This window comes from Tenrec ecaudatus, chromosome 6 (assembly GCF_050624435.1).
Source record: "Tenrec ecaudatus isolate mTenEca1 chromosome 6, mTenEca1.hap1, whole genome shotgun sequence".
Taxonomy (NCBI): domain Eukaryota; kingdom Metazoa; phylum Chordata; class Mammalia; order Afrosoricida; family Tenrecidae; genus Tenrec; species Tenrec ecaudatus.
The window spans coordinates 11,260,163-11,399,587 of NC_134535.1; the positions used below are offsets into that span (position 1 = coordinate 11,260,163).

The 139,425-nt window shown below is 54.2% G+C and overlaps 4 protein-coding genes and 1 pseudogene across 8 annotated transcripts in view; 2 read left to right on the plus strand and 3 right to left on the minus strand.

The window, feature by feature from the left end:
- Window positions 1–4,905: 4,905 nt before the first annotated feature.
- Window positions 4,906–25,011, minus strand: RANGAP1 (Ran GTPase activating protein 1). Its single transcript, XM_075553630.1, has 16 exons — window positions 24,774–25,011; window positions 22,163–22,312; window positions 17,614–17,741; window positions 15,978–16,037; window positions 14,762–14,941; window positions 13,536–13,670; window positions 13,104–13,262; window positions 12,230–12,343; window positions 11,259–11,358; window positions 11,070–11,154; window positions 9,844–10,051; window positions 8,666–8,785; window positions 8,407–8,509; window positions 7,461–7,549; window positions 7,185–7,306; window positions 4,906–5,751 (listed from the first exon to the last, which is right to left on the minus strand). The coding sequence occupies exons 2-16, from the start codon at window positions 22,272–22,274 to the stop codon at window positions 5,682–5,684; spliced, it is 1,785 nt and encodes a 594-aa protein (XP_075409745.1). The 5' UTR covers window positions 22,275–22,312; window positions 24,774–25,011; the 3' UTR covers window positions 4,906–5,681.
- LOC142450647 (phosphatidylethanolamine-binding protein 1 pseudogene) lies at window positions 24,350–32,986 on the minus strand (annotated as a pseudogene).
- An 8,314-nt stretch (window positions 32,987–41,300) lies between these two features.
- ZC3H7B (zinc finger CCCH-type containing 7B) lies at window positions 41,301–85,990 on the plus strand. Its single transcript, XM_075553631.1, has 23 exons — window positions 41,301–41,566; window positions 60,206–60,264; window positions 64,204–64,237; window positions 64,342–64,539; window positions 65,297–65,455; window positions 67,418–67,498; window positions 68,286–68,342; window positions 69,377–69,419; window positions 69,984–70,159; window positions 70,491–70,815; window positions 71,546–71,604; window positions 72,343–72,442; window positions 73,209–73,370; window positions 75,698–75,903; window positions 77,036–77,136; window positions 78,024–78,205; window positions 79,478–79,563; window positions 81,993–82,126; window positions 82,209–82,314; window positions 82,408–82,516; window positions 82,749–82,882; window positions 82,984–83,147; window positions 83,551–85,990. Exons 2-23 carry the CDS (start codon window positions 60,212–60,214, stop codon window positions 83,795–83,797), a joined length of 2,916 nt encoding a protein of 971 aa, XP_075409746.1. The 5' UTR covers window positions 41,301–41,566; window positions 60,206–60,211; the 3' UTR covers window positions 83,798–85,990.
- A 4,718-nt stretch (window positions 85,991–90,708) lies between these two features.
- TEF (TEF transcription factor, PAR bZIP family member) lies at window positions 90,709–111,968 on the plus strand. Of its 5 annotated transcripts, none has more exons than XM_075553634.1 (5): window positions 90,709–90,811; window positions 104,487–104,804; window positions 105,229–105,282; window positions 107,679–107,899; window positions 108,912–111,968. In XM_075553634.1, the coding sequence occupies exons 1-5, from the start codon at window positions 90,709–90,711 to the stop codon at window positions 109,125–109,127; spliced, it is 912 nt and encodes a 303-aa protein (XP_075409749.1). In that variant the 3' UTR covers window positions 109,128–111,968. The 5 variants fall into 5 exon arrangements, with proteins under 5 accessions (XP_075409749.1, XP_075409751.1, XP_075409750.1 ...); XM_075553635.1 differs by lacking the exon at window positions 90,709–90,811 and adding an exon at window positions 100,017–100,182; XM_075553632.1 differs by lacking the exon at window positions 90,709–90,811 and adding an exon at window positions 100,518–100,689.
- A 21,945-nt stretch (window positions 111,969–133,913) lies between these two features.
- TOB2 (transducer of ERBB2, 2) overlaps window positions 133,914–139,425 on the minus strand; it is a 10,820-nt gene continuing 5,308 nt past the window's right edge. The window contains exon 2 of the mRNA XM_075553637.1: window positions 133,914–137,595. Coding sequence (XP_075409752.1) covers window positions 136,499–137,497 — 999 coding nt within the window. The 5' untranslated portion in view covers window positions 137,498–137,595 and the 3' untranslated portion in view covers window positions 133,914–136,498. The remainder of the gene's footprint in view (window positions 137,596–139,425) is intronic.

Below are 139,425 nucleotides of genomic sequence, written 5' to 3' on the forward strand. Positions count from 1 at the left end.
AAGTAAAACAAAATAGGGAACCAGATATATCAATTTGTTTTGAAGGGAACTATAAAGTAAAAAGAGGGAATAGTGTAGTTATTGACTTTCCAAATACAGAGGAACTCAAATATACTTCGAGAACTTGGGTGAAGGAGAACAGCAGTCAGTAAACAATAGGGAGGTTGCGATGACTGATGGAGGCAAGGAAAGGTACTGGGAGGAATGCAGGAGTCAAAGCAACAGATGTAAACACTGCAATATAGAAAAATCTAAGAGTAGCTTCATGAGAACACACACAGACTAAACAGGTGGTGTGATAGGTAGGTTTATTATGCCAACCTGGCCAATAGGAATTGGAGGGCAAAGAGATAAATGGCTCAGCAAGTCCTGCCTTTCTCTCTGGTGATCAGACTAGCATGTGGCTGCTAGTTCTCTGCCTCAACTTGTGAACTACACTACCCATGGAACTGCCAACACATGGATCATGTCGCTAGAACTTGAGGTTTCTTCGAGACCTGCTTCACCATGCTACTGCTTGGGTTTGGGACTGTAGGATCCTGTCATCTTGAGAGCTGCTGGTGACCTGCCTTGCTCTTTGCTGCCTGTAGGTGGACTTCCTGCATTGCCCTATGAAAGACTCAGCTGTCTGCTTCCTTGACCTTGGACCCAGCGGTCGCTGTTTGCAAACTGCCTCTAGATTCCTGTATTACTTAGACACGATGAAGTATTCTGAAATTTCCATTCTTCTCAATGTTATTCATAGTTTACTAGAGTCCATACAGTCTAATGCCTTTCCACAGTCAATAAAACATGAGTAAAACATCTTTCTGGCATTCTCTGCTTTGAGTCAAGATCCATCTGACATTAGCCTTGATACCCCTTGTTCCAATTCCTTCTGAATCCAGACTGAACCTCTGGCAGCTCCCTGTTAATGTACTGCTGCAACCATTGTATGATCTTCAGCAATATTTTACATGGGTGTGACATCAATGGTATCATTCTATAGCCTGAACATTCTCTTGGGTCACCTTTCTTTGGCATGGGCACAAATATGGATCTCTTCCATACAGTAGAATACAGTTCTAGAATTCTGATCACAGCCCTGATATCATCAACTGAAAGTTTCTTCTGGGGTGTAGCATGCTGTGTCTGGTTTCTTCATGTGAACTGAGATGGTCTGCTGTCTCTGAGATACTGTGGTGTTGTATTTGTATTTAATTGGTGACTGTATGTCAGTGTGTCTGCTGCTGGTGTGATTATATGTGTGTGTGTTTATTGGCTTTTTGGATTTCCTCTTCTGTGACTTGCCTGTTCAAATCCTTTGTTCAATTCTCAACACTAATTGATGTATATATGTATGTATATACATACATAATGAATATATTAAAATATATTCTCAATACTAATGCTTGATTTTCTATTTCTATACAATGCCTTTTTTCTAGTCTATCACTTTGTCTTTTAACTCATATGAGGGTTGAGGCTTTTTTGCATTTTTACTTTCTATTTGGAAATAGGCAAGTTTCCTTTATGATTTGCGTTCTCTTTTGGGTGCCAGGTGCTCTCCTAGAATAAGAGAAAAATGTAGAATGAAATTAAAAATTATAATTAAAAGCAGACTTGTCTCTTGGTCTGATGGAGGCTGGTAGAACCTCTGAGACTCTGGCCCTTGGATGCCCTTCAAACTGGAACTGAACCCATTCTCAGAGATAGGCTTTTAGGCAAACAATAGGCCTAGTAAATAAATAGAACGCTAGAGGCCTAGTGGTTATGCACTGGGCTGCAGTCTGTAAAGTCAGCAGATTGAAACCACCCAGTGGTTCCTCAGGAGAAAGATGCGGCTGTCTACTCCCAGCAAGAGCTTCAGTCTCAGAAACTCGCAAGGGCAGTTCTACCCTGTCCGATAGGGTTGCTTTGCGTCAGCATGACTCGATGGCAGTGAGTTTGATGTTTTTTTTCTTCTAATTAAGTGAACTGTCACACCTATGAGGAATGTTCTCCCCGAGAACAACCAGCCACAGAAAACCAAAGCTCAGAAGCAATGAGGACATCGAGAAAGTAACCAAGGGGCAGGAGCATTGAGGAGATTGCAACTAATGTCACGACAAAACGCGCACAGATTGTTGACTAGGAAGCTAATGTGTTATCCACATTGGCCCAAGCCACAATAAAATGTTCAAAGATACGTCAATCATCTACTTTAATTCCTCCTTTTAAAAAGTACAGACATGGATCACTCCCAACCTTGCTTCCCACTGTGACTGTTCAGCACGCCCTCTAGCGGCCCTGTCCCATGTCACCTCCAGACTAACTCCATCCTGAACTACAGATGTATCATTCTGGTGGTATAGCGGTTACATGGTGGTATAGCGGTTACATGTTAGGCTGCGATCCACGTGGCCAGCAGTTTAAGACCATCAGCAGCTCTTCAGGAGAAAGCCTGGGCTTTCTACTCCCATAAAGTGAGTCTTGGAAATCCCTGGGGGGAGGGGGTGAGGTCACTCGCTGTGAGTCAGCATTGACTTGAAGACTGTTTGGTTTTGATTACTATGACCACATACTAGAAGTCCTGGTAGTGGCACAGTGAGTTAAATTCTGGGCTGTTAACCAAAAGGCTAGTGGTTCCAACTAACCAATTGCTCCTCGTGAGAGAGAGACAGCAGTCTTCTATAGATTAGTCTCAGAAACTCTAGGAAGCAGTTCCACTTTGTCCTATAGGGTTGCAATCGACTGGTACAGATGCTTAAACGTAGGTTGCTTAGCTTTTAAAATTCAAGCATTGTGCTGAAATTCTCCACTCGACATGTGGAATATGTAACCATAAAGCATCCTCTCCTGAATATTGACTTCCTTTTGATGTTTGCAATGAGTTAGGTCCCTGCTTGACTTTTCCCACACAAACTGATGACGTTACTTGCGTTCTTCAGACGGGCTCGACAGCCTGTGTTCTGGCGGCTCCACTTCTACTTCCTCATCGTTCGATTTGAGGTTGACCTTGACTCACGCCAACAGGTAGTTTGTTGCTTGAGCACCAGTCTGATGGGCACTGGCTGGCATTTTGTCACTCTGCTTTTCTGCTGAAAGGTCATCTTCAGAGGACAGATTGGGCTCACGGTTTAAAGCACATCTCAGAATGAGTCTGGTCTCAGTGGCTGTTGGCCGGGCCTCTTTAATTAAGGCATTCTTACCTGTGAGCTGCACCGCAGCTCTGTCCATTTTCCCTACGTTGGCCGTGATTTCTAGGTTCATGTGGTCCTTGGCAGTTCTGCTGACCAGGCCTCGTGGCATCAGTGTAGGCTAAGTGCCCTCCTAACCCAGTGGGTCTGCATGTTCAGTTCTCCTGTGGGTCCAGCCTAGGCAGCTATTCTATTTCCAACTCAATCAGGACCCCCCAGACCTGGAGCAAATAAAATGTTGGGGTGTCTCTTTAGGTTTTAGGGCACAGAGTTCTAGGGAGTTGCGTAAACTTTTAAGTCTGAGGAATTCTGAAAGCTCTTGACGTTTTCTCAATAAGCAGCAAAGTTCAAAGGCCCCCAAAGCTTTCCTACCTCCAGGAACTGGCCTGTCAGAAACCAGGACCTTGGGCTATTATGGGGGGAAAGGATCAGTAAGTGTGGATGAATTCTTTATCCTCATGTTCTAAAAAGCCTGGCAGGCCAGGATTCTGGGGTAGAGTGAGGCCTTCACACTTATATGAGTTAGAGGTAACAATAACATTCTCATATTGACTCCTGAAATATCTTCCTATAATAGTGCTGCCTTAAAGTTACCTCTTACAAGCACATGGCTGATAGCTACCTGGCCTGTTGCTACTGCTTTCCTTACTCAGGGGACAGTCACTCCCCCTTAACTGCCCAGTCCTGGTGTTAGGTTACTCCTCCAATGAACTTAGGGCTTAAGGGTACAGTTCACTTTGTTACTTTTATGGTTGGCTTTTATGTCTATTAGTTGATGTTGGGAATACATTTTCTCTGTATAAACCTGGTTCCTAAAGCAAGGGCAGAGGTGAGTACCCCAAAATGTTTTTCTATCATTTTATTGGGGGCTCGTACAACTTTTATCGCAATTTCTTTCCTTCAATTCCACAGTTGCACCTTTGGCTGGATCTCACAGGCTGGTCTCAAGGTCTCAGGTCTGGCTGGGCAGCCAGAAGCCTCTACTGCAGGGGTCAGAGGACCAGGCTCTGCAGGTGGTTGTCATTGAGGTAGGAGGCTGTGGGTAGAAAGGAGCCTGAGGTCACAGCGCTTAAGGACGCACAGTCGGCTTCCATCAGATATTAGGGCTTCAGAACCCCAGCCGGCACTTCCAGTCTTACTGCAGGTCAGAGTCTAAATGACTAATGACAGTTTGGCTTTGGGGCTTCTATTGTGGAGCTGGAGCCTGTGTAGATTACCTCAGAGGAACATGGGGCCACGTGACCTGGTGGGAGGGGCCACGAGGCCAGAGACCCTGAGGCAGGCTCCTGGGAGCTCCTTCATCCCAGATCCTGTCAGACTTCATCTGTGAAAGCTGGACTTAAACTGGCTAAGTGGGGCCATAAGGCAGCCTGGATCAAACCCCGTAAGAGTCCTGGAGCGACCCTCACCCTGTGGCCCACGTGTCCATACTGACTTGGGTGAGAGGATGAGGGTCAACTGTGTTGGTTCACATGAAGTGACAAGGTAGGGAAGGACTTCTCCCCTAGACCATGTGGGCAACACCAGCCCTGGGGCCCCTGACTGTGGCTGGCCAAGTCCATGGCTAAGCCTGGCCAGTGACCACCAGACTGAAGGTTGCTGGGCGAGAGCCAAGGACCTATGAGGGCCCAAAGGTTGGGGGGGGGGGGGGCAGTGGCTGAGAGGGTTTGGTGCTCAGATTGCTCCTGAGACAGGGTGGCCCATATGCCCACCCCATTCGGGGAGAGACAGGCCCCTCCCTCTCTGCTGCTGTCACACACGACTTTATTTAGGCCTGGGCACAGCCCCAGACACAGAAAGGGGAAGAGGGAAAGCAAAGCGAAGGCTGGGGGTGGCAGCCTCCGCCCAGCCCAGTCCCTGCCCCGAGGGCAACAGGGGCCCTGCCCCCGCAGACTGAAGAGCAGGACCAGGCCTGGACAGGGTAGGGTGGGGTGGCCCTCCAGCCTGTGGCATCAGGGAGGCCAGTGGACCAGGAGCCAGCGAGATGCCAGGCCACCCCAGCTCCTTGTCCTGTCCACACGCATGGCCCAGGCCCATGCTTGTTCCCCAGGGCAGTCTCTGCTCCTCCGGCCCAGCCGCCCACCGGTCCACAGGCAGGGCAGAGGGGGATGGCTGATGGGGAGAGTGGCAGCGCAGGGCGGAAAGCACGGGTAGCTCTACAACACAGGGGTGGGGGTGGGGGCAGCAACCCACCAGCAGGGCAGGCCTGGGCAGAGGCACAGATGAGCAGAGCGCCCCGGATGGTGCTGAGTTTAATGGTGGAGCAGCTTGGCGCTCTTGGCCCTGCCACTGGAGGCCGCTTTTCTGAGGCGGGGGAGCCAGCAAACCTGAACCTGACTGGAGCCACACCTTCCCCCACACCCTCACAGCACAACACGGTGGGGGTGGGCAGACACATAAAGGCCCTCCCTGCTTCTGGCCAGCTTCCTGCCCGAGGAAAAGGCAGGGCTGCTGCTCAGTCCGTCCAAGCCCCTTCCTCGAGTCGCTGGCCAGGCGGAGGGGTGGCAGAGGCCGGCTCCACGGCTACACCTTGTACAGCGTCTGCAGCAGGCTGTGGCGGGCGAAGGAGCAGGCTTCCAGGGCACTGTTGGGCCTGTGGGGAGAGAAGGTCATGGGTGGGGAGCCAGGTGCCCTTGGAGTCCAGGAGCTCAGGCTCCTGGCAGGCACAGGGCCAGGTTTGGAGTCTTGGGTGGGCCGGACTTGATTCCCTCATCTTTTGAGGCCTCGGTGAGGGAGGTGTGAGTCCTTGCTGACCCCTGCATTGGGGTAGGGGTACAGAAGGCCTAGAGAGGTGGTGCTGTGGTTTGGACAAAGGTCACCCAGCCACCACCCCTGGGGAAGCGGCCTCTCCATGCACCCTTCCCGAAGGCATGGCCCAGGTCACCCTCAGGTGGGCCAGGTCACCACTGCCTGGGCTTCCTCAGCCTCAGTGTGCACAGAGAACAAGGACATGGGGTGGCATTGGGGGTTTGGGGGAGCCAAGTCAGCAAGCATGGGGTGGGACAGGTTTGGTGTCCCAACAGCTGGTCAGGGGCCACACAGGTCTCCATACCCTAGTCACCTGAGAGGTGGGGGTGGGTGGATGGGTAGGGGGAGCTTCCACACGGCGCTGTACAATGCACACACAGCGGAGGCCGAGCCGTGGGGAGGCAGCCCACGGGGAGAACCCAGGACTGCTCCTCACAGACTCCAGGCCACCGCGGGGAGGGGAAAATGAAGGAGCCAGGAATTGGCAGCAGTGGGCACTGGGTGGGCGCCACGACCACCATCTGAAGGTCCTCCGGGCAGCACAGATGACATCCGTGGGGCAGAGGTGGCATCGCTGCTGTAGAGCAGGGAGGCTGCAGCACACCTGCTTTCAGAGGGCAGCCCGGCTGCCGGGCAGCGCTGGAGGGTGGCCACAGACACAGGGACAGGACTGCGGAGGGGGTTTCTGAGCAAGGAGCTGCTGGTCCCACAGGGACTGAGTACAAGAGGCTGCTGCAGCTTCTGCTCACCGCCCTCCCCACAGGCTCCAAGCACCCTAACTGCACCCAGCTGTCCTCAGTTGGGCAAAAGAGAGTGAGGCCTGAGGTGAGCTGAAGGCGGCGGGGGTGTTCCTCAGGCTTAACGCTTCTGAATGCACAGGACCCTCTGGTGAGGCCAAGGTTCCCAGGTCTCTGGACACCAAGATGGCCCCGCAGCCCAGGGCCTCCCCAGGGGAGGACGGTGGCTACAGAAGCTAAGCCTGGAAGGTCCGTGTGGCCGTGGTGGCTACTGGGAAGCAACACAGAACTTTGCACGTTTGGACCAGACACTGGCCCGGCCTCTTCCTCGTGTGGCCATGTGACCCTCCCCACCAGTTGGCTGGCTGGTCCCCTTGGCCGCATACAGAGAAACACAGTCCATGAACCCCATGGCCAGGCTGGACAGAGGGGAGAACACCGCGGGAGGAGCCAAGGCCTGGGAGGCTGCAGGCCCCGCAGAAGCCAGTAGGCCAGCCAGCCGGGCTCCAGAAAGCACCAGGGATGCAGCAAGCACACTCACTTGGTCATGAAGGCCAGCAGCAGGGGGGCCAGGGCCTTGGGGAAGTAGTCCTGCTGCACCATGTGGTTCAGCGCCATCAGGGGGCCATACAGGTTGGCAATGGCCTTGATCTTGTCTTCGCTCTAGAAGGGACACACAGAAGGAGGGAGTGCCAAGATTTACAGCGGCCGGAGGGGCAGAGTCTTCCCGCCTAGACCTGACAGTGTCCCCTCACGCGGCAACAACCCCCTCAAGGATTTGCGGTTGGGGTGGCACAAGCGGGGTGAGGCCTCTCACCTTGAGCAGGCCCATGTGAATGAGGAGGCTGGTGAGGAAGGCGTGGCAGTTGAAGGAGGAGGAACCGAAGGCCTTCTTCATCAAGGCGTCTGCAAGAGGTGGCCGGAGGGAGGGGAGATGTGGGCACAGCTCCAGGCTCAGTCACCCCTCGGCCCTTCCCTGGCCTCACACAAAAACAGACTTGGTGACACCACGCACTGTGCCCATCGGGGGACAAAGGTGGGAGCTCGCAGATGCTTCAGCGGGTGGAGGGGCCAGTGGCCGAGGGCCTGGCCACGAGCACTTGTTTCTGTCCTTGGACACAGCTTGGCAACTTCTTCCCCAAAATCCCCGAGGGTGGGATCCCAGGGATAAATGCTGGCTCCAATGTAGCCCCTACCGGTCTTGCCTGGCCTCACTCCCCTGGCTCTGCCCTCCCTCAACACGGCCCACAGTGCCAACATAGACAAGCATCCCCCTACCCATCCACTCATCTCTGCCTTTCCTGTGGGAAGGCCCCTCCTCTCAGCCCAGCCAGACCCAGCCCGGGTGTGAAGGTTGGAGGACCTAAGGTCCAGGTAGTCCTCGTGAAAAGTATGAGGGAAGCAGTTGGGACCTCCCTGGGGCGGGGGAGGCTCAGCTGTTACCCTCTCAGGCAGAATGCCTCCTACAGCCCAGGCCTCCACCAGGCCCGTCAAGGTCCCTGCACCACAAGCTTCAAAAGGCCTGGGAGCTACCTGGACGCAAGTATGTGTCCCTGAGGAAGGCCTGTAAGCTCTGGGCATCAGTTTCCCCGTTAGAAGTAATTAGAGTGGAAACTCCCACCCTGGTCCTCCAGTGCATGACGTGATGAGGACCTGACAGGGGGACTGACTGACTTTGCATCAGCACTGGGACAGAGGGTGACAGTAAATCAGGAAATGTCATCTGGGAGGGCAGGAGCCCTAGGGCCCTGCTGTCACGTTACCTACTGCGTCTTGCACGGCGGTCCTCACTGCGGCTTCTTCCTTGAACACAGAGGACACTTTCAGGAAGGCAGAGACTACCTTCTCTGGATCAGCCGTGTCGGTCTGAGGAGACAACACAGGGGGACTGACTGCCTTGTGCCGCTGCTGCTGGCTAGTGGAGCCCTGGCCGCCGTCCACAGGGCTCCCAGGGGACAAGGACCTCACTGGCAACTCCAGAAGCCAGAGCCCAGGAAGGTCTGGGCTCCGAGGGGCTGGTACCTGTTGGGCTATCAATGTGGAACTCTTGGGTCCCAGGCGCAGCAGCTTCTCTGGAGAGGGGAAGGCGAGGAAGGTGGAGACATCTGTGGGCGGCGGGGAGGACAGGACTGGAGCTGGCTCCTGGGAAAAGAGTGGCAGAGTGTTGGGGGACTCTGCCAAGTCCCAAAGCACATCCTCTCCACCAGCCCAGCCCACCCTGAACAGCTGTGCCTCACTAGCCAGGTAAAGCGCACGGCCCACAACTCTTCCCCCATCGTCCAAGTAGGGGGCGCACAGGTGCTGGCCCTGGCTGGCTCTCAGCCAGGGACCTAAGGAGCCAGGTCGAGTCACCTAGGACTCAATGCAAACCCCCGCAGAAATGACCCGAGCATCTGGACTCAAGGGGATGACCCCCGGGGTCCCGAGTCCAGTCTGGATCAGAAAGCACCAGCGATGCCCGGAGAGCAGAGAGTACCAGGAAGTACTGCCTAGCCACTTGCTTAACTGCTTCCATCAAGTGGAAAAGAAGCCAAATTCAACGAGAGGTGGGGCGAGTCCTCCGGGAGCTTTACGACGGAGCCTATGAGGGAACAGGGATGCGTGAACCGGGGCAACGGACACCAAGTGCCCTGCCACTGGCCCTCACATCAGGGGGTGCCCCAAAAGGTAGCCAAGGCAACCCATGGGTGGGCCAAATTTACCCGAACTGCTTAGTGATGCTTGTTTTTTCCCCACCTAGTTCTTTTAGTAATGTGTGTGTTTGTGTATGTTTTATCGTGTCCTCAATGCAGTAGCATCATGTGAAATTGTAAGTACTAAAAGCTAACAAACATCTCCGTTGGGGTAGAGAGATATAGGAAAGACAGAACGAAGAGGGTGCTTTTCTGTTTGCTCATGTTGGGTGCTGGTGAGTCGAGGCTGACTCGCTGTGAGGCCGTCGGACAGAGCAGAACTGCCCCCGTGGGAGTCAGAGACGTGCATCTTCCTCATCTGTGGGAAGGGCTGGCAGGCACGCTCCTTCCTTTCCACTGACCCCAAACCAGCCGAATCCACGGCTGTCGAATCGATTCCGATTCACAGCCATCCTGAGGTACGCGAACCCTCAGGGCTTGTGACGTGGGGCCCACATCTCCCTGCCTCCCAAGATGCCTCAGGGTTTCACGTTCTGATGCTGGCAAACGGGGGGGAAACTAACTCACCCCGTTGTTAAGGTCTGGGATCTTCCTTGAGGGTGTGCTGGACGCCTCTCCTCGCCCTAGCTGCTGCGGTGGTTCCTCCTCTTCCTCCTCCTCCTCCTCCTCTTCTTCCTCCTCCTCCTCGTCATCATCATCGTCGTCTTCCTCCTCCTCCTCTTCCTCCTCTTCTCCTTCCTCATCCTCCTCTTCATCATCCTCACCTTCGTCATCACTGTAGAGGCAGTTGGCTAAAGCAGGCCCTCCATGCCGAGTGGCCTGGAGCCCACAGAGCCCAGGGCAGGCAGCAGGTAGGGGTGGGGGGACTGGGAGAGGGCAGTTCCCAGGAGGAGGGGCTACCCCATTCATTCTGCAGCCTGCAGAGGGGTCCAGGGTTCAGACCAGAATCACCATCTTGTCACTGTCTCAAAGGAGCTACCCACCCACGGGGGAGAACAACAGCTTTGGTTCACAGTGGACACACCCAAGCTGGGCACCCATGGTGTGCTGAGCACACTGCCCGTGACCCCCAGCTGACCCGGCTCTCAGACCCAGCTACCTGACATGAGAACCACGGCCACGTGGAAGGAAACAGGGCGCTGGCTGATGCGACCCCATCTGGGGTCACCTCCCCTCCACGTGGAGTCCGCATACCAGGGGCCCTTCCTTCCTTCCTGCTGGAACACTCCCACCACCAAGGCCCCCACACTAATGTCCAACTCATTTAGAAGCCATTCTGAGCTCCAAGAAACAAACCCTGCAACACAGGCTCACGGCCATCGAGTCGATGCAGGCTCACCGGGATAGGGGAGCACCACCCTGTGAGCTTGAGACCGTGTAACTTTATAGAGGCCAAAAGCCCTGTCCTTCTCCCAAGGAGCAACTGGTGGTTTCGAACTGCTGACCTTGCGGTGAGCTGCTCAGTATGTCCCAGAACACCACTGGTGCTGCTCTCCGAGTCCACGAACTCGGCCCGACGTTCCTGGTCCCTGAGACCACACACCACCCTGCCACAAGCTCCCTCCCAACTCCCCACTTGAAGGGGACCACCCAGCCCCTCCTAGTAGACAAGTGACAGAGCTCCATCCTGTCTCTCTGTGACCTGCAGTGTGAGGGGAGGAACACAGACAGCCTCGGGCCTCACCCCCCCCCCCCCCGCCCACCACCACTGCTGAGCAGTGCCTGACACACAGATGGAGCTCACTGACATTTCTGGGGCGAGGAGAACCCAACGAGGGGCAGGCCTGCCCTACCTCAGCGAGGCCAGCACCTTGGCCATGTTGCAGTTCTCCAGCACCTCCTGAAGCTGCTCACAGCCTTCTCCCCCCAGGGCATTGCCTGCTCATGGGAGGGACCGGGGATCAGGACAGGGCCCAGGGCCAGCTGGTGTCCCAAACCAGCCCCAGAGTGTCTGCTAGGTTGCCCGGCCCTGCCATGGCTACCGTTGAGGTCCAGCTTCTCCAGCTCGGCCTTGTCCTCCACGGCCTTGGCCACAGCCAGAGCAGCGTCTCTCTTGATTTCGCAGAAGGACAAGTTCAGCTCCTGCAGAGTGAGAGGGAAGCTGGAGACGGCCCCGCACCTGGGCTAGAGGAGAGACTGCATCCCCTAGTCTCAGGCTCCCCACCTGAGGATGGGGCAGGCCAGGGTCTGTCCACCAACCGGGCAAAGGAGGCGGAACACCAACACCAGGTACCCAGTGATGGGTCAGCTGCCAGATGCATTTAAAACCCAGCTGCTGACAAGTGGATTCTGACTCCTGGAGACCTAGGAGGGCATTTGGCGGCTGACCAGTCCTCAATCACCTAGCCTCTGGGAAGACTCAAACTGCCCGACTTCTGGTGGGCAGCTGTGCTCAGTTCATTCACCAGATGCACCAGCCAAAACCAAACCAGCCTGTGCCATGGAGCTGCTCCTCACACGTGGTGACCCTCTGGTGACCTGGCCTGTAACCTCATGGAAGCCGACAGCCACATTTTCCTCTGCACAGTGGCTGAACTGTTCAGTCAGCAGCCAGGTGCACACACCAGGGACCTTCCTGCAGGCACACCCCCCCCCCCGCCCCAAACCCAAACAAAACTCACAGCTGTCAGGAGTCCATTCTGACTCACAGCCACCCACTAGGGCAGGTAGAATGGTCCACAGGGCCTCCCAGACTGCGCCGATGCTTAACCCACAGGGTCACCTGATCCCCAGACACTCACTGCATCTGGTGAGACTGTCCCGGTTACTGCCATCTCCCCCACAACCCCCCAACTTGAAAAAGGCAGAAGGTTGAGGAGACTTGTTCAAAATCACAGCTGGGAGCTGGGAGAACTGGGCTCTGGAGTCAGGCCTCCGACCTTCACAGACTCGACCCCTCTCCTGGACCTGGCTCCCCACCCCAGCCCGGAGTGAAGACGGCAGGGTCAGGCACCTTCAGCTTGGGTAGGCCCCCTCGGACTGCATCTGCAATGGCCACGGCCCCTCTGGAGCGGACCAGACAGTCCCCGAAGTTGATCACCTCCACCTGCCGCAAGGTCTTCAGGGTCTGTGGAAAGGAAACGTTCCGGATGAGGCGCAGGCCCAGCCAGCTCTCTGGAACAGCCAGAGCTCCCTGGAGGCACATGTGACCCCCCACTGCCCCCACACCCCTTTGCTTAAACCCTCAAGGCTCCCTATCACCCAGGGAGAGAAGGGCTCAGGGAGGCACGCTGGCACCAAGGCTGGAGTGAACAGCCACCTGCCCTGTACCCCCATCTCTGGGCCTTCGCACAGGCTACTGGCCTCCCTGCCTGACGCTCCCTACTATCTGTCCGAAGAACAAGCCGTACAGCTTGGCCCAGTGCAATCTCTCCCCAGCAGCCTGTCCTAAGTCCGACTGGAAGCCCAGCCTTAGTCTACCTGCCTGCCCACACTTCTCTGCTAATACCCGGCCTCGGAGCCTCGCAGCCCCTCTGCACCTGGAGCATCTGACACCCGGCCACCGTGCTCGGAGTTCTGGACTTCAGTCTAGGGTCTCCTTATGGCCGGTGTTTTCGATAGGGAGCACAGGGGCGGGCACCAGACAGGGCCTCAGCAAACAGCTATCCAACGAGGAATGAAACCCAGACGGGGCTGAGCAGCCTGGGGCCACAGGAGACCAAGCTAAGCTCAGGGTGAGGGAGGCACCCACACCCAGCGCTGCCCAGAAGGGCAGCCTGTGAGAGACGACCCTGCCTTAACACAGTCAAGCTGGCGAGATCCAAGGGGAATGGTGGCTGAGGAGGGCAGTGCACCCCCTGCCCCTGCTCCCCCGGAGGACACCTCACCTCAGCCATGGCCACCGCCCCCTTCTCAGTGAAGGTGTTGTCGTTGAGGTTGATGACACGCAGCAGGGGGTTGATGGCAAAAGCCTGGGCCAGGGCCAGGACACCAGGGTGATTGATCCCGTTCTGTGGCATGTGTACCTCCTCCAGGGTCCCGATGACCTGAGTTGGGGGAGGGCAAAGCCAGGTTTTCCAAAGGGAAACATCGCTGCCATTGCGCGTGAAGCCAGCTCCAGGAGCAGGGGCAGCCCCTCCCTGCCCACAGCTCGGCGGCGGGTCAGCATAAACACGTCTGCAGCAACTCTCCGCAGAGAGGCTCAGGCGCTGAAGCTTGCTGGCTTACAGTCACAATCCAAGAAAAGCCTGCAAGAGATGGAAGATGGAAATCCCCCACTCACAGGCCACAGCGGCCAGAGGAGGGGCAGGACCACTCACCCCAAAAGCTTCCGCCAAGGCGGTGGCTCCATCGTTCTCCAGACGGTTCCTGCCAGCCACGAAGACCTTCAGGGCCAGCGGCTTGCCTTGGCCACTGGATTTGTGGTGACACTCGGTCAGAGCTGCCGCCAGGATCTGTGGGGAAAGGCAGGGCCCGCCCGTGGGCCGGGGCTCCATCACCCTACGGTGACATCACCGCTGGTGGCGAGGAAGGAGCTAGCACAGGAGCCCAGCCCCGACTGCTCACTCCGACGGCTTTTTCACGGCCGGAGCAGCTGTGCGCCTCGGTTCCTCAAACAGGGAGTCACACTGACGCATGTTGTGTTTGGAGTCTCCGCAGTGCATGCCCTCCAGGCCGGGCTCACTCAGGCACGGATGCCCTCAGCTCGGCACTGCGAGGTCAGTGTGAGTCGCTGGCCCGGGTCGCTTCCCATGTCCTGGGGCAGGGCCGCTGGCAGGTAGCCCCCCGCAGGGAAGCACCTCGGTTCCTAGGCCTGGGACTCTGCTGGAGAGTCTGGGATCTGGGATAAAGGTACAAATCCCACATCCCACTGACAGGATTGCAGAAGCTCCATGGCTTAAGGCCACACAGACTCATCTGGAAAATGCAGCCAGCATCCTCAGTGTGGATGGGGAGGTGACGCTAGTGAGACATTAATCCATCTGCAAGCAAGGTCAGTCCTTGCATCCCTGTCTTTCTTCCCATATCCTTATGCTGAGAAGGGATCAGACTGTGTGTTGGGAAGGGGGGGAGGGCAGAGAAGCAGGGAATATAGCCAGGGCCAGGGCAGTCTCCAGGAGAACTACGGGGGCTAGCAGGGCCGGGCAGGACAGCAACGGGTGGCCAGGCCTCCCTGGGTGGACGCACACACACACAGGTCTTGCCCCAGGCTCTGCCGGCTCTTCTAAGTGCACAGCAGGTCTGGGGAGGGGAGAGCCTAAGCCTGTGTGTTTCAGAGCCAGCCGGTCAGAGCATGGAAGTGGCACGTCCTCTATGTTGCCAAGGCAACAGTAGAGCTGAGGACAGTTGCTTGGCAACCCCATTCTCCTAGACTTCATCTCCTCTCCCACAAGCCACGGGCTCTGAAGCCTTTCCCCTTTGAAGTGAATCACAGACAGGCAGTCATTCCAGACAGGGGGTGTCCAGGGGCCCGTGCCCCAGACAGGTGCACACAGAGCCGAGGCCGATGGGGAGGGGCCGGCCAAGGGGCCGAGCTGGCACCCACCTTGCCTCCACCGATGCCCATGCCGCAGTTGTTGAGCTTGAGTTCTCGCAGGGTGAAGCAAGCCGAGCTCTTGAGCAGGACCTCAAAGCCGTGTACGCCGTCAGGTCCGAAGGCATTGTCACTCAGGTCCAGCTCCACCAGCTGGGCCCCGGCCGTGATGAGCCCTGCCCCGAGTGATTTCTGGGCACAGAGGGGACCTCGTCAGGCTGACAGGTGCTGCTTCTGCACCAGGCCCCGCCTCAGGGGCTGGCACAGAGCTGTCTAATGGTACACGGCTGTGGGCCCACTCAGCTAGGGGGATAGGGGTGCAGGTGCGGGGGGAGGAAGGACTTCTGTATACCCATTGCTGTTGCGTCAATTCTGACTCCTACTGGCCCTACAGCAGTTCTCAACCTGTGGGTCGCGACCCCCTTGGGGGTCACCCGATTTATAACAGCAGCAAAATTACAGTTATGAAGTAGCAATGAGAATAATTTTGTGGTTGGGGGTCACCACATGAAGAATTATATGAAAGGGTCTCAGCATGAGGAAGGTTGAGAACACCTGGCCTAGAGGATAAAGAACGGCCCCAGAAGGTAGTTTTCAAAGCTGGCCCTCAGGGACCCCATTACGGCCTGTCACTTCGGTAACTTTGAGTTTTCACTCAATGGGGACTTCTAGAAGTGAGGTTGACACCTGAGGTCTCTAGAGCCAGCCCCCCACCCCTCCAAGCTGGCCAGATGAATGAAAAGCAGAGAAGGAACCTCGCAGCTCAAGGGAGGCCCTCAAAAACCAGAGGCCGCCGTGCTGAGCACCAGTACCGCTGAGGGGCTGAGCTGTGTGCCAGACCCGGGACTGTGGGGTGCCTCCTACATGTGCGTGCGCACGCCAACACACACACGCACGCGCACGCACACGCACGAGAGGGGAAACTATGCCAGAAGCAGTGGGAGAGCGGTCTTGATGAGACAGACAGGGCGAGGCAGAGAGAAAGCTGGGGTGGCCACAGCTGGTGGCATGAGAGAACACAAAGCCCAGGGTGCAGGGAAGGTGCTGGGAGAAACTAACAGGAGGCCTTCCTCCCACGGGGGCCTGGCGTGGGACACTGACTCCGGCCTTCGCCACCTGTCCTGCCGTCACCCAGAGAGCAGGCATCCTGCCGCGGGGGGGCTGTTGAGCCTCTCCCGGACCTGTCTCCAGAAGGAAGGTGATGTGAGTACAAGCCTTGCCCACTCACCAGAGCTGGCGGGATCTCCGACCTCAGCCTCCCGGTGAACATGTCGCTCCAGTGGCATCGCTTGGGAAGAGGAGGAAAAGAGGAGTGAGCGGAGCCTCTCAGGGGCACCCCGACGCCCCTGCGGCCAGGAAGCATGAGGGACTCGGCCTGGAGACCCTTCCTCTGTGTGGCCTGCTGGTGCCCAGAAGGGGACATCAGCTGTCAGTGAAGAGACATGTCCCCGGCCCCATGATCAAACTGGGCTGAGAACCCACCCCAACTCCTGGCCCAGTGCTCTTTCTCAGGGCGTTTCCCCGGAGCCAGGGGCTCTGTTTTCAGGCCTCCAGCAGCAGCTCAGGACAGGCCGGCTGCTCCATCCCACACTGATACTTCCTGCTTATCTGCCTTTTTAAGGCGCCTGCAGGTGGCAACAGTGTCCAACTAACAGGGAATCCACTATTTTCTATCTTTTTGGTTATGTTGCATTTATGGAAAGAGATAATATCTTTCCATTTACAGAAGGGATTATGTGTGCTTTTGAACTCTTTAAAAGTGAGTTGGTTTAAAGATAATAGTAAGTTATTGTCATCGAAGGTGACAGAACCGGGAACCCTGCGGGCCAGCACATGCCCTATTCCCCCATCTTGGCTGGCTCTGCCCACCCATAAAACACAAACCCCAACAGCGGTGGCTCAGGCCTTCCCTGGACCAAACTTGGGAACGATGGCCTGCACTTCCCTTTCACCTGAAGATCCAGTCCCTAAAACTGTATGTGACCAGATTCCACCTGAAGGACCGACCGTTGGTTTAGCCAAGAACGGGTGGGTCTTTCTATCAAGCAACCCACTCTGGCCTGCCTGTGGTCCAACACTCCCACATTGGGGTGTTCTGGGGGTGCCGCCAGGCCTGGGGCCACGAACATGAAGCCACCCCAGGCGTGAATCCCTCACAGATGTGGCATCTCGCCCCGAAGCTGCCCAATGCCAACTCTGACAAGTTGGGCATCAGGGCTCCAGGGCGCAGGCGCGGCTTCCCATTCTGACCAGAACCCAGGCCTAGCCAGCCCAGACCCCGCACTGTGCCCCTCTGGCACTTTCCCTTTGAAATGCGGCTGTACCACAGCTCCAGGCAGACCTGGAGGAGGACATCGAGGGTCAGGGGAAAGAGGAAGACTCTCCACAAGACACTGTGACGCAGTGACTACAACAGGCTCAGTGGCGACGGCAACCACCGTGCTGGATCGGGCAGTGTTTCATTCTGTTGTAAGGAGCCTTGCCAGGAGTCTGAACCAACCTGCCCGTGCCTAAACAGCAGCTCTCTGCGCCAATGAACTCGCCTTCCTACCTGGCTGCCTTCCTTCCTGCTGGTAAGACATGTGATCAGGTACAGTTTATGCTCACTGGGCCAACTTCTCTGTCAAGGCCTGACCTGACAGGGGTGTGGATGGTGACAAGGACAGATAGCATCTTGTCTTTCACAGCAGTTGCCCCAGGAAGTCTTTTGCACTCCTAAACCCATCTCAGTGTCTGCTCCCTCGGGGATCTAAATGGACCCGTCACACAGGTGAGAGGCCCTGGTCATGCTGAGGCTCTGGGCAGGCAGAGGTGACTGCAACAGGGCAAGGGACCAGGGAGGGCTGGACACCTGTTGGTCTCACCTTCAACTCCGATTTCTTCTCCAAGGCTTTGGCGATGACCTTGGCCGCTTCCACGCCCACCGTGTTGCCCTCTAGACGCAGGGCCTCTAAGCCATCAAATTCTTCGATCTCTTTAATCACGTCTTTAGCTGCCCAGGACCAAAGTAGAGACGTCAGACTTTGGGGAATCACAAAAAAGATAGGTGGGAGATAAACAAGCTTGCTATCACACAGACTCCCAACAGTTTGTGTGCTGGCCAGGTGCCAGCCCTGGCGGACAGAGGGAACCCAGGCAATTCCTCTGGGAGGAGTCAAGATGTTTGGGGACAGATGAGAGACAGCCTGCTGAAGACTTGGCTGAAGACAAGGTCGAGAAGGGCGACAGGCAGCCCAGCCAGAGGACCAGCCCACACAATGGTCCTCTTCATTCATTATCAAGAATCCAGGGAGGAGCTCTCTTAGTTTACTCTGCTGAAACCCCCACATTGCCAGAGCAGCCCTTAAGAGAAGGGAGGTTCTTTCAGCAGGACACAAGACACAAACCAGCACACTGCAGCCGGGATGAAGGATAAGAGAATGTGCATTTGATTTGGAAACTATTTACGTGCTGATGAGAAGTAGAGAAAGCCTTTCTCTAGAGCAGTGGTTCTTAACCTATGGGTTGAGACCCCTTTGGGGGTCGAACAACCCTTTCACAGGGGTCCCCCAATTCATCACAGTAGCAAAATGACAGTTTGGTAGCAATGAAAATAATTCTATGGTTCGGGGGGTCACCACAACATGAGGAACTTTTTAAAAGGGTCTCGGCATTAGGAAGGTTGAGAACCACTGCTCTAGAGCCAGTGCCTGGAATTTGATGATTCAATAGCACTTGGTCTCATCATACTTTAAAAAAAGTTCTACATTGCTATGGTTTGAATTATTGTCCCCCCACACACACATCCCCAAATTATGCTGCAATTCCTAAGCTCTGCACTTGCAGATGAGAGGATATGGTGGCAGTTTGCTTTCCTAGAGATCTGAAAGCTTTGCAACCCGATGAGGCGGTTCCACCCTTGTCATACAGGGTCATGTGTCATGTGTGGGAAAAGGAACCTTGGAGTAGGGGGGTATGCTGTGGGCTGCTAACTTCAAGGTCAGCAGTTCGAAACCACCAGCTGCTCCGCAGGATTAAAGATGAGGCTTGCTACTCTTATATAGCTTTGTAGTCTGGAAAACCACAGGGGGCAGTTCGACAAGGTTACTGTGAGTTGGAATCAACTCAGGTGTGTGTGTGGGAAGGGAGTCAATGGCCATTGATCTGGTTTGGGTATATATACTATGAATTCTTACTTGGGGGTGGGGAGTCGTTGTGGCTTAGTGGGTCACAGTTGGGCTGCTAACCACAGGTCGGCAGTTCAAAACCACGAGTCTAGGATAGGAATCTAATTATTAAAACTTTAAAAAAGGAATTCAGCTATGTTTAGGAATGAAGGGGGGTGGGGCGGAGCAGAGGCGGAGAGAGTGCCAGAATAAACAAGAGGCAGGTCCCTGGGCTGTGGTCACAAGGATGTGGTTTTCTTCTCTCCACTGCTTTGTATTCGACACTGAACAGGCTTTACTATGGTCACCTGAAGTCCCATCAAACAAAACAACATCGAGTCTGGCTACCAGACAGGGAGAGGGAGTTGAGGGAAGACAGACCTGTGCCGGGAGACACCATGTGAACCTGACCTTCGAGGCTGTGGGGACCACAGCAGGGCCTTGGGAAAGGCTGTGACTTGTAACCCGGGGATTGGGGGGGTGGGGGGGGAGGGCTGACAGCAAGCTGTCCTGGCTTGGGGTGGAGGGGGTCTGCTCTTGGACTGAAGGAAGGTCCCGAGGTCAGCCTGTGCTTTGTGGCATGACACCTTTGCCTGAGCTCCCTAACCTAGTCAAGCATCCCGGCCACCAGGCTTCACACCCACGGGGCCCTCACAGCCCTGTATGGGTTACAACTGCATGGTCTTCTCACAGGGCCAGGAGCTGCGCTGCTGAGGGAGTGGACTGGGTGGTGGCCTTTGCTCTGCCCTCCGTCCTCGGAGAGAAGCACACGGAATACCCTGAGGCCAAGAGTCATCATTCTAACTTGGGCACCAGCACTTGGCACAGAGGAGGGCCCTTCGGAAGGCCGGGAGGGCAATGGAATGAACTAACAAGGGGACTGTCCGTTCACACTCCTGAAGCTCCTTGGGATTAACTCCCCCCCCACCACCACTGTTCCCCCCGGGGCGCTCCTGCTATGTCTAGTTTACAGAAGAGCACACCGAGACACACAGACGTGAGCGACTTGGACTCACACAGCTAGGAAGCAGTGGCCAGAGTGCATTTGATGACAAAGCAGACCGGGCAGGTCGGAATCTCCCCTGCTTCCCAGAGGGGGAACGACAGTTTCAAGGGACAAAGCAATTGAGGTCGAGAGTTCAGGGGAGCACGGAGCCAGGCTTCAGGCTGGTTTCCAGCACAGAGCCTACAAGCTCTTCACAAACACTTCCTGCTGTGACCACCACGGACTTTTCAAGCCCCTCGCCCCGGCCACCGTCTCCCAGGGGCCACTCTGGGGCTGCAAGTCCAGGACACCTGTTGCCCAGGGAGAGGCTGAGGGCTAGGAGGTAAACCTCACGGCCCTGGGGAGACCTGTCTCCTGGTTCACACTCGGCCGCCTGAGCTAGTCAATGGCAAGGTGGCAGCGCAGTGTCCTGAGATGCGCCTCCACTCAGGCTGTCTCAGCTACAGTAGCCCCTAGTTCCTCAAACTCAGCCCTGTGAGGTAGAGGGGGTTGTCATAGCAAAGCCCCAGCAGAGCAGGAAAGACAGCAAAACAGGGAGAGCATAAAGAAGGAGGGGGTTCCCAGGCTGGGCCCCAGGCTCCCTGACAACCCCACTGTTGGGAGGTACTCTGCTAGGAATATCTCCCCCACCTGCACTGCCTCGTGGATGAGCAAGCTCGCGGGCAGCTCCTTTGCCATAGAAAGCCCTCCGTTGGCCCTGAGCGAGGCTCTAGAGGACCGGTCAGCCTCACTGTGGCCTCCTCAGGCAGTCCCTCCCAATCAAGCAAGCTCCTCAGCAGGGCATTCCAGGGCCTCCCAGTGGGATTCCAGCACCTAACAGATTCCCTGTGCCGGAACTCTAGTCTCCTTGCCTAGAATGCCCCTTCTCCAAGCCTCCTTCAAAAATCCCCAATGTCCGACTCGCGGCAATCCCATACAGGGTTGTTCCCAAGACGGTCCTTCTGTAGGAGAGCAGGCAGCCTCCTCGTCCCCGGTTCTCCAAGCACAGCTCGAACACCAACCCGCCCACGGGCACTTGCCAAACCCTCCCACCCTCCACCTTGTTCCCAGTGCCCTTGTTTGTGTCTCTGGAGTTTGTTTCTTGATATCACGTGGGGACCTCATTCCTCCCCTAGGTTGTGAGCTCCCTAAGGCAGAGGCTGTCGAAGGACATACCCGGCAACCCTCAAAGGGGGGCACACATGGAGTCCACGCTGGTGAAGCAAAAAGGTCACTCGCATGGACTTTAGAGCTAGGCAAACTTGAGTTCGAATCCCAGATCCCTCACGTACAGCTGTGTCCTCAGCTAAGTTTTCTTATTGCCCTGAGCCTCAGTTTCCTAATCTGCGGAAAGGAGCTGAAACGCGTCTTTGCCCCTTCACCTTCCCTACCAGGCGCCAAGGGAGCACTTATGGCCTGGGCTTCTGAATGCAAGCCCAGGCTCACTGAACCTGGGAGATCCGCCACTTCACAGCAATGGGGGCTCAACTGGACCCCGGCTTGGCAAATTTCCCAGCAGTACGACCTTGGGCAAGCTGTTTAGGCCTCCCCAGTCTTTGTTCCTCATTTACAACACAGCAGCCTAGCCCTGGTCCCCAGGGACGACTTGAGGATCAAAGCAGTAACGCCTGGGGAGGCATCTGTTTGCTCCTGGGCCCCAGAGAGAGGTTAGAATGAGCATCACCCCGCACCACACACCCAGCAACTTGGGGCCTCCCAGCTGGGAGATGGGAGCCAGCCTGCCTCGCACCAGGTTGCCCAGGCAAGCCTGGGCTGGGCTCCCTAGTTGAGTCAGAGCCCTAAGGATCCTCCCTAACCCTTATGTGGGCACCTTCAGTCCCAAGACGCATGCCAGGTCCGTGACAGCCAGGTTTGGGCCAGCGACAGGGAGAAGAGGGTCTTTGCCATGGTCAGTGAGGGCACTCTGCCATCCCAGAGCCCTGCCCCCTGACAGGGGCCTCCAGCCCGCTCTTTCCCCTCCCCCTGAGGCCCAGCACTAGAGTTTGAATGCAGTTCCGGGACCACTGCACCCAAGTCAGAAAGTAATCTTGGGACTGCCACTAGTCAACCCCCTCATTACAGCCACCTTCCTCTGAGAGCTAAGGAGCCCTTCTGTCGGCCAGTCTCAGCAGTCACGGGCAGGCCACTGAGCCTCATTCCCCACCACACAAACCAGGGAAAGCCACTGGGACAAGGGAGTTAGAAGAGGCGGCCGCCCAGCGAGCATGGAGTGAGTGTCCCTTCAAACCACTGTCCTCCCAGGCCGTGTGGGGAGGGACTCACCATCTTCTGCAGTATTGAGCTTGAGGCTCTTGCCCTTGAAACTCAGCTGTCCCCCGGCCACCTGGGTTTGGGCCAGCGTCTCTGCCAGCTTAGCAATGTCTTCGGAAGCCATGCTGGCCACACGGGTGGGCTCCCCTGGAGACCTGCAAACTGAAGGAACACACATACCACTGAGAGCGGGCAATCTCCCAAGGCTTCTGGCTGAAGGGATAGGCTTGGATAGCAACCATCTTATGGACCTAGCACCACCTGTCCCTGCCGAGACCCCAGGGCAACAGCACGAGAGACGCTGCCCTTCTAGAAAAATGGGGGGGGGGGGTGTCACAAAGCAGAAAAATCTCATTCGAGCCTCTGAGGAGTTGTCATCACCCAACAAGTTCTCCTCCACCCGGCGGGAGGCCACTGGGCTCTGCCCGCACTGGGCGGCCCTGGAGCCCCAGCTCCGAGTACACACCCGCCAGATCATCTTGGCTGCTCTCTTTTTGAGGGTCCCACTCCTCAAAAAGGACACAGATGGCTACTGGGTCCAGGTCATCCATCCCAGGGAGTGCTCCACCGCCCAGGCTGGCATGACTCTGGGAGTGGGGCACAGGGCTGGGCCCACGGCACACCTGGTTCTAACCTTGGCCAGGAGGCTGGGTGGCCACATGGCCAGGCCTCAGGGGTTCCTAGGAGACCAGAGTAGTCGACATCACACAGCCACCATCACAATAGGGCAGGGACAGAGCCGCTGGGCAAAAGGAGCTTCCAGGCTGGGGGCTCGGCAGACTGGCTGAAAAAGCAGCTCCATTTCTCCAAAGAGGAGATGGCCGGGCATGGGGGGCAGAGGGGGACACCAAGGAAGCGAGCGGATGTGGGACACAGGATTGGGAGAGGGAAGAGAACAGCTAGTCGAGACAGAATTGGGAGGTACCCATGGTGTGATTCCTCCCCAGAATGCCTCCCCCACGCTTCTCTTCCTCAAAACGCAGCTCTGAGGGTGTCCCAACCCACCCACTCCGCCAGAGCTCCTCTGGGCCCAAACTGCCAGCTTCCCACTCCCTTCTAATGCACACCCTCACTGCCCTGGCTTGTCCACGTTTCTGTTTTTTATTGATAAGCCCAGGTTAATTCTCCTGGCTTTAATTCTTCCCAACCACTCATTTATTCAAAAAGTATTTACAGATCATCCCTCTATGTTCAGAGGAGCCCCGGTGGTACCGTGAGTAAAGTGACCAGATGGGAACCAAAAGGTTGGTCGTTCAAACCCACCAGCTACCCTGAGGGAGACAGATGTGGCAGTCTGCCCATGCCAAAATAACAGTCTTGTAATCCTATGAGGCAGTTCTATATTGCCTTACAGGGTTGCTAAGAGGCAGGGTAGACTCCAAAGCAACAGACGCTTCGTTATTTTTTCCTGTTTCTGACTCTGTGTTGGACATTGTTCCAGGTACCAGGGGGCAGCAGTGCATCATTCTAAAGTAAGCTTATATTCTAAGCACAGGAGGTAGTGACAGGAAACAGGGATGGGGCTAGAAATGGTGAGCAATTAAAGGTAGAATGGTTTGCTAAATGTTATTGTCAGGGAGGCCTTGTTTAAGTGTTAAGAAGTGGAGGAAAAAATATGGGCTGAAGGCTCCCTGGGATCCAGCCCAGCAGGTTATGGGGAAGAGCATTCATGCAAAGGGACCCACAAACATGAAGGCTCTTAAAGGGGGTCCCAAGTGGACCAGTGGAGAGTTGGAGGAAGCGCAGGGAAGCTTTCCAGCCCGAGCAATGAGGGAGAGATGAAGAGGTTTCCAGAATGCCCAAATCACAAAGGCCATTCAAATATGGCCCTTATAAGACAGCAGCACAGAGAGCACTGTGATGTGACCTTCCCTATGTTTGACGGGATCTGGCTCTGTGTGAGACTCAGGACCGGGGCTTCAGAAGGACCCAGCGAAATGGAATGAAAACGACCCCACCACCTCCTGCAGTCCTGGGACAGGGCAGTCTGAGGCCAGAAGCCAGACCTTCCCAGCGGGAAGGGGTCCACCCCCAGGCCGGCCGGCCTCTCCCACCCATTCTAAAGAGCCAAAAATATATATATCGAAGCACGGAAAAGTGAATTGATTTGGCCAACGTCGGCAAGGGGTCAGCAGCAGAGCCATGCCCCTCAGTATATAAAGAAACAGCCGCCTCCCTGTCGGCAGCACGGGCACCTTCTCAGGTGCACATCCCGAAGGCCAGCAGGGACCCCCGGCGACGCGCGGGGCTGCGGCGCCCTCCGCGGGGCGTGGGCCCTGGGGAGGCGGCGACGGGCGCGCCGCGCGAAGCCAGGCCTTCGGTGACAGGCGGGCGGCGCGGGAGCCCCACCCGGATCCCCCGCGGCCCCGCAACGCCCTCGGCGGCCAGCGACGCCAGCGCAGGCAGCTGCCGGCTGCACGGTCCGGAGGGTCGGACGTCCTTTCCGAGTCTGTGTCGCCCTTTGTGAAAAGGGCCGGGACCCTCCGCCCCACGCCACCTCCGCACTTGGTCAGCGCCGGCCCCCGCGGGCACCACGCCGTCCTGGGCTGCTTCCTGGGCCGCCCGGTCCCCGCGCTGCCATCCCAGCAGGTGAGGGGGCAAAGGAAAGAAATCCCGATCCTACCGTAAACAGGCGGCGCCGCCGCGTGGGGCACCCGGAGCGCGCGCGTCAGCCCCGCGGGGCGGGGACGGGCAGGGTCCGGGTCCGGTCAGGTCCGGGTGGCCGCCTCTGGACCCAGGGGTCTCAGTGCTCCGTGCACGCGTCTGTCCGCCCTCCTAGAGCCGCTCGCCGCTCGCGGTTCAGACACCACCTGCTCCCCACACGGCGGCGGATGATGGCGGCGGGGGAGGATTTTTGAAAGCCGGCAGTTTCTTTGCTTCGATTTGATTTGTTCGAGGCCCAGGATGGCCTCCCCTTTCTGCGGCGCGCCTGGCCTATCGGGTAAGGTAGTTCAGGTCTCCTGAATGGGGCCTGGTTGGCGCGGCAGGAACGCCCAACTACGAACTACCTGACCCATGATGCACCGCGCCCCGCCGCTCTTCTTTGCCCTCCCAGTTCGGCTCTGGCTCAGTCTTGGAAAGACCACGGAGCGGCGCTTAACCCCGAGCATTCTGAGAGACTACAATTCCCATGATGTCTTGCGGCTGAGGCGACACAGTCTTTCCGGACGTGTGCCTATTCACAGAACTTGATGGACGATGGCTGAGGCTGCCATAGGCTCGCGGCTGGAACATTTCAGGAACATTCGATATGCATTTCCTAAAAGAAAAAGTTCGTCTTTTCTGTCCCCATCAAATCGAAAGAAAATCCGAAGCCTTTCACATAAATACTCACAAGTTATTTGGTAATTAAAAAGAGGAATCAGGATCTTTTACAGGAGAGAAACTCCAGAAACCTTTGACCCAGTGATCCAAGCTAACACGAAACGGAGCTCGTGAGAGAAGAACACAGCATCACCATCCTTGCCTGTCCGACAACGCATAAAATGAGCCTAATCAGAATGCAACATCAGACACCAAAATTGAGGGACTGTTCTGTATCCCTTCCTAAAGGATTGCTGAATCTGAATCCACTCGACCACAATGGGTATTCTTCCTGTAAGATCGCTAGGAGTTGGATGGACACAGCCAAAGTGAACGAAAACATAAACTGTTTCAGATTATACACTAAAAAGTTACAGTGACTAAATGCAACAGTGGTCTTGAATTGGATTCTAGGGGAATGGTGATATAAAGGACAACATGGAGGCAATTAGCAAATTTGATATTAGATCCATAGTATTGATGATTGTGCTGGTTTATGTAAGAAATCACCCTGGATCTTGGGAACTATACCAAAACCCCACTACCAATTAAATGGATTCCAACTCATAGTGACTCTGTATTGTTTTCTGAGGCTGTAAGTCTTTTCAGAAGCAGACAGCCTCGTCTTTTTCCTGTGAACCAGGACTCAAAAGGGGAGGCAAGAGAGGGAAGATCATCATCCTTGGCAAATGAAGACACTGTGGCTGAAGTCCAGGAACTTGTGGAAGAAGCCATAGAAACACCATTAATGGGAGTGCTACTGAAGTTGGCATCTCACGGGGCTCAGCATTTTCAATTTTAAACAGACATCTTATCCTCAGCAAGCTTTGGGCCCGATGGGTGCCAGAAGCTTTGTGCAGAGATCAGCGAGCTCTAAGTGCTGATCTTCCCGTCAGTCTCGTAAGCAAGATAGAAGCGAATGAAGACAATCTTATGGAATGAATCATGATCAGGGACAAGTCTTGGATTGACCAAGGTGATCCAGAGAGCAGCTTCCAATCAAAACAGTGGCTTCCGAGGGAATCTGCTGGGCCAGTTCCATTCAAGGCAGAGAGGTGAGCTCAGAAGGGGGTTGAGTGACCGTCCTGTGGAGTTCCAAAGGGGTCATCTTGAAGGACCCCCGGTGGCATCGTGGGATAAGCAAGCATTCGACTGCTAACCTCAAGGTCAGCAATTCAAACCACCCACTGCTCTGCAGGAGAAAGATGAAGCTGCGTGCTCCCTAGGATTTACAGTCTCAGGGAGCCTAAGTAGAGATCTACTGTCACCTGTAGGGGCACTAGAGTCAGATTTTACTTAGCAGCGAGTGTAAACCTCGAGAGATTTTCTTGAAGGATGCAAGATGATCATGAAGGGTTATGAGGAAGTTTTAAGAAAGTTGAAAGCTGCAGTGGTGAGGAAAAGGCCAGAAAATATTTTCTATCAAGAGAGCACCCCTCCCCTACTCATTTTTCCAGGACAGCAAGAACTGTCCAGTAGGAAGGCTTTATTGGGGAACATTTCCCATCCACCCTACACCCCTGTTCTTGTCCCAGGAGACTTCCTTTCCCCCCAAGTTCAAACGATATTTCAAAGGAACATCATTTTAGCCCCTCAAGGATGTCTGCTGTACAGGGTCCAGACCAAATCCAGGGATACATATGGTAGCCAACTAAAAAGGAGGTGGGGAAAGGGGGGAAAAGAAAGAAGGAAAGAAATAGGTAGCGGGGGCACAGGGTATTAACCCACTGAAGGGGAGGGTATTGTTTATATCTCCACAGGATAAGAGGGACCAGACTTCAACCCAGTGCTCCAAGATGTGAATGCAACATGCTGGCCATGGAGTAGGGAACCAGTGGAGAGGTCTGAGGGGCTGGCCCCAATCCTAACTACATGGACACCTGCCCTTCCCTCCAGAAGAATTTATTTCAGAGGATAGCACTAAATAAACCTACAGCTCCGGGAGAGAGACATGTCTGATCAGAGCACATGGGCGCAAATGAAGGGGGAGCACATCCTGGCTCACCAAGCCTTGAGGATGATATTTCCTCTCAGAGCAGGCAATCCACAGAGAAGACCATATGGTCAGCCACACTATGAGACACAACATCCCTCACTGACCCACAGCCCTACAGGGGACAACACTGGAGACACAGTGTGGGAATTCCGCCCGATCGGATCCCACCACACCAAGGGAAAACACTAAGGGTGTGAAACAGAACAGCAAGGAGAACAAAGCAATGAAGTCCCTAGGGAATACCAAAAATAGACTTTGGGGCCAAGGCATGGTGCCCCAACAGACTCGACCAGAAAACACTCCTAACGGCCAAAAAACAGTCCTTGAACTAACTATAAGCTTTTCTTTCTTGTGTTTTGTTTTGTTGTCACTGGTTTGTTGTTGTTTTGTTTTGTTTTATTTTGTTGCTTGGTTTTGCTCTGTCTTGTTTTTGTACATGTTATTATCTCCGCAGGTCTGTCTAAATAAGATAGATTGGATGAACAATCTGGAGGAGAAAACAACAGGACCGACAGTTTGGGGGGGGGGGGCGAGGTATGGGATATGGGAGAGGGGGAGGTGGGGGGAAAGGTAGTGGTGTTAACAAGCCCAGAGACAAGGGAACAACAAGTGATCCAAATCGGTGGTGAGGAGGGTGTGGGAGGCCTGGTAGGGTGTGATCAAGGGCAATGTACCCAAGAGGAATTACTGAAACCCAAATGAAGACTGAGCATGATAGTGGCACAAGAGGAAAGTCAAAGGAAATAGAGGAAAGAGTTAGGAGGCAAAAGGCATTTATAGAGGTCTAAATAAAGGCATGTACATATGTAAATATATTTTTATATGATGATAGGGAAATAGACCTATATGCATATATTTATAGGCTTAGTATTAAGGTAGCAGATGGACATTGGGCCTCCACTCAAGTACTCCCTCAATGCAAGAATATTTTTTCTATTAAATTGGCATTCTATGATGCTCACCTTCCCTATACAATCGCTGAAGACAAAGCAGGTGAATAAGCAAATGTGGTGAAGAAAGTTGATGGTGCTCAGCTATCAAAAGAGATAGTATCTGGGGTCTTAAAGGCTTGAAGGTAAACAAGCAGCCATCTAGCTCAGAAGCAACAAAGCCCACATGGAGGAAGCACACCAGCCTGTGTGATCACAAGGTGTTGAAGGGATCAAATATCAGGCATCAGAACAAAAAATCATATCATTGTGAATGGGGGCGGCGGGAACGGATACAGAGTGGAGACCTGAAGTAGTTAGTCTATTGTGCCAGCCTGGCTGATAAACACATGTGGGATTAATTGAAGGGCAGAGAGAGAAATGGATCGGCGAACTTCACTTTTCTTGCTTCTCGCTCTTTGATCATCGGACCAGTGTGCAGCTGCCTTGCTTGTTCTGTGCCTCAATTTGCAAGCTACACTACCTGTGAACTGTGTCACTGTAATCTGAGGTCCCTTTAAGATTTCCTTCCCCATACAATTGGAATTTACATCTTTTGAGCTGGGGACTGACTGTTGGTGAGCTGGCTGACAGTTGGTGACCTGCCTTGCTCTTTGCTGCCTGTGCCAGGATAGCCTGGATCTCTCTACAGAGGACTACCTGGCAGCCCTCAAGACTTGAAGGACTGCCAGTGTCTCACAACTCTCTCTCGGGAGTGTGTTGCACTGAGCCATTTGTACTCCTTTATAACTTAACTGTTCATTTCTTGTATTATATATCTATCTTTATAAATAAATAAATAAATATATATATATATATATATATATATATATATATATATATATAATTATTAGCAATCTGGTTTTGTCTCTCTTGAGAACTCTGTCTAACACAAGACCCAAAGCCCATTTATAGGCCACTGGACATCCCCTTACAGAAGGGTCTCAGGGAGGACATGAGTCAGTCAGGGTGCAGGGTAGCAATGATGAAACATACAACTTTCCTCTAGTTCCTAAATGCTTCCTCCCTACCCACTATCATGATCCCAATTCTATCTTAAAAATCTGGATAGACCAGAGGATGTACACTGGTACAGATAGGAACTGGAAACACAGGGAATCCAGGGTGGATGATCCCTTCAGGGCCAGTGGTGAGAGTGATGGTACCAGGAGGGTGGGTTGGAAAAGGGGAACCAATTACAAGGATCCATATGTGACCTCCTCCCTGGAGGACAAACAACAGAAAATTGGGTGAAGGGAGACATTGGACAGTGCAAGATATGACAAAATAATAATTTATAAATTATCAAGGTTCATGAGGGAGGGGGGGAAATGAGGAGCTGATGCCAGGGGCTTAAGTGGAGAGCAGGTATTTGGAGAATGATGAGGGCAATGAATGTACAAATGTGCTTTACATAATTGATGTATGTATGGATTGTGATAAGAGCTGTATGAGCTCCTAATAAAATTATTTTTAAAAAAGAATGGCCGCCATAAATTGAGGAGCACAGAATACTTCAGGAAGGAGTTGGAGAGATGGAAACACTGCCTACAGAAGAAGCATACAGACCAAGATGGAGGCTATGTTGAGAAGTAGCCGCTTCACATTTTGATTATGTTGTTGAATAAAGGTTTCTATTGGGTTGTAGCATTGCTTTTTGACTGTGTGTGTGTGTTTAGAGAAAGAAAGAATTAAAAAGATAAATGTGGTGTTCTTAGGCTTCTTTCCTCTTCCAGGGACTCCGTGTAGAGGCATTCAAAATGGTTTGTGTCTGACCTACCAGTGTAGCCGCCCTACAGTACAGCCGTGAACAAAATGAGGTTGTTCTGAAGCCCTGGGCATAGAATTGTTTACCGTCATACCAAGAAAGTTGGGAAAACACCAACATTTGCATGTGGTGTGGGCCCATGCTGACTTCCAGGGGTTTGTGCTATGGGAGTTGTTTTTTTTTTAATGGGATTGTTTTTCTTGTTTGTTTGTAAGTTTTATTGGCACTTCACCCACAGCATACAATGCAAGAATTCAATCATATCAAGAAAAGTTATACACTCACTCCCCCAATCAAATTGAGGACATTTTCTTCTTCCTAGTACCCATTATTATTTGGGTATTTTTTTAAATTGTGGTAAAAACATGCACAACAAAACTGATCTTGAATTCTCACATCAGCAGACCAACGGTGGTTTCCTGTGTGCCCAGTGAGTCCCGGGCAGAATCAAGCGTGCTGCCTTCCTGAAGAACGGAACTGTATGGTGAAAGTAGTGAAGACACAGCAGCCAGGCAGCTACATAAATAAAAAATGAATCTAAATAATAAATGGCTAATACAAATGAAAAGTAAGTTAGCCAAATACTAACAAGTGCATCTGGATAAAGGGCACAAGGGAGTTCTTTGAACATTTTTGCAACTTCTTGGCTTTAAACATGTAACCATCAAAGGCTTTTGAAAAGCTCTTTTAAAAGAAATTAGATTTTAGCCATTGTTGAATTCAATTCACTCAAACTCAGGTTCTAATCCCGACAAGTTCAAGAACTGAACATATTATTCCCACAAGAAATAATGAAAAGCCATATAATTGCCGTAGGCCCCATAACTGCACTTATCGACGCATCTCTCCGGGACGTTAAATCCCTGGGGAGGTTTTTAGCCTTCTGGCACATTACTGTCTTGCATATGATACTGCATCAAGCTGTTTCTGATCTATCCAAATAAACAGTAACTTTTCAACCTCTTCCGATGGCCTGGTTCTTTGTTTTTTTCCCTTCTTTCTGCCCGCTCAGTGTTTTCATTCAACTAAAAGGAAACAGCGAAAAATAACACAACATTCAGCAACTCCAGACGAGCTTTACTGACATCAGCGCAGAGGGGTCCATTGAACAGGCCCGGGTTCAAGGAATCCTGGGTAACCTCTCACTTAGGCCTTCCACTTATCCAAACAGCCAGGCCGCAACACCTGAAGGGGGTCTGCTTTTAAGGGGCATGCTTTGCTCTACCACTAAAGCATTTGATATTTTTACCTGGATTCTTTGTTCTTCTTGAAATTCTGGGTTGCTATTTTCATAAGAACAATTTGATGGGCTTCATCAAGAGTCCCAACACATCACCCCAAATGGAGTTCAAATTTGATGAAGACATAAAACGGGACTGTGTGAGCCAGAAGTATAAAGACGTCACCTTAGCCAAACTACACTCTGATCTCTCAAGTCTCACCTGTGAGAAGGAAGGATCGGGAGCAGGGAAGAGGAGAAATGTACAGGCGTCACTGAATTAGAGAACACAGCCGGGGCCTCGGGACCAGTCTGCATGTCCCCCACTTTCCCTACTGTGAGAAACAGAACCGGAAAGAGTGTGTGTGAACAAATTCTCTACGCTCAGACTTAAGGAGTCTGGGAAGCGTGGAGGGAGACCTTCATGTTCGTAGGTTGGAGATACCTTCCAGTCACATTGTCCTAAGTAAAAGTTACCCCCCACGATGTCCCCCAGTAACAATGACAATTTTAAGGTTCCGCTTGCAAGCATGTGGTTGCTACTATGTAAGCTTGAAGGTCAACTGCTTGAAGGTTGTCTTGTGAGAGCAATCAGACCCTATTCTCTGTCCCACCTTAAGTAGGGCCCACTCCATGCTGATATGGATCATAGATTGTTCCCCTGGAGAAGAGCTCAGGGGCAGTTTAGGTCAAGCCAGCTCAGAGATGACCACGGTTAGGCTGCCATCTTGATTCTAGAATCCGTTCATCTTGTTACATATGTACTTTTCTGTCATGTGTACATGTATGCCTCTAGTACCTCCCCTTCCTTTCACGGGTACACCCCTAGCTCGTACCCTTCATGTTACATGTATGTCTCTAATACAACCCCTTCCTATTACAGATGTACTTATTGTGGCTTGCATGCCTGAGGTGATATAAACTCGAATGAGAATACATTACTGCCTCTCTCTGCTTGGACCTGGTTCCTGATGCATGGCAGAGGTGAGCACCCCAAATCCTTTGTCTGTCTCTTAATTGCTTCCCTTCAGTGGCACAACCATCCCTTAGGACCCACCCAGATGTGGGGCTGGACCTCACACCCTCCTTCCCTGACAGCTGCTCATAGAGTTTGGGCATGCAGTCATCCCATTCAGCCGACAACGCATGCCAGCAACAGGGAACCCGAGCTGGCACTTTTCCAGAAAGATGCCACCTTCAGTTTGCCTCGGTGGCCTCCAGATTGGTTACTAAGAGTGGGTGTGTCATACTCCAGAGGTCTGTCCCACTCATATACCAGCCAGACATAGCAGTGGCCCATGGCCTTGGGTGGCCCAGAGCCCACCTAATCAGAGCAGACTGTGCCGTTGCTGCTGCCATGGCCCTTCGTGTTGATCATGACAAAATAGTGCTAGTCCCTGATTTTGGGGTCCTTCCTTCTGGGCACATCTGGGTGCATCAGGACCAAAGTGTGGAGTTTATCTGAATCTTGGTCACCCCGTGTGATGCTGGTGGGGCGGCCCTTCACCTGAATGGGGGTCAGCACTTTGCCCAGCTGGTCTGCTGTATTTGACCCGTTGTGGCCACTCTCTACTTCCTGCAGGCTCAAGGACCCAGACCACTTGCTGAGGTCTACAGGCATCCTGGGGCAAGTGGCACGGGCAGAACACACCACCCGGCAACAACGACTGCACACTGGTCTGATTCTTGGACGGGGGGGGTTGATAATGTTGACTTAGCCGTGCTGTATTCACCCACCAGACCCGACAAGCCAACCCAATCATTTCTTTTTTCTTCTTCATGATTTATTTCTTAACTCTACTTTGGTTCTCAGTTGTCCTCTTAGCTTTACTGCTAATATCGCTTTCTTTAGAGCCATGGTTACAATGATGCAAATACAGCTCAAATAAGCACCATGGAAAAAGGCTTTGACACACTAGCACACGCACCATATGCTACCTGAACCAGAGAGGCACTTACACGGAAGTGTCTTTCTCTTGAGGAGCGGCTGGTGGGGTTGAACTGCTGAATGTGTGATTCGCGGAGCAACACATGATCCACTAGGCCAAGGATACCATCAGTTGGTTCTGACTCGTAGTAGCCCATGGACAACAGAATGAAACACTGTCTGATCCTGCGCCGTCCTCCCAAGTGCTCCTGTGTTTGAGCTACTATGTCAACCCATCTCATTGAATGCCTTCCTCTTTGTCGCTGCCTCTCTACTTGAGCAAGCACGGTACCCTTCTCCAGGGAATAGTCTCTTCTGAACTTATCTCCGAAGAACAAGGAACGAAGGAGTCTCACCATCCTCACTTCCCAGGAGATTCTGGTTGCACTTCTCCCAAGACAGATTTGTTGGTTCTTCTGGCAGTCCGTGGTCTAGTTCATATTCTTGCCAACACCACAATTCAAAGGCAGCAATTCTCCTTTGGTCTTCGTTATTTATCACCAAGGTTTCACATGTGTGAGGGGAAATAAATTCCTTCTCAAATCATTTCTTTTATTCTGTTGCTATTTTGTGTTATTGAAATAGAGAGTAGAATATACACCCACATGCAGGTACAATGCAGTGAGGTCGATGACATTCTGCTCCCTGTGCAAACACTCTCACTCTCCCTTTCTGACTGCCTTCCGGACCTGCCCCTCAAGCCTTTCCACTTCCGGTGGAAAGGTAACACCTGCAAGCTGAGGACTCAAAGCTCCCAAGCCGTGTTTTCCGAAACAGGAAGGCAAGAGGTTGCCTTCCAGAACACATTTTACCACAAGGCTCTGGGCACGCCACAGCCAATAGAAAGCTAGCACAGAAACGGATAGGAAGCCAGCTAACTGGGTATGTGTCCTGGACCAAGACCCTAAGCCTCCAAGCCAAGAAACCACATCCCAAGAAGTATCTGGTAGTATTTAGGCAGCCCCTGCAACTGTTTCTCTGTGGTTGTAACATGACATCCTACACCATTAGCTAATGCTACTGTTTCAGGTGTGCAACGGACGGCAATGACACTAATTGGCGGTGCACCCATTCCTCATAATGCAGACTTGGAGATGGAAGGCAATTCTTAGAGAGCAGAAACTTCATGGCCCTCAAGAACCAGGCGGCTGGTGGGGTTTGTGGAGAACTGGAGAGAACTTCTTGAAGACATTCACATTTAAAAGCTGCAAATCAAAAAATCCAGGCTGACCATACCGTTTAGCAGCCCAGGTTTTGCTGGTCATTTCTGTCTATCGGTGGAGGGGCAGGGACTTAAAAAGTCCACAGTTATCCATTTCAAAGCAATCGCACTCTCTCCTTTCCATTTCCCACTCTCAAATCCCCTCCTGAGAGCCGTTCTGTTTGCCTGGCCAAGACCTGGACTCCAGCAACCTCAGATGGATGGATAGAGTCACCTCAGGCCACTCCTTTTCTCCTTTCAACAGATGAAGAGCTGAGGCCCAGAGAGGTTCAGCAACCTGCCTAAAGCTGCCCAGTGGTTTGGAGCCGAGCCCGTAGACGCCAGCTCCCCAGGGGCCTCGTTAAGACACAGTTATTTTGCGAGTGCAAGGCAGTGTGGCAGGAGAAAGCAGAAGGGTGTTCCAGATCTTTCTCTGCTGTGCAGTTGGTTTTGTTGCTCTCGTTTGTAAGGGGGGTGGAGTGGGGGTGGGGAAGCAGGCTGCCTCCCTTGATTCTGGTTTACTGTAAGAGTGTTTGACATTCCACTCTGGTGCCTGCAAGCACACTGCACTTAATTGCAAATTTTAAGTGGAATAAATAACAATATTTATGCTGCCTTCCAGAAGAACTATCAGGGCTGCAGACTTGCTGTTCCGTTAAATCAAAAACAAATGCCTAGGGTATGCTAGACATGTGAGGAATGTGCCGAGAATTCTTAAGCTCCAACTGCCGACTCTGCTTGGGTCCAGAGAGAAGAGTGTCTCCTCTGCTCTGCGAGGGACCTCACTGAGGATGGGACTGACTATGATAGCATCTCCTACTGAAGTCTTGAACCCCATTCCCATGGGGTTCAAGGTCACCACTCTCCATCAGAACACACTGAATTTTTAGTTTGTTTGTTTTGCTGTTGTTTTATAACCTTGACTTAAAAAAATACAACACACCAATTAGAGAGGAATAGAAAAGCAGTCTGGTATCATCATACAATGGAATATTAAAAAATAATGACAAGTCGGTTAAATACCTTAAGACATGGACAAAATTAGAGGATGTCATATTTAACAATTTCATAAAGATAAATGTTTTATGACACTATTATAAAGAAAGAAAAAGAAAATTATTTTCACACCAAAGGATAAGACTCTAAAGATTATGAAGAGATGGGGGATCGATGGGGGTGGGTGGAGGCAGGGAGAGAAAAGGGACAGGAAACTATGGAGGGAGGGACTGTAGTAGGTGGGGGAAGATAAGAACCATATATGGAAGGTTGTTAATGGGATAGTTACTGATTGGGTTTGAGGACATGGGCTATGCAGCTAAATAGAATAGATTTTTCTTTGAAACTTCTATTCCACAAGGAAAAAAAATATATAGAAAAATGTAAAAAGTTAATTAAAAAAATAATAGTGAAAAGGGCCACTGCCTTAAGAACCCTCTGGATTCCTTACCCATTCCGATCTAAACATCAGTCTGAGTGGCTATAAAAGGGGGAAAAGAAAAACTGAAGTGGACTTGGGTCCTTTTTATTTACTTGTAATTATATTGGGGGCTCAGACAGCTCATCATCACCCATCCATCCATCCATCCATCCATCCATCCATCCATCCATGGTGTCAAGTACATTTGTACATATGTTGCCGTCATCATTCTCAAAACATTTTCTTTCTACTTGAGTTCTTGGTATCAGCTCATTTTCCCCCTCCTTCCCTCTTTCATGAATCCTTAATAATTTATAATTATTATTATTTTTTCCCAGCTTACATTGGCCGATGTCTCCCTTAACTTACTTTTCTGTTGTCCTGTCCCCCTGGGAGGGGGTTGTAGGTAGATCATTGTGATCACTTCCCTCTTTCTCCCCCCACCTTCCCTTTCCCCTCCTGGTATCACTACTCTCTCATTATTAGTCCTGAGGGGTTTATCTGTCCTGGATTCCCTGCGTTTCCAGCTCTGATCTGTACCCAAGTACATGTTCTGGTCTAGCTGGATTTGTAAGGTAGAATTGGGGTCATGATAGTGGGTGGGGGAAGCATTAAAGAACTAGAGGAAAGTTAGATGTTTCATTGATGCTAGACTGCATCATGACTGACTCACACCACACAAACTTGCATTCTACAGCAATATACAAGATCGTTTCAAAGAACAACAAAAACACACCCATAATAAATACAATTAAGATCATTCATTCATTCATTCATTCAAGAAATAGTGATCAAGCACCTACTATGTGATCAAGCACCTACTATGTGATTTATTATGTGTATAATATGTGTATAGTGATCAAGCACCTACTATGTGATTTATTATGTGTATAATAAATACAATTAAGATCATTCATTCATTCATTCAAGAAATAGTGATCAAGCACCTACTAAGCACTGTTCCAGCTGCTGAAAATCCAAGGAGAGAACTAAGAAGATAGGAAAGGACAGAGTTGTCCACGAAGGGCCTTACGTCTGGTTTCAAAAGGTTTTAGTTGGTTCCCTAGATATCAAGGGCTTTGGGCAGAGTATTTTCTCTCCTAATACTTCTTTTCTTCCAAATTGGAAATAAAATACCTTTACTGTTATTTCTTTTAAATTAATATGTTGTGTTTTTTTTTTTACAATTTGGACAAATGAATAAAGGCATGAAGAAGAAAAGTATAATGTCCTGTACAAAGGGATGGGGCGGCTTCAAAATATTCATGGAAAAATTTCATTATCTGTTCACTTCATTTATTCATGAAATTTTGTGGTTGTTGCAGATGTATAGCTTTATTTGTTCATCAGCCACTTGTTTCCATCCACAATGACTGACTATAGGTTTTTTTAAAGTGGTGACAGGCATGGCGGTCACCAACGTATTGAGCTCATTTGGTGAATCTTCATCTGCGTTACATCTTCTGGATATGGCACAGGATATTCCTGATTCTTTTGGCCCAGACAGTTTGGTTAACCCTGGTGTCCATTTGTACATATGGTGTTTCCGTTTCCTTCATGGCAAATTTCCGAATCTCCTGCTTATTCAAATCTGGATGCAGAGCAAATCATTAGAGAAACTGGATTATCTGAAAAAGATGTGGCATCGGATTGGAGGATAGCCTGCAGTATTCAGATGACATACCTTGCTTGCCGAAAGTGAGGGAACCTTGAAGTACTTGATGATGAAGATCAAGGAGTGTAGCCTTCAGAATGGATTACAACTCAATGGAAAGAAGACCGAAGTTCTCCCAACTGGAAAAATAGGCACCGTGAGAGTCAATGGAGGAAAGGCTGAAGTTGTCAAGGATTTTGTATTATTTGGTGTGATAGTTAGGTTTATTGTGCCTCCAGAGGAACATGTGGGTGGAGTTTAATTCCAGTCACAGTTTGATGGGAGGGTGACTGGGATAAATGCTTTCGGAGGACAGCTTCCCTCCTCTCTTTGGTTGGACCAGGGAGCTGCTGCTGGAGCTGGTTCTCTGCCTCAGATGTGCGCTGCACTACCTGTGGGCTGAACCAACCTGTGTATCTTGTCACTTTGTCATGCATTGCTAGAGCTTGAGGCTCCTTTGAGCCCTGCTTTGCCAGCTGCTGGGGGATTGTGTTGCTTTGCTACCTCAATAGGACTCGAGACCCCATCAGGGCCTGCTTCAATATGGTCCCTTGCTACTGACTGTTGCTGCCCCACCCTATTGTCTGCTGCCTGTAGGCCAACTCAGCCTGTTTTACCTGAGGACAGACTCTGCTGTCTGCTTCCTTGACCTTGGACCAGTAGACCATGTAAGTTGAAGTATCTTATACAGTGTATTAACTGTTCTATGAAAGTGAGTTGAATTGAGTACTACCGTATGGACTAATAAGCCATTATATTTCTTCTCACTGTATAAACCTATGCTTTTGTGTGTGTGTGTGTGTGTGTGTGTGTGTGTGTAATCATGTCCTGGTTTTGTTTCTCTAGAGAACTCTACCTAACACACTTGGATCCACAATCAGTGCTCATGGAAGTAACCGTCAAGAGATGGGGTACATTAGGTAAATATACTGCACAAATCCTCTTTACAGGATTAAAAACAAGGATGTTACTTTGAGGATTAAGGTGTGCCTGACCCAAGCCATCTTATTTTCAATTGCCTATGAAATATGCATGCGAAATTTGGACACGGAATAAAGAAGACAGAAGAATCGATGCATTTGAATTGTGGTGCTGGTGAAGAATATTGAAAATACTGGAGTGCCAAGAAGACAAACCAATCTGTCTTAGAAGAAGTGCAGTCCCTAAAAAAGAAGTCCGGCTAGAGTGCTCCTTAGGGCAAGGATGGCTAGTCTTTGTCTTCCATACCTTGGGCATGTTGTGAGGAAGCCCAGTCCCCGGGGAAGGCCACCATGTTGAGGAGGAGCAACAAGAAGAGGAAGGCCCTCGAGGAGAAGGCTTGGTACCATGGCGGCAACAATGGACTCAAGTGAAAGAACTGTGAGGACAGCACAGGACCTGGCAGGGTCTCCTTCTGTTGGGCGAAAGGTTGCTATGGGTTGGAACTGACTCAATGGCATCTAACAACAACAACAAAAGAGGTCTTGTTCAGCAGATGTACACAATGGAACACACCTTTTGATCTCTTGATCAAAATGCTGCCTCCATGAGCACTGATTATGGATCCAAGCAAGATTAAATCCTTGACAACGTCAATGTTTTCCCCACTGATCATCATGTTACCTATTGGCATGGTCTAATAGCTCAATGTAGGTGGGACGGAAACTAGCCCCTCGGACTTCCCAACGTTGCCTGGTCAGTGTGCCAGTCAACCTCCTTAGATCGCCAGACTTGGCCTGTTGCTGACTCTAGCCCACCACCGGGCGTGATTTCCTGCTTAATACCAGCATCCCCAGGAATGCTGGTTAGAAACAGTGACTCAGGACCTGGGGGTGGGAGAGAGAGTAGATTGGAGTTCATTTGAGCAGACCCCATCTTACAATGACCTCTGAGTGCCACTGGGCTCTGCTTCTCATTTCTCACCTTGAGCGTCCATCTTCTTCAGGCCAGAGGCTCCCCTTTTGGTTGTTCAATCTCTGAGCAGGGAGCAAGGAGGAGGCGCTCCCCAAAGGGGGGAAAAATGTTTGAGAGCTTCTGAGTGTATTTTCTCACTTCTCCAAGGTTTCCTAAGCGGAGCTGTGGAAAGTGTAGCTCGCTGTGTGAAGAGCTCTGGAGTCAGAACTCCGTCACCGTGGTCTAGTCCCTTCGTCACTGAGACTCAGCTTCCCATCTGCACAAGGGGCATGTTCAAACCAGTTTGCCACTCTGACTGTGAGAAATGAATAAGCAAACACACGTTCTAGGTTCTTGTCCAGACTTGCAGCTGATCCCCACTAGTACACAGAGAAGGCAAACAAGGAGGGCAAGAGACTTGCTCTCCCCTACTTTGGAAGTGTGATCAGAAGGGACCGGTCCCTGGAGAAGGACACCATGCTTGGTAAAGTAGAGGGACAGCAAAAAAAAAAAAAAAAAGTTGAAGGCCCTCAATGAGATGAACTAGCATGGTGGCTGAGACAAAGGGATCCAACAGAGCAACGATTGGGAGGGTGGCTCAGGAACAGGTGGTGGTCTGCTCTGTTGTCTACAATCACTAAGCATCAGAACCAACTCAACAGCCCCTGAGAGCAACAATAGGAGGGGCCTTCAAGAAGTCTGCAGAAAAATTGAGTGAACAGATTATGGATATTTTTCCAAGAACTTTTTGAAGCCTGTTTGTAAATATATAAATGGCTGCTGTTGAGTCAATTCTGATTCACAGACACTGGAACAGAACAGAACATTACTGATGGGGTTCCAGGTCAACTTCATGATCATGGCCATGTCTGAGTCAAGTGTATGGTGGTGGCGGCTGAGCCTGAGGACACTTCACCAAACATGATGTCATCCCGCAGCAATTGACCCCTCCTGCTGATGGGTCCAAAGCAATTGAGGTGGACAATATGCTATAGTGATTCATAACGTTTTCATTCATTGCTTAAGTTTCCGGAGCATATAGTCAGGTTCCCAAAACATGGCTGATCCTGCTGATCCTGGGAAACCAATGGCAGCTTCCCGGCATCATAGCAACACACAAGTCACCACAGTACAAAATGACATCCACAAACTTATCCGGTGGATACACACACACACATTGATATGTTGTTTCATGTGATGGTGGGAGAAGGAAGGGGAATTTGAATGTGGCAGACATCTCAAAGGAAGGTGAGAGTTTCTAGGGCTGGTGGTCAGGTGGGATGCACTCTGTGTTTGGAATCAGAAGGCCCAGCTTCAAATTCATATCGGCCCCTTATCAGCTTTGAAGCAGTTGGGAAGGTGGGGAGCATAACCAAACAGCCAAACAAGCTTCCACGCAGCCGCACCCCCTTTCTGGAAACATCCATTCCAGCAAACAAACACGTCGCAGGGTCTCCAGGCCATCTCTCTGAGCCTTCCCCCATCAAGGGGGCTCCTTGCAACTAGGGTTTCTCGGGGGCGCCTCGGATCAGGAGCTTTGGACACTTCTGGCGAAGCGCAGAGGCACTGGGTTTGAACAGCGCAGGCATGCAGAATCGTCCCAAGAAAAGCTCTGCACGTAAGGATCCTTTTCCTGAGAAAAAGGTGAAGTGCAAGTCCAGGATCCTTTTCCTGAGAAAAAGGTGAAGTGCAAGTCCAGGATCCTTTTCCAGGGAAAGAGAGGTGAAGTGCAGGCCTGAGCTTTCCCGCGGGCCAGGAGGAGGAGGGGCCGCCCGCCGCCCCGCCCCCGCCCCGCCCCGTGCGCAGGCCGCCCCGCCCCCCGGCGCCGGGCGCGGAGCCGCGCTCTCTAGGACCCGAGGCGGGCGCGCGCGGCCGGCGGGCGGGCGGGCGGACGGGGCTCCGCGGGTGCTGCCGCGCGCGGCCGGCGAGCGGCTGGAAATGAAAGTAAAGCTCCGGAGCCGCGCGGACCGAGCGGCCGGGGCGGCGGCGCCGGGAGCAGGATGCGGCCGCCCGTAATTAAATAGCATTTACTCTATTATTACTAATAATAATAACGTAATCATACCTCTAGTCATAGCATACCATTTATCGGGCTCGGCGCCGGCCCGCGGGGAGCGCAGCCCGGCCGAGGTGAGTGCAGGCGCGGCCCGAGCGGGCGGCACAGGCCGCCTGGCCGCCGGGGCCCGGGCTGGGCGCCGGGCCTGGGCCGGGGAGGGCGCGCGGGCGGCACGCCGGGAGCCCGGCAGGCCCGGGCCGGCTGCAGAGTGGGTTCGCGAGGACCCAGAAGCAGCCCCCAGGCCCCCGTGGCTTCCCCGGGGGGTGGGGGGATCCCGGGGCCCCGCCGCAAAGTTTCAAAGTTATCGGGCGGCGGGGGGCACCTGCCGCCGGGGAGAGGTGGCCGCCCCTGCAGCTCCCAGGGGTGCCTGGAAATTTTATTTGGGGGGCTCCCTCATCGGGGTTCGGAGCTTTGGGATGCACGGCGACTTCGCCGGCTCCCCCCCTCGAAAGGGGCCTAGAGCGGCGCTGGCAGTCCGCCCGCGGGCACCCCCCCCCCCGACCCCATACACACACCTTTTGTGTTCGCTTGGGCCTTGTCGTGTCACAGCTGGAGGAGCCGCGCGCGAGTCGTGGGGGACGGGGCACCGCGGCCGCCTGATGGGCCACCCTTACCGGCTGTGTCAGCCACTCGAGCCCGGGGATCCGGGGCCTGTGGCTAGCGTAGGGGTTGGGGGGGTCGGTGGGAAGAATTGGGGGGTGCGGTCTGGACCGGTGGGGCTCAGGGGCATTTCAGGCCCCAGCAATTGTCCCTGGACTATGGAGCCGGAGGTCTCTGCGGGGTGGGGTGAGGGTGGGGGTAGAGGTAGGTTTGGGGCACGCTCTGCGCCTGGGGGGTGAGCCCCAGGGGTGGATGCCTCGGGGAACCGCTCACCCCAGTTTCGGACCCCCTCCAGCTCTCAGCATCCCTTGGGATTCCCTCCGGGAACTGCTCCTTCTAATGTTTTTTCATTATTTCGTTTCTTTCTGTGGATCTGGCGCCCTTTTGTGAAGGTGCCTGCCTGGGGGTGGGGGGGGGGCGGGATCTGTCCAGGAGACAAAGCAGTTTTCCTTGGAGAGGTGAAATCGTAGACACCTTCACTCCCAAGGAATTGACAGCCCAGATTGCTGTAGTGCCAGCCTGGCATTAATGGGGAGAGTGGGGGTTGAAGATGGGAGGCTGAGGCGTCTGTGGGCTGGAGAAAGGGGTTAGGCCTGGGTGGGGGCTAAGGGCCCACTGAAGCATGGCCAGAGGTTTCATTTCTGAGATTGCTGTTAAGCACTTTGACCCCTTGGCACAAATAAGACGTTGAACCCCAACTTCTTGCCATTCTCCTTGGTATCCACAGTTGGGAATCAGAAGAAAATAGCAGAATGCAGATCCTTGAATTTTTGCACAAATGTGATAATTGTCATTCATTAAGCAACAGTGTTGGACACCAAATTCTAGTGGAATCTTTAGTTCTACTACCAAGACACACACACACACACACAGAGTCATATCCACAGTGGTTTTCTAGGGGTAGAAAATGACTGCTAAAGGCAGTTGGTGCTGGTTTGGGGCTTGGTGGCGCCTTCAGGTAGAAATGAGAAACCTGTGTCGAGGAGAGTGGATTTTGCAAAAAGCAATGCCATTGGAAGAGACATGTTGTGGCTCCAGAGCTGGGCTGAAGCTTGTATTCCTGGGTGCTGTGAGAGCTAGGGTGTTGGCATTTTGTGTTGGTTGGATGGTAAAGATTATAGTCTGGGTGGATTCTATGGGAGATAAGAAGTTTGGTGGAGTGGGCCGTCTCTGGAGTATTTGGTGTGTGAAAGTTGAGGTCTGAGAGAATATGAAAATGCCAGTCCCTTCAATAGCACTTTTGAGTCTTGTTGCAAAAGGTCTTTCACATAGGCTGGTTCACCTGCCCTCCACAGCAACTTTGTCAGGTAGCCCTCTTCAGTGCTCATTTCCCAGGTGGAAAACCTGAGGCTTAGGGAATTGAGTGGCTTCCCAGAACAGTCACTCAACAAAGCTGGGATTCCCACTTGGTTTCTTAGCTCCAGGTTGTCACTCTTCCTCTTGGCTACCTCTCTTGTTCGCTGCCTTAGCAAGTGACTTTCCGAGCTCCTCTTGTGAGCAAGGCAAGATTCTGCCTGGCACGCTGACGATTTACTAATGTTGGAATTGAGTTTGTCATGAATATGCAGCCTGGAAACAGAACATTAACTCGAGTGAATCAGTGAGAGAACAAGAAAACATTCAGTACTGGGGTCGGTACAATGGAATTCTTCGGAAGAGAGAGCAGAGAGTGTTCCAGGTAACCTGGAAAACCTAGGCATTTGAATTTGAAGGACTGGGGGGGCAAGGCCTGGGTAGGGAAGAGGAAGGAAATTCCAGAGCAGTCCACAATGGCTTCTGTATTGGATGCTGACTGACTGACTGACCCTCATGGAGTGAAATTATGTGGCATAACTCTTCTATCTGTAACTCCCACCAAATGAGTGCTTGGGAGCATGCAATTATGATGTAGAGGACTAACTTGGGGATCGGTCAGTTTTGCATTTCCACTGGGAATGAATGTGAGCTATCTCAGAAGCCAGAGCAGAAGAACGCCACAACCACTGAGAAAGAAGAGTCACTAACAGGGCACATCCGAGAGCCCTACCTCATGGAGCGGAGCCCCAGAAGCTGCAGCACCAAGACCATGAGACAGAGCCAAGGAGCAGCACTGAGACCATGAGATTGAGATGCAGAGTGGAGGTCACAGCTAGGAAATCTGAGTGAATGCCTTTAGGCGGGGAGCTGCCTTTCAGAGTGGGGTGTCATTTGGGCATTTATCAGCTCTAGAAGAGCTTGCTTGGTAACACCTGGTCGAACAGGGCAGGGGCTAAGGGGGCTGAGAACCAGAGAGACATGACTGCTGGCAAAGCTGAGAAGAGACACTGCTTCAGACAAAAGGACTGTATTCTGAATGTTCTCTGAATGTTACTGAAATAACCTGTTAACTTCCCTGATGAGCCCCCACCATCGAGTTTTATTTGTGAGTTCTGTGCAGAACCTAGCAGAGAAGTGGAGTGCCGGGGGGATGGTGGGTGTCAGGATGGGAAGTTGGGAAGCAGATGCATGTCTACCCTATGCCTCACAGGAATCACTCTTGGGTGGATGTGAAGTTGGATTCTCCTCCTCTGTGAGAGGTGCGCCCCCCATGCCCAGGAGGCTGGGCTCAGCCATTTTGTTGCCCTGCTGAATTATATCGCAAAGTGAAGGAGCTGTGCTTTCTGTCTTGAGGTTTAAGATGTTCCACGAGGAAGGGCCATCTGAGCATATGAACAGTGGAGGAGTAAGGCCAGAGAAAGGGCGTGTGAGCCGAGGCCCTGGCGTGGGGAAGGCAGGTGTCTTAGACTCCTAGCATTGTAACATCAGGCGTCCCACAAGTGGGGGGCTTGAATAAACAAGTGTGCTCTCTTAGTCTGAACTCAAGCTGCCAGCCCCACAGGAAGGCTCTCTCTGGGAGAAGGGCTTTGTCTCTCTCCAGCTTCTGTTCCTTGACCTCTGGGTGGCATCAGGCATCTCTAGTTTGTCCTTGTCTGCTTCTGTGCCTAAACAAAAAAACTCAAACTCACGTCAATGTTGACTCCTAGTGACCTTCTGAGAGGGGGTGGATCTTCCCCTGGGGGTTTCTGAGACTGTCTCTCTTGATGGGAGTAGAAAGCCTCCTCTTTCTCTCGTGGAGCTGACTGGTGATTTCGAACTGCATAACCACGACACCACCAGGGCTCCTGTACCTAAGCTGCTCCTTTCACACTTCACCCTTGATGGGCTGGAGATCCCCTCGACAGAGCTAAGGCCCCATTAACTCAGCCAAGAAACCCCTCATCCCAGATGTAACGGTAGATGGTGGGGATTGACAACACATTTTGGGCTGGGGGGCACCATTCAGTCCATAACAAGGGGAGTTTAAAGAAGGGAAGAGGTAGATCATCTGGTACAGCACAATTTGAGGGGCAGGTAGGAATTCCGGTTCAACTCGGGGTTCGTCTCCCTGCATGGATCCGTTGGTTCTCTGAGCCTCAGTTTGCCTTCTGACCAAGAGCCTCGAGATGTGTTATTGTTTGATGGTGGCCTGTGGGAGAAGTCCAATGCCCAAGGAGAGGTAGGAGACTCAAGAGAGAGAGGAACTCGGACTCACTGCCATCAAGTCGATGCCAACTCTCAGTGACCCTTCAGGACAGGGTAGAACTGCCCCTGTGAGTTTGAGACTGTCGTTCTTTACTGGGGAGGTGGGGGTGAGGTGGCGTGGTAGAAGTTCTTGGCTTTCTCCTATGGTTCAGTTGGTGGTTTAGAACTGCTGACTCTGTAGTTAGCAGCTCAATGTGTAAGCTTTGTACCCCCTCCTTGAGAGAGGAACTAGGGAATTCAGGTGTTTTCACTACTGTATTTGTATGCAAATATGCTGAAGTTATACTCCCCTCTCCCCCAGGCATATTCCCATATTCCACGGTAGTTTTGTGTTCTAGCCTTGCATGGGTGCATTATTTATGGGACTTGATATATGCTGGGGAAATTAACAGACCCATTCACAGTTACCTGGAATCCAGGGCCTGGTCTGAGCATGTTTCTCTAGATTGGCTCATTGTATCTTTACTACAGAGACTCAAAAAACCTAGCCAAACAAACAAGATCACTGCCATTGAGTCGATTCCAACTCAAATCCATCCTTTAGGACAGGGTAGAAGTGTCCTTTTGGGTTCCGGAGGCCATGAATCTGTGTGGTAGCAGAAAGCCGCCTCCTTCGTGCTCAGAGGGACGGGTGGATTCAAACTGCTGGCCTTGTGGGTAGTAACCCACTACCCCACCAGGGCCCCTTACAGAGAATTCTGGTTACAGATGGAGACTGTGGCACAGACAACCTAAGAGGTGGAGCGGCCCCTTGAAGGCCTGGATCTGGTGGGGATGGGCAGAAAGAGGGGAGAGAGGGACTAGTGTCCCAGCAGTGATCCATTCAGCCCACTGAAGGCCAGAGATGTCCCTGAAGGGGGTCTGACTGCAGCCTGAGTTAAGCCTAACTAACAGATGGCAAAGTGACTGCTGCTCACCAGTTCTGGGGACTTCCCAGGGTAGCGCTGTCCTCTGCCTGTCATCACCAGCCCTGGGGCTCCTTCCTACCTTATTTATGCGCCCCACCCCCGAGTCTGGTTCTAGTGGCGTGTCTGCATGTAAAACTCACCTGTAGACCACTGCCCTGCATCAACGATTCCCTAGCCCTGGAGCAGAGGCTGAGACCCTGAGCTCAAGGCTAATGGTGGTAAGATTGACAGGACCGCTCCCCACCCACCCATGCTCTTACTGAGAATAGCAACTCAGAGGCTGAAATACTTATTACTGTGTGTCCTTGAGTTGGTTCCAGCTCCTAGGGAGCCCAAAGGTCAGAGTAGAGAGCCCTAGCCTGTAATCTGCACCAGAGCAGGCCGCCAGGTCTCAGCTCTCAGAGAACCACTGGCCTACCAGTTAGCAGCTGACTGCTTCACCATTGGACCAGCATGGCACCTTGCTGATGAGAGGGCACTGTGCTGCAGTCCTTTCAGACGCATGGCCACCCTAGGGGACAGAGTCGAATTACTCCGTAGGGTTTCTGAGGCAGACTGTTTTTATAGAAGCAGGCAGCTACATCTGTCCCCAAGGGACAGCTCACTTGCTCACTGCCAATGCCAGCTCATAACATACACACACCCACACCGTGGGTGTCCGAGACTGTAGCCTGTGTACAGGAGTAGAACTGCTGACCTCGCTGATCACAACTGATGTGTAACAGCTACACCACTCCAGTTCCACAGATGCCCTTACTGTCCCATTTTACAGAAGAGGAGCTTCAGGGATGAAGTGGGAAAGGAAGTCTTTCAGATGGGACTGAGACTCGGAGAGATGATGTAAACATGTCCAAGGTCGCACAGCGGTGGTAGGGCAGGAGTCTGCGCAGGGGGCCTGTGGGGGCCATAGTGTGAGGTCATAGTCGCAGAAACGGTATCTTCATGCTAATGCCAGTATTCACAAAGCTCCTTCTTTCTCTGGACACCCTAGTTACCAGGTATGTGCGTATTCTGCTTGAGCCCCCAGTCTCTCACCGAATCCTCATGACGATCCTTAGAAGTGAGAGGTATCTGTTTGTCAGAAGAAACCGAGGCTCAGAGGGGTCACCCAGCGAGCCTGGGATGCTGGCACTTGGCTGTTGCTATCCCAGCCACACCGACCCGGAAGGAGAACAGGTGTCAGATTTCCCGAGACTGAGTGCGGAGTCTGCTGGGCATTTCATGTTTTTGAAGTGTGGGGTTTGGCACCAAGCATTGCTGAGTACTTCCTGGGAGGGCCTCAAGAGGATTGAGACTCAGACCCTCTGGGGCTTTTGGAGGTCTTCACGTCCCTCTGTGTGCTCTGACTTCCCAGAACATTCCATTGGTGCCCTGCTCTCGCCCCCCCGCCCGCCCCCCAGGAAGTCCAAAGTCCCACATCCATTCCCAACTCTGTCTGGGTGACCCGGGCCACAATTGTTTCATCTTTCTTAGGCCCAGTTTTCCCTTATGTGAAGTAGCCATGCTGGACTCATCCCCATCTGCCTGAGGCCTGCTGGGAGGGGCCAGTGAAGGCACTGTGAAAGCCATCGAAGACCTGCTTGTGCGAGGGGATGGGCATGAGCGGTCCATAATCTCTAGAATGTTCCTAGGGAAAACTGGTGATGCAGTGCTGGCCTGTTAACTGAAATACCGATGACAGCTTTTCAATTGCACAGAAGTGAGCAAGCGTCTCACACACAATTCAGCAATGGGATTCTGAGTGATTTCCCGGCAGCCCCTCCATGGGAGAAAAGTAAGCCTGTCGGCTTCCATCACGAGTTACAGCCTCAGCAGCCCTGTGGAGAAATTCTACTGTGTCTTGTAGGGTGGATATGTGTCGGAATGGGCTGGATAACAGTGGGTGTGGTAGAGACTGTTCCTGACCCTTCTCTGCTGCCCACCCTGACTCGGGCCTGGAGGACCACAACCTCCTAACTAATCTTCTTATCCTCCACACAGCCAAGGAAATGTCTGAAGTTTTTTTTTATTAAAAGATCACTTTATTGGGGGCTCTTACAGCTCTTATAACAATCTTACATCCATTGTATTGTCGCTCCTATGCTGAAGACTTTCTGGTGGTTCCTCACACAGACAGAACTCAGCCCTGGGTCACCCGTGGCCTGTGTCGCTCCCTGTGCCAGCCCCAGCCTGCCCCTCACACCTAGGTTCCCAGCTGCCAGCATGTTCTGATCTCAGGGACACGGCCCCCTTAACCCAACTCCCAGAACTGACTTTCTTAATGGCCTCTGGAATCACCTTCCCTACGCTCCCAGGCCACCCCCATCACTCCCTGCCCCGTTTTCTGTTTCAATTCTTTTGTAGTTATCTGCCTTCATTTGTCTCATGCATCAAACACTGACCTGTTTATCTCCTCACCCCCACCCCCCTCCCCTGAGTGACAGCTCTGCCGGGGCAGGGACCTTCTGAGCATGCTTACTCCCAGCACTGGGCTGTAAAATATGGGGCAGGTACTTGTGGCATAAATGAATAACCCTAGGGGAGCAGGGAGGGAGGGGGAAGGAAAAAATGAAAATGAGCTGGTTCCAGGAACCTAAGCGGAAGGCGAATTTTGAGAATGATGAGGGCAATGAATGTATAAGGGTGCTTTACTCAATTGATATATGTATGGATTGTGTGTGATAAGAGTTGTATGCCCAGCTACCATGATCCGAATTCTACCTTGCAGGGCTGGATAGGGCAGAGGCTGTACACGGGTACATATGAGGGCTGGAGGCACAGGGAATCCAGGGTGGGTGATACCTTCAGGACCAAGGGTATGAGGGGTGATGCTGGGAGAGTGGAGGGTGAGTGGGTTGGAAAGGGGGAACTGATTACAAGGATCCACATGTGACCTCTTCCCTGGGAGAGGGACGGCAGAGAAGGGGGGGAAGGGAGACTCCGGATAGGGCAAGATATGACAAAATAACGATGTATAAATTACCAAGGGCACATGAGGGAGGGGGGAGAGGGGAGGGAAGAGAAGAAAAAAAAAGGACCTGATGCAAAGGGCTTAAGTGGAGAGCAAATGCTTTGAGAATGATTGGGGCAGGGAATGTATGGATGTGCTTTATACAATTGATGTATGTATATGTATGGACTGTGATAAGAGTTGTATGAGCCCCTAATAAATTGTTTAAATAAAAATATAATAATAATTTTAAAAATTAATAAAATTTTAAAAAGAGTTGTATGAACAATAAAGTGATTAAAAAAAAAAAAGAATAACCCTATCAGCTTGGCCACAGACTGGATCTGGGCAAAATGATATGGTTAACGCAGAGACCGTAAAGAGACTGGTGTTTCCTGACCGAGAAGAAACGACAGATTAAAAGTATTCGATTTATTTGTTGATTGCTTAAGATGAGCTTGTTTGTCACTGAAGACTCTTCAGTCCATTTCGGTTTTACTTTTCTTCTTTTTTTTCTGAAGCCACTCAAACCACTATTTAGGTTTGAGGGAAAAGGAGGCTGGAAGGATTTTTTAATTACCGTACATACTCGCATATATGCCGAGTTTTTAGCACATTTTTAATGCCATTTTTGTGGTAAAATTAGGTACCTCAGGTGATCTTCGGGTCAGTTTTTACTTGAGTATATATGGTAATTATATTATCATTTTATTGGGGGGTTGTACAATTCTTATCACAATCTATACATACATCCATTGTGTCAAAAACATATGTACATTTATTGCCATCATCATTCTCAAAACATTTGCCTTCTACTTGAGTCCTTAATATCTGCTGCTTATATGGTATTTATTTGAAAAGAAACATATGTATTTATACAGCTCATCTCTAGAAATGAAATCAACAACAATATACTATGAAACCCTCCATATTTTTTTTAAAATTAAAATAGAGAATAAAGAGAATCATCCTGATGTTGCCAGCTGTGTTTGTGTGTTCTCAGTTCAGCAGGAATGCCAGGTTCTGAACCCCTCTGGACAAAGCAAGCTCGTGAAACACCTCTCCAGAACCATCCTGCCAGGCAGGCCTGGGTAGCCGCCCAAGCTTCCTCCTGCACCTGATCAAGCTGAGACTCAGAGAGAAGGGCCCGGAAAGCTCTTGTGACCCACTGCTGGGGTTGAGCCCTTGTATACCTGGGGGCGGGGGGCGGGGGTGGCAGCCACAGGTCGCTGCGCTTCCAGGAGCAGGAGCAGGAGCCATAACTCTTCAATTGCCCCAAAGAAGGCGAGCACTCCCTGGTTTGGCTACGGGTTTTATCGGCACTTTATCCACATGCCACACAATTCAGCAGTTCAATCACATCAAGAAGAGTTGTAGAATCACCACTGTACTCAATTCAGAACATTTTCTTCCTTGTAGTCATTGATATTCATGAAGTTATTATTTTTCTAGTTGTGGCAAAAATATACCCAGCAGAACATGCTCCAGTGCCACAACCTCTCCTTGTACAGTCCAGTGTCACTGGTCAGACTCTGTGCTGTACAGCCGCGGTTGCTATCCTCTTCCAAATTGTTCCAACATCACTGACAGAAACTCCATGCCCCCGGCACCTATGGTAACCACGGGTCGAGTTTAGTTTCGTGTATGTGTGTTTGTTTTCTTGATGTAATATTCACTTACCATATACTTCCATGGTTCAACTGCTTTTAGCCTGGCTCGCCTGTGATGTGTTGCCTGCATTCATAGTCAAGGGCAATGTTAACTTTCAGGGTGTGGCTAGTGTACATAAAGAGGTCAAAGGTTTCTCATCCACATACATCTCAGAAGCTCGGCCAGAGAAGGTGCTTGATGATCAGCAGGTGGCCGCCTGGCCTGAACTGAGGCGTCCCCAGGCCTCCTTGAAGCACAGGGTCCTCGGGTGGTCAGACTCCTTGCGCTTCAGGACTGCAGGGCAGGGACAGGGACAAATGTGGACCTGGGTCTCTGATGGCTGGGCCGGCGGCATGACGGCTTTCCCTGGTGATCTGCATGAGCTGTCCAGGGCCTGCCTGGTGAGTGGGGAGAGGTGCTGATGTCACTTCAGGTTGTGTTCCTGTGGGTGGGTCATGTCTGCAGTTGTTGACTGCTGCTTCGACTACTAGGAAACCTGGGACAACTGAGCCTGATATGGGCAGACTTTCGGGGGGTAAGCGGTGGGCAAAGTGAGTGCAGTAGAGGGAAGCTGTAGACATCTGGGTTGGGTTGAAGGTAGGCCACAGAGCATGAGTGTCAGACCCCCACTGCCAGGGTTCATATCCCAGCTCTTGGCACTTCCCAGCTGTGTAACCTGGCAGGTGACATCACCTCCTTGTGCCTCTGTTTCCTCATCCGTAAAATGGGGGTAAAAACAGTACCTACTCACCAGGGTGTCTGGAAGACCAGGTGGAGCAGGTAAAGTGTTGGGAGCAATATCTGGGAGGAGCAAGTGCTTGATCATTGATGACTGATGTCATCATAGTTATGCAGGGATTGGTGGGGCTCTGTCTACTCAGCCTCTCTGCTGCTAGAGGTAACACCACCGTAGCTTCTGCCTTTCAGGAGCTTCTAGGAGAGCAAGGTACCCACTCACATCCAGTCGAGTCTGGCTCATAGAGATGTAAGGAGTTCCCGGATGTAAATATTTACATGAGCAGGTATTCTCGGCTTTTTGTCTCAGCAGCTGGTGGACTTGAACTGCCAACTTGCAGTCCTTGTGGTTAGCAGCCCAATGCTTGCCTGACAGCACCACCTTGTGTAGAGAGATGCCACACAAAAACACACACAAAAAAAACAAAACCTGTTCAATTCTGACTCATAGTGACCTTATAGGACAAAGTAGAACAGTTTATGGGATTAGACAGCCTCATTTTTCTCCGTCAGAGCAGCTGGTGGTTTTGAACTGATGACCTTGTCGTTAGCATCCCAGAGCTCCTGTGTAGGGAGATAGAGGCACATAGATGCAGTGCTAGGGGTAGGAGCCAGACAAGGAAGGCCTACTGGTAGAGCAGCCATTTCAGCCGAGCCATCCAGAAGGCAGTGGGGGTGAGTGGCGGATAAGGTTGGGGGTATGAAGGCTGCTGGAGATTGCCTGGGAGCTGGAGTGGTACATTCCAGGCAGGGCCACAGGCCAGGCCACGATGAGGAGCGTGGACTTTGCCCTCCTGGGATGAGCAGACAGGAAAGGTTTTTAGTTTGATTTTAACTGATTATTTCGAAACAGTGATCGGCACACGGGAAGCTGGAAGCACAGTGCCCAGTCCCACGTACCCTTCACCCAGCCTCCAAGCAGGCGTTGGTGCATGACTGCTAACAGCTACAGAGCGTCTCTCCATTCCATGTTTAAACCTGTGCGTGTGTTTGTGAGTGTTGAGCAACGGGTGACGCGTGTCAGGTAGGAGCCAATGGGAGAGGCTCAATGACAAGGGCCTGAGAGACACTGAGGGGGTGAAGTTGGGAGAGAAATGCTTAGGACGGCAAAGTGGAAGGAATTGGGGAGTCACGGAGAACAGCTTGGCAGTCAGAGGTATCAACACAGTAGGGGGAGGGTCGTGGGGGAGGAGCAGGACTGGGGGTGAAGACAGTGAGTGAGGAATGTGTTGAGTGGAAGGAACATCAAATTCACCTGGGACAGACACCAGGTAGGACTTTCTGGACAGAGTGGCATTCAAACAGGGTTGTCATGGATGGGCAGAATTCGGCTGTGAGAAAAAGATAAGGCTTTTAACTCCCATGAAGAGTAACCTTCTCTAGTAGCAATTGTGCGATACCACTTGGTGCGATTGAACTATGGAATGATATGATTTATGTATTAACTACCAATTAAAAATAATTTAAAAAGAAAGAGTAATAGTCTTGGAAACCCATATGGGGGGCAGTTCTATCCTGTCCTACAGTTCTACCCATATAGGGTCGCTGTGAGGCGGCATTGCCTCGATGGCAGTGAGTTTGGTTTTGTTTAAGAAGTTGACTAGGAGATGGGGGTGGAGGATAGACATGGGTTGAGGATAGACATGGAGGCCCCAGACGACTTGGATATTGGCGTCCAGGAAGCACTGCCCAGAGGTAAAGGGTATCAGTCTGGCATCTGGGGAGGAAGAACTCCGCTTGTGAGTCACCGATGACTCATGAGATCCTACAAATGCAAGAGCTCATCTGGGAGAGAGTGTGGAGCCAGGAGAGGGAGAACGCTGCCATCTCAATAGAAGCTGGGCACTTGGTCTGGAGAGCTGGGTAGAGGGAAAGGCGCCCCTAGTGGACTGGGAAGGGACAGCAGAGAAGTGTGAGGACTACCCCGCCCAGAGGGCAGGAAGTAGCAGGTGCCTTGGATTCAGCAACCTGGAGGTACCTGGGATGGGGAGGACCCTTGGCAACCACAGATCCAGTGTGTGGGAGCAGGGTCGCTGTGAGGTGGGGAGGTGAGGGCAAGGAGATGGGTGGTGCAGACAACTCTTTCACAAAGTGACCAAGAGAGGTGGGAGAGGTGTTTGAGACGAGCATGATGACAGACTGCTGTGGAATGGGAGATGGCAGTGGTGTAGTGATATGTGTAGGCCCTGGGGCCAGGCTGCCAAGGTTTGATTCCCAGGACCCTGCGTGCCAGCTGTGTGGCCTTGGACCAGTCTCTGTACCTGTGATTATATGAGCCGTAAGTAAATTTTTACATGTAAGGCAAACAGGGCTGTCCCTGGTACATTGTAACCACTCAGCAAATTTCATCTTATCAGCTGATTATTGACTACTCTGGGTGTCAGCCTTTCTCATGTGTTTGTCCAACATTGATTCATTCATTCTTAGCTATACAATGGCTGGTTCAACTGAGTTGCTATCCATTCATTCTTCTTCCATCGATTTACCTGCTTGGTGCCAAGCACAGAGCCAGGCATGGGAATTTTGAAGAGGTTGGCACTGTCCCAGCCAAGTTGATAGAGATCAGAGTCTCTGGAATTCTGTCATCCTCCAACTTTTTCTTGAGGTGGGAAACAAAACAAAACAAAAGACAAACGTGTTTCTTTCATGGTTCACAGGCCAGTGGTTTGTCTTTCACTCGGCAAGAAGGGCCCATTGACTTTTGGCAGCCCCAGAGCACAATTTAAAATGAGTTGGCCTCCAGTCAATTTTTGCTTCTCAAAGTGTAAGAATAAGACTTGCCCTGTGCAAAAAGTCCAAACCATGCTGAGGTGTCTACAGAAGAAAGGAATGCATTCCGTGGCCTGGGCAAGTCCCAGACCTCAGAGAGGACCCCTAGATGAGAGAAGCTTCTTGCAGAGTCCATCTTTGTGGGCAAACACACATTGCACAGCGATGGGATCTTGCAACACCAAGTCTTTGAAAGGTCTCTGTTGTTCCTCAACCACGTATGGTTTTAGGGCAGCATCTCCCCTGTAATAGGAAGGGTCTTCAAGAAGTCTGTGAGGGGAAAAAAAAACTATAAACTTCGTTTTTCAACAGAAGCGACATCAAGTTCAAGCACCATTGAGAAGGATGATACTGGCCATTTAGCCCTAAAGAACTGAGGATCCTGGGAATTTAACTATGTCAATGTCACCTTTTACGTGATTAATTGAGGAAAGTGGGAGGTCCTCTAAGGACTTTTTAAGATTGGGAAACAAAAGAAATCAGAAGAAACTAAATCTGAACTGCAAGCGGATGCCTTAACGATTTCCCATTGAAACTCTCAAAATAAATAAATAAATAAATAGATGAACTCTCAAAATTGCCCTGGGTGGGGGAGCAGAATGACCAGGGAAAGTGTTGTGATGGAGATGAGGACTCCGGTGAAGTTTTCCTGGGTCTTTTTCTAATAAAGTTTGGCTCCTTTCTCAAAACACTCTCACAATAAGCAGATGTGTTCATTGCCCCCCAGAAAGTCAACAAAATGCCTCGAACATTCCCCAAACTGCTGCTGTTCCCTTTGCAAGCTCTTACTTAGCCTATCTGAATTTGCTCTGACCAGACCCCCTTCCACCTCTTGATGGCCATTGCTTTGATTGTGCCCTGCCTTCAGGGTCATCCCTGTAAAGCCATCCTCCATCTCCTGTCATCTTCTTCCAAGAAATGCTTCAGGATCTTGATCCTACTTGTTTGAAATTACTATCAACAGCCTTACTCTTGTCTGAGACAACGGTTATGCCATCCATCGAGCAGGAAGCATGTTCAACTTTAATTTTTCAGTCAGGATTGTCGAAGCTGAACCAGTGGAGCTATCGATGCTGTTGCCTTGTGCTATTGTTACTTGTTGGTCCTTGAACAAGATTGCTTCCTCAAACTGATGTGGATGGCCTGGCCCTCCACGCTTCATCTTCGACATGGTCAGTCTCACCTCTCTGTAAAATGGGGTGCCCATTTGTAAACTGCTGCTCTCTTTGGGGCCTTGTCCCTATAAGCTTTTTGAAAGAATCAGTGGTTTCATCATTCTTCTGCCCAAGTTTGATGTAAAACTGAGGTTCTTGCTTTAATTTGAGCAGAATTCATGTTGCTCTGATGAGAGCTCTTTTCAAACTAATACCTTATCTTCACTAGCACCTAACACTAGAGCCTCTTCAGACATGGTAGTACAAGTTTACGTTGGTCTGAAAATACTTTTGAAGCCCATGCATGCATAGCATGTTTATCCCATGTGGTGGTTATTGCCATGGAGTGATTTCCAACCCATAGCGATGCTGTGCACAGCAGAAGGAAACACTGCCCCGTTCTGCGCCCTCCTCACAATCGTCCTGGGCCTGAGCCCCCTGTTGGAGCCACTGTGTCCATCCGTCGCCTTGAAGGCCTTCCTCTTCTTCGCTGCCCAGTACTTTACCACGCATGATGTCCTTCTCCAGGGACCGGTCTCTGCAGATAACATGTCCAAAGTGTGTAAGACAGCGTTTCCCAATCCTCGCCTCTGAGGAGCACTGTGTGTGGCCATACTTTTCCTGGGACAGATCTGTTTGTCCTTTTAGCAGTCTACGGTACATCTTCTAGCACCATGCTTCAAATGCATCACGCTTTCTTTGGTCTTCCAAATTCAGTGTCCAACTTTCACACACTTAGTCCTCAAAGTAACATCTTGCTTTTCAAAAGCTTCAGAGAGCGCTGTGCAGCAGATGTACCCAGTGGCACACATCTTTTGATCTCATGACTGCTGCTTCCATGAACATTCATTGTGAATCCAAGCACTATTATGATCAAAAAATAAATTTGAAACCCATTTATTGGGTGCCCGCCCCCGCTCCCGTGTGCAGGAAAACACCCAGGAAGGCTTCACAAGAGCATCCTTCCCCATCACAAGGACGTCCCCCTCATTCCTCACCCCCTATCAGTTCACGCTCCACGTGCTTGCATTGTGGGAGGGCTCTCATTTCTCCACGCTCAACCTCTTGGCTCTCCTCTTGTTAGTCTCATGGGTGAAAGGGGCGTCTGGAAGCAGTGAGTTTGGATATTGTAATAGGATTTGTTTCTTGTGAATTTCCTTTTTATGTTCTTTGCTATCTTTTTTTCCCAGTTGACTTTTATTATGGTAAAATAAACGTGCCATAATAAAGCACGCAGACTGGGTGGCTTTACACAATAGAGATCTGGTGCCTCAGTTCTCAAGACGAATGGCTGGAATTCAGGATGTCGGCAAAGCCGCGTTTTCTCTGAGGATCGCCTGGGAGATCCTTTGAGGCCTTTCCCAGCTTCTGTAGGCCCAGATGACCCTGAACCTGTGGCAGCTTCTCTGCCAGTGTCTTCCTTTGGCCTTCTGCCTTCTTTCTTTGAGTCTTCTTTAGAGGACGGCACTCAGATTGTCTTAGGAGCCACCATACTTCCCGAGCCCATGCTTTGATAAAACACGTTTCCAAAGAAGGTTCCATTCACAGGTACAGGGAGAGCAGGGCTTCTGCATGAATGTTGGGGAGGGATGCAAATTAATCTAGAACAAATACTAAGATTTATTCTCTTTAATAAATGCTTATTATACTTTGTCAAATTGGAGATCCACCTCCTAACCCCTAACCTCCCCCCACCCCCGCCCACACACACACCTTTTTATAAGCCCGTAGCCATTAAGGCCTAGCAACTCTTATCAGGCATAGTAGAACTGCCCCACAGGGATCCCAAGGTTCTAAGTCAGGCATCCTCAAACTACGGCCTGCCGAGGACAATTATCCAGCCCGCCAGGTGTTTTTGCCCCACTTGTTTTTTTATTTCAAAATAAGATATGTGCAATGTGCAAAGGAATTTGTTCATAGTTGTTTGTTTTTTTTAACTATAGTCCGGCTCTCCAATGGGTCTGAGGGACAGTGAACTGGCCCCCTGTTTAAAAAGTTTGAGGACCCCTGTTCTACGTGATTCTAGAAGCTGATGAGAGGCTGGTGGGCTGGAACCTCCAACCTTTTGCTTAGCAGACCTGGGTGGGGAGTGAGGAATGGAGTGACAGGCTCGCTTCACCCTGTAGGACCACAGACTGACCGAGAGAGCAGCTCAGCCCCGAGCAGGTGCCAAGGCTGTTCCTGCCCGACTCCTGCATTAGAAACTCAGCCGTCTCAGGAGTGCTGATCCCAGGGGAACTTGCCAGTTTTTTGTAACAGCAGGGTTGCCGCATCTTCGAAATCACCACAGCAGCCCTGGGCAGCAGGTGCCACCATTGCCCGATTGCCCGATAAGGAGATGGCGACCCAGAGGGACCACATAGATAGTAATGGGAATACCAGGACTCAAACCTAGGTCTGAATCGAGAGCCCTGAGCCAAGGCAGGGAAAGCCATGTGTGTGGGCCTGTGTCTGTGACTCCTAGGAGCCTAGTGGTGCAGTGGTTAAGTGCTTAGCCGCTAACCAGAGGGAACCCAGCATCCGTCATTCTATAGGAGAAGGACACGCAGTGAGTTCCTGTAAAGCTGACAGCCTCTGGAACCCTGAAGAGTCGCCGTGGCAACAGATCTGCCCCAGTTGGGGTTTCAGTGGCTCCTAAGTGCACGGACAGGTGTCTGCTGGACCGGAAGCTGCTGGCAGAGCTTAGGCAGGGCCAGCTCAGTATCCCCAAACCCAGGTAGCATGAAAAATTGAGCCGAAAGGGCACGAGGGCTGTGTGGAGCAGGCCCAGACCAAGGAAGCTGGGGTTGGGGTGGAGCCCCAGGTCAGCTTCGAGTCTTCACTGGGGACCATTAAGATGTACTTACTGTGACATCTGCCTGTCACTCCTGCCTGGTCCAATGGCCAGGGGTCCCACCTGTCCCTGGGCAGCAGTGCTGCTCTGGGGTCTGAAAACTCATCTGGGGCTCCTCCCCCTCCTTAGGAAGACAAGCAGGAAATGGCCACTGGGTTACTGCAGCTCTTTGCCCCCCATCTCCTAACTCCCTGAAGCCTCAGGGCCCCTCCTGTCAGGTGGATATTATCAGCCTGCTCAGGTTACAGTGAGGAAAGGTAGGCACAGAGAAGCCAAGTGGCCTGCCCTGTGACTCACAGCTTGGTGGGGTCAGGCACAGGGCCTTCCCCCACCAGGCCAGATTCAGTCCCATCCCCTAGCTGAGCCACCTGGGGAGAGAACTTTCACTCTGAGCCTCAATAAGACAAGAACGCTACGTGTGGGGCAGCCATCCCTCCCCAGACCTGGCTCTGTCTCCACGCAGAAGTCATTTGCATGGAGGAGGGTGAGGGCTGTGCTCAGAAAAGCGCCCAAGAGTGGCTAGACCTAAGTGCTGGTGGGAGTCAAGGTAGCTTCCTACCACCCCTGGTGGGTGGCAGGAACCTGGGGCTCAGGTTCTAGCCTTGGGAAGGCCTCCTCTCTCCCAGTTGATCTACAATGGCCTCCTCATGTCAGAAGTCACCCCCTTTATCTCCGAAACTTGCAGGCAGTTCAGACCCCACGCTGTGCACTTTAAGGCCAGCCACCTGCCCCTCTGAGCGGGGTCTTCCTCAGCTGTCACTCAGGCATGTGGCTGTGGTGAGCTCCCTGACCTATGCTGCATCATGCCCAGCCCTACCTGGTTCAGAGGAAGCTGGCTCTGAGCCTGGGGCAGCTGTGTGCTGGTGGGTACCAGCTCAGGACCGGGACTCCCCGAGTCTCACTGTCCACATCCATAAAGTGGGGGCCAAAAGACACCCGCCTGTGGCATTGTTGACAGAATTGTGCCAAGCCTGGTCCTGCATGAAGCTGTGACGGGCACCCTCTGTTTTCTGAGCCCATTCTCCCCAGGAGCAGTGCACGCTGCTGAATTTGAGAATAAAACCAATCTCCTCAGGGGAGTGGGAAGGGAGGGAAAAAATGAGGAGCTGATGCCAGGGGCTTAAGTGGAGTGCAAATGTTTTGAGAATGATGAGGGCAGTGAATGTACAAATGTGCTTTACACAATTGATGTATGTATGGATTGTGATAAGAGTTGTATGAGTCTCTAATAAAACGATTAAAAAACAACAGCAACAAAAAATAAATAAAACAAGTTTCTCCTGGAATTGGAGGGTGACCCCTGTTGTTCCACATGGCCCAAGTCGGATGTGGGAAAGGGCAGGGATCCCCAAGGCTCATACTCGGAGTGCTTTCCCTTTGAATTTTGACTAGCTCCTCATATTTTTATGCGTGAAATAAACATGTTTATAATGCACGTGCAAGTACACAAGAGGGCACCATTTGAAATTGAGGGTGCCACACAGACATGGCCTGACGCAGACCGTGAAGTGGGCTTCCGTGTGAGTGGGTGTGAGAGCAGGCAGGGGCAGATGGTGACCCAACCCTGCTGACTGATGTCTGTGTTTCCCCCACAGAGACTGATGGAGAGGCAGAAACGGAAGGCGGACATCGAGAAGGGGCTGCAGTTCATTCAGTAAGTAGACCTCACCGGGATGCTCCCTCCTGCTCTCCTCTCGTCTCAGCGCTGAGCCTTTGCTAGGAGGCACCTGGGGTGGCAGGGTCAGAGTATGGGTCTGCCCATGAGCCATGAACCCTACACTCTCACCTGCCTCCTTGTCCAGCTGGCCTTCCGCTCTTGTCCAGCACGTGATTCTGCTTCTACCCTCCACACATGCATGTGCACCTGGCCTGCTGACTTGCTTGGCTGCACACAGCGTGCACTAACTCAGCACCCGTTACCAGATGCCGCCAAGTCATAAGTCATGGTGGTGCCAAGCATAGCTCAGACTATAACCATAGAGGCTTTTCAATAGCTGTCTTAGGAATTAGATCACCCGGCCTTTCTTCTGAGGTACCTCTTGGGGAGCTGACACTGCCCACCTTCTAGTCAGCAGTACAGCAATCTGGTATATCACAACAAAACCAAATTAACTGCCCTAGACCCTATAGGACAGAGGAGCATTGCCTCTGTGGGTTTCCAAGACTGAAACACTTTGGAAGTAGAAATCCCCCTCTTTTCCCCAAGGTTCGGCTGGTGGCTTTGAACTGCTGACCTTTCCGTTAGCCGCCAACATGTAACTTGCTGCACTGCCCAAATAAACCCTCACTACCACTGAGTCAAGATCGACAAATACCAACCCTATAGGACAGGGTAGAACTGCCCGTGTGGGTTCCTGAGACCACAACTGTTTCCAGTAGAAAGTCCCATCTTTCTCCCACGGAGCGGCTGGTAGTTTTGACCTGCTGACCTCACGGATCTCAGCCCTGTGCCTAACTGCTTCAACACCAGGGCTCTTCGCGGCACCTTCAGGGGACTCCCTCGGCAATGCCAACAACCCTGTGGAACAGAGCAGAACTGCCCCACAGCGTTTTCAAAGGTGTGATCTTTCCAGAAGCAAGCTGTCATGTCTTGCTTCCCCAGAACAGCTGCTGACCTTTCAGTTAGGGGGTACCCTATACCCCCACGCCGCTGTGATGCTGAACCTCTGAACCCCGCTGGCCTGGGTCCACAGCCAGGTCTTCCTATTGCTGCAGGAGGTCCTACCCTGTGAGCTGGAGGAAAGGACGCCCCCTTGGCTGGTGGTGCTCAGTCCGTGTCAGTGCTTAGGTTTTCCTTCCACTTTCGGGAGGGGGGGGGAGTTCCAAGATGTCTAGAGGCAGGGGGAGCCTCCTGAGAGCCCGTTGTTGGGTCTTCTGAGGGGTCCGGTCACCTTGCTCTCACCGGTGAGGCTGTGGCTGCCATCGTTGGCCCACCGTGAAGCATTATGTCTTCACGTTAGTGTTGCTGAGCTGGAGTTGGTGGAGGTTTTTTCCCTTCGGTTTTTCAATCCATAAGAGGGCGTGTCCAAATGTATCAGTGCAGGTTCACGGGGGCGTGTCCAAAAGTATCAGTGCAGGTTCACGGGGGCGTGTCCAAAAGGATCAGTGCAGGTTCTTGGAGGCGTGTCCAAAAGGATCAGTGCAAGTTCACGGGGGCGTGTCCAGAAGTATTAGTCCAGGTTCATGGGGGCGTGTCCAGAAGTATTAGTCCAGGTTCATGGGGGCGTGTCCAAAAGGATCAGTGCAGGTTCACGGGGGCGTGTCCAAAAGGATCAGTGCAGGTTCATTATTGAGGCTTTAGCATTGTGTGGGAGTCCACTGTGTGCATGTACCGCACCACAAAGCAAGGTGCTCACCTGCCTTTCCCTGGGATATTGGTGTATAGTTTGTGAATTGCACATCAATTAAACTGTTTTTTTTTTAAGTTACTGTTTCGAAACCCACAGGGACAGTTCTACCCTGTCTTATAGGATCGCGCCAAGTTGTCACCAACACATTTGTAATGCCCGTCTGCATACACGAGGGGGTGCTAGTTGAAGTTGAGCTTTGGGGGGATTTTTGTTTGCATTTCAACAAAAGCTTAGTTGCAAAAGACTTAATTTCTGGCCTATTACAATACTTCAGTAAAATGTATAATTTTTCATATGTAGTAAGTGGAATCTAAATGTCATTATTAAATTTACAGTAGGAAAGCACTTTAACACTGGAGCTGAGCTTTGTGACAAGCCCTTTGCCAGCTTGATCACTCTCTCCTCACCAACTTCCATGGCACATTTTTCAAGGGAGACCCAGTTAGAGTCTGTATGCCAGTCTGTGGGTACACATGCCACCAGACGAGCCCTACAGCTGAAGCCTGTTTGATGGCATTGCAGCCAACATCTCCTGGATGTCTGCTCGGTGCGGGAGCTGTGCCAGGCTCCCTGGCCCAGCAGTGAGTGTAGGTAACGCCCTGCCTGCATGAAGCTTACACTCTACTGGGAGCAAGATAAAGGAAATTAAAAGGAAGTTATTGCTACAAAACCATAGACGTCTTACTTAAATGAAAATGTCAACATGTTGTTCCCGCAGCTCCTGGACATGTCCTCCACCCAGGTCTGAAACATAGCCTCCCAAACTTATTTGTCCTGCCATCTCCTTTTCCAGGGAAATAAAAAATTACTCAGTGCTCCCCTGGCCATTAAAAACATTTGTGCTGTATAATCCAAGATAGAGTATAGGTAAATGCTTTTGCAGCCCCCTTAGATCTTTCCAGCACCCCACCCACCCCCTAGGGGAAAATGTCACCCACTTTGAGAAACACTGGTCTATCCCCTTCTGACCTTTCTCCTCCAGGAAAGGTTACAGTCTTGGAAACTCACAGGGGCAGTGCTCCCCTGTCTTACAGGGCCCTACGAGTCAACATTGGCTCTTTGATTTACACCACGTCGGTACAGCAGCTTGGGCACCTGCAAGGGACTCGAACTGTGGTCCTTTGAAATGTTCTTGGTCCTTTGAATGGGGTAAAGTTTCCCAGTGAAATTCCTAGGACAGCCTTGGAGAATGAGCAGGTGTTGTGTCGTGATAGGACATAATTCCACGCTACAACTTCCTGGGCTTTTTCTCTCCAGTGCAGTTTTCTGTTTTCTGAAAACTTCTTCCTAATAAGCCCCCATGGTCATCCTATATCCTGTGAGAAAATCTACCAAGACCACCCCCTGGGGCATCCTCCATAACCTCCTGAGCCAACCTCTCTGCCTTGAATTCCCTTGTCCCAGCAGACCCCTTGAAGCCTTGTTTGACTGGACCTTTTATCTGAAGGCAACTAATGAGTGTAAGACAAGTGTATTTCTCAGGGAACTTACCTGCAGCCATCTACTGGTCAGAGAGACATGTTTAAACATGTTTTCTTTGGAATAAACCCCTGCATGGATGAACTAGCAGCAATACTGTTTTACTTGCCCTGGGTATTTTTCTCTGAATACTTTATTACATTGAAAGGAAACATTCACGCAGCAAATGGAGTTTTCCATTTTCTAATTCAGTGGTAATGGTTACATTTTTGCCTAACTGTCAATACCCACTGCTACTGTGTCGATCCTAACCCTGACCCATAGTGACCCCGTATAGGGTTTCTGAGGCTGTCAGTTGTTACAGGAGCAGATTGCTTTGTCTTCCACACAGTCGAGCCCACTGTGGCAGCCATGGGGTGGATCCCTCTTGGTTCCTCACCGCCGTCTTAAGGTGGGAGCAGTGGCATCGTGAAAACGTTGAAAGCCGTGAGGACCAAAATGGGACCCGGGGCACAGAATGAACACCTGCAGCGGGAAAAATGGCACTGCAGCAGGTTGCCACAAGCTGCCTTCGACCTCGCAGAAAATGGGGGTACATATCAGCTTGCCCCCAGCTTCTGCTACTGGCAAACACTTGGCGGTGATGTTCCTTCAGCCCTGCCACTGAGAATGGGATTTGTTTGTTTGTTTTGGGGGACAGAGCTGCTTGTTGTCTCACCGTAGCTCATAGGCCCCTCCCTCCTGGCCTGACCTCTGACTCGGGCTTCCATAGGCTGGGACCCCTGAGCTTCCCCAGACTGGTGCCCCCCTCTTTTCCCTACCAGGTCAACACTACCCCTAAAGCAAGAAGAATATGAGGTGAGTGACCCCCGCTGGGCTGGGGAAGGGAGGGGGCTGGCTGGAGAAGACCCCTGAGCCCCTTGGCCCGTGTCGTGTCCTGTCCCCCCTCCCCCACCCTGCAGGCCTTTCTGCTCAAGCTGGTGCAGAATCTGTTTGCCGAGGGCAATGACCTGTTCTGGGAGAAGGACTATAAGCAGGCCTTGGTGCAGTACATGGAGGCGCTGAACGTGGCCGACTACGCCGCCTCGGACCAGGTGGCCCTGCCCCGGGAGCTCCTGTGCAGGCTACATGTCAACAGGGCAGCCTGCTACTTCACCATGGTGAGCCCCTCTGTGCCTCCAGCCGGTCAGCCAGGGCCACCAGCCCCAGAGGGCCCTGCAGAGATTACACAGAGCCAATTCAGAGTAGACATATTTGTCAGGGTGCGGTATCTGAGCCCTTGAAGTCTCTGATGAACCTCGGCACCAGGCAATCTGGACCAAGAACTGCTACCCTCATGTCTGCTAACCTTTCTGCAAGCCCCGGCTGTACCCACCTCCCACCCCACCCCCTCTATCTGGCCCCACTCCTTTCTTACCAGACCCCAGCCTCCCCTCTGTCCCTGTCCAGCGATGGAGCCTGGGCCCAGGCCCCCAGTCAGTCTTCAGACCCTGGGGGAGACACTGCTTTGGGTGCTGGAAGTGGTCCGTGGTGCCTTGGCCATCCAGCCGGGAAAGTTCTAGATAAGCTATTCTACCAGGTGCCCAAGAGCTTGGGCCTTCCCTAGTCTGGCCTGTGCACCAAGCTGCCTCGCCTTGTCGCCAGTGTGGGTCTCCATCCACGCGATTCTGAACCAAAGGCTGATGGGGAAGGAGGTACATCTGAGAGGCCAGCCCTCTTGCCCACCGGCAGTCCCTTCAAGTGAACACAGGTGCCCATGGCCCAGAGTCTGACCCTGGGCTGCCTCCCTCATCTGGGGTGCGAGCCCCACCCCCTGACCCTTACATCCTCCTTCAGCCTTCAGGGAAGGGCAGCTGGCAGGCGGTCTTGGGAGGGGCGGGGGGAACGGGCCCTGACTGGCTGGCTCCTCCCTGGCAGGGCCTGTTCGAGAAGGCGCTGGAGGACAGCGAGAAGGCCCTGGGCCTGGACGGCGAGAACATCCGGGCGCTGTTCCGCAAGGCGCGCGCCCTCACCGAGCTGGGCCGCCACAAGGAGGCGTACGAGTGCAGCAGCCGGTGCTCCCTGGCACTGCCCCACGTGAGTGCCCCCGACACGACGCCACAGATCCTGATTGTGAGACGCGCCCCAACTGTGTACCCAGCGCGGCTAGAGTGCCACTACGGGCTGCCCTAACCCACCGAATCCCGTGAGGTCGCTCCTCAAGTCGTCTGCGTTTTAAAGAGGAGGGGCCAAGGCGCAGAGAGAACTAGCTGAGCCCAGTCACGGGCACTCGGGCTGTCTGACTTCAGGGCCCGAGCCTGGAAAGAATGCACGACAAGCTAGGGTATGCGGTTTTCAGCTGCCATGTGGCTATTTCGCCAGGATACGAGTTTCATCAATGGTGTCCCGCTGGTGTCCCACTTTACCAATGTTAAAATCTGGTCACCTTACATTTACATCGACCCAGTGCTCTGAGGAGACAATCGTATTTTGGGGCATGAAGAATCTTCATTCCAGTTGGAACCTTGTGAAGTCTGCATGCATAAGCAAAGTCATATCCAGACAGGCCATCCATAAAGTCAGCAACAATATGCACCAGTTCACAGGCTCAGAAATCTCCAATTGGTCAGGTTCTGGTCTCAATGTAGGCTGCGTCACTCAGCATCCACAGGGTGCCCATTGGTTGCCTTGCCTTTAGACCATGGGCTCTCACCAATGCTCAACAAGCCTAGCCCCCTCGTGCTAGGTCATGAACTTTAGACCAGTCAACCTGCTCTCGTCTTCTCCTTTTTCCCCTGTAAACCAAGTCCACAGGTGTCAGTGGCCAAACTCAACCTGTCTCATTATTGCTGCATTTCTCCCACTTCCACTCAACAAGTAGATCAGGTAGTCACCTTGCAAGCATCTCAGTCTGCCCAAAGGCTCCCTTTAATATTCAGTCCCAGAGAGGAGTTTACTTCATGGTTCCAGATTTTTTTCATCTTCTCTGACAAAGACCATTGGTTCCAAAGCACTGGGTGGGACATATCTTTTCAAAGCTTTCTTTGCAGGCGTGGTCTAAATCCATCTAAAGATCAAATTTTAATAGCCAAAAGCAAGTGGGCTTATAATCTTTCTATTTTCCTACTTCCCATATTTTTCCCAGAAAACAACCAGCTAAACACTGTGGCTTTATCTGACCTCTAGCTAGACAAGAAAAACTGCCATGAGGGAGAGGTCAAACAAACATCTACTCCCCATCTTATGATTTGTTTCCCCAGTACTCCACTCCCAAGGTACCATAATGTGTTAGTCTGCGTACATTAGAGAAACAAATCTGCAGAAACACATATATAGAAGAGAGAGTTTTATATAAAGTTAAGTGCACATCAAGAAAACATCCCAACCCAGTGCTGCCCAAGCCCAGAAATCCAACATTAGCCTATTAACCCATATGTCCGACACCAATCCACAACACCTCCATCTCACAAAACACACGCAATGATGCTGACTGCAGGAGGAAAGCCGAATCGGTGAGCGTGTAAGCATCTCAGCGCTGGCAGGGGCCTCCACACGGCTGCTCCATCACCCAGGGCTGCACCAGGGTAGGTCCATGTGGCTTCTCCTCAGGGATCTCTTACAGGAAGTGAGCCTTGACAGCTGAAGTAGGGAACTGGCTAAGGCAGCGGCAGCCTGGTCTGATCATCACAAAGCAAGAGACCCAAGAACTCAAAAGTCGAGACTCCACCCTTCAATTAACCCCACATGTGTTAATTTGCCAGGTTGGCACAATAAACTTAACTATCCCAAACCTTTCTGCCAGTAGTCACCCCTCATAATTTTTTTGCACTTGTCAGTGGGATTTTAGAAAGGAGAGTGGATTAAAATCAAAAGGAGAAACAGAAGCCTTTGTCCTGTGTCGCAGCCCCGGCAGACACTGGCTATGGCTTGGAAGCGTCACCTGTGAGGCCAGGCTTCCATCTGTGATGTGGTGCTGGCAGTGGCACCTGCAGGGCCAGGCCACACAGGCATCCAGGAGCACTGAGCCCCACCTCTCCCTGTCTTGCTTGCCTTCCCTAGGATGAAAGCGTGACTCAGCTCGGTCAGGAGCTGGCTCAGAAGCTCGGGCTGCGTGTTCGGAAGGCATACAAGAGGCCTCAGGTAGCTGGGTCTGGGGTGGGTTGGGGAGGGGAGGGGAGGACTGTCAGGAAGCATCAGGTGTCCCTAGGAGAGATAGATGTGGGTTGGCCAGGGCCTGGGCAACACAAGGGGAGGGGTGACCCATCCCATCCCACTCTGTTGGCTGGAAGCCCCGGAATGACTTTGAAATGTTGAAAACACAGCGGTGCTTCCTGCTCCCCGCAGACCCCAGCTGTGGAGCCACTGCCTCATGAGGCCGGCGGACTCCTGCAGGCCTGGGGGAGAGACCTGGAGGCCGAGGTGCTGTCCCTCAGCCTGGTGCTCTCTGTTGACCCCTGTGCCCGTGTCTTCAAAATGCCCGCGTCTGTGGGGCTTGTTCCCATCAAGATGTACCCCTCGGCACTAGCTGCGTGTCTGGAAGCTCATGCAGGGCAGGGTGTGGCCCGGAGGCTCTGCCGTGGCTGTGAGCAAGCGGGCCACCCTCACCACCTTGGTCTCCTTGTCCCCAAAACAGGGCACTTAGGCCCCCCAAGTGCCTCGGGCTGACAGAAGCCCTACAAGAGGCTGTCATTGGAGACCCCACTGGCACCCTGCCTGGCACACAGCGGGAGCACCCCCCTTAGGCCCTCCACCCACGGGTGGTCAGGGGAACGTTAACACTGAGAGCAGGAGCCAGAGAACAGGGCAGGGAGCCTGGAGGGCATGGGACACCCTGATGGCCCGTGACTAGCCTCTGCTGCCCTGGCTCATGGGACCAGAGCATCCTTCCAGAACCTTCATCTCATACCCGCCCCCCAATTCCTGGCAGGAACTGGAAACCTTTTCTCTGCTCAGCAATGGCACTGCGGCAAGTGTGGCAGATCAGGTAAGATGGAGCTGGGCCCGTGCCCCTACCCCACCCCAGAACCACCCTGAGCACCCACCCAAGGCCTTTGTGGGGTGTCCTCTCTGGGGACCCCTGGTGGTCATCCAAGGGTGTCAGGCTGAGGGTCAGGCTCCATGCTGTCCTCGTTCCTTTGCTGTGAAGCAGGCATGGGTCCTGGGAAGAGGTGGTGACCAGACTCAGCTCTGGGACCCACAGTAAGCCCATGCCTCCTGAGAGGTGGCTCCTGTGACCATAACCACATGCATGGGTTCCCACATGCTCACAGGCCTCTGACCAGGACCAGGCCTGGCAACCTGCTGCCTGCTGCCCTTTTTTCTCCCTCTGAGCCCCGAGGCTGCCCTTCTCTCTGCCCTTTCCTCCTGTCACTCCCTTCCCCCCCTGCACCTGCCTGTCCTTTCCTGCCCCTGGTCACTGGCCCCTCCGCTGCATCAAGGTGGGAGGAGAGGACGCAGGCTCTGGGCTCCAACAGATAAGGGCCCCCGTGGCCATGGGCTACCTGTGTGACCTTTGCTTCTGGGCCTCGGCTTTTGAACGAGTGTCCTGTCCCTCAGCCGGGGGATGGGTGGGAAGGGGACTGTACCACTGAGAAGGGTTTCGGGGGGGGGGGCTGCGATGGGCAGGGACTGCTGAGACCAGACCCCAGGGTACAGGGCCTGGGTTCAGCACACTCGGGCAGCTGTGAGGGCCGACCCCCTATTGTGCCCAAGGGGAGACTTAAGGGACAGAGCAGAGAGGAGGCATGGCGATGTCCTTCCTGTGGACCCTTGCTCAGAGGTCCCCACCAGATTAACCCTGGGTGCCACCCTTGCCCTGGGCACAGGGCCCCTGAGCCTCCATCTCTCCTTCTAGTCGAAGGTCCAAAAAAGCAGCTGGCGGGAAATGTGGGAAGCCCATGCCACAGGACCAGTGACGTGGCCAAAGTGCTGATTCTGCCGGTGCTCTGGCCACCCCTGGGCAGGGTCAGCGCTCCCAGGGGCCCATCTGCCTGACCCACCCCTCCCTCCTCTCCACAGGGAACTTCAAATGGGTTGGGGTCCATTGATGACATCGAAACAGGTAGTGTCCCTGATGCCAGAGATAGGGAGCCTGGGGCAGGGGAGACCTCACCCAGTCACTCCAAGACCCCTGGAGGCCAGGTGCCTCAATCCCTCAGTCGTGTAGGCCGAGGCTTCTGAGCAGCTCACCTGGGGGCCTTTGGGGGGAGGGGCAAAAGAGAAAGGGACTGAGGAGCAGCTGCCCCCTCAGGCCAGAGGGAACCGTTTTCCAGGTGGCCTGTGCCCCCCACCCCACCCCCCGCCGCGACTGGGAAGGCCACCTCTGGGCATCTCTCCTCTCATTGCACTGGCTTCTGGGAAGGGCATGTTCTGAGAGGGCCCCTTGGAGAGAGTGCTGCCTGTTTCAGTGAGGAGGCAGCTGGGAGACTGAGGGGCCCACTCCAGCTCCAGGGCTATGTCCCTGACCAAAGCTGACTTCCCCCTAGGGGATGGGCAGCCAGCCAGGCAGAAGCCACAGGCAGGAAGACAGATAGTGTTAGAGGAGGACCCCAGGGCCCCCCCGGGACCCCTTCCCCCTCTACCTAGCAGGAGCTCCTACTACTGCTGATCCCACCACTCTCCACAGATTGCTACATGGACCTGCGAGGCTCTCCAGCCCCCCTGCCCTCCACCCCCACGATGTCCCTATTCCCCCACATCCTGGACAGCAGCAGCCGGGCTCTCCCCAGCACTGAGAGCTTGGACGACTTCTCGGATGGTGATGTCCTTGGTCCAGAGCTAGACACCCTCCTGGACTCGCTGGTGAGGCTCCGTGGCCACCTCCTGGCCCCCTGGCCCATCCCTGGGACAGCAGTACATCCCTCATCATAGCCTAGACCCCGAGGGGAAACTGAGGCCTAGGAAGGGTGCAGGATCATGAAGAGGCAACATACAAGAGGCCTTCACAGAGTTCATGGAAAGATGGCACTGTCTACTTTCCATGACCTTTCTGAAGCCCCCTTGTATAACCAGAAGCATCAAAGAGGCTTCCTGGCTTCCAGCCATTGGACAGGGCAGGAGCTGACAGTCCTGGACGGGGCTGGCCACTTCCTGCTCCGACGATGCTGAGCCCTCCTCTTTGTCCCCCTCCCAGTCTCTAGTCCAAGGTGGCCTGCCTGGCAGTGGCCTGCCCACTGAGCTGCCCCAGCTGATACCCGTGTTTCCTGGGGGGACGCCACTGCTGCCACCGGTGGTGGGCGGCTCTGTCCCTGTCTCCAGCCCACTGCCCCCTGCCTCCTTTGGCCTTGTCATGGATTCCTCCAAGAAGCTGGCCGCCTCTGTGCTGGATGCTCTCGACACCCCCGGCTCTGCCCTGGACTCTCTGGACCTGCTGCCGTACTCTGAAAGCCGCCTGGATGTTCTGGACAGCTTCGGCTCTCCCCGAAGCTCCCTGGACAAACCTGACTCCTTCTCCGTGGGTGAGGCCTGGGAAGCACCTTCAGGGCACCCCCTCCCCCATGCAGTCTCCCAGGGTCCTCCGGGGAGGTTGAGGAAGGTGCTGAGGGCAGGCAACCAGTGAGTGTCCAGCTGTGCCTCCTGCAGTTCAGAAAGGGCCTGCAAGGGCCCACAGAGGCAGAAGTGGTCCTGATGTGCAGGGGTGGTGGGTGGGAGCAGTACCCAACATTCTACAGGCTGGAGGCCAGGCACTCAAAGGGGACGTGGATCCACATAGCCAGGAGTGCTCACTCTGGAACTGTGAGGGCGCCCAACTGGAGGGGGACTTCCCCGGGGAGCAGGAGCTCAGAGGGGGTCCCCAGCCTCAGATCCAAGATTCCTGGAGGTGGTGGTGACTGAGAAGGGTCCTGAAGGAGGGTCCCCCATGTGCGAAGTGGAAGGGACGGTGAGCAGACATTGACCAGCAGTGTTTGGGACCATGACAAGCATGACACACTCCTTGCTAACACATCTACACTCCCACTGTCCTCAGCACAAAGTGCACACAACAGGGCTTGACTGACAGTTCTTCCAAGGTTAACTTCATGTCCCATCACCCCAGGGGAACAGGACAGTTGGGATCTGCCTGAATAGGGGAGGGTGCGTGGCCTGGGGTGGCCTCTCTAAGTTGGAAACACTTCAGCAGCAGCTCTGTGATGGCCCCTTGAGCCCTCCAGAGCCAGGCAGGTGATCCCTATTCTTCTCCCTGCCCAGAGGAGACCAATGCCCAGGACCATCGTCCCCCAAGCAGCTGTCAGAAGCCAGCCCCGTCGGTGAGTGCCTTGGGCAGAATCCATCCGTGACCAGGCCCCTCATGTCCTCCTGGGGCTGGGGAGAGAGTGGTCCCGGGCACTGGGCTAGAGTGATCCTTCTGCATATGACAGGGGGTACTTCCCAACGTGGAGGCCCAGAAGAGGGCCCCTCAAAGTTGACAGGCCAGAGATGACCTCTTCCAGCCTTCCTTCCCCTTGTCTTATGGAAGAGCACATAAAGGCCAGAGAGGTTGAATGGCCTCCTGGGGGTGGGTGCCATCCCATCCCTGGTCTCCGGACCAGCCAGGTTCTCAGTTTAAGGTCAGAGAACCTTCCCAGGAGTTGGGCTGCCCGTCCTGTCCTCAGCCCAAAAGCTAATAGCATGGCTCCTCCCTCCGAGTCTTGTCTTCCTACCCATCTGCTGATGACTTGGGTCCATGCAGTTGGGGACTGAAGTCCCAATTAGGGCCCCTCTCCTTGCTTCTCGTGGTGGGCTTTCATCTGAAGAAAGGTCCAGGGCCTAGATCACCATTGCTCCCCACCCCCACCAATCTAGGGGCTTCCCAAGATTGGGCCAGGCCTTCTGGGGGGCTCTTGGGCAGCCAGGCCACATGGAGCTTCCAGCTGAGAGTCCCAGTTGTGGTTCAGCTCCTGTGTGACTTGGGGAGGGTCCTAGTGCACCTTCTGGTGTCTCTGATGGATCCTGGTGATCCCAGTCCCACTCCTATACCCAAGAAGGGCGACCTCCTCCCATTACAGCCAGAGCCCTCCATGCCCAACACTGCCCTGCTCATCAAGAACCCCTTGGCTGCCACCCACGAGTTCAAGCAGGCCTGCCAGCTCTGCTACCCCAAGACAGGTAAGGCCACTGCTGCTGACGCCATGCCCTCCTCCCTAGGGATCAGAGAATCGCAGAAGCTTAGAAAATCCCAGAACTAGAGTCCTGGCACACCTGCCACAGGTAGGGGTGGCCAAACAGAAACCACTCCGGGCATTTGGCGAGGAAGGGACTCCATACCAGAGTTAACACTGTCACCAAGGCCGGATGAGCCGAGGCCAGGAGGCCCCCTATGCTGCTCCCATGCCACGGCCAAGGTCAGGAAGTGACACATGTGAGTCTGCAGGCTGGGAACTGTGGCCTGCAGGCCCATCAGGCTACTGCTGCAAAAAAAAACAGGTGCTGAAGTCAGACAGAGACTGCAGCTCACTGGTTGGACTTGAAGTAAGCCTTACCCAGAATCTTTGCAGCAGAGGGATCTGGGAAATGTAGTCCTTGGCTGCAGGCCCTTCCTGTCTAGAAGACAAGCAGCAGCTCAGAAAGGAACCCCAGAGCTAATACTCGATAGTCGTGACTCTTAGATGCTCCGGATTCTTAGGAAATTCCATCTGCCAGAACGCCACAGGCCTGAACATCTAGAATGCTGTTCTCTTAGATCCCAGTTACTCTTCAGTACATGTTGCGCTGTGAAATTAGAACCTCAGCTGCCTAGAATCGTTCCCGGCCCTTAGGAGGGGCTGCTGTGGCAGGGTGGGGCGGGTTTTCTGGCTGGCAGCGGGGCTGCCGGCTCTGCCCCTGGGGCTGTGTCTCTGGCCTTACGCCCTGCCCGCTGTCCTGTCCCCCGCAGGCCCCCGGGCAGGTGACTACACCTTCCGAGAGGGCCTTGAGCACAAGTGCAAGCGGGACATCCTTCTGGGCCGCCTCCGCAGCGCTGACGACCAGACCTGGAAGCGCATCCGGCCCCGGCCCACCAAGACCAGCTTCGTGGGCTCCTATTACCTGTGTAAAGGTGTGTGTGTGTGTGCACAGGGGCTGCCCACCCTTCTGCTCCAATCACAGCTTCTGGGAGTGATGACAGACTGCCTCAGCCCACCCCAGGCTCTCGGGGTACAGGCGGAGCCTGAGACTGCATCTGAGTGAGGATAGCTGGCTTGTCCCTCCGACTGGCTCTGTAGAGAGTCGGGGGCATTGGACTTTCAGAGCAGGAGGCTCAAACGGTTGATGGAGACCTGATTTCTGGGCCCACCATGCCCTCTCTGTTGAGGCACATGAAGCAGGACTGACCATCCAAGCTGCCATGCGCTTCCTTTGCTCCTTGAAGCCTCTGCCGGGGTCTTGGGAAGCCTTTCCTGCCCCTGTCTCCCGAGCCCACCTGTACCCCAACCTCGGGGCAGAGCCGACGGACAGCTCAGGTCACAGTCTGTACTGATTTACCTGCCATCCGCTGGTCCTGCTCTTTTTGTTTGGGTTTTGCAGTTTGTGTTGTACTTTAGGGGGGTGCTGATGGAGCACACTGGTCTGTCAGTTCCTGGACGTCAACCACGTTCCCACAATGTGTCAGCACCCTCCCCGCTTCCACCTGGTCCCCGTTGCCTCCTCTACCTTCCCATCTTTGCTTCTGGGCACACTTTGGCCTCTTGATCGCCTGTGATTGCTCTGAGGAACGAGTTCCTGTTGCTGTTGATTTTCTTTTTCTTTTTTTTTGCTGTTGATTTTCATGGGGGCCTGTCTATCATTCAAAGGAGCCCTGGTGCCATAGTGGTTCTGAGTTGGGCTTCTACCCAGAAAGTCAGCAGTTTGAAACCACCAGCCGCTCCTTGGGAGAAAGATGAGGCTTTCTACTTTCCTAAAGAGTTAGCAGTCTAAGAAACCTACAGGGGCAGTTCTACCCTGTCCTATAGGGTGGCTGTGAGTCAGCATCTGGACTGGATGGCGGGGCGTTTGGAGTCTATTATTAGAAGGAAAGGCAAGGGAGAGAGGAGGAAAGGGACCAGGAAATGGCAGGGCGCGGAGCCTGATCCTGAGTGCCTCGCTCAGACTTCCCGCTCCCTGACCCCCTTGCTTGTTATTTCTGATTTCAGTTAGTCCGCCCACCTGTCCAATGTCCTCAGTGTATGGAAAAGGTGACTGAAGGTCAGAGCAGAACTTGCCCAGAGTCATCCACTCGAACCCCAGTGCAGGTCTGCCTGATGCTGGAGCCTGCCCTGTGCTTGTGCTGGTGACTATTGTCAGGTGCTGTGGGGATTAGTACTCAGTGCTGTTCAGTACTCGGTGAATGGCCAAGGGGGGAATAGCACTCGTCTATTTATTGATTTTTTTTTAACTAACATTGTATTGTGATTTCAGTGAGATTCTAGATTCCCATTTAAGCGTTATAAGGCATATTGTTCAAGGAGCTCTGGTGGTGCCGTGAGATAAACATTGGGCTGCGAACTTCAAGGTCAGCAGTTCAAACCCCCCCAGCCACTCTGAGAGAAAAAGATGGAGCTGTCTGTAAAGATTTACTGCCTCGGAAGCCCTAACCAGGAGCACTATGGGGAGAGTAGGGATCAGCTCGATGGCAGTGGGTTTGGGGGTGGCACATATTTCTCAGGGACCCTAGTCACATTTTCCAGAGGCGTCACCTTCTCATTCATTCCCTTCTGGGTGTTTCCCTTCCCGTCATCTGCTTTCCCTGTCGCCTCATCCTTCTGGCTTTGGAGGCCTTCCTTGTTGGCCATTTGGTCTTGGAGATGAGTGTTTTTAAAGGTGCACAGTTCTCGTGGATAAAATTCTTTATTTGGGAGCTTTTTAATGTAGCTAAAAGGTGTCTGCAGTGGGTAATTTCCATTCCAGGTGGATGGAGTATCTCGCGGTGTCCTCGACTTGTTATGCATTTGATCTGCTCCACGTGTTTCTCCTGTTCTATCCAGGGGTCCATCGCTTGTGGCCCCATCAGAATGCTCGCCGATGGTGGCGGGGCACCATCTAGCTCTTCTGGTCTCAGGGTTGATCATGAGTCCTGCAGACTGGTTTTTTCTCTTATGTCTTTGGTTCCCTAGACAAGAAAAGATAGATGTGTGGACTCCTACAAAGTCCTCTTCATTCCATCCATCATCTTTGACCCACAAAGAGGCGACCTTGTGGGGTGGGGGCAGCTGAGTCAACAGAGAGGGGCCCCTGAGCTTTGGGAAGGGCTCTGTTCTCCAGATCCCTGCGGGAGGCTGACCAGCCACTCTCACCTGGGTCAGAGAGGAGCTGCGACCCACCATGAGCCACCGGGTACCGTGGTGGCAGTGGTGGCACTGCGGGCTGCTGTCCCCGCCTGGCGGCACGTGTCCTGTTGCCTCTTTGCAGACATGATTAACAAGCAGGACTGTAAGTACGGAGATAACTGCACCTTCGCCTACCATCAGGAGGAGATCGCCGTGTGGACCGAGGAGCGGAAGGGCACCCTCAACCGTGACCTGCTCTTTGACCCGCTGGGGGGCGTCAAGCGGGGCAGCCTCACCATCGCCAAGCTCCTTAAGGAGCACCAGGGCATCTTCACCTTCCTCTGCGAGGTACCCACCTGCCCGCCCCCTGAGTCTATGGTGCAGGCCTGCCTGGGGGATCTCTCAAGCCCACTCCACCATGGACTATCAGGTCTGGGGCTCTGGAGGCCAGCTCCATTGCACCGGCTGGTTCTTCCGATGGTCCGAGATGTTAGACCTCTATGTCCCGTAGCTGGAGTCCAGATCCTAGCCAGCCCCCTCATGTGGTGAAGGACAGGGAGGCCTGAGAGGGAGGTGATGACCCTCACAGGACAGGGAGGCCAGAGGGGGGATGGTAGCCTTTCTACCTGCTCTTCCCCAGCCGCTCCCACCCAGGCTGAGCCAAGCACTCCAGGCCCTCATCTGATTGGCCCATTCATTGCACAGATGACGAAGCTGAGGCTCAGAGAGTTGACACAGGTTCCCCGAGGCCGGTTCAGTACAAACCGGAGCTTTCAGCCCAGGCTGCTGCTCCCTAGAGCTCATGCCGGTGTCCCTGCTGAAGGTCCTCACAGCCATGTCCCTGTAAATCAGGCCCACCACGGCTTGCCCTAGGACGCCCGCACACCTTCAGTGCTGCCCACTCTTCCCAGAAAGGTGTCTGTGGCCTCACTTTCCCCCTTTCCCCACCCCTCCCTGCGTTTCTGTAGCTCTGTACAGCTGTGCATGAAGCACGAGGGGCCAGGCCCAGTGTGGACCCAAGGAGGGGGAAGGGAGGGTGCCCATCTTGGACCTCCTTCGTCCATGCCCCTCAGGGATCAGTGGGGCCTGGGAGCACCCGTGGGCAGCAGCCTGTGGTTTCAAAGCCCTTGCCCGGCCCGTTCCTTCCTGTGCAATGTTTCACAGGGAGGGGACTGAGGTTCAGGCAGAAGTAGCCTCTCAGCCCCGGGGATTTGGAGTTGGGGGAACAAAGAGGAGGTCAGGGCAGAGGAAGGGAGCCCAGGACCAGGTCACCCATCAGCTCGGCCACAGAGCAGGCCCCACCCCCAGAGATCTGCTACGACCCAAGATAAGGAATGCAAGGTCCTGCTGCCCCTTTCCTCAGGCAGCTACACACTACACCCTCCCCTGGTGACTACTTCCCCCATCCTGAGTGACCACTCTTAGCTCACCCCCTCCCCAAGTGACAGCACAGGGTCCTAGCCGCCCCCCTCCCGGGCAGATCTGCTTTGACAGTAAACCCCGGATCATCAGCAAGGGCACCAAGGACTCCCCATCTGTCTGCTCAAACCTGGCCGCCAAGCACAGTTTCTACAACAACAAGTGAGTGGGCTGGGCCTGTCCCCGTGGGGGGTGGGGGGACAGGAGGATGTCATCCCTCCTAGGACACCATTGCCTGGGGAAGCAGCTGAGGCCAGCCGGTGTCCCTGGCTACAAAGGCAAGGGACCAGATTTGGGCCAGCAGTCAGCCATGGGCCTGGGAGGGTCACTGTTGGGCCCCTCCCCACCCTAAGCACCCTCATTCCTGAGGTGGCAGCAAGGGGAGTATCCATTTTACAGAGGGGAAGGCTGAAGCTTAGAAGGACTTTTCTCAGCTGACAAGGGATGTGGCCAGGCTCCTGACTCCTGTCCCAGCCTCTCCGCTGTGTCCTTCAGTGGCAGACAGTTGAAGGGAGGGGCCGGGTGGATTGGCACCCACTTTCGCTTGCTCCCCATGGCTCTGCCACAGTGGGGGTGTTGCAGCCCAGCCCTGGTGTCAGACAGACCTGAGTCCAGTGCCCTGCTTTCTGTCCTCTGCCTGCGAAACCCCTCCACATCCCCCTCTGCAGAAGAGCTGACCATGCTGATGGTCAGGCTTTTGGGGAGGGTCACGATTCCTGACCTGCCGGGGGGCACCTGGCCATGATTTCTCCAGGTGCAGACCAGCTCTTGGCACCTGGTGGGAACCTGGAGGGCATGCTCCCCCACCTGCCGGTCCACCCTCATTTAGCCCCCTAGCAGTGTGTCTACTGCCCTCCTCCTGTGGCCACTCTTTGCCAGGCTGGCCCCTGTCAGAGTCCAAGAGAAGCTGCAGAACTGGGACTTTGGACCCTTGCTCCCATGGGAGGAGCCTCCCTGGGCTTGCCTTGCTCTGGGCAGAGGGGCCCTCAGGAATGGGTGGGCGCAGGGGGATGGGGGGACTGCCAACCGCATTGGGCCCCTCCCACCAGGTGCCTGGTGCACATCGTCCGCTCCACCTCCCTCAAGTACTCCAAGATCCGCCAGTTCCAGGAGCACTTCCAGTTTGACGTGTGCCGCCACGAGGTGCGCTACGGTTGTTTGCGGGAGGACAGCTGCCACTTCGCCCACAGCTTCATCGAGCTCAAGGTCTGGCTGCTGCAGCAGTACTCGGGTAAGCAGGCGAGCAGGACCAAGCCACAAGGAGGCTGTGGGGAGGGGTGGAGCACCTCGGCAGCCTCCAGAGGGGTGTGCAGGCTGGGGCACCTCAGAGCTCCCTTGAGCAGGTGTGCTACCTGTCCATCACAGAGCACATGAGTTTTTTCCTCAGACGGCTTTCAGTGTTCCAAGATTCACCCCTGCCCAGACAGTGAAGTGTGGTGTGGTGTGGTATGTGGTATGGAGCATGGTGTGGGTTTGGTATGGAGTGTGGTGTGGGTATGGTACGGTGTAGTGTATGGCATGCTATGGGTTATGGTGTGGTATGGGGTTATGTAGGTGGTATAATATCATGTATGGTATGTCTATGATATGGGGTATGATATAGGATGGTGTGGGGTACGGTGTTGTATCGTGTATGGTATGGGGTAGGGTGTGATACAGTATGGTGAGTGGTATAGTACAGTTGAGGTATGGAATGTTATAGTATGGCATATGGTATATTATAGTATGGAATATGGTATGGATATGGTATGATATGGGGTATGGTATGCTATGGTATAGGATAATGGTATAGGGTATGGTATGGTATATGGTATGGGGTATGAAATGGTATGGGGTATGATGTACAATTATAATATTATAACAGGGACTCAATACTAGGAACGTGGTCATAGGGGGCAGTGCCAGCTCAGCAGGCACTCAGTGACAAATGGCTGCTGCAGGGTGGAGCCCATAGGACAAGGTCAAAGAGAAGTCACCTGTGGGAAAGGGATGTAGAGAGAATGGGGGCTGGAAGAGGCACTGCCTGGGCCTCAGCTGTGTAGGCTGGGCAAGCAGGGAAGGTGTGGGAGGGTCTGGACCACCAGGGTAGGGTACCCTTTACTGATCTTGCCCACCATAAGCTGGTGAGCCAAGCAGCTGGGCAGGCTCAGAACCCAAAGAACCATGAGCCAGAGGCTGCCCATTGGGGGTGAGACTGAGGCTGACCCCTTACAGGGGTGATAGAAGGGTACTGGGGCGCTGCTGACACCAGGCCACGGTTCAGAGGCACACACGTCTGTACTGCCCATGGCTTTCTTGGCTCGGACCCAGGAGGGCGCGGTGCAGGCTTTCTGTGCCCATTTTGGAAATGAGCAAACAGCCCGAGGACGAGGTCCGTCTGGAGCTGTGCTTTCCTCCAAGAGGAGCTCTCCCCCTGGGCCCTGTGGGGTCCTGTTACTGCACAGACATGCCCTGCCTCTCATCTGCCACACTCTTAGTAACACTGTATCCCCCTCCCCCCCAGGCATGACCCACGAAGATATCGTCCAAGAATCCAAGAAATACTGGCAGCAGATGGAGGGCCATGCAGGGAAGGCCAGCAACAGCTTGGTAAGGCCCTCAGCCCAGTCACCTCTCACCCCAGGAAGGACAGGTATCTGCCAGGGCCATTGCAGGGCCACCCCGATGTAGGTCAGAGTTGAACTCTGGCCCCAAAACTGGTTTTCCGGGTCATAGATTGCCAGGACTTTGTTCTGAGGTGCATTGAGCCTGGGTGGACAGAGACCAAACCAGAGTGGATTCAAGCCACCCACCTTTCAGTTTAGCCAAAGGCAGTAACTGATCACACCACCCAGGGATCTCCCCACCCCTGCAGCCCTTTCCTGTGTATTAGTTTCAGTCTTACCAGAAAGTTTTAATAATAGCACAAGGTTTCTGTCTAGCCTTTTCTGGACTTCCTAAATGTGAGCACTTCATATGTACCTTGCTCTGTACACGCACATAGGAGGAGGCTTCAAAAGGCTCCCAGCAAAATTCCACCACCTTTTCATGCCCTTTGTTCAAAGCCTTTTGAAGCCCCTTCCCACACTCTTGAATATGCACACATATTTATAAACATCAGTGTACACCCTTTTCTTTCCTGGACCACTAAACAGAGTGTTCCTGCGCCCCTCCATACTCCCACGTGTAAGGGCCGGCTCCTCCTACATAGCCTCCCTCTCACAGCAACATTCCGCATTGCCAGCGCCTCTGCTTTGATGAATCACAAAAACCCCGGAAAATACATTGTGTCTGGTCAGCCCTGTCTCTGTAGTCTCCTTTGATCTAGAACAGTAGTTCTCCACCTTCCTCGTGCCTCGACTATTTCATACAGTGCCTCATGTGGTGGGGACCCCCAACCATCACATTATTGTCATTGCTACTTCATCACTGTCATTTTGCTACTGTGATGAATCAGGCAGCCCCTGTGAAAGAGTCGTTGGACAACCCCCCAAAGAAGTCGCGAACCATGGGTTGAGAACCGCTGATCTAGAAGCATCCTTCTGTCTGTCCTTGTGTCTCACTGCATGGACATTTACTTTTGTAAGACCCTTATTTATTCTGCTGCTGCTGTAGTTGGAAATTCAGCCAGAACCATGCCAGCCCCACTTGTCCACGCACACCCCGTGGCCTCAATGCGTTCTTCCAGTGGCGCCCCGAGGCGCTGGCTCCTCCCTTATTCACTCACCACCCCCTGCCATTCCTAGCTGCTCTTTGGAGCTCCTCCTCAGAGGGAGGGCTGGTCTCAGGACACTGAGTGACTGTGAGGTGAAGCCCCAGTGCTGCCCACACGAGAGACCGCCCACCCACTGTCATCTTCTGGGGGTGGCAGGCTGCATACTCTGACAGTCACCTCCTACCTGGTCCTTTTCTTTCTGGGCCATCCCCTCTGACACACACAATACCACCACCACCACCACCCATGGCTGGAAGCAACAGGACACCGCAGCAGCATCCGTCAAAGGGGGCCCGGTCCCTCAGAGTGTTCACTGCCCAGCAGGCTGAGCTAGAGGAGGAGCCTGAGGCAGGTCACAGGAACCTCAGCCCCCTAATTCTGGGGCCCTGCCTATCCCCACTCCCCACCTGCTGCCACCTCCCATCCCAGCCTGGCTCAGGAGCAGGGGCTCTGGGTCAAGGTGGACTGTGGGGAGGCAGGAGGCTGCTTGCTGGCCAGTGGCTGGTGGAGTAGGAAGCCAAGGCAGGGATAGAGGCTAGAAGCTATTTGGTCTTGGTCAGCATCTTGGCCTGAGGTATGTGTGTGTCGGGGGCGGGGGTAGGTGTCAGTGCCTTCTCTGGGCCCCCACCTCTGACAGCTGCAGTAGGGACTCAGTGAAGCAATTGTGTCAGGAGTATGGTGGCCAGGCCTCGTGGCCAGCCTAGTTCCTCAACTCCCTTCTTGTGAGAAGCAGGGGCAGCACAGACCAACTGCCCTCTGGTCTGCCCCTAGGATGGCCTAGGAGTCCTGGTCTGAGTGAGAGGGAGCTGCATGGGGCCCCTGCCCCTGTGGCACCAGGGAGACCTGCCCAGTAGTGGAGGCGAGAGGGAGGCAAGACTCCAGGCCGAGTGGTCCTTTTTCCCTGCCTCTTGCCCCTCCTTGTCTCAGGTGTGCTGAGGACCAAACTCCTGCCTGTAGAGCAAACACCAGGCAGATGGCAAGGAGGGAGGACCCGAACCCATGGCTGCCAGAGCTGGACCTTGGCCCCCTCCCCCTTCACCCAGGGCACTGCCCTCTCCTAGACCAGCTGGCTCACGATAGTTGAGGTCCTGGATGGGCTCTGAGGCTGGCCACCAGCCACCTGCCACCTGGAGGGTGTGGTGTTTGAGCCAAGGTTTGGAGCCAGGGGACTAAGGAAAGGTGGAAGGACACCTCTGCAGAGGTGTCAGCATGGCAAAGGCGGGGATCCGTGGCAGGGCTTGCAAGTCCCACAGGGCAGGCTCTGGGGAGGCGGGCGGGCCTCTTGACTTCGGCATCCACAGCTCGCCCTCCCCCCACTCCTCAGGGCGCCTCGAGGTCCCACGGGCCCAGCACCTTTGACCTGCAGATGAAGTTCGTTTGCGGCCAGTGCTGGCGGAACGGGCAGGTGGTGGAGCCTGACAAGGACCTCAAGTACTGCAGCGCCAAGGCCCGGCACTGGTGAGCGTGTGGGCCCCCCGGGGCCACAGGGAGGCCAGCTGCCCCGAGCCCTCCCCAGCCAGCCTCCCCCTCTGCCCTGCAGCTGGACCAAGGAGCGGCGGGTCCTTCTGGTGATGTCCAAGGCCAAGAGGAAGTGGGTGTCGGTACGGCCGCTGCCCTCCATCCGTAACTTCCCACAGCAATACGATGTGAGCCCTGAGGGGCTGGGGGGTGCGCAGCAGGGCCTGGGGTGGGGAGGGTGCAGCAGACTCTGACACCCTTCTCGCCTGGCTGTCCCCCAGCTCTGCATCCATGCGCAGAACGGCCGCAAGTGTCAGTACGTGGGGAACTGCTCCTTCGCCCACAGCCCGGAGGAGAGGGACATGTGGACCTTCATGAAGGAGAACAAGAGTGAGTGGGTGGGGCTGGAGGGAGCGAGGGAAGGAGGGGCGGGGCCTCACCTGGCATCTGGGGGCGCGTCTGGGGGCGGGTCCATAACCCGCTGGACGGCCAGCTGAGCTGCAGGGGTACCCGGGGCACCCTGACTTCCCATCTGCTGGGGAATCGAGCTACGTGGGGGATGATGGGTAGTACTGACCACAAAGGCACCTCACGGGTACCCTGTGTCGCACCCCGCCCTCAGTCCTGGACATGCAGCAGACCTATGACATGTGGCTGAAGAAACACAACCCGGGGAAGCCAGGGGAGGGGACCCCAATCAGCTCCCGGGAAGGCGAGAAGCAGATCCAGATGCCAACCGACTACGCCGACATCATGGTACCGCCCCCCAGCCTCTGGCACCGGGCCTCAGGGCAGTGGGAGGACGGGCTGGGCCTGGCTGGGAGTGGGTGCCCACCGTGGCGTGGCTGTGCCCCCAGATGGGCTACCACTGCTGGCTCTGCGGCAAGAACAGCAACAGCAAGAAACAGTGGCAGCAGCACATCCAGTCAGAGAAGCACAAGGAGAAGGTGTTCACGTCGGACAGCGACGCCAGTGGCTGGGCCTTCCGCTTCCCCATGGGCGAGTTCCGGCTCTGCGACAGGTGCTGGGCGCGGGGCTGCAGCGCGGCAGGGGATAGAGCCAGAAAGCCCTCCCTGGGGAGCCCGGTGCGCTCAGTGTGGCTCTGCTAGCCCAAAGGCCAGCGGCTTAACCCCCCCCCCAAGCACCGGGGAAGAAAGGCGTGGCAGCCTGCTTCCCTAACGATGGCCCGCTTTGGAAACCCCATGGGGCAGAGACTCTGCCTTTAGGGTGGCCGTGAATGGGAATTGACCTGACAGCAGTGGGTTTGGGGTTTGTTTGTTTTGGGGAGGGCGGGATTGATGTAGATGTGGACAGGTGGGGGGCCCCAAGCCTGTCCAGCCCTCTGTTTTCAAACCTGAGACCAGCCGCTGGCAGTGGTCATGGGGAGGGCCAGGGGTGTGGCCAGTGACCGACCGCGCCCGCAGGCTGCAGAAGGGCAAGCCCTGCCCGGACGGGGACAAGTGCCGCTGCGCCCACGGGCAGGAGGAGCTCAGCGAATGGCTAGACCGGCGGGAGGTGCTGAAACAGAAGCTGGCCAAGGCCCGCAAGGACATGCTTCTGTGCCCGCGGGATGACGACTTTGGCAAGTACAACTTCCTGCTGCAAGAGGGCGGGGACACCGCCACCTCCGCCACCACCACCCCTACCACCATCGTCACCCCCATGGAGTAGGGCCAGGTCTCATCCTAGGGCAAAGTCCTGGCATCAGAGGGCTAAGTGGAGACAGAGGGACCCGGGCAGACCAGGGCTGGGGGTGGAGGTCTGTCCTCAGCCCCCACCCCCAAGTCCTGTCAGCCCACTTTTAGCCCCTCCTCAGCCCAGGTGTGCAGACCCAGGTGCACATGCTGCAGCCCCAAGTGGCCCGGGTCCTGGTCCTGCTGTAACCCTGGACAAACCTCCCCCACACTTTCCTAGGCTCGGAGTTGGCCAGCCCCTCCAGCTTCAGCCTACAGCTTTAACTTCTGTCTGCTCCTCAAGGGGCCCAATGCTCAGGGCTGGGGGCCTGGGGTCCCCACTTGAATCTGCAGCAGGAGGTTCCTCTTCCTTCCCTGCCCCTCTCCTCCCTGGGCTAGATCAAGGACTTGAGCAAACAGGAGGCCCATTAGCTTTAATTGGGGCCCTGGTGAGCCCCTACTCTGGATCTGATTCTCTTATGGGTGGGTGGGAGGGGCTAGGCTAGAGGGTCCCCAAAGCCTGACTGAGGCAGCACTCTTGAATGACACTACTCGCCCCTCCACCAGGAGCTCTGATAAAGACGGGGGCTCCCTAGAGCCTGCCAAGATGAGCCACTCAAAGCCCCAGTTTGCAGCTACGCAAACTGAGGCCTAGGGACAAGGAGGAGCTGTCAAAGTCTCTAGTTCATGGCCCCTTACAGTTGGAACCACAGAATGAGGAAGGGGGCTTGGGATATCCCAGAGAAGGAACAATACCCCTGACGGTGAGTAGAAGGACAGCAGCAGGACTCCCCACTGAGGACTTGGCCCTGGCTTCCAAGAGTAATGTAAGGAGCCGGGTCTCTAAGAGCACAAGTCTGCCTGGGGCGGGGACAGGGGGATCTCAGCCCTGGACACCCAGAGCTGCTGCAGGAGTAGAACACCCCCTTGTGGGGACCCAGCAGGGCCCTCTTCCCTCTTCCCCTAACCCAGACATATAAGTATGACCATCAACCCCAACCCCACCAGCTGCCTGAGACCTCAGCCCCTGTCCCCACCCACCAAGCCCTTCTGTCCCTCTCATCCGACACATATGTACCCCTCCTCTCCCTCCCACCCCCCTGGCCTGCTTGTCTCCCCTGGTTCCCCAGACATTCCAGAACACTCCACTCCATTGTCACAGGAGTGGGCATCCCTCGGAAGGAACCAGGGGCCCAGGCTGGGTAGGGGGTGAGATGGAGAGAATGGAGTCCCTTCTTTCACCCTGAGCAAGGATTGTCAGCGCGTGGACTTTGTGCCGAGGGGCACCAGCGGCAGGGCTCCCTGTTCCTCCTGCTGTCGCTGCCCTATCCTTTCCCGATAACCGTGGCATGCTTCCCTCCCTCGCCACCAACCTCCCCCAGAGGCCAGCACTGCAGAGGGTGGGTGCTGCGGGCTGGCGGAGGAGCGCCCAGACCCAAGGCAGGGCGTGGCCCTGAATGTTGATGACACTTGTCCCCCTAGTCCATGGTGTTGCAGTCTGTCGTCACCAGCCTCGTTTCTAGTGTGTATATATGTCGCCCCTGTGATGCATATATACACAGGTATTAAATATATCGCTCTATATAATATTATATATGTGTGTGGTATCCAAGGAATCACTTCCATCGAAGGCTAAAGATAAAGGACTTGACCAGGAAATGCAGGCGCCCCGGCACGAGCAGGAATCATGAGACAGAGGTGATTTGGGGGATGGGCATGGCCCCCGCCAGGGCCCTCCCAGGCCACCAAGCCCAGTGGGGCATGTGGGGTGCGCAGGCAAAGAAGATGATGCGTTCTGGTTCCCACCCAAAGGAAGAGGCCGCCGGCTAGCTGCTGCTGCGCCAGCCTCATGGGGCCCTGAGTCCAGGCAGCCCCGCCTGGCTGATGTGGCTGCAGGGAGGGTGGTGGCTGTAGCTGTGACCCTCTAAGGAAGGGGCAGGGGCTCAGAGTTGAGCTGGGCCTGTTCCCTCCGCCGACAGAGAGTGGCAGCCCCTCCGTGGGGACGGGCTGGGGGAAAACTGCATTTCTCAGCTGGGCAGGCATCCGTGTAAGAGTTTTTTAAAGGTGTCTGTATTACAAACTTAAGAATACCACACTTTAATATTAAATATTCATAAGGTCTAGTATCTTGATAATAATGTAGATGTTTTAATAATTTTTGTCCTTCTTAAAATAAACTGAAAGAAACTTGCTCCTTTTGGCCTTCATTCTAGAAACTAAATGTGTGCACTTTGACCCCTGTCCCCAAGCTGTTGCTCCTGTACCTCCCCAGCTGGTGCTTGTGGCCTGGGCCTGGGCTGCCCTCGTGGGGCGGGCTGGCCTAGACAGGCCCAAGGGTGGACATTCCAAAGGGTGAGGGGCAGGAGATGACTGCTTACCCTAGCTCTGGCAGCATCTCGAAGGCTGGGATAGATGTGCTGCCCTCTGCTTTTCCAGACACGACTTTTCCTGGAAGGCAGACGGTGGCCAAGCATATGTCCCATTTCCTCAATGCGTGTGGGACTTCTCGACAGGACACCTAAAACTGTGTGGGCGAACTGTATGGCAGGGCACAGTGGCCCTGGGACAGAGCCAGGCCTTCTCTGAGAGCAGGGACTCCCTGAGCCCAGAGGCCTCGGGGTGCTTGACATTGTGGGAGCAGCTTCCAGGCCCTGTCTCTGCGCTGTGACCTAGTCTGCACCCCCAGCAGCCACGCACAGTTGCTCACTGTCCACATGGTAGCTCAGAGTGGTTCAGCAAAGATTGAGCCAGCAAAGGTCCCTTTAGCTCCACAGCCTGTGCTTCTTGGTGCCCATGGCCACACTGGGCAAACCCCAGAGCAGCACAGCCAGGTGCAGCTCCCGGCAGGAAAATGCAGACTGACCCTGCAGCCGGCACCAGTGCCTTCCTTGAACTTGGAAGCTTAAAGGCCGGCCAATGAGCTGGACGTCAGAGAGCCCAAAGGGTACCTGCTCTGACAACTTCAACACAAGACCCAGCTGGCAGCTGTTGACCCCAGCTCGCGGCTGTCCATGTATCCAAGCAGGGTTTCCAGTGGCTGTGGTCCTTTGGGAAGGAGATCACCAAGTCTGCCTCTGAGTAGATTCAAACCAGCCTGATGGTTAGCAACCTAGGGATGGATGCCTTCTCTGACTGCCTTGAGTGGAGTCTGACTCACAGCCATCCTTTAGGACCAGAGGTAGAACTGCCCTGGTGTGTTTCTGAGATTAAAGATTTATAGGAGTCGAAAAGTTGCTTCTTTCTCCCATGGAGTGGCCGGTGGACTTCCGTTGCAGCCCGATGGGTAACCCCCTGTGTCAGTGGGACCCCCTACCTGGTACTCCTTAAAGCCTCGTGAATCTGGAAGTGTTAATTGTGGGCCTAACCTGTCCCAATCCCTGGGGTTTAAGATTCCTGGAGAAAATATGGTGTCATGGAATCCACAGCCTATGGGGGACCAACAATTGGGCTGAGATTTCGGGCTGCGGTGATGGGGCAGTGGCAGGACTTATTCAGTGTGCTGCATCGCTGCAGGCTCTCTGGGCGGGGCCGATGGCTAAGGGCTGGATTATCACCTGGGAGATTGGTGGTACAGACTCACCCAGAGACACCTCAGAAGAAAGGTCTGGTGATCTGCTTCCCAAAGGTCACAGCCTTGAGAACCCTGTGGAGCTCACACACGTGGGGTCTCTGAGCCAAATCCACTCTCAAAATGAGCAACAACTAGGAATCTGTGCACCAGCTGTGCTTCATCGTCCTTTGATTCAAAGTCAAGTTCCCATTTCTACATGCTGTGAAGCCAAGGTATTTAGTTCTGTCTCAAGCCTGCCTCCACTCCAGGCAGGACCACTGCTTCCAGGGGCCTGGCTAGCTGGCACCCCCTTGGGGCCCAGTGGAGGATCCTGGGCAGCCTTCTAGACTCCTGTTCTGACCTCTGTGGGTCTGGGAGGTAGTGCATCCTGCTCTTGGGAGAGGACAACCCTGCTGCTGGACCACCAACCCACCTCCAGTCAAGCTCTTGACGTTCACTCTGGAATTTCAGGGTGCTGGCCAAGGAGAAAGCTGAAGAGCAGGCATTCTTGATTACAGAGGGTTCTTCCCCAATCCGGCCCCAGCTTCCCCAAAAGAACAGTGCAGGGGCAGTTCCGTGTGGCCCCTTGTCCTCTTGAGCCTGACCTCTTGCCTAAGGGCTCCTGTTGGACTGGCACAAAGGAAGCAGGAGATGAGACCACAGCTTCCCTGCCATCTGCTCATGAAGAACGGCCCGTGTGGTGGGCGGCCCAAGGGGTTGGCTGGGGATGGGCTGTGGCCTCAATAAGGACCCTCAGAAACCTCAGACCCATCTGCAGAGGGCATCAGACCTTTTCCAGGGACCCCAAGAAATGCCTGTGATCCCAACACCCCTGCCAGGGAGCCCTACCAATGTCTCCAGGTGTGTGTGTTATTTGGGGAGGTAGCCTAATCATCTGTCTACTGCTGGGATACCTTCTGGCCACGGGTGGTACTGCCAGCTGGTGCTGTGGTCCAGGTGGACTGATGTCCTTCAAGGTGGGAGATGCCTGGCCCAGTGAGTGGGGCCGGTATGCAGACGGCACTCATTCATGGCCTTGGAGAGCACATACCTCAGGGATATAGCGGGTTTAGGGCCAGACCACTGAGAGGGAATGGTGCAGTAAGGCTTCTACATGCATATAGTTATGTTTATACTATATTCAAGGAGCCCTGGTGGTGTAGTGGGTTACATGTTGGACTGCTAACTGCAAAGTCAGTGGTTCCAACCCACCAGCCACTCAGGAAAAAGAGGCTGTCTGCTCCTATAAATATTTACATTTTCAGAAACTCTAGGGACAAATTCTATAGGACAAAGGGTTGCTATGAGACAGAATCGATTCAATGGCAGTGTCTTCATCTGTATCTGTTAGAGGAGCGCTGGTCGCCCTGTGGGTTAGGCATTGGGCTTATGATCCCCAGGACAGGTTCAGACCTATGAGATGCTCTGTAGGAGGCAGAAGCCCTCAGCTCCAGGAAAAATGTTGACTTTCAGAAACTACAAGATAGCCGAGTGGGAATCAACCTGATGGCTGTGGGTTTGAGTTTGGGGTTTGTAAGTCTAGTCAGTGTGCAAGAGCATTATGAAATATTTTGAGACATTGTGAGGATGACAAAAGGTAATACAGACATGAAGTGGAAACAGACTGTGGGGAAAATATGCCACGGAGGGTGGCCACAGGCGTCCCATTTGTAACAAGAACTCAGTATCTTGGAAGTGCAGTCAACCAGACCAGCCTGTACCTGAGGAGGAGTCTGCAGAACTCGCTGGAAGAAGCTGTGGTGGGCCAGGCAGCTATCTGGGGGACATGCAGGGACTTCCTGGGGCCTCTGGAATCTAGCTGCATCTGCCTTGCATCTGGGTGGTCGCAGAGGTAAGGGGCTCCAGCCAGGACTCTTGCAGTGAGTGAAGGGGTTTTGCTTCATAATTACAACTCCTCCCAACAACAGATGAATAAACTCCAGTTAGTACTCCCAAGGACGTGGAGTTGGGGGGTAAGGCATTATGAAGCATAGCATACATACATCTGGAGCCATGGAACTGTTTCTGCATTCAAAAGTGAACGTGTTCTTTTTAAAAAAATCACTTTATTGGGGGCTCTCACAACTCTTGTATCTGACATATTAGTACATAGATTCCGTCGTTCTTTTCTAGACATTTACTTTCCATTGAGCCCTTGGGATCAGCTCTTTCCCCTCCTCCTCCCCCCCACCCCACCCCTGGTAGCCCCTTGACAGACCGTAGATTGTGAACATGGGTTCTTATATCAGAAGAGGACGTCACTTGGAGAGGGCTCGGGGCTACCTGTTGTGCACAGGGTCACCATGAGTCGGAACCTACTGGTTGGCACCTGACAACATCAAGGTGAAAGCTGGAGACAGGAAGGGAAGCCAGAGGAGCATCTGGACTTCATACTATGCAAAATGACATTTTGGAAGGCTGCCGGGTAGAAATCAGGGGCACAGGCAGGGGACCAGGTGCTCGCTGCCTCCAGCTTGGAGTTTCTGAGAAGTCCTCTAGGCACTGGAATCTAAGACCTGAGACCCGGGAGAGCTGGGTGACTTGTCTTGGACCCTCTGTACGTGGCAGAATAGAGGTCCTGCCACACCCTGGCCATGGGCTCAGCTCTTTGGTGGACAGTGATGTTCAGAACCTTAGTGTCACTCCGGTTCAAAGTGACCCAGGGGACCACAGAGACCAGACAGCGCCCTGGGAGGGGGATTGTAAAAGAAGGCTGTGCAGCCAGCTGCCACCATGACCCCAGGATGCAGGCAGCTGTGATTCATCAGGACAAGTGTGCGCTGCTCTCTGGGGTCCCTGCCCTCCCCAAGTATGTCTGCTGAGCACCTCCCTCCCCTCCTGCCTGGGGCTGCGGGTTAACATCTGCTTCCCGGGCTTGCAGAGAGAAACATGGCAGGCTGGCCTGTAAGCCGCAAGCTCCTGGGTCTGAGCAGCTAGTACAGGGCGTGTCCTTTGGTGCTGGGCCCGCCTACCCTCGCCCAGGACGGTTTCCAAGGTGGTGTGTGCTGCGTGGGATCCTGCGGCTGTGGGCGTGTAGCCGCTTCCCGTTCTCACCTGGCAGCCCCGGCAGGCGTGGCCCCAGCCTGGGGGAGAACTTCCCTTCCAAAGTTAGATAACAGGCCTGCTCAGGGCGGCCGATTGGCGCGATGGCTCCACGTGCTGCGGCTGGCCCGCCCGCCAGGCAGCGGGGAGGGAAGGCCAGGCCAGGCCTGGCTGCAGCAGAGCTGGCAGGTGGCCGAGCAGGGGGTGGCCAGAGCGGCGTGGCCGCGCTGCCCATTGGCTGCCGCCGGTTCCCCGTCCCGCCTGCCTGATCCCGCTGCTCCCTGCCAGCCACCGCCTTCCTGCTGCTTTCGCGGACCATGTCGGGCTGCAGCCGGATCGGAGGGGCCCCTGCCATGGACATGCCGGAGGTCCTTAAGTCCCTGCTGGAGCACTCCCTGCCCTGGCCAGAGAAGAGGGCAGGTAGGTGTAGGGCAGCAGAAATGGGGTGACGGGGCAGGGGAGGGAGGACCGGTTCCTAGCATGGGTCTGCCCTTAGCTCATCCCTGGGTGCAGAGAGGGCCCAGTCCCAGACGTGCATGGCTGCTACCCCAATTTCAGGAATTGCCCCAGAGACCACCAGCTGCTGGGCACGTGTCAGGGAGTGGCTGCTGACAGGTGCTGCGAGCACATGGGCAGACAAGGGTGCCTGCTGGAGGGATACTGGTTGCTTATAAGGTTCCCTGCCTGCATGTTGGGGTGCCCAGGGGAGAGGGAGGCTGAGGGTGGACTGCTGGACCCTGTGTCTGGAGAAGAGGTGGCTCTGGGAACCACCTGGGTTCCAGACTCCTGCTCCTGGGGGCTGAACTCTGGCTGGGACAAAAGCTGTTATGTAACGGGACCGTGGGCTCAGCCCTGAGAGCCCCACGTTCCTTGGATACCACAGGCAAACATGGTGCAGGAGAGGCAGGAGGGTGTGGACCAGGGCAGCGCTGCCACCACTCCAGGTGCCCCCAGTCCTGCCTGAGGGCCTCAAAGTCAGGGTCAGCTCAGGGATTGCTGGGGTCTGGCCTACCCAGGCTATTGTTCCCAACACATCCCTCCAAATCTCTTGCCCCTAGACACCAGGTGTCCACTCCCAGGCCCTCACTGCTCCTCTGTCCTCTGTGTCCTTTAAGGAAACCTTTCTTGGGCCTCTCCTGTATCCTGCTGAGTTGGTTCCCAATAGAGGCCATCACTAGGTGGCCCTAGTTGTCCCTGTGGGACTTCCTGTCAGCCCACCCCCCCAAACACACAGCCACTGGTGCCCTCTTCTTGCTCACGGGCAGTGGGACTGGCGGTGTTCCCTCAGGAGAAGGGACAGCTGACTCTGGTCACTGGCAGGCACTGTGCCCCTGCGGAAGGGGCACTCCCGGAGCTAGAGACAGGAGCCTATCCCCAGGGGCTCTTGTGTAGCTTTGGGTCCAGTGTGCTGGGGTTTCAAATGCTGGGGTGGCCCAGGCCACTCTCTCAGGTGGGCCTCCTGGACGTGCTCCTGGGTCCTACTAGCATGTAGGGCTCAGAGGACCTTCGGCAGTTCACCTGACAGGTGTGCCCCAACTTCAGTGGCATCTCTAGAATGCTTTCCAATGCTCCAGGCAGAGGGCTGTGGCCCATCTAGGTAGGAAATTTAGCCCCAGGCCTCACACAGGCTGTCCTGGGTCAGGGACGGGGGTGGGGGGCATACATAGGTTGCAGCTGGTGGCCTGCAGCTCAGCAGGGCCAGCTGCAAAGGGAAGGTCTCTTAGGGGCAGCCTGGCTTTTGAAACATAGTGGCAGCTGCTATCCATTAGCATGCCTGCTGGTTGGCAGAGCCCTGCACTGGTACTCCCCTCTACCAGCTGCATTGGGCAGACCCGGGACAGGCCCTGCAGTGACACACTCAGGGTCTTGGGCAGACTTTGCTGCGCCCTGACTGGCTCTAGCAGAGGATTATGGGTCAGGTACTGCTGGGGGTGCTAATGGGGTATGCACAGCATGGGGCCAGCTTCAAAGCTACCTCCTACCACTTGTGGGTGTGGCAGCTCCAATAGCCAGGAGCAAGAAGCCCCATGCAGAGCTCTGTGATTAACTTAGGGGGTATCAGGGCACCCCATGAAGACCCAGTTCTAACTCTTACCCCCCTTGCCACTGCTACTTTACAAAGCCCCCAGGTTCTCCAAATGGTTTATAGAAATAAAAACATCTACTTACAAAGCAACACGTCCTCTTGTAAAAGGAAAGCATGGTGTACATAGGACACTCCCTGCCCCGGAGCAGTCACACAGTGAGCATCCATCTCTGTGACCCTGCTGCCTGGCTCTGGCCCCTATTGGCAGCGCCGTCCCTCCCCTACCCCGCACCCCCGGGTGTGAAGGGTCTGAGGGCCTGTTCACAAACCTGCCGCTTTCTCTTCATGCCAAGTACCTGGCCTGCCTTGTCTGCAGTGTGTGGGAATGTCCTAAAGAAGTCGTGCGAGATGGGAAATTCTAGGTGTACTCCCACAGAACTCGGCTCCTCGCCCCCACAGCAGTTTCAGGCTCCTTCTCAGACTGCTCCCAAGTTCCCATCTCAGGGGTCCCTCTCTCTTGCACCCCTACCTGACTAGTCCTTGAGACCTCTGCCTCTTCCTGGTCCCTGGAGAAGTAGGCTTGACTCCACTGGGGGCCTGCGGAGCCTCCTAGGGCAGAGCCCCCAGGGAGGGTCCACCCCTTGGACCAGCTTCCCTAAAGGCAGAGAAATCTATGTACAGCTAAAGATGGGCCTGCACCCCAGGCTCTAACTCAGTTTCCCTGCTGCGTCTCTGGGCCAGGGTCCCTGAGAGCTATTGTCCCTGGCCCTGCCCCGTCTCTCCCCCAAATCCTCTGCCAGGAGATGGTTCCATCCCCCGTCACTCAGTCTAGCCCTTTCCTTGCTACTTTCTCCTCCAGCTTCTGGAGAGACTCTGATCCTTTAACAGGGCCTTGGCTGGGCTCTGAGGATGACCCTTCCATCTTTCTGCCAGCTGTGCGCACCCAGGCCTCTGCTTCAGGGGGGTTTGTGTGGCATAAGAACACAAGGCTTTCATCTTGAGCTGGACAGGCAGGGTTCTCACTGGGTGTGCAGTATAGGGCTTATGCATGGAGCCCAGAAGGACCCTCCGGGCCACTCAGCTTTGCTGCATCTTCCCCCTCCAGCCCTGAGCCATAAACAGGGGACAGAGGATACCTGCTTTCCAGGTATGTTGCTAGGATCAGTCTATGTCCCATGTGAAAGAGTTTGCACACTGTGAAATGCCACCCCAAAGAGCCCCTTCTACCCACATCACATTTAAACATGGACCCCAGCCCCTTCCTGCACTTTGCCTGTGGATCTTCTCAGTGAAAGGGCTAGGATGTTGCATGTTTGTGTGTGCATGCGTGTGTGAGTGCATACATCACATATATGCATACACATGCACACTGTCTCCTTGATAATGCTGAGACTATTAGGGGCATGCTGCTACCAGCCCTATGCCAAATGGGTTGGCCCAGACGGGGCACGCAGAGCAGGGCGACTCGGGCAGAGGCACGGGTGCAGGGAAACAGGGCTTGAGCAAAATGGACAGAGAAGGTGGACTTGGGCCTGCAGGGCTGTTCCAGCATGGCCTTCTCAAAAATCCACATGACAGCCTCCCCTCCCAGCCTCGGGGCCAGACGGAAACTGGGAAACCACTAAGTCTCCTTCTGGGGAGGAGGGTGGGTGCGTCCATGTGCTGCCCACGTGAATAAATGTAATCATCTTCCAAAAAACACCCAAGGCAGCTGCCACAGAGTGGCTTCTATCTGACGGTGATCATGTGTGTTGGAAGGGAACTGTGCTCCCTACAGTTCTCAGGAGCCATGGTTTTGCAGAAATCGCTTTCCAGGCCTTTCTTCTAAGTCGCCTGCGGGCACATTCAAACCTCTCCCCTTTCAGGAATGGAGTGTTTCCTCCTTTTGCCAGGGAGCTAATCCTCACTGCAATCTTCTCCACCCTGTCCTACCTCTGCCTTTCTGCTGAGACACTGCACGCATGTTGTACCCAGAGAGCCCGGTCACCCTCAGGCCAGCAAGTGGCTCCAGCCTCTCCTTCCTTAAGCAGCTTTGAGCCTTCTTGGCACTCTCCCCTACCACCACTCAGAGACAGGCAAGAAACTCCCTCTCACTAAGCAGCAGACACTGCTGCCGGCTCCTGCCGTTTTCCAGGTGGCTTGTGTTTTAGCAGGGCCCTGATGGTACAGAGCGTTAGGTGTCAATGATTGAAATCTGTCAGTCACCCTGGGGAAGAAAGAGGAGGCTCTATTCGACTCTGCCCTAACTCTGTGGGGTCACTGTGAGTTGGGATCCACTTGATGGCAGTGAGTTGTTGGGGGTTGGCATTTGTAACAGACCTGACCCGGGGGCGAGGCCCCCCAGGAGTGCAGCCTGAGTCCAGCAGCACAGTACTGCCGAGAATGCTGCTCCGGGCTCAGGCTTTGCGAGGCTCTGCTGTCAAGGGCACTGACGCTCAGAGGCGGGAAGGCCGCCCGTTGTTATCAAGAGCTTTGAACCTGGCCTCTCGCCTCCACACAGGCTTCCCCAGGGACTTGCTGAGTCCATGTCCCAGGTCAGCTCCTCCTCAGTCACCCCATCGTTCCACATTGACTGAGTGGTCCCTGCTCGCCTGGCCTTCGTGGTCTAGAGGGGACAGGCGCAGGGCCGTCCCTCACAAGGGTCAGGCCGGCCTCTCTGAAGGGCATGACATCGGAGGCCTGGACTTTGGGAGCTAGTTACATCAGTAGCTTGTAGGCTGAGGGACCCGTACCTGCAAAGCCTCCTCCCTCTTGAGGCAGGTAGGACTTAATATGCCTGAGCAATAAAAGACCATTGTGAAAACCAAACAAAACAGCCACTGTGCTGCTGAGAGGGAAGAGGGAAAGAAGGAAGAGGTGAGGTTGGAGGGACTGGCAGGGTGAGAGTAAGCGAGCGAGCGAGCCTACAGGGCCTTGAAGGCCACAGTCTGTTTCCTTGGTCCTGGGTAAGTCGCAGGTGAGTGGAGGGGTGTAGTATCTAGCCCCAAACCTCCTGAGATGGACTAACAATGAGCTTACTTTAACTGATCACTTTCCATGCGCCAACTACTATTCTCTGCACGGGCCCGAATTGGTTCCTTGCATCCTCACGAAGGTTCAAAGACCGTAGTAGCAGGGCTCAGACCTCCACGGTCCAGCTCCAGAGCGCCGCCCCCCTTCTGCCGGGAGGTGGCAAAGGCCAGAGGTGAGGGGGGTGCTCACAGACAACCACCCCACCCCCACGCCTATACACACCCGTAACCTGAGCCCTGGGAGTGGAACGAATGCAAAGCCAACAGGAAACTAGTCCTCCTGTGAGTACCCTGGACTGGGCAAGAGGCCCTAAGGAGCCTCCGCCCACCACTTCTGCCTGGAACTCCCTGAGCCCAGGCTCAGACCACAGAGCCCAGAACTATGTGGCCACAGGTATGTGCGGCAGAAGGGAGACGGCTGCTAGCCAGGCTGGTGCTGGGGCGCTTGCCATGAGGATGGCTCATGTTTGCAATGCCAGGTTCAATTACGAGGCAGACACAATGACTGTTATTTAACATGCACAGCGTTCCAAATGTGTGTGACTTGGCTTCCAAGGGCTTTGTGAACGCTCCCACCAGCACCGACCAACAGTCCCTGGGTTATTGGCCTGAACAAAGCACCGTGCTTCCTGTGCTTTCTCGGGGCCCAGGACACAGATAGCGGCTCTTTGTTGGAGCTCAATGGGCACCTTCTCCTCTTCGGCTGGCACGCAGACCAGGTGCATGTCACATTGCTCTGTGAGTCAGAAGACCGTCTGGTGCTGGCCGAGAAGCTGAGTGGGGTTAGCCGACGAGGTCACTGTAGGGTATCTGGCCAAAGGCTTCATGGCTGGAGTTTTCGCTCCTCTGAAGTTCAGGTTCCAATCACCATAAGCCAAATGGCCGGAACGGCCTTCTGAAAGGCACTTGGTCTGCTTAAGCACGGCTTAGCGTTTTAACGTAGGCTGCTTGGCAGGTTTCTGGAGCAGGAAAGAGTACAATGTCCAACTTTGGAAAATGCAGCATCCCCCCCCCCCCCACTCACTCCGACCAGGCTTAGAATTGAGCTCACCTGCAGGCCTTGTCCTCAGGCAACAAATGGGTCTGCTCCTGACCCCACATGGCCTGCAGGAGAGGGGGGCTCCCACCATTGCTATCACACACCCTTAAGGACCCTCTTGGGAGGTAAGTGAATGCAACTTCTTTCCAGGAGGGAAATAACTGAGGCTCAGATGGGACCAGTCATGTGCTTAAAGCCACAGGGCTTCCCTGCCCAGGACCCATGCTTCCCTTAAGAAGCCATTACACGGAGACCCGCTGACTTAAAGCCTAAGAAGGTGCCCCTCATGCCTCTAGGCTTAACCACAGAATAGCAGCTTCTCTCCTGGAATTTCTTTGTGGGACTGACAGGCATTATCAAAATTAGCTACGTGCCTGGCATAGTGGTTACATGTTGAGCTGCTAACCACAAGGTCAACAGTTCCAAACCACCAGCAGAAGAGAGATGAGGCTTTCTACTCTTTTAAAGAGCGACAGTTTCATAAATCTAAAAGGGGAGTTCTACCCAGACCTGGAGGGTCACTATGTGTCAGAATTGATTTGTGGGCAGTGAGTTTTGCAACAGACGAAGAGGGAGAAGCCGCCCTGGTGTCACAGCAGTTAAGTGCTCAGTTGCTAGCCAAAAGATTGGTGGTTCAAAGACCTGGGGGTCTGCCCCCGTGGATCAAACCACGGCCACCGAGTCCAGTCCAACTCAGACCAACCGGCTAGAGCAGTGGGTCTCAACCTGGGGGTGGAACAACCCTTTCACAGGGGTCGCCTAAGACCATATTTCTGATGGTCTTAGGAACCGAGACCCCACTCTATCCATCTCGATAGGTCCGCCAAGATGCAGATACGCCCACATACGGGGGTCACTGTATTAAAGGGTCACGACATTAGGAAGGTTGAGAACCACTGCTACATAGGGTCTCCAAGGGCTGTAAATATTCTTCATAGCAGTAGACAGCCTCATCTTTCTTCTGAGGACAACAGGAGGGTTTGAACTGCCAACCTCGTGATTCAGAGTCCAGCGTGTACCAGACTGCACCACCAGGAGTCCTTCCGGTAAAGATTATAGTCCAGGAAATCCTATGGGGCTGTTTTCTACTCTGCAGTGGGGGTGGGGGAGTGTTGCTGTGTATAAAAAATCCACATGAGGGCATCACAAGAACAAGAGATGAGAGAAGGTTGCAGTCTTACCCTGAGGGGCACCAGCAGTCTGTGGCTCTATGGGGGCAGCTGAAGAAGGAGCCAGAGACCGTTACAGCTCCTGATAACTGTTAGCAGTCAGCAGTGTAGCGAGAACCTCACAACACGCAATGAAGCGCGAGAGAACGTGTTTGCAATGGTCCTGCAGTGTCTGCGACACACCATTCGCCCTCTGGCCGTGCCTGGAAACTCGTCTCTGGGGAGTGTGGGTGCAGGAACAGGAAGTCAAAAGCAAATGAAGTCTTAAAGCCCTCTAGTTTCCTCTTTGTCGCCAAGTCACGTGCCTCTTAAGTGCTCAGGGCTGGGTGGTGGGTGGAGTAGGCAGTACCCCTATGGGGCCACTCGTTTTAAAAATAATCTTAACTTTTACGTCCTCTTACCCACCTTTGGCATAACCAAATGTTAGACCTTTCCACTGTTGGGTTTTCGCATATGACCCCTTGACAACCTGTTTCCTTCAGGGGGGTCATGTGAGATGCTGTTCCATCTAGCAGCCACCCTCTGTATGACAGGCTGAGACACTGCCCACTGCCCACCCAGCTCCTTAAGGGCTTTCTTTGTTTCAGCCGACTCACTACTAAGATCCTATTTGCCAGGAAAACAAACATTTAACTCTAATCTGGCAAGTCTCTCCCTGACCAAACTACCTAAAAAAGAAAGCTTCATATATTGCTTTTCTCAATTTTCTTTGGAATGTCCTGGGAAATTTGTTTTGAAAAACCTCTAGGCTCTGTCCTCCTGAAGATGTTTTAGACAGGCAGCATACCAAACTCCCAACAACAACAATTCTGTTGCACAAGCAGATTTCCTGTACACAATTTGATATTTCCATGACTCTGAGCAGGATTCAGCCTCTGGGATAGTGGATTCACCAAGAAATGGCTGTGCGAACAGCACAGGTTCAGTAGAACCATCCAAGCGACCAACCATTTGGGCAGGTTTGGAATTGTGCATTTAGATGCCTTGGCTCATTTAACCTTTATGGAATTGAGCCAGCCCCTCCCCTAGCCCTATGGGACACGAGGTGAGGTTAGCCATCAGTATGAACTTCAAGGCCAGAGTTCTACTTCATCACCCTGCACCTGGCCATGCAAAAGCCCGTCCATGTTCTAGCTTTGCTGGTCTACTCAGCATCCCAACCCTGGTTCCTCTTTAGCTCCCTGAAAGCCTCCCACGGCACCAGCTGGGGGTGGTGGTGGTGGGGGTGGTGGGATCATGCACTGACCTCAGGAACGACCCCTCACTGCCATGAAGGCAAGACTAGTAGTGACCCTATAGGACAGGGTAGAACTGCCTCTTTGGTCTCCAAGGCTATAACTCTTTATAAGAGGAGCAGGAAGCTTCATCTGCCTTCTGAGAAGCAGCTGGTGAATTTGAACTGCTGACCTTGTGGGTTAGCAGTCTAAGACAGCCCACTGCAAGACCAGGGTCACCAGGAGCAGAGGTCTGCCTTTCCCCCAGCCCCTCCCACTGACAGGCCCTGAGTCATTGGAGGAGAATGGGATAAACAAGCCAAAGTCCCTGCCCTCTGGGAGCTTAAGGAGGGAGAGTCGTGTTGGGACGTGGAGTGGACAGGTACAAAGTTCTGGGTGGGCTTCCCGGGCGTCTTCTTAGTTTCCCTTCTATGGGTTTCTAGCAACCTTAGGGTTTAGAGAGGAGATGGACCTCACGAAATGTGTAACTGGTACTTTGCATTATGGAGTTTTGTGAGTTTGTTTTGATCTTTTTAGGAACAGGAAGGACAGAGCCCAGAGAGAAATACATTTCCAGAGCAGTTGGCAGCTTGTCTAATTCAACCCCCTGCGTAATACGTTGAGGAAACGGGCTCCCGGGAGCAAATGCCTTTCCCAAGGTCACGGCTAGCCAGTGGGCAGGCCGAGGCGAGGCCAGGGCCGGGCTGGAGGGCAGGTCCTCTCCCCACCCCGGCTCAAGAATGCGCCTCCCGCTCTCTCGCTTCCCCAGACCTGCAGCCAGGGGCAACCTGACACCCGCTGGCCCTGCCCTCAGCCAACCTCGGCGTCACGTGGGGGTAGGGGCGCGGGCTGGGCCTCGAGTCGAGTCCCTCGAGCCGGGTAGAGTCCCCGGAACTGCAAGGCCGGGCCGGACCGGGCCCTCCTCACCCCTCCCCGCCTTTCCCAGCCGAAGCCCCGCACGTGCTGCGCCTCGTGCGCCGGCCGGGCCCCACCCCCGCCCCCCATTGGCTGCTCCTGCGCCTCCCTCCTCTTCTCCCGCCCTAGACGGCCCTCCCACGGCTGCAGTTCACGTGACCCCCAGTGGCAAGCCGCGCAGCCCGAGCAGACCCGCTGATTGGCTGTCCCGCCTGTCTGTTCGCTCGCCGCCCCGCCTCCCTCCAGGGACGCGTCGGGAGCTTGCGTGATTGGAACGCGAGGGAGAGGAGAGGTTACGGCGGTCTGGGAGAAGGGTGGAGGTGATGAAGAGGGAGACGAAAGTGAAAACCCTGGGAGAGGGGAAGGGGCTGCCACCGAAGAAGGCCTCCGATCTCTACCCCAGCAGGCGCCAATCAGGTGACACTGGGCGGACGGGGCGGGCTTCCAGCGTCGCTCCTCACCTGGCCCCGCACGTGTCTCACGTTCTACGACTGCCTAGCCAATCTCTGCCCGGGAAACTACGCCTGCCCTTCAGCCAGGCTGGACCAATCGGGGACCGCGAATCGGGGACGCTGACCTCGCCTCATGAATAATTAAATCGCCAGAGCCAGTCCGAAGGCGGGGTAGGGATGGAGGGAAGTGGGGGGTGCTGCCTGGCGCCTGCGCAGTAGCTGCCCCGGTCGGCAGCTGCGGCGGGTCGCACGGCTCGGGTCCATCTCGGGGGGCGGGCGGGGGAGGCGCGGCGCGCGAGCAAAGCGCGGGACACGATGTCCGACGCGGGCGGCGGAAAGAAGCCGCCTGTGGAGCCGCAGGCGGGGACGGGCTTGGGACCGGGGCGCGCAGCTGGGGAGCGGGGCCTGCCGGGCTCCTTCCCGCTGGTCCTGAAGAAACTGATGGAGAACCCCCCGCGCGAGGCGCGCCTCGGTGAGGGGGAGTCCGCGCGGCCCGGGGGCGGGGCTTCTGGGGGAGGAGCCCCGCGGAGGCGGGGCTGGGAGGTCGGAGGTCAGGGTGAGGTGGTCCTGCGGAGGGGGGTTGGGTTTCTGGGTGCCTGAGGTCTGGAGCGCGAGGCCGGGGGACCGGGAGCCGGGGAAGAGAAGGTCAGGGAGAGTTCAGAGGGTGGGTGCGGCTTGGAAGGGTCTCAAGGTTTGGGTCGGGGTGTGATGACGGAGTTTAGGAGACGGGGTCGGTCGCAGTCACTTACATGAGCATCCTGGGCAAGGCACCTTCTCAGGGGACCCTCGCCTCAGAGTCCCTGGGCATGCTCACCTTGAGTGCTGCTTCCCGGGCCCCACCTGCCACCCCTAATCTGCGACTCCTGAGACGGAGCGCAGCATTTTAAAACCCCCAACCCATGGTCCTAAATTCCACCAAAGTTTGAGAGGCCTTGGTGTGTGTGCGCGGCGGTGAGTGCCTGGGGCTCAGCTTCATCCCAGCCACGGGTGAATTTTTGGAAATGTGGCTCCTGCCACTGCCGAGGTGTGGTGTGGGGGAGGGGAGTACGGAGGGGGCGAGGCTTAGGGGAGCAGGCACAGAGCCTAAGAGTCAGACCCAGCCCTGGAGGTTTGGGGTGGACCCTTGACTTTGGGACCCAGAGGTTCTGGGGCCGATGTGGAAAGCAGGGCTGTTCATGGTTTGGGGTCTAGGCACATGAGCCCCAGAGAGCAGCCGGATGGAGGGGGGGAGGCAGTGTTGGGGTTCATCCCATGTGTGCTTTCAATCCTTAGAATTTCCAAGAATCACCCTACGTGGTTCTGGGATTTAGGTCTTCTGAGCCGCCCATCCTAGGGACTTATTTTTTTCGTTCAAAATGCCATTTCTCTGCCTTTCCTGCGTGTGTGCTGGGCCTCCCATCCTTACTGCTGTCACTGTTGGGTTATAAATAGGCCTGGCACATCAGGTGAGGCCAGCTTGCTCCTCCAGCTTCGGGATCTCATGCCCACAAGACCCTCTAGTTGATTATAAAGGAGGTGTATACTTTCAAATAAAGGGTTGAGGCGGGCTGCAGGTTAGGCGGGCACAGAGGACGGGCTCTTGGTTAAGGTAATGGCCAGGAACAGCCAAGCATCTGGACATCATCTTGGTTCCGTGAGCCTTTCACCACAAACCTACAGGGCATTGTTCCCACTTGCCAGATCAGGAAAGCTGAGGCTCAGAGAAGTGAGGGTGCTTCCCCAAGGTGACACAGGCCACGGGAGACTCTGTCCCGTGCTCTTCCCATTAGCTCACACTGGCAGCCACTGATAGTAGTCCCAGTGACCTGAGTGATGGGCCCAGGCCTTTATTGCCCCGCACAACTGGAAACTTCAGCTCCCAGAAGAACTCTGACTTAAAATACCATTCATTGCTTTGGATAATCCCGAGGCTTGAGTTTTCAATTCCAACTCATAGGGGCTCAGCAGACCAGAGCACACTGCTGAATCTTTCTCCCGCAGGGCTGCTGATGCCTTTGAACTGCTCACTTTCGGTTATTAGCCAGGTGCTTTGGCCCCGTACCACCATGGTTTCCTGGTCAGTTGCCTAGGCCAGGCTAACCCCAGAGTTCTGTTTCTTGTCCTTTGATATGGCTGCTTTTTCCCTCTTCTCCTGCCTCCTCGGATCCCAAGCAAACCCACCCAAGGTAGGCCAGCATAATTTTGAACAGAATGGCCAGTGGGGGAGCAGAGCACTGAGGTCACCTGATCTGCCCTCCCAGCCCAGATTGGCATTTTTTCCTGCTGTGCTGGTTTGAAACCAGAGCTTGGAAGGGACAGGAGAGGCATGCATTCAGGTTAACTTGTATCAGAAGCCCTGACCAAGTCCTATTTGTCCTAACCTCCAGCTGCTTACCTAGCTGGGTGTGGCCCATTTTATTGAACTAACAGGTTGCTCTTTGACTGTTGTGGTCCAGGAGTCCATGCAGGACTGGCATGTTTCCAATGTTGTCATGATTGCTCCATGTCACTCCCTAACCCTGTGGAAAACCCCATCATGAACTTGTCATGGTTTCTCTCAGCTTCCCTGATTTGCCTCCTTGTCACTTTGGTTTCCTTCCATCCTTGTCATATTTCTCTCTCGTCCTTGTCTCTCAATTGCCCTCTATTGAATATTCACAGGCAGAACTTCCTGAGGAAATTAGGTGGGATCTGATCCCCACGGTTCATTTTGGATGGGAGCAGTCTTTTCCCTTCAGCTCGCCCCCTTCCGCCCTCCCAGAAAGGGTTGCCAGGAATAAGGTCTTGAAAGGCCCTCTTTTCAGCTCCAGGCCCTCTTCCTAAACTAGGAGGGAGTCTGTTTGCAAAGCCAGTGCTCAGCTGGTGCTTTCTGGCTCAGTGGACAGGGAGCGCCGGCTAAAGGAACAATCAGGGATCCAGTCCAGCCTGACACACTGTCCTACGTCACCAGTTCTGACATGTCCAGCCTCTCTCTCTCTTACGTTTTCATTATTGTTGCCTTCTATTATCAGTGTGTCTTTTTGTCTTTGAACATCTGAGAATGATCGTCTCAAAAACCTCGCTGCCATCAAGTCAGTTCCATCTATGGCAGCCTCATAGGTCAGGTACCTGTCCATGTTGGTTTCTGGGGCTAGAACTCTTAGTGAGAATAGAAAGTCTCATCTTTGTCCTGAGGAGCACCTGGTGGTTTCAAACTGCTGACCTTGCACTATGCCACAAAGCTGCAACTTTGTATGTAGATATTATTAACAATAAGATGTTGGGGGGAAACAGACTGTTTTAAGTGCAGTTTTTTGTAACTCATGTGCACATTTTCCCCACTACCTCCAGTCCGTTGGACCCTGCTTGGTACTTTGAGATCTTGAGGTGAATGAGAGCTGCCCCTGCCTTCAGTAATAAATGCCTGCCAAGCCCTGGTGGCACTGTGGGTTAAGAATTGGACTTCTTACTACGAAGTTGGCAGTTCAAACCCCAGCCACTCCATGGGAGAAAGGTGAAGCGAACTGCTTCTGTCAAGATTTACAGCAGTATTTCCCAAAGCAGGCCATACTGTTTCTGGTGGGTGGGGCAGGGGGGTTGGTCATTGCTGGAATGACCCAGGGGGAGACCAAAAGCAGATACCTACACTTAATGCTAGATTGTAGGCTGTAGTACAAAGGAGTTTCGTTACCTTAGTAAAATTTTTTTTCCTGAAAATGGGTCAATAAGCCAAGCCAGTTTGGGAACCTATAATTTAAGGTCTCCAAAGCCCAAGGTACGGTCACTGTGAGTTGGCATCAGCTCAAGAGTTGTGGGTTTGCTTTGGTTTACTGAGTGCCAGGTCTTCTGTAAGGCATGCCCCCATGTGATTGCTAATACTCACAAAGGGGGCAGTTCTACCCTCCTTCACAGAGAACACTGAGCTCAGAGGGTTAAGTGGCATGGCTGAGGTCACAGCGGGTGGCTGGCAGAACTAGGAATCAAGCCCTAGGCCAGTTGTGGGAAGAGGCATCACTGGAAGGGACAGGGGAACACAAAAGCCCTTGTCCGCCACGACAAACTACCAGGAAGGGCCCGAAACGCATTTCCTTCCTTGTCCCCTCTGGCCTGCAGCTACTAGCCCCACAGTCTGTTCTGAATGGGCCTCGGGATCAGATCGGGGAAGGCCAGGCTCGCCACGCCCCTGATTAACCCAGATCATCCAGCACAGGCTGGGCTCCTGGGGTGTTGGGTGGCATCTCGATGCAGCAGTGAGGGGCCAGCCCCCTGCGGCCGCTGGGTGGTCTCTCATCACAGATCTTGTGTCTGCAGAGAAGGAGAAGGGGAAGGAAAAGCTGGAGGAGGACGAGGCCGCGGCAGCCAGTACCATGGCCGTCTCCGCCTCCCTCATGCCGCCCATCTGGGACAAGACCATCCCGTACGATGGCGAGTCTTTCCACCTGGAGTACATGGACCTGGACGAGTTCCTGCTGGAGAACGGCATCCCTGCCAGCCCCACCCACCTGGTCCAGAACCTGCTGCTACCTGTGGCCGAGCTGGAAGGGAAGGAGTCTGCCAGCTCCTCTACCGCCTTCTCCCCGTCCTCCTCCACCGCTGTCTTTCAGCCCTCTGAAACCGTGTCCAGCACAGGTTGGTGAGGGGCAAGGGGAGGCAGTCCAGCTTTTGCCGGAGGCCAGCTTGTGTCCACCCCCCGGGGGACCTTTCTCCAGAGGGAAAGTCCTAGTGGGCCTGCTGTGTGGGGGACCCCAAGACTGGAGAGAAAAATAGGGGCCGCATTAGCGGCAGGCAGAGCCCCCCTGCTGGTTGGTCGGCTATATCAGGGGCAGAGGACCTGGGAGCCAGGTCGCCTGAGACGTGGCCTCCAGAAATCCAGGCTATGTTCTCTTCCTGCTGTGCTCTGCCCCATGAACACTTGGCTGGCAGATACTCAGGCAAAAGCGCTAATAGTGCTTATTGTTAGTCTTGTCCTCCGTCTTGCTGTTGCAGCTAACGGGCATTTACATGTAACGCCACCAAACCTTATGAGACTGGTCCTATTGCTACCTTTCCGTAGGGAGGAAACGGAGGCACAGAGAAGTAACGCAGCTTGCCCCAGCTCACACCGCAGGTAGGTTGTGGAGGCAGCACTTGAACCCAGAGTGTCTGCCTATCTTGTGAGGCACCACATAGGCACCTGCATAAAGAGGGCATCCTGCTTGCCTGGCCAGGGCAAAGCATCTTATAGCCCCTGCTTTCCACAGGCTGTTGGTATGAGGCAGACAGGCTTGTAGCTACAGGGAAAGGACCCCAGGAATTGGTCGGAAACCCAGAAAACCCGTTACAGGGAATTTCAGGCGCTACTGTCCTTAGCGCTTCATTACAGGAAAGTTTTATTTATGCAGATGAAGTGACAGTACAGTAACACACATCCATGTCACCCCTCGCAGCTTCAGTCATGCTTCCCTCCTCCCCTTCTGCCACGTCATTGTACACCAGGAGCCCTGATATCTGGAACTATTTCTATCCCTGTGTACCACGTAAAGTTCCTTTGGAGAAATAGAACAGAAATACCAGCAGCACACCTGAAATCGACAATAAATTCCTCCACACTCAATGTTGTCTCCTAACTGTGGCTGTTGTAGGGTTTGTTTATTTGACTTAGGACTCAGAGAGGCCTCACCCATGGCATCGAGTTGCTGCATCTCTTCACTCTCTTGCGTCCTCTCTGAGCTACCCTCTCCTCGCCATTCCTGGGCAGTTTATTCGTCTGAGGATCCACATTCATAAGCTCAGAGAGTCCCCCACATGCTGCATTTTTTTTGCTGTACCCCCACAGTGCCATTCACTGTGTTCTCTGCCCCATTTTCCTGTAAACCAGCCGTTGGAGCTGGAGGCTTCAGCTGACGCTGGTAGAATTCCCTTCTGCCTGGAATTCTTCTAGTCAGGGCACCTTTGGAAGCTGGTTCCGTGGAATGGAATGGGGTCCCTCCCGGGACAGCTTTCTTAGGTCCTACAGGTAGTGTACAAAGTGGTTGCACTGGCCTGTACTCCCACCAGTGGGGCTCAGACTTTGCTCCTAATTGGACTTGTTCTGTAACGAAGCATCTCAGAGGTCTCAAATGACTGCCTGGCTCTCACTCACCTCTCCCCCCAAGGCATTTGAAAACCTTTGACTCCATGGGAGACTTGGTCCTTGGTACTGCTGTCCGCTGGTCAGGGAGGGTTCCTCAAGTCTTGCTTTTAAGCCTCTTTTTAAACGTACTTGTAAACATGCCCCTTTTGCTCCTGGACACCTCACCCGTCCTGGCCCAAGAACAGAGCCAACTTCCACATCTGTTGTGTTTCGAGCAGCCTTTCCCCGTGGTCGGCTCCTTGGCTCTTTTTCCTGCAGGTGGTTGGCAGCCTAGGGTCTTCAGCTACCTCCCAGGTCATTGGTCATTCACTCCTCTGACACAAAGACCTTTTTAATCAATCCCAGCCTATAGGATGCAGTCACCTATTCAGGACCCCATTGAGAACCAAGACCGATCATGCCACTCCTCTGCCCACACTCCTGATGGAGGGAGAATCAACACAGGCATGGAGGGAGGGACTGCTGTCCTGTCCTGTGCGGTGTTCAGCAGCATCTGTGGCGAAGGCCTACTGGATGCCTGTAGCCCCCACCAGTCCCCACACCTTCAGTCATCTGCTCTCACCACACTGGCCTCCTTGCTCCTCTCAAGCATACCAGAGGCCTGGCCTTGGCACCTGGCATTCACTCCCTTACTATCCACATAGCTGCTGATGGTTTGATACCTGGTTTTGATCTTGTTCAACCTCATTTTTCCTCACTAGCCTGACATTCCACGAAGGCAGAGGTTTCTGCTTGTTTCGCTCTCTCTTTTCATTGTGCCAGGACAGGATCTGGCACATAGTAGGTGTTCAGTAAACATCGATGACACTCTCCCTGTGTCCTCCTGTCAGTAGCTCTGCCTGAGTAGGCCAAAGGTAGAGGGTTGTTGGTATTTGTTTGTAAATATCTCTGAAGTGACGCACACGCGTGGCCGCCTGAAAATGACTTCCAACCAGCCCACAGTAAGTTGGCAGCCAGGCAGGTCTGGGAAGAGCAGTGCTCCCGAACCTGGACTCTGTCACTTCCTCTCACCCTCCTGAGCCTGGGTCAGCGCCTGACCCTCGCCCCAAACTCTGACATGCGTTCATCCTCAAGCAGGCGCTGGCTGTCATTCTGTTTGCCGTTCTCGGAGCATGAAACCACAGGAAGTCAAGGACGTCAAGTGACATTTCTGCAGGGAAACACTCCAAACACTCTGGTCTTTTCTGAGGGTCTCTGTTCCTCCAGGGAAGACTTCATCTCTTGTTTTTGTTAAAACCCACGTGGAATCACATGTGCTAGGCTGGCTCAGGCTGGGGCCAGTGTGGTCTCTTCCCTCTGGTGACCATGGTTCAGGTGGGTGTCTGGGCGTGGGAGGCGGGCCTTCTCGTTCCCCCGGAGCACTTACTGACCACCTTCCCTCTGTTTTCCAGAATCCTCCCCAGAAAAGGACAGGGAGACACCCAGTCCCATTGACCCCAACTGTGTGGAAGTGGATGTGAACTTCAACCCTGATCCGGCCGACCTGGTCCTCTCCAGCGTGCCAGGTGGGGAGCTCTTCAACCCTCGGAAGCACAAGTTTGCTGAGGAGGACCTGAAGCCCCAGCCCATGATCAAGAAGGCCAAGAAGGTCTTCGTTCCTGATGAGCAGAAGGTACGGGGGTGTTTTTCCTAAGTGAGCATTCATTCAGACTTCATTCAGACTTCATTCAGACTCAGCGGGCGCCCACAAATGCAGGGTCGACCTACCTCTCGCGTGGTTTGGTCTGGAGGAGCCGCCCTCCTGTGGACACCATTTTAAAGGCACATGCTCCTGCCTGGAGCCACGGCCTGCGTACTGCCAGGGAACTAAAGGGTTGGCCCCACGTGACTGTGTAGTTTCTCTGTCCTCCCCAGGACCACTGGCTGTGTCCCTGTTCCTGCTGTCCTGGCTTTAGCTCAGACATTGGGCAGAGCTCACTGGCCACGGGAACTGGGGTTGAACAAGTCCTTGATCTGAAGGACAAAAGATAACTTGTGTGCAGCCCTCCCTGGGGGACAGCCGGCAGACCTCCACTGATGGCTCTGCAGGCACCAGCAGGGGGAGGGGGGAGTAGGGGGAGGGGGCCTACACAGACTTTCTGCCCTGTCATATGGAAAACTCTGGGAGGATTTTTCATCCAAGCCTTGGACCTGGCTCCAAACCCCACTCTGCCACCTGCAAATCTAGCTGTGCCTCAGTTTCCCTATCTGTAAAGCAGGAGTAATCCTGCTTGCCCCTTGGAATGCTTCTGGGCCTTGCACAGCGATGATGTTGCCAGCAAGCCTTTGTGTGGCACCTCCTGTCAAGCTAGTTCATCTGATCACTAAACACCCCATGAGGTAGTGAGTGCCCCCACTGTGGTGGCAAGGGACCTGAGACATTGCAACGTAAAGAAACCTGCACGGGCCCATTGCTAATAAGTAGCAGAGCCCAGAGTGAACTTGGGACTGCACCCAGATGCCCAGACCCTTCACAACTGCCATAACAGGGAGTAGTGCCCAGCAAACTGGCCTTCCCCCCACTGCAGCCTACCAGAGTCCCGGGGACTCAAACTCCTTGGCCCGGCCTCACAGAGGGGTATTTGGGAGGTGGAAGGGGAAGGTTGGGTTCCCAGGTAGAGATGACATAACCCCCTTCTCTGCAGGATGAAAAGTACTGGACACGGCGCAAGAAGAACAATGTGGCTGCCAAACGGTCCCGGGACGCGCGGCGCCTGAAGGAGAACCAGATCACCATTCGGGCCGCCTTCCTGGAGAAGGAGAACACGGCCCTGCGGACGGAGGTGGCCGAGCTGCGCAAGGAGGTGGGCAAGTGCAAGACCATCGTGTCCAAGTATGAGACCAAGTACGGGCCCTTGTAACCCAAGGCCCCCCATCCAGGCAGGGCACTGCCTGCACCTAGACTCTGCCCAGGGCGCCTGGAGACTTGTGACTCGTCATCCGCGAATAGCGGTGCACCTGCTCCTGAGCTTCATTATAACACAGGCCGGAGCACGGGGGACTTTCGGGGCCAGCCTCCTCCTCCCTGGCAGGAGCTCCAGTCCGTCGAGATGTGAATCGGCCTTAGTTTCTGTCCTTGGCTGTCCTAGCCGAGTCCACAGGGGACCCTGGAGACCCACTTTCTCCTTTCACAGGCTCTGGCCTGACCTGCCAGGGCCGTCTCCGCAGGATGGCTCCTCACTGATACAGTCGCCCTCACATCTTCTCAGGTAGCAGGGCGCATTTCCCGGTGGTGTGTGTCTGTTACTCGCCTCCCTCCCGTTCCTGGGCGAGTGTCCATAGGCGGCAGGTCTCTGGATGGTGTGGCAGTCAGGGCCTGCGCTCCACCCTTCTCAGCTCCTGCCTCTTTCCCCTGTAGTAGCTCTGTGGTTGGGAAGCCTGGAAGAGGCCCTGGCCATCAACCCTCACCCAGGTCTGTGACCACGAGGGCCCAGGATACGTGTCGTCTCCTCTTCTCCGGGCCATTCGTGGAGGCTGCCCTTGCGTCTTCTTTGTCCCATACCCTGGGTCTGTTGTGTCTTTTCATCAACCAGTAGCCAATCTTAAATCTTGGATTTAAAAGGAAAGCCTGCTGCCGTCTGGGAAGCTTTACCTTCCTGGACCCCAGGGGATGCAGATTACCAGCCTCCTCTAGAGCCTCCCTTCCACAGTGGGCACAAGAGCCGGGGTGCTCCTTGAGAAGCTCCCGTATTTTCTCGCTCTGCTCTGCCCTGGCTCAGCTGAGGCGGCAGATGGTGCCTGGCCTGCAGGCCTGTCTTCCTGTGTGGCCCGCCCACAGGGCTTAACAGGCTGCCCAGCCCCGGCTTCCCAGATCAAGTGGAAGCCTTGTGGGATAGTGGTCTTTTGGGACATTTGCCCGGGCATAGGGGCCTTTCGGTCTTGGTCCCAGAAGCAGGAAACGCAGGTCCTCACACTAACTGCAGGGTGCAGCTGTGTCCTGCTCTGCAGCCTCCTCTTCCTCTCTTGTGGCTCAGCCTGTCCTTGGACTCTGCCAAGATTAGCTGAGGACATGCTGCCCTCAAAGCAGGCAGCCTGGGGTTGATAGGCATCAGCGGAGGGGTGCTCTTGGTCATCTGTCCACTAGCTTGATTTTCAGGTAGCGGCTCCGAGGCTCCAGCCCTAGCCTCCAAGACTTTCCATAAACACTAGTGGGCAGCCCAAGGGAGGACAGCCAGGCTATGGCATGGCCCCTAGGGCACACCCACTCATGCATCTTTGTGGGGGACTTGATTAGAATCCCAGAGGCCCCAGGAGGTCCCCCCACTCTCCAGGCCCCTGCCTTTCTCTCTGAGGTTTTGGCCAAAACATGTACACGCTTTCCACTCTTATAACCACACACGGGGCACTTGCATCGGCATGTCAGTGTCTTGCCTGGGCTGGGTGCCCGCCCAGCACTAGCCCTCTGGTCTGGCTCCTCACCCAGAAGGCCACCCTCATTAGTCCTTGGTGGGAAGGCCTCGAGCTATTTGGCTCTTCATTTTCTTGGCCAGAAAGCATACAGTTTGTGTGTGTTTCAATTTTCTTTTTTTCCCCCCAGAATGGAGACTTATCCTGGGCTGGCACCCACGTGCCAACCCAGAGGGTGGAGTGACAGTTTGATGGCTCTCCTCCCTGGGGCAGCGGGGGTCTGGGTCCTTCCTGAAGTGCTTACTTGGAAAGAAAGGGGCTGAGAGGGGGATCTCTGAGCTGAGCCTCTTCACTTCAGGAAGCTGACATTTTGGGGAGATGGAAGTGCTCAGGTAAGCCATCCCTGATGGACCCTTCCTCATCTTAGGACTAACAGGGCTTGAGGCCCCTGCACCCAGGTCTTTATATCTGGAAAGCATTCTCGGCTGGAGTAGCTGCCTGCAGGGGCTTCGCCTGTGTTTCAGATGGGCCAGGAGGGGCTGTCTGCTTGCCAAGTGTTTGATCTTCAGCTTCAAGGCATCCTCATTTCAAACTCAGAACAGACCGATCATAAACGAGCAAGAATGTTGCAAGCATATACATAAATGTATATCTAGGTATAGAAAGAGATATATATCCATATATATCTATCATTAGAGAGAATTTTCCAGATTGACAGTAGCCTGGCAGAGGACATGGGTAACTGAACTCTTAGTTAAAGATGAGGTTGGGGAGCCACTTCTCCAGGAACCTTAACTTTTGATGAGCGTCCCCCACGTGAGAGGGGCGCTGTGGCCCAGGGAGGCAGGTGGCGAGGGTTGAGCCAGCCAGGAAGGTTGGCTGGAGCCTGGGGAGCTGTGCTCCCCTCCAGGGAACACTAAGGGAGGGCCCAGGAGCCCGTGGTTTCAGTTCAGAGCCCCAACCCCAGAGCTCCTTTAACATGTTGATTTAGTGCAATAAATTTTTCTAGAAAATGGCAAAGATGACTTCCAGGTGGCTATTGCTGTCTTAATAGTTTGGGAATGCGGGAACACCACTGGTTTTATTTTTCTACGTGCATGTAACGTGTTAGCGTGTGTGTATGTGTGGCTCCTTGCCCTCCCCGGGAGCTAGCATGCCAGCGGGTCCCTCTCTCCTTTACCTTTCTCTGGGAGAGGAGACGACCAGGGAAAGAGCCCGTGGGCCCAGCTGGAGAGGGCAGAAGTGGACTGGAGTCTGTTGGCCTTGTGTGCGTGAGTGTCACTGCTGGTGGCCCAGAGTGATGTGGCGGAAAGAAAGCTGGGAATGTGTCCTTTTCAAAACAAATTAAATATTTTGAGAAGAGAACTTGGGGCTGTCTGTTTTGTACTTCCCCCTTCTGTGTTGCCTGTCACCACGTGTGGGCCCAGGGACTTGGGGGTCAAGCTGGAAGAACCTGATCTCATTAACACCCTCCCAGGCATCCCTCGGGTCACCACTCCCTCACCTGGGTCTCCTCATTGGGCCTGAGTTTCTTCACCTGGAGCACAGAACAAACTCTGCTTTCCCTGCCACCTACTCAAGCCCTCATTCCTATTGAGTCGATTCTGATGCACGGCAACCCTGTAGGACGGGGTAGAACCGCCCCTGTGGGTTTTCCGAGACTGTGACTCTATTCAGGAGTGGAAGACCCGGTCTCTGTCCCAAGGAGCAGCTGGTGGTTTCGAACTGCTGACCTTTTGGATCTCCGCCCAAATCATAACTACTATACCACCAGTGTTCCTCCTGACCAGAGCTCCTTCTAATGAATCAAATATCAGACCACAGTGCCACTTGAACAGATAAAACCATGGACATCCAGTCGAGGGATGGACAGCTAGCTGTTTGTGAAAAGACACAGGAATGGGGGTCGGGGTGGCAGCCGTGGGAAAGAGAGAGACTGGAAGCTTTGGCCCCTGGAGGCCGGGGTTCCAGGCTCTCTTATTCTCCTGTCCACCCCTGCCCTTAGACATACCCCTCTTTGTATGGGGGCTCAGGGTCTGATGTTTTCAGGGACCCAGGAACTACTTTTGTTCTAAACAGGGAAAATGCATTTGGCCTCTGAAGACAAGGGCTGGTGAGGTAGGTTTTTGGAGTTTTGTTGGGGGGAAGCGGGTGGCGGTTAAGTAGCCATTTCACAGATTCAACACAGTCCAGATAGGCTCGGTGACAGCAGCAATGCCAAGATCCAGCCTCGGCGCAGGGCCAGGTGGGCTGCACGTAGCCCTGGGATCAAGCTGACACGTGACCCTCCCACCCCTTCACACCTGACAGCCTTCCTTGCTCAGCAGCAGGGTGGTCCCACTTCCAATCCAGCTCCCAGAACTGGCTGCTTGGAGGCCTCACAGAAGGGGTGCCCCCTGCCCGCACAGTCTGGTGGGGGAGACAGCACAGTATACCGCCAGGCAGAATGACAAAGGATCGTGGTAAATTGTGTTTCTGAAGGGATTGGGGAGCTGTGGGAGAAGTCAGCCATATTTGGGGTGGGCTCAGGGAAGACCCCTCTATGGGTGGCACTGAAGCTGAGACCTAAAGAGTAACTGATGTGACTCGCCCCCAGGGTGGGAGCAGGGACAAGACTCCTGTGGTGGTTTCTGCACGCACACACACTCCCCCTCCCCCCCTGTCCATACACCTCCATACCCTCTGGCTGGCCACAGGTGTAAAGCATTTATGGGAAGAGCTCATGGTGGCCAGGACCATGACACCCTTGGCCTCAAAGGAATTTTCAGTCGGAAATAGGACCCCAAGAAGCCAGGGGGGGCAAATGTTACTTAAGCAAAACATCACCCCAGAGATCAACCTTTGAGGCAAAACCCCACCTCTCGCCCCCCACTTACCCTGCAGAGTCCTGGGGGTGGGAGGGGGAGGTGCAACATGGTGATCTGATCCATCCCAGAGCACAGGGCGAGCATGTGACCCACATGGGCCTCTCAGGTTCATCCACTTGAGTCAGCCTCTCCAGGGAGGACTGTTGTAACCCACCTGTTTCCCACTCCCGACCGTTCTCCCTGAAGGACGGGCTGTAGGCTTGAACTGTGGCCCAGCCACTCCATCTTTGCTGATGTGTGCCAGTCAAGGACACAGGCATAGGAGAGAGCCAGCTCTGCCAAGTCACAGAATACAGTGTAACCTGGGGCAAGGCACGTCCCCTCTCCGGGCCTCAGTTTTCTTCTCTGTTGAAGGGAGCACCGACCCACTATGCTGTTCTAAAAACCATGCACCTAAGGACATAGGCAGCTGCCCTGATGGTGATGGGGTGCACCTCACCTGCCGTGCAGCTGCGCCCTACTGGATGGCCTGGACGCCATCTGGGCCAGATCAGCTGTGCGTTTCTGAAGTGCTTTCCTCCATACAGTGAGGCTGCCATAGGGCCATTCAGAGAATGCAGTTCGCTGTAATTCCCCCACCACCACCACCACACACACACACAGCCCCCCTGGGGCCCACATCTCCAAAGCTGGGCCCACACCCCCTCTATGACTGCACCCAGACAGCCCTTCTGCACCTCCCCCGGCTGTGCCAGGCCTGCCAGCTGGCAGCGTCTGACGTCAGCAGCTAATCTGGGAATGCTGCCAGTGGAGGTAGGGTGAGGGGCAAAGGAAATGAGGAACAGGTTTTGGGATGGATGCCCCCAGTCCCCTATCCAACAGGGAGCTCTCACCAGCACCACGCTCAGCAGCCCCTCCCCACTGCGCTGGCTGGCGCCTGGGCCAGAGAGGACTGAAGCAGGCAGACTTGGAGTTTGGCCTTGGAGTTTGAGCTGGGGCTCTGTCCCCAGGAGCTGGGCTGCCCAGAGCGCCATTGTTCTGCTTCCTGTCAGCCTGACATAGAGACAGGGAGACTCTAGGCCAGCTCTGAGGAGAACCCGCTGGGCACAGAGGCCCATGTGGGCCAGGCCTGCTGTCCCCAGGCCTGGCAGCAGGACCCTCAGTTGGCCCTCCCTGTTCCCTCACCCACTAGGCAGGGTCCCTGAGGCGAGGCGGCACCCTCATATGCAGAGGAGGGATGTGAGACTCACTTTTGGACCCAGACCGTGTGGCTCCTAAGACCGGCTCAGCCTTCTAGCTGAAGTGCTGGCACTACCCTGCCAGTCCTCACTGGAAGAACACCCGCTCTGCCAGCCTCCTCCCCGGGTGGGGGTCAACCAGTCAAAGCAGCCAGAGCAGGCCTGCTCTGCCATCTGCCAGGCTGCCTGGAGCCGCAGTAAGCCAGCCGCATGCTAGCCCAGCCCTGCACAGGAGCCAGTTTGGTAAATGTGGAACAGGCTCAGAGAGAGGAAGGGACTTCCCCAAGGCTCCACTGTGCCTCTACCCTCTTCTGCACCTCGTCCTGGGTCCTGGCCCCCACAGGTCCTGGGGTTCACCCTCTGCTGGTCCCATCCTCCTTGCACTCCCCCCAGCCTCCCTGGCAAGATTTGTCTTCCCAGGTGCCAGAGACGCGGGCTTTGGAGGACAAGGGTCTTGGAAGTTCTCCCATCCAGGCCCTCCCCAACTGGATAGAAAAGCACACAGAGAGGAGTCAGGCTAGCCAAGGTCACACCGGTGAAGGACTCCTGGGCCTCCATACTCCCACTTCCCTCCACACTACCGTTACCTGGGGTCACCGAGATACACAGCAGGTGGCCTATACTAGGGGGAGCACTGGCTGCCATTGACCCCAATTGGGCCTGAGCTCACAGAAATCTGGGCTCACCCCTGGCCCATCTGCAGGGTGCTGTGTGACCCAGCCTCAGCTTTCTCCCATGTAGAATGGGTGTTGTGAGGCTGGGACAGCACAGGGGTGAGGACGCACACACAGTCCGGTCCTTCTCTGAGCCTCTTCCTCTTTCTCTGTGCCCCAGGGACATGACCCCAGCCCTGCACTCTCAGGGGCCAGAGAGACTGCCTAGAAGCCCCTACAAACTGCAAGGGAGGAGCAGGAGACAGTGCCACGCTGGCACATCTGGAACCCAGAATGTGGTAACAGGTGTCTTGCACACACACTACATACACCCTCCACACATACACACGCCATGCATGCACACACACACTAACCACACACACATTACACACTCCACACTACATACACTCCACACACACTCCACACACTATACATAGTCCAACACACACTACATACTTTCTATATACATATTACACACGTGCACACATCCCACACACTATACATATTACACACACCCTCCACACATACACACTCCACACCCACACACTATACATACTCAGCCTCTACATGCACACGACACATACTCACATTCTACACACATACACATGCCGCACACACTGTACACACAATCCAACACATCATACATACACCACACACATATTACACACGTATACACACTCCACACACATTATACACACACCCTCCACATACCTTACACACACACTCTACACATACTACACACACACTCACATATACTCTACATACTTACACTCCACCCACACTCTATACACACACTCCATCTCCCACATACACTATACATACTCGCATTCCACACACACTCCACACACACACTATACTATACATACTCACACCACACACACATACATACATATTACACATACACACACTCCCTTCCCCACAGACTTGTCCATGGCTCCACCCTGTGGGCTAGAGGGTAAAGGTCAAACCTGGAGACCAAAGATGAAGCTGGGAGGCAGCAGCGCCCGGCCACTACAGACACAGAAATCTGACGGCCTCCTGGGGGTCTGAGTCCCCACTGCTGTGGCCAAGCTGCCAACCCCCAGGACGATGTCAGAGAAGCTGTTGGACCGGACCCAAGCAGCTCAGAAACCCTGCCCTAAAACTGAGGAGGCTCTGCGTGTGACTGGAGCAGGTGGCAGGGGTCCTGAGACCAGAAACAGCATCCAGGGGTCTACCAACCAGCCACCTGGAGGAAGTTCATCTCTGCCCAAGTCCAGCCTCCCCTCTCCCTGGTACCCCCATTTGGTCATCTCAGAGGGAGAGTGGTGTCTTCCCCTAGTCCCATCAGTCCTTCCTTGGAAGAAACTGGTCCCTACATTCACTGGGCATTCCATCAGGCAGCCTCAGGATCTGCCCTGGCAGCTGATCATGGTAATATCGTCAGTTCTAGAAGCCCACCGCTTCTCAGGTCCCTCGTCGCTTGCTGTCCCAGCCTCCCTCGTCTGTCTTCTCTGACACAGCAGCCTGCTGAGCGCCTGGTTCCACCCTGCAGTCTGTTCTCGTACACCTGTCATAGCCCATGGCCATCACGCTCAGAATCAAATCTGAAAACTCACAAGACCTGGCCCTTCACCCTCCTGACCCCCAGCTCCCTGGTGGTTCTCGCCATCTGAGGAGGCAAGCTCCGCTCAGACCCGCCCACCTAGTGCTGGGCGCAGAGCAGCTGCTTACAAAACACGGAGGGGTTGGACACCCCCCATCCCCCCGGAAGCTGGCAGAGCCAGGGCTGTATGTGGCAGGAGCGCCTGGGTGACACCAGGTGGCGGTGCAGGCACGTCCCTGCGCATTGACCCTGTCTTGGTCCTCCCAGCAGCAAGCCTCCTGTGCCAGGCAGCGCAGTGGGAGCCTGTGCACCGGCTGACACCTGCCCTGTCTGCCCTGGGCTCCCTCCGGTAGGAGTTGCTGACAGCCCTGTGGTGGTTAGAGGTGGCTATGGAAGTTGGGGAGGAAGAAAGGGGGGGTGCTTTCTGGGGACAAAAGTGGGTGTGGAACCACTGGGGGAGGGACTGGAGCTCAGCTGATCAGGGCCCCTGTGGCCCCTGTGTGCCCATCCGTCAAAATGAATGTGAGCCAGGACCCTGACCTTGAGGAAGCCTGCTCTATCCGAGTGACGCTGAGGGGCCTCTGGGGGGGCTTCTTCAGTGTGCGGTGGTGTGTGGATTTGGAGAAAAGATGAGTGGACTAGAAATGAGGACCCCAGGACCACCACCTTGCCCTCTCACATGAGGCAGGGTTCTTGGGCCTCCCTGCAATGACATGTGTATGTGTGTATATGTGTGTGTGTGTGTGTGTGTGTCTGTGAGAAACAATGCTGGCTAACTGCTACCTGTGTGTGTGTGACAGTGTGTGTAATTGGTGTGTCTGTGTGAGGTGTATATCCATGCGCGGTTGTGAGTGTGCCTACCTGTGTATAATTGGTGTGAGTTTGTATGTGTGTGTGTATATGTGTGTGTGTGTGTGAGAGAGAGAGAGAGAGAGACGGGTATGTGATTGGTGAATGTGTATCTGTCATTTTGAGTGGGCCATTGTGTATCTGTGTGTGATACTGAGTGTCTGAGTGTGAAATTGCGTGTGATAGTTTGTGTGTATTTGAGTGATTGGATGCTTGTGAGTAGATGGTTGTGTCTGTGTATCAGTGGATCTATGAGTGGTCCTAGGTGGGTAAGAATGTGTGTGTCTGTGTTTGAGTGAGGACAGTTTGTGTGAGTGTTCAAATGTGAGTGTGTGTGTGTGAGTGTCACACCACAGGGTCCAAGAGGGAGGATAAGCTGCCTTGCTCCTGGGTCTCCCTCCCGCCCCCCACCGCCCACACCCCTTACCTCTCCCTCTTTCCTGGTGTGATGGATTTTGAGGGCCCCTCTCTCCCAGAGGAGCACCCTGGGCTTCCTGGATTCCTGATTTCCATAATTTGAATCTGACTCCCTGAGGCAACACATCTTCCTTAACGGACACCACTCACTCGTGCCACTCAGTCTTGGAAGCTGTGGACTTCCTGAGGATGAGAGGCCCTGTCTGGGGTGCCCCCGCCACCTCACTATTTGCAGGAGGACACTGCCGTTTCCTGCCTTAGTTTCCCCATGTGCTAGTAGTTGCTCCTGGCCCTGGGTCCTCCAAGGGCCCAGGCTACCATGTCCAGTGGGTTTTTCCAGAGCCAAGTTCCCAGCCACCTCTTCACCAGATGCCTTGCCAGACGCCAAAGCTTGAGGTGGTGACAGGTCCTAGTGTGAAGTTACTCAGGAGGGTCACTGTGTGGCAATTCTGATGGACATGCATGTTGGGAGGCCAATGAGAGGCTGCTGGGAGACCCATGTTTGTTTCTGCAGCCTGAGTTCACAATAGAAAAGGCTGTTTCTTTCTAACTGAAGTTCGAGTCCAGCCTTGACTTTGACCCCTGGCCCTGGCTGCCCCCAGACTAGGGATAGGGCCCTAGACAAGCCCTGGACCTCAGTAGGCTCAGATTCCCCCTGCAGGCATGTGAAGTCTGGGGCTCCCTGCCAGACCCGCTTCTACCTGAAACACTGGCCCTGGCCTGGCTCCTCAGGCTGCTAAGGGAGGTGGGATAGGTGGGGGCAGGGAGCTGGCCCATGCCTGGGAGTTTAAAAATAAATCTGGCCTGTGTGTTGTCAGTTATAGCCACAGCTCCCAGGGCCTAGTGACATCATGGAGGCACAGGATGTCCCTGGCAGCGGCTAGGATGGCAGAGGGGACACAGCAGGGGGGAGGTAGAGGGGTCCTGATCTGCCCTTTCTGCACCTGGGTGCCTGTGCTTGAAGAGAGCTGGTCTGGATAGTGCAGGGCCCCTCTCCTTCCTCAATGCTCTAGAGGATTCTATTTTTCACAGCTGTAGCCCACTGCAAAAACAAATAAACAAAAAACCCTACCTACTGCAGACCCTTGGGAACCTACAGGACAGAGTAGAACAGAGTAGACTGCAATGAATTATTATTATTTATCTTTTTCTTGGGTTGCAACTAATGTTTACAGACGCAGACCACCACATCTTTCTCCCAAGGAGCTCCTGGTGGGTTTGAACAACTGGCTTTTAAATGAGCAGCCTAATGGCTCAACCACCGCAGGTCCTGGCCCCCTTTGCATCAACTTTATGGAGCTATCACTCATCCACCCTACCCCACCCTTAAAGGTGGACAGTCAGTCTACTCATAGAAATGTACAGCCATTGCCAGTCCAAAAGGAACCCCAGTCCCCGAAGCTATCCCCCCCCTAGTCCCTGTCACCCCTCTCCTCCCCCGCGGTGATTCAGACTCACGGCGATGCTACAGGACAGGTAGAACTGGCCCTGTGCGTTTCCACGGCTGTCAGTCTTTATGAGCAGAAAGCCTCATCTGTCGCCCTTGGAGCAGTTGGTGGGCTCAAACTGCCAGCCTTGCGAGTAGCAGCCCAACATGTAACCTGTTATACCACACAGACAGACAGACAGACAGACAGACAGATGGGAAAGGAGTAAACAAAGCTTGATGAAGGCCCAAAAGGGTACTCCTCCCGCCTGGCCCTGCCCACAGGGTGAGGTGGAGTCCCGGCCTCAGAGGGTGGGCAATTGATTGGTTGTTTAAGGTACTTGATGGTACAGATCGACCCCAACTGAAGACATACTGGAGTTACGGCAAATTGCGGTCACGGTTTCCTTGGGTTTGTTTTCTACCTTTTCCTTGCTGTGTTACACACAGTTCAAGGAGCCACCAGCACTGCTCCCACAACCTAAGCAACCTGCACCTTCCCGTCTCTCTGGGTTTCTCGGGTTCAGAACGCTCACAGGAACGGGGTCAGAGCATGTGGTCTTTGGGGACTGATCGCTTTCTCTGAGCATAGCATTCTCAGGCGTCATCCTGTGCAGGCACGCAGACTCCTTTCCTATTCGTGGCAGAATCATTTCCATTTGAGGAGCCCCCGTGGTAAAGCTGGTTATAGGTCCAGCTGCTAACCACAGGTTAGTAGTTCAAAACCGCCAGCCACCTTCTACCCCCGGGAAGAGGTACAGTCTTTTCCTAGGGGGCGTGGAGTCTATGTCAATGGTGGTGGCACAGTTTGGAATGCACTGTCAATCATGGCCACACAGCATGGAGAGTGTAATCAATGGCACTGAATTATACAAGTAGAAGTTGTGGAGCTGGAGAATGTTTTGTTGTGTATCTGTCTACCACAATTAGAAAAAAACAATGACACGAATAACAATGAAGACAAGGAAGAAGAAAACGTCCTAGAATTGAATATGATGACAATTGTACAACTCACCTTGATAGGATTGAATTATATGACACATGGATGAAGTGCCAAAGAACTGTTGAGTAAAATAAAATAAAACAAAGTCCTCAAGAAGCTAAGAGAAAAAAAAAAGGTGACCATCTCAGAAACGCAGAGTGCGGATCCACTCTGTCCTCTAGGGCGGCGGAGTGGGACGACTGGACAACAGTGAGCGTTGTGTTTACTATCCCATTGGATACACCCTAGAGGCTGCAGCCGGTACATGCCGTGAGGCCATTCTGGTCTGTCCTAACTAGGGGTCACAATAGGGATGGGTTTGGGACTGGGCAAGGATAGGACACATGTTGTTTATTGGTGGATGGACTCTTGGGCTGAGTCCCCTCTTGGACTTTTTGAAAAGCTGCCATGACCATATGGGGACAGGTGTTGTGCCAGTGCCTGGGGGACATTCCACTTTGCATTTTGGAAAACCCAGGCCCAAGAAGGTTATGACACCCATCAGGACCAATCATGAGAGTAGTGATACCATGAGGGTAGGAAGGTGGGGGGAGAAGTGGGAGAAAGGGGGGGCCGATCGCAACGATCAATGTACAACCCCACACTTCCAGGGGGATGAACAACAGAAACATGGGTAAGGGGAGACAGCGTACAGTGTATAATATGAACATAAAAATAATTTATAAGTTATCAAGGGTTCACGAGGGTGAGAGGGTGGGGGAGGGAGTGTAAAAAGAGGAGCTGATACCAAGCCCTCAAGTAGAAAGAAAATGTTTTGGAAATGATGGTTGCAACAGATGTACAAATGTGCTTGATACAATGGATGTATAGATTGTTATGAGTTGTACGAGCCCCCAGTAAAATTATTTATTTTTTTTAAAGAAGAAGGTTGTGACTTGCCCAGGGTCTCATTCTCCAGGCCTGCAAGTAGGTTCCCTGCATGGTAGACATGGTTCAACATTGAACAGCAAGCCCAAAGGTTGGCAGTTCAAACCCACTCTAGAGGTACCTTTGAAGACAGGCCTGGTGTCCAGTTTCTGTGAGGCCGCAGCTTAAAAAGCTCTAGGAACAGTTTCCTCAGCACACTGGGATTGACCATGGATCTAAATCGACTTGGCAGCAACAAACAGACTCAAGCCTGGTTGGCCAGGAAAGGATCCAGCAGTAACACCACGGTTCCCAGCCATAGTCGGCATCTCTCAGCCCTTCTCCATCCCCACCAAGCTATAATGTGACACCAAGCCTTCTCAAGATGTCTCACAGAAACGCCGCCCCCCCTCACCACTCTGCTGGTGCCATAGCCAGTGGGGGCAGTGGGGGCTTCTTTCAGACAGGATCATTTATTCCTGTCCCAAACGTTTATCAACATGGGATTCCTTTGCTCACGCTCTCTGACTTTCTTCACTTTCTTGCGTGGCCGCACGTCCGTCCCTCTGACTCTCTCTCTCTAGCTCTCCCTTCCTCACTTCAGCTAGTCTCTCTTCACTCTGTCTTCCAATCTCCCCCACCCTGCCCCCTTCACTCTCATTCCATTCTAAACACCCGGGCAGGTCATTGACTCCAGTTAAACCTGTTCATTAAAACCCATGCTCCGGATCCACTTTCCTTTTATTCCATTCTAAAAGCCAGAGGCAGGGAGCCAGGAGGACCCTTTTTGGGAGCTGCCAAACAGAAGGCAGCTCTCCCAGGGCTCTTCAGAAGAAATGGGGTCCTCCCACCAGCTATCCCCTCTGCCCCTGAGGAGGGATGGGGCAGAGTGGGGGGTGCTATAGATGAGGAAACTAAGGGCAGAGGGCCGGAGACACCTGGCTGAAGGCCACACAGAACACTCCTGCTGGCTGAGAGAGGGGTTGGCCTCTCTGGGCTCCTCCACAGCTGCCCAGACCAGCTGGAGTTACAGGGGAGCCAGGGAAGTACCCCAGGAGGAGAGAGGAGTTGCCATGGAGATGCGGGGTGGAGCGGGAAGGCCACCTTGATTCCAGCCTCCCTCCTCTCCCTCCCCCCCTCTGGGTCCCTGCTCCTCATCTGCTGACCCCTAGCTGCCCTCAGGACAAAGTCCAGCTCTCTTGCCTCCCAAGACCCTCCCCTCTGTCAGGCCAGCCTCATCACCCTCCGTGTACCCACCACCTGCTAAGCCGCAGGTTTGCCTAACTGCGCACAGATCCCTCATTCACGGAGACTTTGCACAGCTCCTTTGCCTGAATGCCCCCTGCCCCAGGTCTTCCTGATGACATACTCCTAGTCATCTTTCATCGGTCAGCCCCAGACCACCACCACCGCGGCCCTGGTTATGATGTGCTGCCCACCACTCTTCCTGGACGTCTATGGGGCAGGCGCTGTAGTTTTTGCGACTCTTGGCTCTGTCTGCCTAGTCCCTCGGTACAGGCTTAAATGGGTTCCACCCTTGGCCCTTCCTGCCCTGGGGCTATGTCCAAGTCCTGTCCCCTCTCGGTGAGGCTGGCAACACGGGGATCAGGCCCACTGAAGAAAGGAGCCCTGGTGTCGCTGTGGAAGAGACGCTGGGCTGCTGACCTCAAGGTCAGGGGTTCATGCCCCCCAGACCCTGGTTGGGAGAAGGAAGGAGCTGTGTGCTTGGAAACTGTGCAGGGCCACTGTGTGCTGGGATCCACTCTGTGGCCGTGGGTTTGGGATGGTCTCCCTTGGGAGGCTGCGGCTGGTACACCCAGGGCCACTCCAGAGGGGGGTCTTGTACACTGCTTGTGGACGCTCCGCTCTGCCCTCCCTCCCCTCTCCATCTGCCCCTTTGGAAGGAAGCAGGTGGCCCAGCCAATCTGCCAGCACCTGCCCTCTTACTCATTGCCCAAAGAGGACCCCACCCCCACCCAAGAGCAGTCACCCAGTGGCTCCCACACCTTGGGGCTGAAGCCTGCCCTAGGGAGTGTGTCCCAAGGCAGAGCCCAGTCAGAGCCCCCAGGAAGAGCGGTGGGTATGAGAGGTCTTGTTCACAATCGGTTCCTCTCAGTGGACTTGATCCTACTTTGTGAGCCCCAGCACCATCCCCTATGGGACCAGCACAATGAGAGGGTGATGGGGGCTCAAAGTGTTCCTGGTGGGGTGGGGCTGGCAAGGCCTGAGTTGGCGCAGCAGCCCTCTGATCTCCTTCCTTCCTTTGGAAGGGGCCGGCCAGGTGCTCTAGATCAGGAGGGGTGCTTCCTTTGTTTCTGCCCCCCCCCTCCCCCCCTCCCCCCGCCCACCACCACCCTCCTGCTGGTCCTGCCTCAGTCGGTGCCATGTGCGCCCCCACCCCGCCAGGCCTGGATTGTGGCTATAAATAAAGGTGAGGAGAGGCGCAGCGGTGTGTGGGTGGCAGGGGTGGGTGATGACGTAATCAGTCCCTGGAGTCCCGGGTGACCTCTGAGTCCTCCCCGGGCCATTGGGCACCGCAGCGGCTGTCAGAGGAGCCCCACGGGGGGGTACCCGCTCAGGGACTCTAAGGGGGTCAAGAGGCGCGCCAGCCGGGGAGCAGCCGATGGGGGTCTGAGACCCAGGCCTCCCCAGGTGCCCTTCCCGCCCCCGCGGAGACGCCGGAACAAGCACGGGGGCGGGGCTGCTCTGGTGTCACGCGGATGGAACAGCCCAGCTATTCATAGGCCGGCGGGGGGGGGGGGGAGTGGGGCGGGGGGGGGGAGTGGGGCGGGCGCCCCCCACCCCCGCGCGCTCCCCTCCCCCTCCTGGAGTGACTGCAGCAGCGCTGCCTGTTATGTAACCCCTCCCCTCCTCGTGAGTCCCCAAGGGTGGGTGTGGGAGGCGGAGTGGGGGCAAGGCTACGGCCCCCTCCTCCTTTCTCAATGGCCTAAGGGGAAATTGAAGTCCCCAGCCCGCCTGGCCACCGAGGGGACTGGGACAGCGTGGGTGGGGTGGGGCAGCAGCCCTCACTAGGAGACCACCCCCACCTTCACCCCCTTGGAGCACAGTCAGCCTGTGCGTCCCAGCTCCGCCTGTGATTGCCTCCTCTGGTCTGGTCTTTGGGGTTCTGGAAGCCCCCTGATCCCGACAACTTGTTCCACCCCGCTCCTTTCTATGTGGGGAGCCGCTCCCTGTGTGACCTTGGGCGTACTTCGCACCCACTTCGGGTTTTAGAGCCTCAGCGACCTGGGCTAGGCTAGGCGCAGTGATCCTTCCTCCTGGTGTTTCAGGAAGAGCCCCCCTCCCCCCCATGTGCCCAGCCTCCTGCACCCTTCCCTAGGGACCCGGCACAGTGCGTGCCCAGGGCCTGGGCTGCCACACTTCTGCTCCCTATGGACCTGGCCCTTGTCCACAGCACGTGGTGCAGGGCTGCCCGTGACCTGGGCCGAGCTGCAGGCTGGGCTGGCCCTGTGTGGTCAGTTTGAAGGCCCCTGGGAGGACCTGGGGTGCCACCCACACTCCCCCCACCAAGCTCCTGCTGAGAGGAACAGGGTGGCAGCGTGGGGGATGTGTTGGGCTGCTAACAAGGTGGGCAGTTTGAAACCACTAACTGTTCAGTGGGAGAAAGATGAGGCTTTCTACTCAGAAACCCACAAGGGCAGTTCTGCCATGTCCTATAGAGTCCACATGAGTCAGAATTGGCTCAATGGCAGTGGGACCGGCTGCCTTTGGGATGAGGGAAGTGTCCGTCCATATATCCTCTTGGGAGAGCTCTCTCTTTCGCTGCCCAGTAGGGAGTCTCAGCCCTTCCTCCCACCTTGCCCATTGCTGCTCCACAGCCCGCATCATCCCGCTTCCTCTTGTCGGGCCTGGACTCTAAGCTTGGCCTGTATTCCTGTTACCTTCCAACAGTGGGACAGAGTCGAACTGCTTCTAATGGTTTCCAAGGACATCAATCTATGTGCTCAGACAGCCTCACCTCTTTCCCAGGAAGGCACTGGTGGGTTCGAACCGCCAAACTTGTGGGTAGCAGCCCAATGCCTAACCCATAGTGCCGCCAGCTCATGAGGGGAGAATTCTTTCCCTTTTACAGTTGAGAAAACTAAGAAATGAAGAACCTGTTCCCAGTCGGTCGCCTAACCAATCAAACCATCCTGACCGAAACCAGAGAGGTTTTCTGGAGCCCGGACGTTTGTTCATAAGGTAAGGAGCTGCCCTCTGGGCCACACTCTGGGTGGACGCGGACTGCCGTGTCTTTCTTCCTCAGAGCTGCTAGTGGGTCCTTCCACTGGCCTTTCGGTTAGCAGAGGAGCGCTTAACCACTGCGCCCACTGAGCTCCTTCTGGAAAGCTGTGGGGCAGCTGGACTCTTGTCACACGGGGTTGCTATAAATCAAAATGAATTTGATGGCACTGAACAAGTACACTTGATCCTATCGGGCAGTTTCGGTGACATTTCACTTTCCGGAATGCTTCCTATACAGCCTGGCCCAAGAAAGTCACTTTTGAAGTGAAGGGCTGAGTTTCAGAGAAGTGAAGTGACCTGCCCTGGGTGACACAGCCAGTGAGGGCCAGGGCCACCATGTGTGACATCGAACTCTTTTTGGTTCCTCCCCCACCCCCCAGCACTCTTCTAGAACTTAACTGAGGATGGTGGTTGTGTTGGGAACTGAGGCCCAGGGGGCGTGGGGTGGGGGTTGGGATCGCTAAGATCCTCCAGGCGCCTGGAACCCTGCTTCTCTGCCCAACAAGCTGGCCCTCTTCTCGCCCACGTGGTAGGACAGGTTGTGAGGACAAGTCCTTTGCCCAGGCTGGGCTGCCCCCCTACCCAGTCGGCCGGTTACCCGAGTCTTCTGCCAGCTTCTGTTCCCTGTCAGTCAGCCAAGCCTGCAGCAGTCCAGGACATTGTGTCCGGAGAAAGGGCCAGGCAGGCCCCGCCACCCTGCCCACTGACCTCCTGTCCCGCCCCTCTGGGCCTCAGGCCAGCCTAGCCTGGCCTTAGTCCTGGCATGTACTGGAGGCCAGAGAGTGCCTCTGCTCATCTGTGAGCCCTGTCTAAGAGGGGTGCGCCCTTCCCCCACAACTTTCAGAGGACCAGCTCCCCAGGGTACCTCTTAAGAGGGAGCTTGGATGCCTGTCTTAATGCCTTTGGCATTTTTGCCCTGCATGCCCCCCAAAGCCAGCTTAGCCAAGGTGAGAGGCCCTGTTGAGTAGAGCACTGACTTGTGGGGGTCCATGCCCACATGGGCTGGGCATAGTCTCCTCTTTCCCCTTCAGGTAAGAGAGCTGAGAGAAAGGGAGAGAAAGGGAGCTGCCATCCAGGAGCTGAGAGCCCAGCGGGACAGGAAGCACACAGACAGCAGGGCAGGGGTGGACAAGCTCAGAGGAGGAGGGGCGCTTGAGACCAGAGGGACCCCTTTGGGCTCCTTCACACAGCTCAGGTCTCAGTTAAGTGCCGCTTGCCCAGAGAAGCCTCCCTGCCTCCTCGAATCTGGGGGAGAACCGCCCCTCCCAGTCTTCTGTGGCTCCTGGTCCTGGTGTCATCCTGAGGAGCTACCTCTGCCTGCGTTTGCTTGTTTGCTTATCATAGTTTATCACTCATCGCGATTCTCTTGCGCGAAAGAATGTGGGTCCCCCGAGGAGGAGGACATCGTCTTGTTCCCTGCTGCCTCTCCAGTGTCCGCAGCAGAGCCCAAGTGCAGGAACCTTGCCTTCGCATTGGTCCAAACACAAGCCACCTCACGTGCTGCGCAGTCCAGCTCTGCTCCACAGGGTTTCCGGCGGCTGGTTTTTCTGAAGGCAATCACTAGTTCTTTCTCACAAGGATCCACTGGGTGAACTGAACCACCAGTTGTTCCGTAGCAGGTGGGCATGTTACCCATTTGTGATCCAGGGACTCCCAGCGCATAATACCGACAAAGCAAGAAACCCAATTCAGTTGCCCCTGAATTGATTCTGACTACTCACCATGCCCCCAGGAGTGTGCAGAATAGAGCGACTCAGCAGGGCTTTCCAAACAGTGGTGCTTGGGAACCGGATTGCATACTAAGCCTTTCCCATGGCGTGCAATCTCGGGGTGGCTTGGAGTCATCACTTTAGGGTACCTGTCCAGCCTTTAACCATCTGCGCCACCCGGGAACTGCCCCCCTCCAGCACCTTGTGTGGTTGTGTGCCATTGAGTCACTTCAGACTGATTGTTGACGACAGAGGACAGAAAAGGACTGATCCATAGGGATTTATCCACTGATATCCTTACTGGAGCAGATTGATAGTCTCCTCTTCTGTGGAGCCACTGGTGAGTGTGACCTACTGGCCTTTAGGCCATTCATGCCCAGTAATGTAAATTAGGTGCTTGTGGCCCACCAAGGGGATGGGGCATCTTTTTAGTACTGCAGATAAAGTGCCTGACACTCTCTCCTGGTGATTCTATAGGGCCGGATAGAACTGCCCCCTGAGGTTTCTGAGGCTATAAATCTTTAAGGAAAGAGACTGGCACACCTTTTGCCTACAGCGCTGCTGGGGAGTTGGAACAGTTGTTGTGTTAGTCTGGGTAGACTAGAGAAACAAATTCATAGACACTCATATGTGTATAAGAAAGAGCTTTATATACAACAGCAATTGAATATTGAGAAAACATCCCAGTCCAGTCCAGATCAAGTCCGTAAGTCTGATATTAGCCCATATGTCTGATACCAATCTATAAAGTCCTCTTCAGACTCATGAAACACATTGAATGATGCTGAATGCAGGAAGATCACAGGCCAGTGGGTGAAAAGCCTTGTGGATCCAGTGGCAGCGTAAGCATCTCAGAGCTGGCAGGGGTTTCCATGGGGCTCCTCCAGCTCCCAGGGCACGGGGTCTATCAGTGTGGCACCGTGTGTCTTGTCAGTAGAGTGTCACTCAGGGTGTGGGTCTTGTCAGTAGAGAGTGTCCAAGGGAGTGTGCTGAGCGAGCAAAGTGTCTCCCGCCTCCAAGGAGGAAATGCATTAGTTCCCAGAATTCTCAGAAGGCCACGCCCACTCAGAAGCCTCATTGGTTATATCTTGATTATTAGGCCAGCCTCCACCCCTTCACTCGTAATCCTCTCAAATGGACACCAGATTATGTAACCACCACAGCTGTAACCACCGGGCGACCTGGGCCCTTTAGTGCACATAACATGTGTAAACGTTGGTTGACAGCTGAGTACTTGACTGGCTCTGCCTTTCAGTCTATCCCACACCCCTGGGCTGCATCTGGCTCTCCTTTTAGAAAACAACCCTATTGAAGTATAACCGGTATACAGTAAATTGTATGAACTTAAAAATAATTACTTGATAAGCATTGACCACTATACATCAAGGTAGTGAATATATTCATCTCTCACAGCTTTCTTGGGCCCCCTACCCCTCCTCCCTCTCCTGTCCCCAGGAAACCACTGACTTGTTAGTTTGGATTTTCTAGAATTTTCTATATGTGAAAGGGTACAGTGTGTACCTCGTATTCTTTTCCCTCCCAGCTCTCACTCAGTGTGAGACGTATCAACACTTCATCCATCTGTTTGGTTTGGTTTGCTTCCCCTGATGAGCAAAACCCTGTAGCATGATCGTTCCGCCCACTGAAGGACATTGGGGTTGAATTCAGTCTGGGGCTACTCCAGACAGTCTCTCAGAACATCTGCCTGTTTCCACGGGCTTCTTCGCGGTCCACGCACCTTGTGGGTGTGAAGTGTCAGCCCTTTGTCCATGTTCCTGGCGTGTGGTACTCGCTTCTGAAGGTCCTTGCTATGCTCTTAATGCAGGCCCTTGGCAGGACAGGTGATCTGCAAGCACTTCCTCCACGTCTGTCTGCGGCTCATTTTCTTACCAGTGACTGCAGAGAAGTTTTTTATTTGGATAGAGTCCAGTTTATTCATACTATTGTGTATAGACTTTGCTTTAAAAAAATAAGTTTGTATGGTGAATTGGGTGGGGGCGTACAGAAGAGATTCAACAAGTCCACATTCCCTTTGAAGAGGCTGATCGCTCTTCCCACGGTCACTCCTCCCACTGCCTCCATGGGGCTCCTCTTTTCATTCCTCCTAATCCTTCTGGACTTGGTCCTGGTCTCAAAGGAGTGGGGGTTCTAAGGAGTGGAGCCTCCTTAGTGTTATTGGTCCCCTCATAGATATACCTGTCCATTGCTCGACTGGAAATTGAGCGGTGGGGCGAGTTCACTTCTAGACCTGAGGGGAAACTCAGGGCTCCAGCCTCAGGGGTTTCGCCAGTTCTATGCCACCAGTAAGCTTCGTCCTTTTGTTTTGTTTTTCTCCACGGTTTTGAGTTTTGTTCTGCATCATCGTCTGTCTCACTTTTCCCAAGACCTTCTAAGGAGATCCCCTTCCAGAACCGGTGGCGGTGGGAGCTGGGCACCTTCTCGTTCCTCTGGTGTAGAATGCTCTTTGGTAGTTGAGCTAAGAAAGCTACCTACAGGCTTTCATGTTGGGGTCTACATTTCTGCATATCTCTGTGGCTTCCTGCAGGAGCCCTCTCACCTGGCTGGGTCCATGACTTGACTCCCTCACTTCTGTGCCCCTGAAAGTCCCCCTTCTCCAGTGACTCCGGGGTGCTCTCAACGACATATCCATGTGTCACCTTGGGAGTCCAGCAGCAGCACTGGACTAAAGCACCACTTGCTGTCTTTAAGCCTGCTCCCTAGCTTCATTTAGCTTTTGGGAAAGCCCTCTGGGCTTTGGTAGGAGCCTCCCTGAGTGATACAAACCCTGGAGCGCCCTCCCTCCTGCCAGAGCCCTGAGCAAGTGTTGAATTTTAGTGCCCTGGGCCTGTCTCCCTGGTGGTGTGATGGGTTACACGCTGGGCTAACTGCAAGGCCAGCAGTTTGAGTTTACCCACTGCTCTGTGGGAGAAACATGAGGCTTTCTATTCCAGTAAACAATTATAGTCTTATAAGCCCGCAAGGACAGCTCTCCCCTGCCCTATGGGGTCACAGTGAGTCAGTGTCGATGGCGGTGAGTTGAGTTTGTTTGGGGCCTGCCTTCCATCTCACTGCTTCAGGACTGAGAAACCCCCAAGGACTTGGTCCAGATCTGCCCCAGTGGAAGCCCTTCTTCCAGAAGAAACTCCCCAAGGACACCAGCACAGCTTGGAACTCTGGGAAGGTTTGCGGTTGAATGGAGGCGAGAGCTCTCTGTCTCAGCCTGGGACACAGATGAGATCAAGTCCAGCCCCTCGCCCGCAACACACAGAGCTTCCGTTGTTGTTAGCTGCTGTCTAGGATGCTCCACTCATGGTCACAATGGAACAGAATGCTGGCTTGCCCTGAATCAGCCCTGTGCTCCATCGCAGATCAGGCCTTTGGGATCCACTGGGTTCTCATCGGCTGATTTTTAGAAGTAGATTGCCAGGCCTTTCTTCCTAGCCCACCTTCCTTTGTCAGTAACACACAGCCACCCCTGACAGATGGTGGTGTCTGCACGCAGGGTGCACTGGCTGGGAACCACACACAGGTCTCTCACATGGAAAGTGAGACTGAAAAACAAAAACAACGAATCGCTGCTAACAAGTCAATTCTGACTCCAACTGACCCTAGAGGACAGGGTCGAACTCCCCATTTGGGCTTTAGAGGCTGTAAATCTTTACAAGAGCAGAAAGCCTCGTCTTCTCCTGAAGAGCAACTGGTGGGTTTGAACTGCTGCCCTTGTGGCTAGCAGCCTAACATGTCTCCCACGAATCACCAGGGCACCTTAGGTGAAAACAGGGCCTGTGATCGGTCCTGACAACCTTGGAGACCTCTTGTGTGCTGCTTTTCACTCCCAGAGCACCACTTGCTCCTTTCTGCTGCTCACCTGTGGACACGCCCCCCCCCCCCCCCCTGCTTTTTGTCTCTTACAGGACTGGTCTAGCAATGGCCTTTTCATTCTGAGAATGGCTCCAAGTTCATTTCTCAGAAAAGTCCTCTTAACCATCCAATTTAAAGGGGCCATTGTCTCTCGTTACTGTCACTGGTAGTGATTACCTTCATAGTACATCTTCACCATCTGGCACTTTCTCATTTATTTACTTGTGGTCAGTGGAACGTTGGCTTCAGGGGAGCAGGGACCTTGCCTGTGTTCTCCTCTACTTCCTCCTGTCTAAAGCGCCGGGCACTTGGGGCACTCCATGTTGGGTGGAGGCGGTGAATCAGGGCCAGGTTGGATGAGCGCAGATGTCTGGCCAGGTCCTGTTTCTGGCTCACACTCCCCTGGCCCTGCATCAGCCCAGGAGTAGTCTGATGTGGCCCCTGTGTTTTGGAGGAACTCCCAGCTGATCAGCCCACTTCTCTCTCCTCATCTTTCTGGTGAGGGGTCCTTTCAGGGAGCTAGTGGGGCAGGGGGAGGGGTGGGCACAAGGCCTAACTCAGATGGTCCAGCTGGACAGGGCCCTGGCCCTCATTGTCCAATGGGACAGATGTGGAGGGAGAGCAGCATTCAGGGTTACACAGTAACCCGGCCTCTGGGAGGGCAGGAACCCACCTCTCCCACTGAGGTCCATCGTGCTGCAGGGCAGAGGAACTTCCTGACCCATCCCAGTCCTCCCCAGGCAGGACTTGGTCAAACTGGCCAGGCCCAGGAAACGCAGGCTGCAGCAAGACCTGTGGCCTTCCACCCCAGCTCATGGGGAGTGACAGTGGCAGGACTTCAGCTGACAGGCACTGGCTCAAGTGGCAGTGACTAAGGAGGGCTCTCCCGCCTATGACTCACCCCAATGCCCAGTCCGCCTCTTCAGTGGGGAACTCCCAGAAGGTTTCAACCGCACAGGGAGGGCCCAGGTCCAGGCCCAGCCCTTGAAGGGAGGAGTGAGTGGTCAGCTCCATTTAGCATTGCCTGGTTGGGCTAGGGCCACTTCCCCCCTTGGTGGAGGGCAGGGTGGGGGTTCAGCTCTGTCTCCACCCCAAAACAGTTTCCTTTGTCACCTCCTTGGCCTGGCCTGGTGCTGGCAGGCTGGGCGTCGCCTGACTGCTGAGGAAGGAAATAGACTGGCTGGGGCTGGCTGGGGGCAGTCAAGGATGGGCTGTAAGGGCCATGGTGAGAAGGATCCTGGCCAGTGATTTGTTTGCTCCTGGCCAGCCCTCGGGCTCAGCACTTTGCACCTGGGATGTCATTTCAGTTCCACAAGCAGGCACACCTCTGATGATCCCATTTTGGAGGGGAGGGAATTTAGGTGCCAGGGTGGGAGTGGCAGGGATTGGACTGGCCCCTGTGGCTTCCAAAGGAGTCTAAATTCTTTTGAGACAAGTTGCCTGCCAGAAGAATGTCCCCTGGGGAATGGCTGTGGCCTGGCTTCTCCCCTTTCCGGTGACCTTGTGTTTTCCCACCTCCTCCTCCAGGAAGCCTTATTTGCCCTCTGGGCTCTCAGGACCCCTGTGTCTACCTGGCCTGGAGATGGTTTCTCATCGTGTTGTCCAGGCCAGGGAATGGGTGCTCAGGGACGGGGACTGTCTGCCAAGTGAGCGAGCCATGCTGAGCAGCCCTGGCAGTGCACCGTGCTGCTAACAGCTAGATTGGTGGTTGAAATCCAGCAGCCTGCTCTGGTTGAGACTGAGTCTCGGAAACTGTACGGTGCAGTCATTCCAGGCTGGAGTGCTACCTGAAAGCTCAGCAGTTCAAGACCATAAGGCTCTCTATTCCTGTCAAAAGTTACACCCTTGGGAACCCACAGGGGCAGTTTTACTCTGTCCTGAAGGGTCACTCTCAAATTGGAATCCACTCCCTGGCAGTGTTATTTGGGGTGGGGGGATAGCCAGGATTGACCAGAGGGCAGTGTGTACTGAGTCTACCAGAAGCTTTCTTCCTCTGCTGCAGGGCAGGGGCCCCTGGCAGCCTTTCCATTTCACCAGGTCACGCCTGTGTTGCCATGAGCAAGCAGTTCCTGCCTGTGCCACAGACGGCTGGGCATACCTTTCATCGCCAGGCTGTTGTGAAAATGAAGGATTCAGCTCACCCCTGGCTGCCTTCTCTAGGGGCAGGGGCCCTACTGGGCTCAGGTGTCAAGCAACAGGAGCTGGCACTTGGGAATGGGGCCTAGGGGGAGGACTAGGAGAGTGGCTGGGTCCTTACAGCGGGTGGAGTCCTCCAGTCCTGGGTGCCAACTCGTCAGCTCCCCTTTAAAGCAGCTCTGTGCCATTGTTCAGCCCAAGAAAAGGACGGAGAATTAAGCAAGAGGTTTGGGGGCAGACCCTGGCTCCGTTGGGCTCGTCACCTGGCCTCCTGTAAGGGTCTTATGGTGTGGGGTATGCACCATCTAGAGCAGGCTCAGGGGTCTCTGCCCACCCCTCCCCTAAGCAAGCACTCCATCTTCTAGAACCTGCACCTGGGATCAGGACCAGATCCCAAGGTGGACAAGGACTGGGACAGAGGGCACATGAAAACGTCCTGTGTTGACGGCACAGGTGACAGTTGTGTCCACCCTGAGGAAGACCAGTCTCCCTCACGGAACAAAACCAGCCGGGACCACACAGAAGGCTATTATATATCATGCTTTTAATACAAACTTAAAAAAATCTGGAACAATATAAACTGTACAGATTTGATCAATCTTTTTGTTTTGTTTTTTAAACTAAGCCTCTACACACACCAACGTCCCATTTCAAAATATTGCACAACATTCTGAATACAAAATGCTCAGCTGTACTCCTCCTTCACAAAAGACACAGTTCATCACCTTGCCCCCTCCAGCTCCTCTCCGCGGTTACCACAGTGCCCCCCACCCCCTCCCGTCCCCCGGCTAGAGAGAAAACCCCAGCCTCCAGAGCTCGCTGCATCGAGAAAAACTACAGGGTTACATTCCTCACAAAGACAGCCCACGTTTGGTTTGTTCCTGGGAAAGAGGGTTGGTAGAGAGAAGAGGGGGGAAGGGGTGGAGAAAGGTTTTATTCTTTTTTAAAAGTTTGTTTTTCCTGAAAAAATATCTTTCTCCTCTTTTTAAGAATCTTGAAAAGAAAAAAATTACGCATTTTTGTTAGAAATATACATATATTATATATACCTCTTACATTTTACAAATGTAGCAAATTATTCCATATAAACAGACACCAAAAAATGTAAAAAAAAAAGGGGGGGTAGTCTTCCTATGAAACCAGATAAATTAGTGCAGGTTTTTGTTTTTTTCTTAAAAAATGAAATTGAAGCAAAAATGCCTATATTTGAGAAGAGACAGACTGAACCAGGCCCAAGAGGCGAGTCCTGGAGTCATGTTCCTGAACCCACATTTTTTCATATTCAAGACACTGAAGGGGCTGGGCTCCCCTCTCCCTGTCCTTGGGGAGCAACTTGCAGACATGGGTGTGGGGGTGGGGATAAGGCAGCATCCAGCCTGTCCCAGAGCGCAGCTGTGCACCTGGGCCAGTTACCTGTGCAGGAGCGTAGAGCCGGGGGTGGGGGTGGGTCCAGGCAGGTTGGCCCCTGAGAAGCCAAGAGGACAGCTGGTGTTGGGCCAAGGAGCCAGGGCATTGCCCTGCAGGGAGAGGTAGAGCAGGTGCCCATTGCAGAAGCTGGGAAAATGGCAGGCAGAACTTGGGCTGGGTCTACTGCTCCAGCAGGTGCCAGTCTGGGGTCGTTGGGAAGGGTCAGGGTGGTGGGCCAGGAGCTTTGGTACTTCCTGGGGAGGGGGCTCTGAGACCATGTGGCCCACTTGGCCAAAGCATCATGGCGTGGAAGCTGGCCCACAAAGGTGGCAGGGACAACTGTCTTCTGCCCGTAAGTCAAGCTCATTGGGCAGGATGGCCAAGGGGCTGCCAGCCAGCCCCACCAGGAGCCCATGCTTCCCAGCACCCAGGCCCAGTGCGTTGGGTTAGGGCAGTGAGATGGGACGCATCGCCAGAGTCCCAAGAAGTTCCTGATCAGGCAAGGGCACGAATGGACTAAACAGAACCACAAGCAGAAGACCCCAGCGTCTCACTTCAAGGCTCAGGCACTAACTCCCCCCCAACCCCACAGGTGCTCAGGTGAGCAATTCCCATCCTGGGTTAAGGACATTGAACAGGAAGGTGAAAGTCTGGGGACTTTTAGGCATTAGAGTAGGTATCCCCTCAGCCCTTCAGAGCTTTTTTTTTTTTTGGTCAAAGACAGAAGTGAAGATCCCTCAGAAGTCTGGAAACTAGCTCCTCCTGAAGAGTGAGCTTCCAGGAGCACTCGGGCTCAGCCAGGCGGGCCTCTTGGCAGGCCCTGCAGAGCGCTAGGGAAGCACTTGTTACAACCCAGGACCACATCCAGAGTGGGACTTCCACATGGCTTGGAATCTTTTTAAAAACAGGGCAGCAAACCACGCACACATACACACACTCACGTACACAGGACCCACTCCCCACCTGCCCTGAGGCCCAGGGAAAGGGCTGCTCCGGAGAGGCCACAGGGATGGCTGGGTCTGGCTCTCTCCAGGTCCTCTAGTGACAGTGGAGGGCGAGGCAGGGTGGTGAGGTGAGGCCACAGCACAGAGATGACAGGAATTCAATGAGACAAAGTGGGACACTCGGCAGTCACAGACATCAGCTCTTAGTGGAAGGGTGGCCAGTGGCCGGCTGGCGTTCCCTGGGGCCCAGACCTGAGAGAGTGGGGGCTGGGATCGGACCTTCCTGGTGGCAGGGCCCGAGAAGGCCTGCTGAGGTTGGATGGCTTGGAGTGAGAGGGGGACAGGGTGGCAGAGGCAGTTGTCTGTTCTGGGGAAGGGTCGGCCCAGCCACAGCTCCTTCCTGGTGGGCGCCTGGTGGAAGAGGGAGAGGGAGCCAGGTGCAGCGATTCACATCTGGGCCTTTCTTAGCACAGGAAGCCACTAGTCGAAGGTGTTATGTAGAAAACTACATGTGAAATTCAGGAAGAAAGAAAGAAGTAGAAAACCCAAACTAACTGAATGGATCCCAGGCAGACAGGAAAACAGGGGTGGAGGTGGGTGGGGGGTATTCCACGGGACGAGGAACTTTGGGAGCCCTGGCTGGACCTGGACCTCTTTCTAGAAGCGAGAGTGAGAAGACTGGAACTCTGTGTTTTTCTTTTCCTATTTTTTTGGCCTTTCCGTGGTCGTGGGCTCCCGGCCCCGTGGGGGCGTTGGGGTTCAGTTGGCCAGCACGACGGGCTGGAAGGGCTGGCCTGGGTACTGCATGGTGTTCAGGTTGTAGCTCAGGCCTTCCACGAAGGGCGTCTTCTCCAGGAAGAGGCTGTTGGTGCCACCCCCAAATACCTGGGCCACATCGAAGGTGCTGCCCTGGCCCTCGGCCCCATCAAAGAGGAGGCTGGGTGAGCCGCTGCCGCTGAACACAAACTCCTTGGCGTTGGGCGAGAGCTGGGATTGTGAGGCTGGGTTGGCCGAGATGAAGTTCAGAGAATGCATAGACAGAGACAGGCTCTTGTGCTTCAGCAGGTTGTTGGTGGGTGAACGGGCCAAGCGAGGCTGCTGGGTTGGGGGCTGCTGAGGTGGCTGCTGGCTGCTTCCTCCATTGCTGGCCACACCCCCACTGCTCGTAGCCCCACCCCCCTTCTTCATCTTGGTGGAGCCAAACTTGGTGGCAGCAAAGGAGGCAGTGGTGAAGGTGATGGGCTGGGCCGAGCGGGGGATGAAGGTGGGGCTGGGTGACTGGCCAAAGGACGGCGACGGGGAGTTGGACAACGAGCTGTCCTGGCTGCCAATGGGCACGAAGACCTGGGCGTCGGGGTTGAAGCTGCTCTTGACCTCCTTGTCCAGCTCGGGGGGCCCGCAGCCATCGCTGTCATCCAGATACAGCACTTTCACCGCCCCCTTCTCCCCAATCTGGTAGGACACCTCAAAAGGGTCAATCCAGACGCTCAGCTCCTCAGGCACGTTGGTCCGCACGTCCTCCACGGCCAGGCCACTCCGCTTGGCGGCCAGCTCCACCACGGGGTCCACTGTCTCTCCGATGTGGACACAGCGGAAGCCAGAGCCCTTCAGTGGCTTCTCAGGGTACCAGTGGCCTTCATACTTCTTCTTCAAGAGTCGCTCCAGCTCTTCCCCAAACAGGTCTGCCCGTCGCCGGGGCAGCTTGTTGTACAAATAAGAGATGATGAAGTTCAGGGCCACTTTGATCTCCAGCTGCATGGTCTTGTCAGGGTAGGGAATCAGCGTAGGGCACGTGTGCACAGGCAACAGGCACTGGCAGGAGATGGACGGCGGGCAGCCTTGGGCTCCAGAGGGCTCTGGAAAATGAGAAAGGCAAAGGGGGCACCGTGAGCAGCTACAAAGGACTAAGATTAGCACCTACTTCCGATGATCCCGCCCCCTCAGTTCGGCTCCACCAAGGACGAACGTGACCGTGGGTGTGCCCTTTTAAGCTGCTGTTTCTTCATCTGGAACATGGGCCTCATGTGGAGGAAGTGGGCTCAAGGAGGTGAACTGTATAAAATCAGCGCTCGCTAAAATGCGCTGTGCTTAGCTAAGTCAAAGGAAACAGGGGCTGTGGTCCTCACCATTCTGAGAATTCAGAACTTTATGTAATGATGCCTTCCCCACCCCCTGCCCTGCCCCACAACTCCCTACTTCAGCTGGGGAAGGGCAGGTAGAGATGTGCCCCCAGCCTGTCACAGGCCAAGAATGAAGTTGCCTTTCCTTCCCCGCCTTCCATGGAGAAGGACACGGGTCACTGAACAGGAAGCCTGGTTCCCTTGTGGGCTCTGTGGGCTCTCCTGCCCACACTGGCATTCCCATCCAGAGGCCCTCCACGGAGACAAGTGCATGACCCCCAAGAAGAAGCTCAGATCTGCCAGAACCCACATGGGGGCCCCGGAGAAGTGGAGGAAAGGAAAGGCAGCAGGCTGTGGGGGTCAACCCAGCGTGCGTGGCAGCACTGGGAGGTCTGGGGTGCCTCCAACCCACCCCTGTAGCCTCCAGCGGGGGTCCCATGGTTACATCGTCTCCCAGGCCTATCTGACCACCTGTCCGCACTGGCTCAGCATGGTTCAGTGTTTGGAGATCCCTGGGGAGAAGGCAGACTGAGAGACACTGAACTCAGCCTGTTATTTTGGGAGCTGCTTACGGCCAAATCCCACAGAGGTCAGAATGGATTACTGCCTGGGGCTGGGCCAGTCTAGTGTCTCAGGAAGATATCTGTGGGGTTCCCAGCAGTGGAGAGCCTCCTCTCTCACTTTCTCCAAAAGGGTGGCCTGGCCCCCTGGACTTATGCTGGGGGTTCCAGACTGGGGTGGGGAAGAGACCTGAAACAGGTTACCAAGGGGAGGCAGGGCCACCACCTATTCCTGGCTGAGTTTCTGGGTACCGCTGTGTTGCTGAGCTCAGCACCAGGTGAGGCCGATCCCCCGATCTGCTGAGGGCATCCCTCCTATGAAGGGCTGGGGCTAGACTTTCAGTCGGATTTCTGCCGGGTCCACTATGGAGCATTCTAGGTTTTGGACTCGAGTTTCCAGAACATTGGCCCAATCATGTCTCGTGAGTCTCAGGTGTGGGGCCATAGCTCCCCCAACAAAAGGATTCGTGGGATGGACAGGACAAAGTGAAGCTAAAGCAAATGAAGTGGCTAGACCTATCAAGCCAGCTGTGAGGACACAGGGTCATGTGGGCCTGCCAGGCCCCTCTCCCAAGCCCTCCACGGTGTATAATGGCCTCAGGAAACCCCCTTCTCCCAGCATCCAGACTTCATCTCCAAGTTTCTTCAAGGTCTGGTCTCACCACGGATCAGGGAACGCCCAGCCCGTGGGCTGGGTAAGACTTGAGAAGTTCTCCATACCAGTGCACATCACGCACTGCACCAAGGACAAGCAGCCCCTACTATCACACTGCTGCTGTTAGCTGCAATCGAGTCCCTTTCGACTCATAGCGATCCCATGCACAACACTCCTGTGCCATCCTCACAATCCTATTAGGGGCGAGGTAGTGACACATTTCATCAGCAGGACCCTCAAGTGATGTTATGAATACTCAAGTGGCCCTGGCATATGTCAAATCAGGACGCTAGGAAGAATTGGTGGCTCTCTGCTTGGGAGGCTTGGACTCAGCACAGAAGAAAGCCAGTC

What these genes read in the sequence shown, in the direction of transcription:
- RANGAP1 (XM_075553630.1), bottom strand. Translation starts at nt 22,274, where the DNA reads ATGGCTTCCGAAGACATTGCTAAGCTGGCAGAGACGCTGGCCCAAACC. An exon ending in CCTTGGCGGAAGCTTTTGGG is followed by an intron (nt 13,263 to 13,535) that starts GTGAGTGGTCCT and finishes CCCCCAACTCAG; the next exon opens with GTCATCGGGACCCTGGAGGA. An exon ending in CTGCTGGCCTTCATGACCAA is followed by an intron (nt 5,752 to 7,184) that starts GTGAGTGTGCTT and finishes CTCTCCCCACAG; the next exon opens with GCCCAACAGTGCCCTGGAAG.
- ZC3H7B (XM_075553631.1), top strand. Translation starts at nt 60,212, where the DNA reads ATGGAGAGGCAGAAACGGAAGGCGGACATCGAGAAGGGGCTGCAGTTC. An exon ending in GCTCCCTGGCACTGCCCCAC is followed by an intron (nt 65,456 to 67,417) that starts GTGAGTGCCCCC and finishes TGCCTTCCCTAG; the next exon opens with GATGAAAGCGTGACTCAGCT. An exon ending in TCTTCACCTTCCTCTGCGAG is followed by an intron (nt 75,904 to 77,035) that starts GTACCCACCTGC and finishes CCTCCCGGGCAG; the next exon opens with ATCTGCTTTGACAGTAAACC.
- TEF (XM_075553632.1), top strand. Translation starts at nt 100,533, where the DNA reads ATGTCCGACGCGGGCGGCGGAAAGAAGCCGCCTGTGGAGCCGCAGGCG. An exon ending in TGAAACCGTGTCCAGCACAG is followed by an intron (nt 104,805 to 105,228) that starts GTTGGTGAGGGG and finishes ACCTTTCCGTAG; the next exon opens with GGAGGAAACGGAGGCACAGA. An exon ending in TGCCCCAGCTCACACCGCAG is followed by an intron (nt 105,283 to 107,678) that starts GTAGGTTGTGGA and finishes TCTGTTTTCCAG; the next exon opens with AATCCTCCCCAGAAAAGGAC.